At 40.6% G+C, this 144,179-nt stretch overlaps 5 protein-coding genes across 8 annotated transcripts; 3 read left to right on the plus strand and 2 right to left on the minus strand.

Moving 5' to 3' along the window:
- Window positions 1–4,412: 4,412 nt before the first annotated feature.
- On the plus strand, window positions 4,413–15,777 carry LOC140998024 (poly(rC)-binding protein 2). 2 transcript variants are annotated; one of them, XM_073468142.1, is made up of 13 exons: window positions 4,413–4,720; window positions 5,959–6,080; window positions 7,026–7,049; window positions 7,136–7,168; window positions 7,298–7,414; window positions 7,511–7,642; window positions 7,814–7,942; window positions 8,223–8,297; window positions 9,081–9,122; window positions 10,232–10,304; window positions 10,805–10,857; window positions 11,265–11,434; window positions 14,506–15,777. In XM_073468142.1, exons 2-13 carry the CDS (start codon window positions 6,012–6,014, stop codon window positions 14,540–14,542), a joined length of 954 nt encoding a protein of 317 aa, XP_073324243.1. In that variant the 5' UTR covers window positions 4,413–4,720; window positions 5,959–6,011; the 3' UTR covers window positions 14,543–15,777. The 2 variants fall into 2 exon arrangements, with proteins under 2 accessions (XP_073324243.1, XP_073324242.1); XM_073468141.1 differs by having other exon boundaries at window positions 4,569–4,720; window positions 10,205–10,304.
- Window positions 15,778–17,180: 1,403 nt separating this feature from the next.
- On the minus strand, window positions 17,181–47,700 carry LOC140998477 (mitogen-activated protein kinase kinase kinase 12-like). Its single transcript, XM_073468781.1, has 14 exons — window positions 47,572–47,700; window positions 32,627–33,159; window positions 29,565–29,748; window positions 29,255–29,446; window positions 28,077–28,235; window positions 25,238–25,396; window positions 24,906–25,014; window positions 22,034–22,143; window positions 21,768–21,884; window positions 21,238–21,375; window positions 20,223–20,931; window positions 19,532–19,599; window positions 18,541–18,841; window positions 17,181–17,956 (listed from the first exon to the last, which is right to left on the minus strand). Exons 2-14 carry the CDS (start codon window positions 33,117–33,119, stop codon window positions 17,870–17,872), a joined length of 2,826 nt encoding a protein of 941 aa, XP_073324882.1. The 5' UTR covers window positions 33,120–33,159; window positions 47,572–47,700; the 3' UTR covers window positions 17,181–17,869.
- A 1,419-nt stretch (window positions 47,701–49,119) lies between these two features.
- myg1 (myg1 exonuclease) lies at window positions 49,120–70,332 on the plus strand. Of its 2 annotated transcripts, XM_073468247.1 has the most exons (8): window positions 49,120–49,440; window positions 50,750–50,862; window positions 57,341–57,500; window positions 58,645–58,794; window positions 60,313–60,435; window positions 61,344–61,525; window positions 69,775–69,967; window positions 70,102–70,190. In XM_073468247.1, the coding sequence occupies exons 1-7, from the start codon at window positions 49,159–49,161 to the stop codon at window positions 69,962–69,964; spliced, it is 1,200 nt and encodes a 399-aa protein (XP_073324348.1). In that variant the 5' UTR covers window positions 49,120–49,158; the 3' UTR covers window positions 69,965–69,967; window positions 70,102–70,190. The 2 variants fall into 2 exon arrangements, with proteins under 2 accessions (XP_073324348.1, XP_073324349.1); XM_073468248.1 differs by having other exon boundaries at window positions 49,121–49,440; window positions 69,775–70,332.
- Window positions 70,333–76,935: 6,603 nt separating this feature from the next.
- LOC140998884 (leucine-rich repeat-containing protein 3-like) lies at window positions 76,936–77,793 on the plus strand. The gene has a single exon (XM_073469295.1). The coding sequence runs from the start codon at window positions 76,936–76,938 to the stop codon at window positions 77,791–77,793; it is 858 nt and encodes a 285-aa protein (XP_073325396.1).
- Window positions 77,794–83,607: 5,814 nt separating this feature from the next.
- On the minus strand, window positions 83,608–133,463 carry col2a1b (collagen, type II, alpha 1b). 2 transcript variants are annotated; one of them, XM_073468288.1, is made up of 54 exons: window positions 133,373–133,463; window positions 129,748–129,957; window positions 128,336–128,352; window positions 127,886–127,918; window positions 126,795–126,827; window positions 126,298–126,351; window positions 124,383–124,484; window positions 122,993–123,070; window positions 120,636–120,680; window positions 118,879–118,932; window positions 117,401–117,454; window positions 116,253–116,306; window positions 115,129–115,182; window positions 114,968–115,021; window positions 114,717–114,761; window positions 114,545–114,598; window positions 114,239–114,283; window positions 114,018–114,071; window positions 110,143–110,241; window positions 109,852–109,896; window positions 109,172–109,270; window positions 108,985–109,038; window positions 108,580–108,687; window positions 108,305–108,358; window positions 106,369–106,467; window positions 105,158–105,211; window positions 103,250–103,348; window positions 102,912–102,965; window positions 102,307–102,360; window positions 101,872–101,925; window positions 101,428–101,481; window positions 100,970–101,014; window positions 100,780–100,878; window positions 98,751–98,858; window positions 98,291–98,344; window positions 98,052–98,105; window positions 97,783–97,836; window positions 97,550–97,603; window positions 95,925–96,032; window positions 95,442–95,495; window positions 95,258–95,311; window positions 94,606–94,767; window positions 92,541–92,648; window positions 90,907–91,014; window positions 90,222–90,275; window positions 89,480–89,587; window positions 88,787–88,840; window positions 88,454–88,561; window positions 87,995–88,048; window positions 87,754–87,861; window positions 86,092–86,380; window positions 85,630–85,817; window positions 84,052–84,294; window positions 83,608–83,839 (listed from the first exon to the last, which is right to left on the minus strand). In XM_073468288.1, exons 1-54 carry the CDS (start codon window positions 133,461–133,463, stop codon window positions 83,693–83,695), a joined length of 4,473 nt encoding a protein of 1,490 aa, XP_073324389.1. In that variant the 3' UTR covers window positions 83,608–83,692. The 2 variants fall into 2 exon arrangements, with proteins under 2 accessions (XP_073324389.1, XP_073324390.1); XM_073468289.1 differs by lacking the exon at window positions 129,748–129,957.
- Between the last annotated feature and the right edge of the window lie 10,716 nt (window positions 133,464–144,179).

Below are 144,179 nucleotides of genomic sequence, written 5' to 3' on the forward strand. Positions count from 1 at the left end.
TTTCAAGTCAGGTGTGTGTGTGTGTCATTAAAACATCACTAACAATGGTTGAGAGTAAACATCATCAGGTCCATTATGACTTTCTTTTGTGCCACAGAAACTGGTGGATCAACTTCTCAGTCAAAGCCTATTGGACTGTTTCCATTACGCAAAACGTGGGCGTGGCCTGTGGTAATGGGCACGATGCATATTTTTGCTGTTCCCATGTACCTCAATGCGGAAGACAAATAAGGAGCTCTGACTTCCTGACGGACTTAACCAGACCTGAAGCAAGTCTCTAAGGTAAGATCACGAAATCTAGTCAATGATAAACTACAATACTCGGATTATTTAGACCTAGTTTTGTGATTTGATCCCTGTGGGCTGATGTAGGCTTACATTTGTTGTGAAACGGACAGGTGATTGCTGAGACCATCATGTTTTAGGCTTTATGAGCTGTGATGAGTAGTTGTTGTGTCTGAAAGTGACTAAAATAATATTAGTAAGAGGTGTAGTTTGTTTTCCAAGTATTTAATCAGTTGTAATAAAGATGTATACACAGTAAGCTCACCTTCTGTGCAGGTAAGCTTAATTGGAAAACCTGCTTCAGTTTCAGGTGTCGTCCACCTGATGGGCTGAAAACTGATAATGTAACTGGAAAGTGAGTTTATTTCTATATCTCACACAATAAGTCTTAATTCAGTTAGTAAAATCCCAATTTGGAGCAAACTTAAATCTCATTGCTTAGAATACAAATGTTGTGATACCTTGTGTAGGCATCATAAAAGTCATGTCTGATCTATACAGGATGGTGGTCATCACATTTTCTTTACAGTAGTGCTAAAACAATTAGTCTGTTCATCGATCAGCTAATATTAACAGTTGTCATAGGTTTGTACACTTCTCAAATAATGTTTTATATCACTGTGAGTTGAATATCTTTGAGCTTTTAACTTCTTGTGGACAAAACGAGTAATTAGAAGTCATCTTCGTGACCTGTACTTCATCTTTACTTCATTAATATTCATTGCAGTTGGACTGAAGACTTTATAAAATTATATATTTCTGCTCTTTTCGGCAATGTATTAATAGTGTACCATTATAAATTGTTGGATGGATTGAGCTTCACAGTGTGAAAATGTAATTCAGTATAACTGTCCCACAAGAGTCTCACACGAAAACAAACTGGCATAACTGTGGTTTCAACAACATATAAAAACTTTTTTTTCATATTAAGATCAGGAGCAGGTTGGTTTACTGTCATTTTGTGTCACACTTCTGTCTTTTAATATGACAAAAAAATGTTCTACCACAATTTCCTTCATTGTGATGAATGACAAAAGCCAAGTTATCATTCGCTTTTTGATAATTAATTGAATGTTCATGCAAATAAACACAACACTGGTGTGTAATTTATTAATTAGAAGTAAAGTTAGTCATATTAAGGCAGTTTTGTATTTCCATTGTCTAATAGAAATAGTACAGCACGTCACAGAGCGACAGCAAATTCAGATCCGGTTGTCAGGGAGGAGAAGTCAGCGATATGAATTTGACAGATGTGTGAGCTTCCTCTCATATTGCACTCAGGGGGAACAGTATCCGACAGTCACATTTTCAGCTGTCAGGAAGCGTTCCTCCTGATATAATGGACACATTTTGTCATAGCTGGCTGAAAATCACAGAAGTTGCTGTGATGACATTAGAGAGCCATGAGGAAATGTATCATCTGTATTTAACCTGTCTGAACACAAACAAAAAAGTTATAAGCTGGAGAGGCCTGAAGACACAACGGCAGGATCTCACACCTGATCTTGACTCTGACAACCCTCAGGGTTTCCGGCAGTGATTTTGTCAGATTTAAGTGCCATCTGGTCAGGGATTCGAACCAGACACACTCAGGCTACTAATCAGCTTCTATCACCCCTGGTTTACCAAAGGCCCAAGTTGCCATCTATTATTTCTACGAGCCCCTCCTAATATAGCAGGCTAAGTCCAGCCCTGATACTGACTGGCACATTAGTGGTTTTAGTTTTTAAACGTATTAAAAAGTTGTTCTTCTTCAAACTATGTTGTTACATTTTAAAAAACATTTTTAAATTGTTATCCATCATTGACCTTTGCACTTTCTCACCGTTTCCTCAGGATTTTGTGTTACTACTGAAGTGTTTGACTGTTCAGGAAACACAACCATGTGGCCAAATCAAGGTAGGATATCAGACATAACCAGCATATATATATATATATATAAATATATATATATATATATATATATATGTATATATGTATATATGTATGTATGTATATATATATATATATATATATATATATATATATATATATATATATATATATATATATATATATATATATACATACATACATACATACATACATACATACATACATACATACATACATACATATATATTTACACACACACACACTTCGGCATGTTTTTTAAACAGCATGTATGTGTTCTTATATCAGGTCCTCCCCCTCCAGGGCCTCCTATGTTGGGCCCATCAAACCCTGCCTACCCTCCTGGCTACAACACTGCATACACGTATCCTGCTGCACCTGCACCAGGAGTTTTCCCACAGCCTCCACATCCAGCATACCCAGCTGCAATGAACCCAGCCATGCCAACCAATGCACATCCAGGGGCGATGCCTTACAGAGCTCCAGGACCTTATCCTTATCCTTATCCTATGGCTCCAGCTGGATATCCAGTAGGCACAGTCCCTCCTGCAGGTGTTCACCCAGGTCCATACCCATGTTTTCCAAGTGGGGGTCACCACAGAGGTCATCATCACCACCTAGGTCATCACCATATAGGCCATCACCACACAGGTTATAACTACAGAGGTTATCATCATAGAGGGGTAAATCACTACGGTGGAGCGTTATCCGGAGGATTGGCAGGGATAGGAATGGGGCTGCTTGGACATAAAGCCAACAAAAAGTTGAGGAAGAAGATGAAGAAAGCACACAAGTTCAACAAACATGGTCACTGGAAGGTGAGATTTGGTTTAAAGATACACCCTGTAAGAGTTGTTTAAAATGGCCCCTCGTTTAAATATTAGATAAAAAGATGAAACTTGAACCTACCTACACTCCTCAGCTCTAGGCTCCAACAGTGCTGCAAACACACACCTTCACCAAACATAACAAGTCATGTAGAGTGCAAAGAGCAGCACACCTTTACTGCTGGGAACCAACATGGTTTACATTATTAGATAGATTATAAATAGATCTAGATTTGAGTGGATCCAGTAACATATCCTAGAACCACTTTTTTTCTAGAGGAAAAGAAGAAGATTGTAGGCACCTTCCTTCAGCTTCTTGACCCTGTCTACTTTGTGAATAATGGGAGGCTGTTTTCAGACATTCACCAATGATTTGTCAATAAAGACAAATGTTGCCTTCGTAAAATGCAGCTTTAAACATTTGTTGTATGTATTAAAGGTATTAAAATATGAATGCATTTGTATTTTCTCTTTTTCTTTACAGTCCTCCAGCAGCAGCAGCAGCAGCAGCAGCAGTGACTCAGACTGAGGCCATCGGCTCACGACGAGGCTTTCACAGAAACGCTGCCTTACTATTAACAATAAACACAGAAAGGTCACACTGACATTTTTTTTTACAGGATTTCTTTGAAAATGTTTGATTTTATTATATCTTGCATTTGCTCTGTGTATACGAGAAACACGTGCGTAAGCTGTCGTTGTGTATGAATGTATTTGGGTTTGTGGCGTATGTTATGTAGTGTACAAACATTAAAATCACTTGAAGAGGTGTGCAAACAACTTTATTAATGTGCAACTTTACTTTAAATGTTGGAGAAGATGTTACATTGATTTTGCAAAAATAAATATGTAAATTGATTTTTTTTGTGTGTTCTTTGTGAAATCAAAATGGTGGAGAATGTTACAGATATTTAATGTCTTTATTTAAGCATTTGACTGCATAACTTTACTTTTGATACTTAAAACACCTTCAGCAGATTACACCTGTACGTTTTATGAAGGTTTTGAATGCAGGACTTTCACACGACTGCATGACTGTACAAAACTACATTGTTTTGCATCCACACCAACTGTAATTATGTATAAAGGGCCTAAATCCTGCTCAATAAATGATGTTTAAGTAGACTTGTGTCGTCCCTTTGGTAATTATTGAAGTTGTAGTACAATCTAAGCCCACTAGTGGTCATATAAATAGTGTATTATTGAAGTTTGTTAACATGAACATATTACAAACACTTGCAAAACATTCCTATTTGAATATAAATGTGTAAATATATGTAAAACACACGGGCCATCAGTGATCTCCAACATCCGCCTCCTACTGTGGTGTTGTAAAGCAGAGCACTGATGTTACTGTTGCACGCTAAAAGTCTTATCTGTGAATTAAATCATTTTATTTAAGATGCCATATCGCTGCATGAAGTCCCACAAACGTGCTGCCACAACTTCTTTTCTTTTAGTAGGCGTGAATTTGTGTCGTCCCCGGGTCAGCTCGGGATGTGGGGGTTTGGGTTTGGGTTGGGTGAAAGGGGAAAGTTCAGAGGTGATGATTTTGTTGTCTTTGTGTAAAGGAGTGGAGCTCGATCTCACATCACTCTTCCCTCTCCCCGAGTCCTTTCTAAACTCTCCCCCGGGTTTCTACCCTCCCGAACCTCTCCCCTTCTACCCTTACAACCCCAACCCTCCCCCCGGTCACTTACCAGCATACGAATCAGGTGAGTTTTAATTTGATGTTTGGTGTTTTTTGTATTTTTGTTGTGATCAGAAGTAGCGGAAAGAAATCGCGCCCAGCAGCTAGCCGCTGCCTGTGTAGCATGCTAACAGGCCGCGTGATGATGAGCACGCAGTCTCTGTACAGAAACATTAGGCTAGCTGAGCTAGCCACGGGGAAGTTTGATTTTAATGTTGCGTTAAAACAGCTGTCTGCTTTTTGGTGCCCGTACTTGATCAAAAGAGGACCCAACTACCATGTAACGAAGGTTGCAGATATTTGGTCAGCTATTAATAACGTTCACCAATCAAGCTAACTGGTTAGCTTTGCTAAGTAGCGCACGCATGCTTCATTCATTCCAAGCACGGTGAGCGACCAACATGCTAAGTTGCTAACAGACTTACAACAAGCGTTAATAGTTAAATGGACTTACTTTAAACCAAACAACACACGCGAAGTAAGGAGTTAAATACCTGCTTTTCATACTGAACATACTTGTGGATGTATTTTACGTAATATAGGTCTAACTGTAGTCACGAGGGAGTAATTATCTGCACATTTGTTGATAAACTTGATTCAAAGCTAATGATGAAGTCGCTGTTAGCATACAATCATATGTTTTTCAGTTAGCATTGCGACGGTTTCAGTGTTAATTTACTTGTTTAAAGTCGGATAACTTGGGTCGGAGCAGCATTGGAAATAAAACACAACACACGACTATAAGCATGTGAGTTAGTAGCACAGTGAAAGTAGACTGAAAGCTGTTTGTATGACTGATCGTGGTACGCATTAGTTTTAAGAAGCATCAAGGTTAGCATAAGCTATCATACAGATGTACCATACTCCTCTGAATAGGTTCATTTTTATGCCTGAAGGTGTAATTTGTCTAAAGAATAACTAAGTATAAACATTTTATACTTGCATGTTTATTTATCATTCAACGCTATCAGCCAATGGCTGTGTGATTTAACTGAATATTTTAGTTTGATATACAATTATTAAGATAATCGCTCAGCAAACTGGGGATATCTGTATGCAGCAAAAGTGTAGTAAGGAATGGAAATGGGTAGAGTCTGCCATTTTCAAGAAATGTGAAATCTAATTAGGTCAGATCAAATTGCATATTAGCCAATGCTAGCATGTAAATTACAAGAAGTGTACTATTAAATTGCAATTCAGTCTTGTCACTTGTCAACCTTGGCATTTAATTTATTGTCTGATTTGTCTGTTTGTCCTTTTTAGATCATCTCAGTGACCAAAGACCCCAGTTCTGTACGAACGACTAGGTTGCAGTTATGGACTCCGGTGTGATTGAAGGAGGGCTCAATGTCACCCTTACCATTAGGCTGCTCATGCATGGCAAGGTGAGGTCACCCATCAGCTGCTTGTGACGGCACACTAATAGACTATGACATAATATTTATGGAATAAAGGATCCCCAGGGATGTATAAAGGGCAGGGACTTTGATGTGATATCTCTGAGTAAGGCTATCGACTCGGTGATGTGATCCTGTACCTCAAAGCGAAGTATATGTGACACTGGACTGGAAAGTTGGACTCGCTTTGCTAAAATATTGATATGTTCCTCTTTGCTGCTGCCGTGCTGCTATTTGGTTATACCCTTAATAAGCACTGGTATCCTTTCTACCTTCAAAATTGTGGAGGCGTCTCTCTTCCCTGCATTCATCTTTGAATGATCGCTGTTCAAATGATATTACTAAGCCATTTCAACACCTCTATCACTTGGTAAAATATAAAACCATGAGGCATGATATTGCATTTGCTGTTTGTCATTAATACATCTAGCTTTCACTACAGCAGCATAGCCACACACTTGTTGCATGTTTGGTCCCACAGTGGCCTGTTGTTATTGTGGTTTCAAATGCTGAGATGCCATGCAGCAGAAAGTGGCTGCTGAAAATGTGACACTGTCACGTCAGCTGATACTGCAGATATACAAAACTGTTACACATCCAAAAAAAACGATCCTCCAAAATTCTGCTAGCTCTTAGCATCCTAAAACAGGCCCCAGCACCAGCTAGAAACGGGCAGCCTACAGACACTGTGTGCTTGAATAGATCTCACTGTGGTGAACAGCACCATCTTCAGTCTGTGTGGGATGAGACAAAAACAAGAACTGCCTATGGTAGTGTTTATTTCGGTCCAGAGACCTAGTGACCATGATTACTGACACATTTCTGAAGGTATGCTGTAGCTAGATAGGTTTGATGGGTAAAGCTCTCTAGTAGTGAAACATTAAAGGTGTTAAAAGATGATCAATCAACCTAACACATCTTTTCTTATTTTAGGAAGTCGGAAGTATTATCGGAAAGGTAAGCTGCTTTATAATTTAACTCATTATTTGAAGTTGTCTGTTTTATGCAATTGTAAGTCTGACTTTGTGATTGTCTGCTCACAGAAAGGTGAATCTGTGAAGAAGATGAGAGAAGAGGTGAGGTCATCTTATTTATTGACTCTAGTTATGGCTAAATACAACAGGATGTAAAGTTATCATTTCTAAGAGGAAGAGAAGTCTTTCAAATTTCATCTTTTAATTCCTTGCTCTTCTCTTTGTCTGCAGAGCGGGGCTCGCATCAACATCTCTGAGGGCAATTGTCCTGAGAGGATCATTACTTTGGCAGGTCCAACCACCGCCATCTTTAAAGCATTCTCCATGATCATTGAAAAGCTGGAAGAGGTAGGTCATAATTGATACTGACTAATGGGTTTACAGGTCATCAGTAATAATCCCAAACACAATCTAGGTCAACCTTTGTCTTCGTATTTTCTCCAGGACATAAGCAGCTCAATGACAAATAGCACAGCTACCAGCAAGCCCCCAGTGACCCTACGCATTGTGGTGCCCGCCAGCCAGTGTGGCTCCCTCATCGGGAAAGGTGGCTGCAAGATCAAGGAAATTCGGGAGGTATGTGTAGAGAAGAGCATGTAATATAAAACATATGGAGCAAAACCGAGCTCCAGCCCCTTCAGTATTGGCTGACGTCACCTTTTCTACCTGTGGAATTTAGTACATCAAACACTGGTGGAACACAGGTCTTGAATTCGTGTCTCACTTTACTCTGGTTGTGTGTTGCAGTCAACAGGTGCTCAGGTACAAGTGGCAGGAGACATGCTCCCCAACTCCACAGAGCGAGCCATCACCATCGCTGGAACTCCCCAGTCGATAATCGAGTGTGTGAAGCAGATCTGTGTGGTCATGCTTGAGGTAAGTGGACTCATGAAATCAATGAAGCAAATGATGTGGCAGCTGTTGAGCTGTGAATTAATGATGTGAGGAGTGTGATATCTGGGCTTTTTGGTGCTGTGTGTTTGGTTTGGACCAGGGATGTCTTGAGCCGATACACAGGACTGCAGTTAAAGCGTTGTACACATATTTTAAATGACCATAAAACAATATACAAAGTATGACACTGAAGGTACTTTGATGGATGACTTTAATGGGTTGTCATGTAATAACACATCCACCTGCTTTGTCTCCTGTACAGTCTCCTCCAAAAGGGGTCACTATCCCCTACAGACCCAAGCCTTCAGGATCCCCCGTCATCTTTGCAGGTGGACAGGTACTTATGACACTTCAGAGGGATGCAGGATCTCACCTGTTTTATTTATGATGCTTTGATGGTAAAAAAACGTTTTCTTCTGTCATTTCTGCTTATATCAGTATGTGAAGCATAATTGTGCAGAATATTATATGCTTGGAAGTCTTGATGCGTGATGAATATATAGATATATTTATACATAACTCAAAGTAAGAACCGTTTCAAATGACACTTCCAGTTTTAATACTGGTATTTGATTGGCCAGGACCATAGTAGCCAGGACTAGCTGTAGAGGGTATTAAAGTTGAGAAACCAGAGCTGCTTACTGTAATTGTTTGAAGGGAGTATGAACAGCTTAAGTACCCTGATGACTATAAGAAATTTGTCATGTGGCCTTTTCGCTTAATGTTTCATTGTTTCAAGCATAAGGTTTCAGAGGTGTGGTGGCCTATGTCCAGCTATTGTTGGTCTGAGCCAGAATGCGTTCTGGTACTTGTTGGCCTAAACTTACAAGGTCTTTTGTCTGACTAAATGCCCCTTTTTAAAAAAAACAAAACAAAAAAAAAACAACTTTCCAGTTTTCCTTAATTCCACTATAATGTTTCTAAAGATTTCTTTTTTCCAGAAATGTGGAGACTTTGGACAACACATGCCTGTTGATTTATTCTTAAATGAGATTGGTTCAGAAAAGGCTTTGATGTGTTTGAGTCTTCAGGAGATACTTATATATTAGGAGAGATGTAACTTGACCAAAATCAAAATCAGATGTGAATCCTATGAAAGCTTTGTTTTCGTTTGTTTCAGGCATATGCCGTACAAGGACAGCACGCGATTCCACAGCCAGATGTAAGTGCAGTAGACATTTTTACTTGACCCCACCACTCCCATCCATAATTACAGCTGTCCTCTTCCAAAATGAGCAACCACCCACCCCCTTTTTTTTTTTTACAGCCTATAACTGTAGCTGAACTTGCCCATTCCTTTATTGTTGACCTACCATTATTAGATGTTGTTACCACTGAGAGAGCAGCACTGTTAGACCTTCGTGTTTGTTTAGTTCCTGAGTTGACTGGCAGTAAGTTTTTAATTAGACTGACATTTGTGTTTTGTCCAGACTCTCCACTGTTCCATGAATAATAATCTGTTCCTGCTGCTAACTCTTTCCCTTTTGTTTTGTCTTGTTGGACATACCTTGTTCATTAGTCTGTCCCAGATAAACATGTGTTTCCTCTTTCCTCCCTCTTCATCAACCCTTCATTACTACTTTGTGCTTTGCTCACTGGTGTCTTGTCTCAAATAATCTATCTCTCTTTTTTTAATGAGCTTTAGACGTTCCATCTAAAGGAGCACTGGATTTAATAGACCATATATTATTAGTCTTACCTGCCACTGAAAACTGGCAACCAGTCAGATATCATGTAAAATATGGTAACATTTATAGTTTATTTTTTTTATTTTTATTCTAAAGCCTTTAAACAGTGTGATTACCTTTTTTATGTAATTAGTTTGTCATTGCTTATGGCAGTTTTCACTTCCTTAAATCTTCCCTTCCAGCTATATTGTTGATAACTGGGGATGTTAATTCAAAATGCATATTGACAGCTTCCTCCCTTGTGTATTGTGACTTTGCCCTGACCCTGAAGACTGCGAGAAATCATTACCAAGAGATGCAGCCTGCACATTGGAGGAATGCCTTTGGGGTACCCCACATAGACAAGTCTAAAAACACACTTATTGTCAGACACCAGTGATCCATGTAGAACTTTTTGAGAGGATGAACAGTATTGAGTGGAGTGTGAGTTTTCTTTGGGTAGGCTCTTCTGTGTATATGTCTGTACTGACTGTGATGTTTTTGTTCTGTTTTTCCCTCTTCCTGTGTTTTCCCATTTCCTCCATTTCTCTCCCTGCCTTCTCTCTCACTCTCACAGTCTTCCTCTGCTGCTATCTCTCCACAGCTCACCAAGCTTCACCAGCTGGCTATGCAGCAGAGCCCCTTTCCCATTGCACCAAGCAACCAGGGATTCACTGGTACGCAGCACAACAAGGCCAATTGGCTTTGAGACTCATCAGCCTCTAAAGTCAGAATTTGTTAGACGCAAGCACAAAATCATCTTTTTTTTCGTCCTTCTAACATTTGAAGAAAAGTCTGATTTGACTTGTTGACATATAATTCATGATAATGTAATCCTGCACAAAAACACTACAGCTACACAGCCAAGTTGTGGAAATAGACGATGGATCTTTCTCTTAACAGTTTAATGTTAATTTTGAGTGTGTTTATTACTGTGATATTACTTAAACTGACTCACTGTATGGCAAATACATATCTAGATCTTCAAAATAAGTCTTGCTATTGGAATTTTGGGCTATTTTGAGGATTATTGACGTTATTACCTCATGAATGAGTTTCTAATAACGACATTTGACGTTCTATCATCCAACTTCCACACAGTTCATATTGCATGTATATTGATTTGCATGTTCTGGTTATTCTGGTCACTGTTGGTTATCATTCTTTTGTTTATTAGGGATAGATGCTTCAGCTCAAACCAGTTCCCATGAGATGACCATTCCAAATGATGTAAGTACTTCAAAACGTCTATTTTTATCACTGTTACCAGTTAAAGTTGAGGCACGTCTTCTCACCCTCAATTCAAATAAAAAGAGCAGAAAATCTTAGTGTTGACTATGCTGTTTGATTGGGATGACAGCCATCAAAAAGTAAAGTTGTGTATGACCACCACATGTGTATAAAATGATTTAGCCTTGCCCACAGGTATACAGATATATGCTGGTTTGAGAATTTGATATAATTTTTAGGGTAATTTATAAAAGGAAGATCGTGTGGACTTGAAAATATGTGTTTAAACAAATATCTGTATACACGTATACAAGGCCTAACTTTACCGGAGGCATCTGCTCATTATATCATTCAGAGGTCTAGTAAGAGTACCTATTACTCAACTCTGCTGCTCTTCTCCACTACAGCTTATTGGGTGCATCATCGGCCGCCAGGGAGCCAAGATCAATGAGATCAGGCAAATGTCAGGTGCCCAGATCAAGATTGCAAATCCAGTGGATGGATCAACTGACCGCCAGGTCACCATCACAGGCTCACCTGCCAGCATCAGTCTGGCGGAGTACCTCATCAACGCAAGGTGAGATGATCAGTTAAATACTATTTTAGCTCCCAACAGGTGATTCATTCAGTCACAGGGTTTTAAAAATCACAACACTGCAGTTTCTGTGCTACATGTAGCTTCATTTTACAAATTGGTTGCTTCGGTTCAGTTTGATTTAGTCTATAAATGTAAAAAAAACCCAGATTTTTCCAATTTAGAAGAATAAAATAGTTTATGTTCCTACCATTATATAAAAATACATAACGGGTCTACCTGCTGCATCAATCGTTCTAGTTTGGGATTTGTGCTCAAACTCAAATAATTGATTTAATATTTTTTGGCTACTGCTTATCATTACTTTGGTATTGCTAGCTCTCTGTCAGTCTGCACTTGTTGGTGTTTTCCCCTTATTCTACCCTTACTTTGCTCCTCATCGATTCATCACCAGAGATGCAATTTTCTTTTTTTCTGCTTTAGTTTATTTATATATATTTTTTTGATCGACCCATTTGTTTCTAATGAAGCTTTTTGTCTTGTGTTTTGATCACATCCCTGAGTGATCCCCCCCCTACACCTCCTTCACCCCTCCTCCTACACCTAACCCCTCCACCCCCACCCATTGCTCACCAGCTTGCCCTGTGATCCATCCCGACTGTGTTGTCCCTCTCTCCTTGTCTCTCTTTCTACAGTGTAGAGTCCTCTAAACCTCCTCCCTCCTCCTCCTCCTTGAACCCTGAACAGACCAGCCCGTGCCCTCCCTCCACCTCTACTACTACTACTACCACTACTACTACTACTACTACCACCACCACCTCCTCTGCTGCTACCTCCTCCTTCTCTTCCTCCTCCTCCTCCTCTTCCTCCTGTGTGGTGCCCCCCTCAGCCTCCATCCCTCTGTCCTTGTTGGCTCCAGGGCCGCCTCCTCCTTCCTCTTCCTCCTCCTCTTCCTCCTCCACTGATTCCCTTCTTCCCAGCTCTCCTGCCTGTGTGTCAAGTCTCCTCAGTCTCAAGCCCCTCCCTCTCCTGGCCCTCCATGTTGTCAGCGGGGCCAGTAACCCCGCACACCCAATCCCCACTGAGCCCAAAATCGCCCCAGAGCTGAGCTCCAAGTCTAAAAGACGAAGGCTCTCCCCTTACTAACGAAGGAAACATAAGTCATCTACTGCTGAAGTACTGACAATGCCCTTTGTTGTCTGTACCTGCACTTGCTTTTGTATCTGGCTGTGCCACGCCACGCTTACTACAGAAAACGAATGCACACAAACAAGCCAGACAGATGGCTGCTGCCATATTTATAAAATGGGTATCTGTAGCTTGATTTGGCCTGTATCTTAAAGAAATGACATGTTGAGTGCATTATATTTTTAAATGACTTGAACTTAGCATGGACAGTGAATTATTTCACTAAAGCATTTCTCTCTTCGTGTAAGCTCTGCTCAGGTAGCGGCTCTCTTTAAGATGTCACATTGTATTTATGGGGATTGTTTTTCTTGTAGTAAATTTTAAGTGACTACTGTTCGCAGTTATAATGTAGAGTATACGTATCATGATAATTATGTTTTTTGGCTTATGTAAGAAGCAATTGTAATTTCCATTCTAAGTAAATCTGCCCTCAGGTATAAAAGGCACCAAACCACCAATTATTAGGACTTTTTTTGTTGATAAGACAAATAAAAAAACGAGTTTAGCGTCATTTTAAAGGAATAGTTCGACATTTTGAGGATTTATTTGATTTCTTGATGAGTTAGAGGAGATGATTTGGAAATGGCTGTGAGAACAGACTTCCTGGAGTTTCTGCTGGTTGCCTGGCAACCTGACAGTGGCAAGTTTTTTGCATGAATTGAACTAATGAGATACAATATCTTAATCAGTAGGGTTGTACTCAGCTTAAATGAGTATTCATTACAGATAAAGTATTTTTTTTATGAGTGCATCTGAAACCAGCCACCTAAATACGCCTGATTTTATTTTATTTTCTTTCCATCAAGATCCATAGCTTATTCTGTGAGAAAATAACAAAAATATTGAAAAATGCCTTTTCTGTTAAAAAAATTTTGCGCTCCATCCCTTTCACACCAGAAGTTATTGGGGTCTTTTCTGGGCCAAGACCCATCATCCATCCAAGTTTTGTGGAAATCTGCTCAGTAGTTTTTGTGTAATCATGGTCACAAACCAACAAACCGTCCAATCAACTGACACGGGTAGAAACATAACCTTCTCAGTGGAGGCCAGGCTAGATCTGAGCACAGGCACATGCCTAGGGCCTCCTTGCTACTATGGGGCCCAGACAGAGGGGAAATGAACATCTACTGCCTACATTAAAAAAATTATGTTTTAACATATATTGTATAATATTTTAGATATAAAAAGCTAAAAAAAACTCAGTTTTTATATATCTATTTTATTCATTTCAAACAGACACTTGGAGGTAAAAACTTCTGTAAATAGTTCTTACTCTTGTGATCAAAAACATTGATTTGAAACTCAATTTTATTCTGTGTAAATAGTTTCTAATAAATAATAAATATAGCATTTTCTGATCAACCCATATCAATTTCAGGTTTAAATTTAAAAACTTCTGCCTCATCCCATTTCCGGTTTAGGACCACCCATTCCAATTACGGTTACAGATGATGCTGTATTGCTCGTCCGTAATTATCAGTGAGCTTTAGAGGTGCTGGTAGTTGGACTTCGTTACCCTTTGGACGGAGCCAGGCTAGCTGTTTCCATCCGTTTCCATTTTTTATGACAAGCTAACCGGCTGCTATCGATCTTCTCCTCTACCTGTCGGCAGGCATGCAAATAAGAAGGTTTCCTAAGATGTTGAACTATTTCTTTTGTCACATCCGTTTGAGATCTGACTCTGAAGCAGCTGTTTGTTGAGAATAGTTATAAATGAGAAGAGTAGCAGCAGACTGGACTTTTTTAAATATATATATTAGATTATACTTATCCTGTTTAATAAATCCAGCTGATCTCCTTATCTAGCGTTTTATTATGATGATGATGTAATGTAGATAAAATGACATTTATCTTGTCTGTCTGATTGCATGCCTTATTCTCTCTCCCTCCCTGGTCTCCGGGTGTCTCTCTGTCTGTTTCTCCAGGCTTTCCTCTGAGGCCACAGGACTGGCAGCCAACTGATAAGACACTGCATCTGCACTAAATCTCACTTTTATATCATCGGCTACCATAAAGCAGTCAATGCAACTATCCAACTTAAGAGTTTATATATTATACTGCCTCTTCCTCATTTGAAATCATGTCATCCGCCTCTGATTTGATCCGCTGAGTTCATTATTTATTTTCTTCTTTTTTTTTGGTTTTAGTCAAAAGAAGCAAACAATTAGGTTTTTAATTCCCTTTTTGACTCGAGTTGGAGGTTTTAATGAGTTGCTATTAGACCCTTTTTTTATTATGAATTCCTCGCTCTCTTCCCTTTTTTTTTTCTTTCTTTCCCATCACAGAGGAGTAGAGTTGGAAAAACTCTGAATAGGCATATAGATTTAGTTCTGTACAGTCAGTTTTTTTCTTTAAAAAGGAAAAGACAAAAAAGGAAAAATAAAAAATATCAAAAATAAGAATAGAGTGACTGTTTTATTCTGTGTTTATATACACGCCCCCTCCTTTTCCTCACCCAGTTCCACAAGTCGGTCTGTCCATTTTATGTCCACGCTCACTTGCTTTAAATATACACAGCATCCTCCCCCCTTGTCACCTTTTCAATTGAAGTGCTTGTAACATGAATTACACTCGTGTCACTGAGAATACGTAGCTGTACATGCACTGTCACCGATTATATTTGGTTATGATGACAAATGTTCTTACACTCAACTGAATTTATCCTGATAATTTAAAATGTGTATGATTACGCATGTCACTTTTCGCCCCTCTACGTGTCATTCCTGTTTTCTCCCCTCTCCTGGTCCTAAGATCATGTGTTGATATTTTGCTGGGATGGGAGGTTTTGGGGGTTTGGGTTTGGCTCTAGGGGTCGGAAGCAGAGGGTTCTCCTCGCTTTTTTTGTAAAGACTGATATATACTAAAAAAAAAATGTTGGAATATTTGTTTTAAATGGAGGAAATATTTTTTTTTAACTACCAAAGGGGGATTAACTCCTGGACACTGATCTGTCTATGAAATGTGATGAGGCTGAGAACTGAACTCGTTGAAGCTCTGGAACTAGACAAAGAAAGGGTTGTGAGTTAACACTAATTTCCTGCTCTTTGCTTTGCTCAAGTCAGAATTTATTTTATTTTTTATTTGCAGGAAAGAAAAAAAAAAACTTTTGTGCACGTTTTTGAGACTGTAGACCTGGGTGCCACAACATTGTTTAAAAAAAATTAAAGAAATAAAGATGTGAAATGCTCAAACCACAACTTGTCTTGAGAATCTTTTGTCTTAAAGTACATCGCACACACAATTTGAGATTTTACAAGTTTGATTTTATTTTAAATCGTTTCTTAAATATATTTATTGTACAGTTACAATAATGCTGTATAAAAAGCAAACGTTTCAGTTCATACAGGGTTGTTTAAGTCGGCATCGAGGGAAACAGGAGTACCTCCACAATCGAGACACTAGAGGGCAGTAGGTTTGCTTTTTGGCAACAATTCATCCTGCAGGAGGATTTCTAGCTTTAAATCTTGGGGGGGGGGGGACACAATCAGTTTAAAATCTTCTACAAATTTAAACTAAACAGATTTTAAAAAAAGAAGCTGCCATTTATAGCTTATTGAGTGGGACCTTTAACGGAACAGGATGTAATGTGCTGATGTGCAGTCAGATTGAACCACATGCACAAAAGATGGCTTTTCAAGGGACATGTACATTAACACCAGAGTTTCATGTATCATACTGTCTATTATGGAGAAGCCCTTATGCATTAATGAAAAATGACCCTCTGTTGGACAAATTTCAGGTGGTCAGTGATCTGCACAAGTGAATCTGCTAAATGGGGGGACAAATCATGATGTCATAGGACTCATTTTTAGGTGTACACTGATATTATGAGTGGGAGGGGAAAACTGTTAATTTGTTTCCCAAAATGATCTTAACTCCAACTATCTTCTCTCTTCTGTGCTGCAAACATGGTTAGGCCACACACTTGGTAAAATTAGAACCAAGTGAGAGCAGAAAACCTTGAATGCAATCGTGTTTTGTGTTTTTTCTGGGATCTACTTAGGTGTTTTGTGTCCGGTCATCCACATGCCTTTAGACGTTAAAACTTGAGTCTGCAAGAAATCGTAAGTCTTGCTTTTGTTGTATTTTTTTTAATCTCTATGGATGGATCTGATGTCTCATTTTGATCTGGGTCACAAAAAGTGACCAATAGGCTATCTGTACTTGCATGCTTTTCTGATGCTATATACACCCCCAGTTGCTCAGAAATACATTTTCAAACTTTTTTTTTTGTTTTAATACAGTCAACACTGCAATGCTAATAAAAAAAAGCCTGTCTGCCCTGAATGACAGGACATACTGTACCGGAGCAGACATATTGCTTTTACTTTGTTCACATGTTCCTCTTTTATCTGTGTTTTGATGCTCAGACATGAACAGCAGCTACAGTACATTCTACTACCATAAGCTTTTTGAGGTTCAAATAGAGTAGCGCCAAACTAATTAGAAACATCAGCACCTTTAAATTATACAATCTCACATTTTAAAAAATTTGTTCATTTTACAACATCACATATTTACATTGATATTAAAACACAGGAGTATAAAATGGAAACATAACCCATGACATAAATATAAATAAAAATGTAAACAACTCAAATTAAACATGTAATCATTGTTTTTCAGGAATATCAATGAATTCACTGTAAATTAACAAAATAAATTAGTGCATAATGTTTTTTAGAGGAAATTCAATATGACACAGTGATCACTAGGAAATCAGTACATTTCATAAATTAAGTGCAAGCAGCAACATCAGCGGCTGTCCCACTAATGCTGTCAACAGAAACATTAAAGTATAATAGAAGCCCTGATAGGATTTTATAATTATGTTCTCATATGACATGATGTCAAATAACATATAAATGACACATTTTCATAACGGAGAGGAAAAATACAAATTGACCTGGAAGATGATATTAATAGACAGTCAAGTAGACGGCCTCTTTGACTGAGGCGTCTGTCACTGAGGTGTCATTTGTTCTTGCAAAGCTGATCTTGGGCCAGTTGTTGGGGGGGACCAGAGGAGGTTTGCTGCGCCGTCAACTCGCCTCACTGTGATGCATTTACCTTAAAAGGAAATGGGATTTGATGGGGTTTTTTTCCAAGATTTTTTTTGAGAACACTCACCGAGGACTTGTTTTGTGTTTCTGCTTGTGGTGAAAGACACAGGCCTTTGTTTCCTGCCTCTCTTCAATGTCCCTGATCATGACTCCCTTCCTGTAAGAGTAAGAGAGGCATTCACCGGCCGGATCTGCGGGTGTTTAAGTGGGCTGAGATGTCAGATTTTCACCAGTTGCTTGGAGGTTGGCTGGGTTCTGCACTGCCTGAGTGGTCCAGCTCTGCACTGTCACAGTCCGAGTCATCGTACAGGCCCTGGTTTGGGAGAAAAACATGAATCATTTGAGTTGGAACAACAACAGACTCTTAAATGTTGACTGCAAAAGCAGATTCTGTATCCAGTAGGTGATTTGTTAATTCTTAACAGGACATATAGCTCTAACCCTAACACTAAAGTGAAAATTATACCTTCAGTCACACCTGCCCTAAAATATTTTGTTACACAGGTGGCTTGGTCTGGTGGTGTGTTTTCAGCGGCACAGCTACTGAATGATTATAGACGTATTATGGGAATACTACAGGATCTATGATCCTCTCACTCGACTACAAGTTGCAGCTTGTCACAGCACCACAGACAGTGCCATGGATTTATCAATACACAGCACAGTAAGGCTTCTGATATTTCAGAGCCATCGTCTGGGACATAGATTCTTACTCGCACAAACCTCAGTCAGATAAAGGATCAATGAGTCAGGCAGACCAGACTAACATATTTAACTAAACAGCCCGGTGCTCTCTTTCAGCTACCAGGGAATGTAGAGGGGGGATGAGGATAATCTCCCTCTACATATATCAGTCTGTATCATGCCTTCTCCTTTGATTTCCTCTCTGCCGCCTACCTCATAATTGTGGTCATTACTGGCGAGCTGGGTCTTGACTTGGCGAAGAATAGCTTCCTTCTCAGACAGCCCGTCAGAGCCCAGCTGGGTGGGGTCAGATGGGTCGGCGGGAATTTCCGAGCCCTGAGACAACAGGTCATCGCTCTTGTCGTCCAGACGCTCGTCCGTGTTGGTGCTGACCACGTCTGGTGTGCCGCTGTGCGAGTGGTCAGTAGTGTTTCCCTCCTCACCGTCTGAGACCGACAAGTTTTCTGAGCTGAAGGTGGACAGCGACTGGCACTTTGTCATGCTCACAGGACGCCTGAGTGGAAAAACAACAGGAAAGGGTACATGTACATTAGAGTTACAAACATTTACTTCATTGTGAGTGCTTTGCAGTAGAGAGAAATGATGGATGAAAGAAAGGCTTGAGAGATTCAAACCCAACATGCTGCAGTATAAATTCTGCTGGGTCATGTTGATGTAAAGTAAAAGAAATGCGATAATACTCGTATAATACACATTTGGCATTTCATTAGGCTGAATATACAGGTCAAACTAGCGTGATTACTTGTTGTTGATGATAAAGGGCCCTGCGCACCTACACAGGTGTTGTCAGTTATTCCAGCTGATTAGCCTCCTGCTCACTGACACGCTCAGCCTCGACAAAATTTTGATTTAAACGGAAACAGAGATGCGTTGAAGACCCTGTTGGGTTATGCAGGTGCACTAACTAGTCTGCCTTTTTAACACCTCTAACAAAGAGGAGAGGAACAATTCCTAAAAGCCTGTTCGACACCATTTCAGGGAAAACATGTTGTTCAACCCCAAAACTGTGGCAAAACTGTGCACACCATTTTCAGATTAAATGTGCCGCAGGTCAGGGTGACGTCTAATCCCGCTTTATGTAAATGTTCTTTTGGATTTATGTAAAAATTAACGCATGAAATGTTTCATATGTGTGTACAGATCTGAACGCAGTCGGTCTTCGATATTTAGATTTAACTCTTACCGTCTCCTTGGCAACTCCACTTCACTGTCCACCTCCCCCTCCTCTTCCTCTGATGACACTCCACGTCTCTGCGGAGAAAAGTAAGAGTACGTATGAGATCAGTGTTTTCTCACTTTCAATACACACTGATAATCCTTACTCCTGCCAAGAGGAGCCATCTGGTAAGATATGACCCTGATGACACCCTGGGTATATACTGTACATAGGACCTTGTTCAGAAAACCTGTGACTGAACCCCACGTATAACTCATATCTAACATACAAATGCCCTCAGGTAATATTAATCGAGAAGTTGAAGTTGCAACTACTACTACTACTGACAAATCAGCTACAGCATGCACAGGTGGCAGTAATTCACTCCTACTAAAGTGGTCTGTAATTAAACACTTGAGTCTTTTTAGGTATCTATAAAAAATGAGGATGCACTTAATGGACTGATGGCGATAATATACAGCAGATCAGAGACCAAAAGGTTTGGTCTGTACTTCTTATTCCATCAAATAATTTTTCATTTTTCTCTTAACTTCTTGACAGATGCTGTTTTTAATTTTTTTTTTTTTTACAGTGGATTGAGTGAAGCCCGAGACAGTGAAAAAGGCAGGAAAATGTTTTGTATGTTGCTTAACTGGCAACAAATGAAATCAAAATGGTTTGATTTCCCTAAAGTTTGACACTGCTGGTAAAGTCTCACCTGGCTGCGTGTGACTGCGGCCCTGTAGAGCAGTGCTGCAGGTGTGAGGCGTTGACTTCTGGGCGAGCGTGTGATCACCGTCCCGTCCTCCTTCTCCTCGCCTTCGTGAGAAACGCGGGGGTTCCCGAGCACAGACGCCCTCCCTGCAGCTGCTCCCCTGCCACACGGCGAGTCGGGGCTACTGGAGAACGGAATAGAACCCGCATCCTCGCTGGGCGTGTCACTGCGTGGAGGTGTATCTGCCAGATCATCCGTCCCCGCACCCACATCTGGCCCTTCATCTGGCCTTCCAGTCCTACTCTCCCCGAGCCCGGCCGAGGCGCTCTGGCTGCCCGCTCTGTCCAGCCCCGGCCTGGCCTGCCCCTTCCTCCGGCCTTCAGCCTCCAGGGTGGTTGAAATGAGATCCGGGCTCGAGGAGTACATCTTCTTGAGCAGAAGATCGTGCTGCAGGCCTCTGAGGGCTGCACTCGGGTCCAGATGCTGCTTGCTGCTGGGAACAGATGTGGTGGAGTTGACCATTGCTAGTGAAGAGGAGAGAGTGGCTTTCAGCTGAGCCAAGTCCCCGCTGCTGCCTTTACCGGCCTTCCTGTAGCGGGGTTTTCCTCGGCGTGAGCGGCCGGGGGAGGTAGAGCCCTTGTTGGGGATTGTGACCTGGGTCATCGAAGAGTCCAGTTTGGGGAGGATGACCTCTGACTTTAATAAGTCTGGCCTGGAAAGGACAGGGAAAGACTTAATTAAAAACAGGGGGAAAGAATAAACTTTACAATAATTTGCATTTATTGCTAGGTAGATGCCGGATCATATCAGCAGTCTAGACCATATAAATGAAAGGATAAGGCTGATGATATTCTACAGCCCCTTTCCTCACATGTGCTGGCTTGGCTCGATCTGACTTCATCAGCCCAGCACCATTACAACAGGGCTACTTGCTTGAAGGTGGACAGTAAGAACATTTGGAATATAAGCAGACTAATCCTTAAACAAAGCCTTAGTAGACATCTCCCTGCTGTCTCACCTCTTGCTGTGCGAGGGCAGTTTCTGAGGTACGTTGCGTTTCTTCAGGAGTTTCTCCATCGAGTTGGAGGAGGCTGACTGTCTGGAGCTGTGGTGCTTGAAGCAGCCCGGGTACTTCTTGTCCAGTGACTGCTCCCTCCTGGCGATTAAACACAGAGCCAATACTCGTTTAATGGATGTCAATGACTACTCCTCGTATGAGAGCACTTTGTTACATGCAGTGGCCCTGTGTGACTGGATGTAATGGCCATTCACATCACATTACGGGTGAACTTTATTACAAAAACACTGCTTAACCAATGTTGATGGATAAAGCCTTTCAATGATTACAACTCTAGTTCTCCTTACTGGCACAGTGCAGTGCCTTCATCAAACCTGACAGAGCAGGAACAGTTTTGCAAAAACAAACTGATGCACATGCAAAACTGGTAATACTTCTACTGACTTGGAAGAGTTGAATACACAAACAAGTACTCATTGTTTTCAATTAATTTAAATCATTTTGTAATGACTTGTTGACAGTTTTCATACTTGTGCAGTTCCTTCTCTTTGATCTCCAGCTGCAGCATGATGGCGTTGAGCTCCATGTACAGATTGTTGGCTCTCTCCAGTTTCCTCTCGTAGTGCTCCCGGATGTCCAGCGCGTGTCTGCGAGAAGAGAACAAAAACACGGAGAAGGACATTAATTAAAACATTGATCTACTTCTGCCATAAATATATGGCTTTCTCATCCTCATGTCTGTACATCTCCATCTGTATTTCAAGGGGTTCATCCTTGTCATAATTGCCCTGCTGACCTGAGCTCTTCTCTGCGTCGTTTGATGAGCTCTTCGTCCAGCCTGTGAAGACACGTCCCCTCAGACTTGATCTTTTCAAAGTGGTGCCTCACCTCGTCCCTCCACTCCACCTGGAGACACACATAAAACACATCCGCCAGAGAGCATTAATGACTCACATAAACCTCATATTTTCAGCATTTTATTGCTTAAAAAAATGTTTCGATTGTTTAAATTACAAACTGTGTCTTCTTCCTCTTCTAATAATTACTACTACCACCACCACTTCTACTATTAGCAACGTTTCTACTCCTAATACTTCCACCACTACTATCACTACCTCCAGCTTTCACGCACTACCACTGTGTTTAATTATACTCGTATAAATCATTCAGGAATCAGTCGCCCACACTTGAGGGTCATGCAATTTAAAATCAGACGGATCATTTATTTGGGGACTGTAGTTACTTCCTCTGTAGATGCAGCAGACAAGAGGAGACAAAGAAGGCGCCTGCTTCATCATATATTCAGAGTGTAATATTCTGGCAGCTTGTTCTTTCCAGCTCTATCTCTGTATAACATTTTAAGAGGCAACTCCTTTTAAATGTATTTTTTTTATTAGATTTGTACACTTAAAAACGCCGCCATTACTGTATTATCTCGTTGAGATAATCAAGAATGACTTTGTGGAAGGTTTGTGGAAGAATTAGGCGCATGTATTTGTCGTGGGATTTTGGGGTCCTCCCTCCAGAGGATGTTTTATGTTTTTCAATAAAACCTACGCAAATTTTACATCTTTTTTGGACCAATATTATAACCAAATCTGTGTACAAAAAGTTGGAAAAGCAGACAATAATAATAAACAACACAGAAAAAGCTGAGAGATAAAACTGTTCAAAACAGCTTGCCGCGCCTAAACCTTATAATGGTCGGGAAAACACTGTGTCAAGACTTCATTTGAGTAATACTATTAACAACAAAAGAATTAACATTGAGAATAAGCTTCACTGCAGCTTGATCTGTTTAAAAAAAGCTCAAAAGGTTCATGTGTATGACTGAAACTGAACCCATTAAGCTGTCAGATGATAATCAATATGCAGGGAGTGAAACTGAACGTGAACTGACATGACAAGAGCACAAAAAAAATGCAGCGTGGGCATTTTCTCGTACACAGTGGAGCGTGACAGCTGTTATCTGATACCTGTCATATCAGAGGACAAAGGAAGTCAGATATATGAGCGTGTGCACGAACATGCATGTGCGTGCACCACACGCGTGTGTGTCTGTGTGTGTGTACATTTCTGTCTGTGCATGACTGATGCTCTTCTTATTAAGCTAATGGACTCTTGTGCGCACTCTTCTATGTCTCCTGTCCCCTCTTTCTCCTCTCTCTCTGCTCCCTGCACCCTGCCATTAAAGCAATCAATACACTCCAGCAGCAAATACTTCTTTCTAACGTCACAAGAAAAATCCATTATAGGGCAGAGAGGAGAGAAACTGGGCAGGGTTGCAAGGGGAGGAACTGGAACGGGGAGACATAAAGGATCAAGGATAAGTGGAAGGAGTGAAAGAGGGTTGTATTTTGTAAACGAAGGAGGAGGAGGCAGTGGGCTGCTCCGAAAAGAAAATGAAATGCTATTCATTTTGTGTGTTTGTGTGTGTCTCGTGATTATTCATGCTTGAGTTATAAATGGATCTGCGGTTCTGCACGGCTGAGTTAACACATATCTTCCACACAATTATACTTTTTCTTCTAGGTCTCCTGTCCTTCATCTGTTTGGGTTCGCTATGGTCTAACATATTTGTCACGGGCTCCCCATCCCCCACACCCTCACCGTCTTTCTCCATCACACAGACCTTCTTCTCCATCACGCTTTGATATGATGGAGGATGAAAAAGGTTCATTCTTTGACCACAAATCAGCACTCACATGACAAGGAACAAAGGCCAAGGATATACAATAATATGTTGTGATTGAAAGCGCAGGTATTATTAGTGGGGCTCCCGAGAGGTTTGGGGCCCCTGTGCAGCTGCACTGCCTGTAGTTACTGCAGCAGACTGGAAATAAAATGGCAGTGGGTTGACAGCAAAATGACTGTTAGAGACACTGGCTGCTGTTGACAAGAGGTTTCTATTAAGAGCTCATACATCTAATAACTATTTAAGTTTTTATTTGACAAAGGGGACTGTGACTTGAGAATTGATGATTCTCAATTGTATTGCCCCTTAATAAGTGTCTGAACAAGACTGTGAAGTGCTTTTTTGACTTAATTCCAGTCTACACAATAAGGACTGCCTGAATGCCCGGGGCAAGTAAAATGCCACGTTAGGCTGCAACGGGGAAAGATATTTTGGAGCTGAAGCGCAAACAAACATTTAGTTTGCATCTATGACACATCGTGTTCTTGTTCTGATTTATTTACTGAGAGATTTGACATGACAATTAACAATAATCTTTGTTGTTATTTGATTACCACCAATAAATAATAAAAAAAATTGTATAGGGGCAAGTAAATACAGTCTATATTGCGCCTCATTTTCAGAGGCTGTGTCCTCGCTGCAGCGGCCCAGGGTTCAAATCTGACCTGTGGCCCTTTGCTATGTGTCATCCCCCTTCTCCCTCATCCTGTTTCTCTCTAAGCTCGCCTATCGAATAAGACTGTGAAAAAATATATTTTTTTTATTTAAAAAAAGAAAGAAAAGTAAGCAGATTTCTGACTCACTTGTCCGGAAAAACAACGTCAATGTTGAATGACTCATTCTCGGTTTCTACTTCTGCTTATTATGTGTGATAAATTATCATTTTTAAAAAATGTCATCACGTTTTACCCATCGTTTAGACATCAAGGTAGCCTTTGAGTTGGGACTGTTGACAGAGATAAAGGAAGCTCACCTGAGACTGAAAGTACGTTTCTTGTGGGGTCGACAGGATATCCGCTGAGGCGATGTCCAGATGCAGGAGGATCTGTCGGAAGGAGGGCCTGTTTCTTGGCTTGCAGTTCCTGTGAACAGTTTAAACAAATGTTTTGTCAGAAAGGTTTTATCATATTTGAAGCTCCCTTCTGGTAAAATATCTATACGTTTCTTCTCTTTCTTCTTTCACTCGCTCTTCCACCATATTAAAGCTTCTAACATCATTATACTCTCTTAGCGCTGATGCCTCAACTTTCTTTTTCCACATCATTCTTCTTCCCTCCTCCATCTCCTCCCCTCCCGCCCGCTCACCAGCATTGCCTCAGGAGCAGTTTGAAGCTGTCTGGACAGCTATCAGGTACTGGCAGCTGCAGACTGTTGTTGCCCACTCCCCAGATGATAGCGGAGGAGTCCACATCCTTGTAGGGCACCTCTCCTGTCAGCATCTCCCACAGCACGACGCCGAAGGACCTGCAGAGAGAGAGAGAGAGAGAGATGTGGCGTTTACTTTCAGGCACGATAATAAAGATGTGAAGTGAACTGATGAAGGAAGCACGGATGAAATGTCACACTTTCAACTTTTTGTGGAAATAAATCTTGATAACTGTTCAATCTGATGGCAACTTTAACCATGTAAAAATCTTTTGATGCTGATAGCATAAACTGATCATTATCAAGGTTTGTTCAGTTTGGCCTGGTAAATACATCACACCCACAAAAAATATCGTTTATCGTTTCATTCATTTTCGAAGCAAAAATGTCAAACATTTGCTGGTTCCAGTTTGTTAATGTAAGGACCTGCTGCTTTTCGTTGTTGTATATGCCAGTAAATGAAGAAAACTTTTGTTCTGGACAGTTTGTTGGACAAAAGAAGCAATTTGAAGATGTTGCTTTGGGATCTGGGAAGTTGTGATGAGTAATTTTCATAATTTTTTGACTTTTTTTGCTAAACAATTAATTGGGTAATCCTGACATTAATAGGCGAATTCATCCAAAATGAAAATAATTCTTAGTTCCCAACATTTGCCAAAACATGGCGCTTTATTTCACTACAGCTCAGAGCTTCACTGAGGACCTCCAGCTTTATGTCTGTTTGGTAGGTGAGCCAGAGAGCAGCACCCCATGGGGGACGTAACTAGGGAAAGTCTGTTGTCATTGACTCTCTGGGTTGCCATGGTGACCATGTACAGTATCCAAGGTGCCAATAGCATTACACGCAGCATTGAGGGGGTGTGTGTGTGATGTTGTGTTTACATGTGTATTTTTAGAGTCCCTCCATCTTCGTGTTTATGATTTGTGATATAAATGCATGAGAACAGACACTCGAGTACAAGGCAATGCAGCCACCAGGTTAAACATTAGCTGTTAATTAGATGATGGATTGCATTTATGTTATAGATGTATTTCTACACAGTATTATAACATTCAATAATATAATTAATCAATGACCTTAAAGTAGCAAGTACAATTATAGTATATATATCCTTTATTCAACCAGGTGAAAGCTCGACTGAAATTAAAACCTCTTTTTCAAGCGTAACCTTGAAACAGTAAACACAATACAAACATACACAATCAACTGTCAGCACACTACAAATGGGTGAACACAATATCCAGCTAAAGTGCAACACAAGACCAGGATATCAAACAACTCAGGAGGAAAACAGGAACAATTTTATAAAACAAGGGTACTTTTCTAGTCTAAAATTGACTTAAATTCCACCACAATAATCAACTCTCACAACTTCAGGTCCTGCTGTAGACTAATTTAGGAATGAAAATTGAAAAACCTGTCTAGCTCGCTGATGTACAGTCCTATGTAGGTTTCCTGATTTATTTTGACCTGCCTACGCCTATCACCATGGCTGAAGTCTCAGCTTGCACATTGTATCCCCCACAAAAACAAGTTAAATCAGATGTGAGTAAACTAAAGAACAACAGGGAGATGAGGTTATCACCATTTATTTATCAGTTATCTGAGCAGGAACACCTTATGATTACTCTTTTGAGATTCTTTGATGATTTATAGATGTGTGGCCTCGCTGTAATGCATTAAAAACACTTGTTTCGTAAGAAAATGTGTTTTTAAAGTTTTAAGAATATTTCCTTGATTATCAGGATAATATCGTGAATGACAATGATGTTGGACGGGACAATCGTGACCTACATAATGCAATGCAGCATTATACTTTAGCAGCTCAATACACAGGCTCCATATTGTCAGCCTACGTCTCGCAGGAGCATTTTCTCATGTTGTTGTGTGACATTCTTTTTGTGATTTTTAGTTATTGTGTTTAGTTTATTGAGTTTTACATGTTTTTTTTTAGCTTATAGCCTTTTATTGTTTTTTTCTTTGTAATTACGAGTATTTTTTCTGTCTTCTCCTATATGTTGTGTGTTTATTTGTTGACCTGTGTGGTGAGCTCAATGTAGTTTATAGTGTAGCTTATATTTTGTTTCATTAATCTGTATTTTCTTACAATGCGTTTATGTTGAATTCTACCTCTGGCTGTTTTAGCACAGTCCTTATATAAAACTCCATCGTACCAGCTGTTGAAGTGCTGTATGTCAGCACAAAATGAAACTGAGCACATCACGCATAATGCTTCCCCACAGCCTCTCCTCTTCTGACTCACTCTTGTCGTGGTATGTATTACTACACAATTTACATAAATTTAAACAAAACTGTACACTCTCCACCCGTGCTTTACTTTCTCTTCACATCAAAAGCTTTTTAATCCTATTTTCACTTCTCTGCTAATGCACTGCTGGCTCGGGGCCAAACCGTCCGCAGGCTCAGAAGGTTATTCCAGCCTCTCCTGAGCACTGCAGCATCTGGCAAATCAATTATTAAATTAGCCAGCGTTCCTTTCAGGACCAAGAGGAAGAGTGATGGAGGGATGCTAGGATGGGAGAGAGAGGACGGGGGGGGCTTAACACAGGGCAACCCATCAGATATGGCAGAGGCCCTATAGAATTTCATGTAATGAGATATTGTACATAATACTGAATAGATTTTCTGGAAACAGGATCCGGCGCTCTATACTGTAGTAGGCTGCAGCTAATGAGATTCTGTGACACATAAACCATAAGAGAAAATCGCAAAGGTTCGCCAATGCAGAAGTCAGAGTAAAAGGGTTGTGACACCTACCAAATATCCACCTTCTCTGAGACGGGTTCGTTGCGTATGACCTCTGGAGCCATCCAGGCCACCGTACCGGCGAAGGACATCTTGGTGCTCTTGTCGCTGAGCTCTTTGGACGTGCCGAAATCAGAAATCTTCACTGAGTCATCATAGGTGATCAGCATGCTGGAATTAAACATTGAGCGCCAAGTTTATATTGACATGTTTGAGTAAAAACAGCTAACTTAAACATACTAAATGTATACTGATTCAAACCAATCACTGGGCCTTAGAGTAACATGACACGTCATGACTTAATGTGTTGTAAGAACCTGTGCAGTGGTGCTACAGTTAGGACCAATCAATTAGCCTAATCATAGCATCTAAATTGGGCCATAAATGTTTCTTTGTGAAGCAGTGGTTCCTAACCTGTGGGTGTAAACCCACTGTGACGTCAGCCATTAGTTCGTGGACGACCCTATGAGGCCTCAATTTGGTAATTTGGTGTTTTCTGAAGCCAGAAGTGACCATATGTAGATGAGCGAATGGAGCTCGGGAGGATACAGATTGGATCTGACTGAGACCCAGAGGGACACGCCATTGTAGCGAATTGTCAATCACAAATTAGCCACCTCTGAAAGCATAATCTGCTTTATTGTCTGTTTTACTCTAAATGGGGCCATAATTTACAAAATGAACATCATGCTGTATTGAAGATGACTTTAAACCAGTGATTGAGACCATAAACTCAACAGTAAACTGTTTAATGAGGTAACAAATCAGGTGAGAAGTAGGGTCATTTTCTCATTTCTTTTTTCATCCATATTTTATACGGTTGGGACCCCACTGTGGGTCACAAGATAAAGTCATAGCATGGGTGAAAATAATGTTTTTTTTCCTATAATCTTTGTTTTTCCCCCTGTAAATTACTGGATCATTTTAATGAACAAATCACAGCTGGTAGAGAAATGCAATCTGTGACACGTGGTTGTACGCAAACACTGCTTTGTTCTGAGAGTCCAAAACCAGAAAAGGTTGGGAACTGTTATATATCCAAATATTTACCATTCACTCAAATCAGACTGATAATGTCCGAGATATCACCTGAGATCCAGATTAAAGAAGGAACCTTATGACCTTATGATTTACACTTAAATTTCAAAAAATGTAATCACACAGTTAGTTAAATGGTCTATAAAACTCACTTTGGTGACTTGAGGTCTCTGTGGATGATCTTGTGGAGGTGAAGATAGTTCATGCCTCCTGCGATGCCCATGGCCCAGTCCATAAGCAGGGATGGTTGGATCTGCCTGCCTGCTCTCAGCACCTCATACAGCTGTCCCTGGGCACAGTACTCCATGATGATGCAGTAACATGGAGCCTGGGTACAAATACCTCTGAGAGAGTAGAGAAGTATGTACAGCATGTTAACACAGAACATATTAGAGTTGTTACGATCTCTCATAATCCATCTAAACTGTCTATATAATGAGCCAGCCGATCACGTCTACTAACTTGAACGTGATGATGTTGGGGTGTTTGAGCTTGCGCAGGTGCTTGATGTCCGTCTCTTTGATGTTTCGCACTTTCTTCACGGCGACTTCTTGTCCGTGCAGTTTGCCCAGAAAGACGGCACCCTGGGCTCCGCTGCCCACCCACTGAAGGTCAGATATCTCCTCGAACGGGACCTCCCACGCCTCTGAGAATGGGGAAAAATGATGGAGGGAAAGTCGTTGATGAGTAACATGTCAATTACAGATGTAGAGCAGAGTAACGGTTATCATTTTAACCTTCACTGATTACACGCTATTATACCCAGTTAGATGAGGAAACTAAGCTGCAAACTCATATTCTTCAGCGCAACTGATGTTTTTTTTAATTTCATTTGAGACTACAATTCATCAATAGTTTTTAATTATCAATTAATTTATAATTTTACTTCTCTTTTACAAATGTTTTTTGGCCTTTTCATGGCTTTATTCAATAGGACGGCTTAGAGAGATGACAGGAAACAGGATGAGAGAGAGGACGAGTGACGCGCTACCAACTGAGCCATCGGGGCACCTCCCTTTCCTTCTTTTTTTGATGTTGTGATGATTCATTTTGCTTTTATTACATACACGTCATCCTTTTGTCTAGATACATGAACGTCAGTCCCTTCATACTTGGCCTTTTCTTGCTAAGAATTAGATTAGAAGATCAATACCACTATCATGTCTGCCCAGTCAATATGAAGCTACAGCTGGCTGCTGATGAGCATAGCTTAAAATACGGACTGTAAACAGTGGAAACAGCTAGCCTAGCGCTGTCTAAAGTGACAGAATCCACCTACCAGCACCTCTTAAATTCACTAACATACAGTATACATGACATAACATAACATAACATCATTTTATCTTGTTGGTTTAGTCCTTACAAAAGTTACCTGTAGATCGAGTAACTTCAAGTAACAGACCAGTACATAGCCCGCTGTAAAACATAAGGTGTCATTTTTACACTTTTCTTGTACGGTTAAAAATAACATGTTACTAAGTGAGCTTTAGAGGGTTTGGTTGCCAGATTTTGGTACCGTTGGGCAGAGCCAGGCTAGCTGTTTCCCCCTGTTTCCAGTCTTTGCGCTAAGCTAAGCTAACTGGCTCCTATAGCCATAGCTTCATATTTACTGTACATATATCAGAGTGGTATTGATCTTTTAACTATTACTTTAAGTATTCTTTTAATAGTTCAACATGTTTATATGTCATGCTAATAAAATGAAAACACAGCAGGTTCATTTCATGCTTAGCTTAGCTTATCAAAATATAAAACTCTTAAAACACGACAAAAAACAACAACTTTACTGAAACTAAAGCTAGCAGCAGGGAGTATACAGCACCACATCAGGCTTCGTTGTTTTGCAATAACAGACCTGTAACTGTAAAACCTGTTGTAAGCCCTGGCTCTTACAGTCAAACGCAGAGCCCCAGCTGATATCTTGTTCAGTTGTTGAACCTCACCTTAACCTAAGACTGGGGGTGTGCACTGTGCAGGCAGACAGACAGGAAGCTCTAATCTCCTGTGGGTAATTCTCCCTCAGCCTCCTAAATCCTGCTTAGTGCCATTGTGGGGCTGATGCGAAACAGGGGTCCAACGCTCAGGAGAGGGTTGGAACAGGGAGGGGATTTGAGAGCCTAATGTGGTGGTGGGGTAGTGACGGTGGTGCTGGCTCTGCTTGTGTAAAGAGGGGAGGGGGATTCCCCACGGGTCGGCAGGGGTCCATGTGGCCCTAGACAGACTGTTAATACAGAGAAAATATACGGCCTGCTCTACTGCTGTTCTTAACCCAGAGAAAAGAAGATTCAGACACATTTATCATATTAATAAGGATGATATAAATGATTAATGCTCTACAGTGATAGATTGAGGGCTCTGTCTTGAATGGGCCCCACAGTAAAGACATAAGGCCACATCTGACACACCAGAATTACCTCAGGTCTGCTTTGTTTGATCTGAAAAATTGAGGAAATTTAGAACATCGCCCGGCAGCCTGCAGTCCTTCACAATCAATAAAGGACAGCCGATGTTCCTGCTTGCCATTGTGCCTTCCAATCAAAGCATAAGAATAGAGCATTGTGATATGGCAGGCAGGCATTCAGCTGCAATACCCCTATTTATTTCACTTTCATAATATCCGTATTGCTCTCGTCAGCGTGTGTGACTCCCCGCGATGCTGCACAGAGGAGGGGAGCAGCGAGGTGCAGATGGGATGGGAGTGATAACGGCACAGGATGAAAAGGAGAGGCAAGGAGACAATGAGAGACGGAGGGAGGAGGGGAGCGGAGGGGAGACGTGGAAGTCAAACGGGTGATAAAATAACAGGAGGCAATAAAGACAAGAAGACATATAAATCTGCCACCTTCAAGCCTGCTGTATTTATTCTATCAAGTTTGTTTTTGACATCTTATCTGACTTTATGTGTCCGTGTCAGTGTTAAATAAGTGTTTCTATTTGTGGATGTGTTTATGTGTTTCTTACAATCATCTCTGGGCGCATGCTCACATACGTGGTGTGTGTGTGTGTGTGTGTGTGTGTGTGTGTGTGTCAGGTTTGCGTTAATAGAGATGAGAGGCGCAGGGTCAGAGCGTGGCCATGCATAATTCATGAAGCAGATTTGGCAGAGGAGTCCCGGGGGAGCTCTGCGCTATTGTAGTGGCTGCAGACATAAACAACACAGCGTTACAGGGAGCTAGTTTCATTGGGGGGGTGGTAGTGGGAGGGAGGTGGGGTGGGCACAAGCAGGCGAGAGGATGGATGGGGGGGAAATATCAAGGGAAAATAAGCCCTTTGGAGCTTTGATGGAGTCTCTCTCACTGGCTACAGCTCACGTCAAGGAAAGTGTTTGTTTACAACATGGCCTTTGTGGGAGTCATTTTTCTGTTAATGTAATTAAACAGTTGGGAGAAGATAATTTCATTAGCATATCAAAGATTCAGGCTGGTATTAAATGGCTACAACCATTAAAAGCAGCCATTGCCAGCCAGCGTGTGTGGATGTGTTTATGTGTTTTTAACTGTAATGGATTTGACTGAGAGACTTACCGTCGAGGTCGTGTTTGTGCTCTGTGGAGTAAGCTTTGCCGATCATAGTCCAGACAGGCCGCAGACACCCAAACAACCCCTCCAGAAACCCTCCTCCCCCTCCTGTAGACTGGCACTGTAGCCTGGCGTCACCCGCCTGGCTCCTGACTGCGCTGCTGTCCAGCTCCTGCCCCTCTCCCTCTGTCCTTCCAGGGCTCCCATCATGCTCGTGGAGCTTCAGGACACTGTTGGCAAAGTGTTCCTGTTGATCCTCGCCCGGCGTCTGGTTGTGCCCGGCAGTCTGCCCCTCTCCTCCTCCGCCCCCGGGCTCGACAGCACCTCCGGTGTCTATGGACAGGACGTTGCGCAGGACGCACTGGGTCGGGGTGAGGTCCATTTCTGGGGTGCATGGTGTTTCAGCATCGAGGCGGCGAAAGGATGGAGGGTCGGAGATGGGTGTGTTGAAGCCGGACAGAGAAGGAGAGGGGGCACGAGTTTCATGAATGAGCGCCATGAGGGCCTGTGGTCATCAGAACAAGTAGAGAAGTGGAAGTCTGGACAAGATCAAACATAGAGAGAGGAAGAGGATGGAAAATGTTACAAATCAAATCAAAGTTAAATTCATTCCATGAATGTGAGCTGAATATCGAGTGTGTAGGAGATTATCACCCCTGGAGGATGAATATTTTCATAGTCACCTATGACTAGAACCTTTAGCTGCTGTTAGTAAGTTATCATAAGTGTCAGAGGAGCTCTGTGGAGTGACTGTTCTGCACCCCAAAAAGCTCAGATCTGGGCCATGCAGTTCTGCAAATGCAATCAGATAAGAGGGCAAATCTCTTTAGCTGTGATCAGTATCAAAGAAAAACACATTCGTAGCTTCTATGCTCCTCTGGCTCATGTCAATTTTTTGGTTTTGTTGCATCTCCCATAAAAAGCTTTCTATAAAGAGTGGCTTTACGGGCTGTGCAGGGGTCTTTCGTGAAGGGTAACATTTGATAGAGTACATATTATAAATATATATATGTTTTATATGCCAACTGTCATTGTGTGGTCTCTCATTGTGGTGGAGACGAGGTTGTATGGCTCAGGTGCCGCTCAGTTGCCCTCCTGGATCCACAGTCTTGACATATATTTTATAATCTACTTGTATCCAAAATGTTCTCATTGTGATCTGAATATTTGTGATTTGGTTGGTTTGTTATGCCCACGAAACATCTATTGCAGGATCCCTCCTCTGTAGCTCTTCCTGAGGTTTGTTCTCTGCTGAAAGGGTTTTTTTGTGGGGGAGTTTTTCCTTCCTGGAATTGCGGGTCTAAGGACAGAGGGTGTTGTGCACTGCACAGATTGTAAAGCCCCCTGAGGCACTGTGATTTGTCATTTGTGGCTTTATAAATAAAACTGACCTGACATGAATTAACAACACAACAAGAGAATGAGTTAATCATCAGCATAGAATAGTAATGTCAGGAAAAACACTGCATATAATTCAAAACATTCATAATTTTTAGCCTTCATCACAACGCAGATGTGAGTATTTATTGCTTGCTGCACCACTGGTCTAATTTTGGTTATTACTCTACATGTGGCGGGTGCCATTAGCTTATGAGTCACGCTGTCTGATCTCTGAACATATCAAATCAATATGTGAAACATGATTCAGGATGTGTGGATAAAGGACAAAAGAGCAGCCTGTGTGGACCATAAATCTGAGGAAGCCTCACCACGAAGAATATTAGATCCCCCTCTAGGAATAACTTGACAACCTTCTGTAGCTGCCGCAGCATCACTGTATCACTCTTAGAGAATATTAGGCTGCACACACACAGGACTGCCTTCCTCTTGGTTTACCATGTTCATGATTTACAAAACCAGAACGGTGTCACAGCTGGTTATTTACATCCTACTCGAGTAGCTTCGCCGGTGTATGAAAGTGGATGAGATCGAATAATGAGAGAATTCTGTAAGCCTCCTCGAAGCTTGTCATTTCTCCAAGGACGACGGTGTGTACACGCTCAGCGGAGAATGAAAATGAATTATTTCTCGTCGGAGCCTTTTTGAAGTGGTTCACTCCTCCTCGGCTGTCTCTGACAAGAAAAGAAAAACCAGGTGGCTTTGCAGAAATAATGATACAAATCAAAATCCCTAACAGCACGAACATCATCCTGTGTTATCATAGTCTGTGTGAGGAGCTGAGAATGTCACATCCTGATCAGTGTGAAGGTCAATTTGAGTCAGATTACTGAGCCAAAAATGCAATTAAGACTCATTTCTAAGACTTATTTCGTCCTCACTCTGGGTAATGTACCTGACATCCGATGTATGAGGCCCACTGTGTCGTGACACCACCACATATAACAATCTATAATTTATAAGAGTGAATACCCCCAAAACAAGGCAAGAAGACACAGCCTGGATGATCCATTAACCAAAACCTGAAGCATAAAGCTCAAAGTCTGGGGGAAAAAAAAAAAAATCATCCTCATTATAAATTTTGTGCTGCAGAGAGAGAAGCACTGAGACACATCTGGTGTCTGAAAATCTGGAATAATCGCGCACATCATTCACATCCGACTGGTTCCTGTCTCTGTCTGTTAATAGTGCCTGCACACTTTATTTATGTGGAGGTATCAGCTGCGGGAGCTGCGGGAGGAGGCTACGCTCTGCTACAGGCCAGTGCATTGTGGATTTATCGGAGGGGCTTCTTGTGCGCATCGTCGCCTCTCCTCCTGCGGCTGAGATCCTCCCCGGTGGAGGAGCGTCACTGACAACACTTAAATGACACTCTTAAGACGTTTATGTGTGAATATTAAAAAGGGCCTGCTGCGTTATTTACGCGTAACATTAGCTGTGCCGCGTTCTCCTGAATGCCATTGAACGCCATCCTACCTCAGCGCCGACACCTCGAGTCCATCTCTGGCGACTCCAAGAGCGTATTCCGCTTCCAAGTTTATTCTAAAAAAACCCAGCTAATAATCCTCCCTTTTCTGGGTTTTGTCGTTAAAGCCCAGCATCCACGCTTCCTCCTCTTCCTCCTCCTCCTCCTCTTCAGCGCATCCACTGCCGCCCTGGATAACTGGAAGTCTGCGTATTTCTCCTGCGTAAACAGTAAACACAGCTACAGCTCCGCTCCCCTTTGGTTCGCTTGTTTTTCCTGCTCCTACACCTCCTCCTTTTCCATTCTCCTCTGAGGACGCGATGTGCGCACACTCAGGAATTTATACGGCGATCTCACCTATAGTAAACACGACCGAGGAGGAGAGGAGAGGAGAGGAGGAGAGGAGAGGATGGGAGGGGAGGGAGGCAGCGTTGGTGTCCTCCAATCAGAGAGGAGGAACGCGCTGTGACGAGCGCAGTCCGGTGAGACACGGGACAACCGCAGGTAAACGGGTTTATGTGCGGGCGTGAGGAGCAGGAGCAGCAGCAGCAGGAGGAGGAGGAGGAGGAGGAGGAGGAGGAGGAGAGGGTCAGCCGGTATGTGAGGTGATCAAAATGATGTCATCCCCAAAGCATGCAGCATTTGAGTGGACAGCGCCGTGTAAATCCCCTCAAACCCTATTAATGCCCTCTGTATCCAGTCTAATTGGTGCATAATCTGTGAGCCCCCACCCCTCGTCTGCCACAGAGGGGACATGTGGGAAGGACGGCAGCACGTTTTTTTTTTTTTATTATTATCTTCATCTCCAATCTCTACTGACCCATTTCTCTCAGAGAGCACAGAAGGAACCTAAATGGGACTTTCCCCAGGCGTGATTTGTTTCCCTCAGCGGCTTCAATTAACCTGAATGAAATAAAATATCACACTGATTTCAAAAACTTTCAACACAAATCTCTTTTTGTGTGTTTGATGTAGGACTGAGCAATACATCGATATCGTTATCGTGATATGACTGTATATGAGCCTAGATTTTGGTTATCGTCATATCATGTTATGACATACAGTAAAAAGAAACCGGCTGGTCGATATTAAAGCCTGGTTTCAATATGAAAACTTTTTTTATTTCAGAAATTATAATCCTGATAAAGATGCTTGGGTATAATTATTAAAGTCCCAATGAAGTTCAGTTCCATAACTTTGTCCCACCCGATCGCCAGAATAAATGTTAGCTCAGTAAGTTTCTGCAAAGCATAAATAAGTTCAAGCACAGTTTCTTTATTTTGAAACTTCAGGTTCAATTTTCAAATCATGGTTTGGATTAAAATAACTGTTTTAGTTGCCACAAACGCGGTTGGAAATGTCCCCACGTCTCCTTAAAAACACCAGCATTGTCATCACAAACACAGCAGGATTTGGCCCGACTTACTGTGAAAAAATGTTGGTTTTGTCACCACAAACAAGGCTAGAAAATGTCCTGAACACTCCTTAAAATATCCAGTGGTGTCACGCTTACAAAAATGGTTAAACATTGTGGTCCCTTCTCAAAAAATATCCTGTAGTTTCACACTTAGAAATGCAGAAATGCAGACCACAACTCCGGTCGCCCGTTTGGCAGTCTCGTCAGCTGTAACTGTAACCAATCGTAGCATTTATGAAGTGGTTTTAAGGAGATTTTTCAAATATTAAGATATATATTTTACTGTGATGTAGCCTAGAAATATATTTTAAGGACCAGTCCTATAGTTTGAAGATCCCAATGCGATCCTCATCCTAAAGGGGTCCTGCTCCTGTTATTCAAGGTGTTATTCTCAAGGCCTTAACATGATACAAGACTAAATGAAGCTTTCCATATTGAGTCATGCATAAAACTAATGCACACAAGATAGAAGAAAGTCATATAAAGCAGATTCTCAATGCTTAATGTCTTAATGTCTACAACAGTCGCGAATAACAATAACTGCTGATTAAATGAACATTTTGCAGTCTTTTTAAGGGTTTTACGATGAAGTTCAGGCACATTTTTGGAATATTTAGTGGATTATGTTGAGCCATTTCACAGTAAACGTACACTTGATTATCATAGTAAGCCTTAAGAATGAACAACACAAAATAACTCACTTCCTAATCACACAGCTCACACATTTAAGTCAGGGTAATCCTGCATGATGAAAGGATGTCAGAGTGTCTCTGCAGGGGAGATCATGAAATCAGTGTCAACACTGGAGAATCTTCCAAGAGTCAAACTATTTGGCTGACACAGGAAGATATGAGTTTGTGGTGCAGCTGGGGATCCCGTGTCTGAGCTGTGTATTTACTGACGGTCTAAATGGTTGTAGCTACGTGACCCTTTTTGAGTGCTAAATCCAAATCCAGCCCTTATCTCCCAGATTAAACTCGTGTTGGGTTTAAGCCCTATAACGATGACCTCATCGTTCCGCTTGTAGACGGTGGGGAAACCCCAACTAGTGCGCAAACCGATCATGTGAGACTGAGAAACCTGCACAACACACAAGAATTTCAAGCCTCCCCCTCGTCTTCCTCTCTCTGCAGACCTTTATGAAATTCTGATGAAAATGATATCATCGCACCAGCTTCAAGTGATACCTCCAGTGAAATTACAGTTAGAAGTTGTTTACCTCTGTTTCATTTCTTATGAGTCATTCTCCACCTTCTGCTTCAACATGAAACCTTGCCAAATGAAGATAAGAATTATTTTCTTTCAGAGTACTTTGCATTGTGTGTCTCTCTTCCTATCTTTTTATGACATTTTCACACCCACGAAGGGGAAACAAACACTGTCAGAGCATGGTTGCATCTCTAAAATGATTTTTGACAGCTCACTTGAATGCTTAAGTTTATCTTCTAATCGAATGGAAAATTATTTTTAAGCTACCAAATGAATATTCAAGGAGCCCTAGCCAAAAAATGGTTTATGAATGTTTAATCATGATTTTAATATCACATGAAATAGAAATAGTCGGCAAAACCGGCGACTTTAATCATTCTTGCCAACCACATCTGTAATTCCTCTCCCTACTCTGTCTTAAGGCGGTCCGAATGGAGCAGAAAATCCTCTGTTCTATTTCTATCTTTTTCTTAAAACTTTCCTCATGATTTATTTATTGGTGCCTGTAGTTGCAGTATGGCTCCTCGTCGGGGATGTTCAGTCCTCTAAGGGTCCGTGCAGCTGCCTCTGAAGTCCACCATCACAGCTTGTGCTTCTGTTGTGGTTACTCCAGCAGAAACAGGCACAGAATGAACGCCGCAGGGTATCACGCCTTATCAGATAAAAACTTCATATCTCCAAAGCGACAGCTTTTTTAGAAAATGTATGCAGCAGGGCTCCCATTGATTTTTTAAGACTGCACGGTGGATTCAAAATGAGCTACGTGCGTTCTCCTGTCACTGGGGTGGCAGCGATATACTGTTTTAAAGGTATACTGTGGTATGAAAATCGGTGATTATCATGCTGTGTACATTTCCTTATCTATGGTATTGAAGTATACCATATTAGTGTTATTGAATAAAGTCATATTTTAAGTTCCATGTCTGTCAACCTAAAAACCCTTCTGTTTTTCATTCTATTAAGGATCACTGTAACTGATAATAAAAATAATTGCTGATGATTGTTGAGATACTTTCTGAGATGTTTATCATACTTCTTTAATTGATAGTCATATGCCATAACAATCAATTATCAGTTAATTATTAATATTATATGAAATAACCACTGACTTGATCTATGTTTGATGTAAAGTCAGACTAGGCTCCATTAAGAGTTTAACGACCAGATAAAGCAAAACACCAAGTTACTTGAATGATAAACTAAAAAGCACAAAATAATGACGTCATTTTGATTGAAGAGCTCCCATCTGCTGCTATTTAACACCTGACCCAAACCATATTAAGGCAACTAAACAGCTCAAATGTAAAGTATCAGTTTGTATAGAATGCCTTTTTGTATTTTTAAATGACAAATTACTTGTATTTTAATTAAACACAGATTCTCATGCAAGTATTTTGCTTTTTATTTTGAAGTATTTGATGAGAAAATATTTGTCATTTGTAACAGGATACTTTTTTATGTATTTGTGGTCAGTTAATGTATTTTTAATCCGTTCTTAAAGGCGATTAATCATTAACATCCCCACACTGCGTTCAAGCAAAGATCATCTTGTAATTCAAGATTAAACACACTAAAAAGCGCACAATTACAAATGCAAAGCTTTAACCTGACTACTAGGACTGACTGCACAGCACTCCACCACGGTCTGATGCAAAATGCTGCATTGTTTGGAAACATGCCTCGTAAACTGTAGGAGGGAATTAACAGAAGCCTGCAGTGAAGGATGTCGAGAGGAATGTGCGTGTGTGCATGTGTGTATACATGAGAGCACAGTATGCTGTGAAAGGCCTGGTGCCAAACAGTTACAGATTGTCCCAGTCCGGTTAAGGGGGAAGGGTAGATTAGAGGTGTGTGGGTGTGTGTGTGTGTGTGCTTGGGTGTAGGGACAGAGGGGGAGGGCAGTTCCTGGCTCTTTGGAGAGCCTATTTATGGATCTTCATCGAGAGCCCCTTGTGTTACTCATTGTCACTTTCCCTCACACACAGCTGAATAGGTGGCCAATCATCAAATCCACTCAACTCTGTTCCTAACGGGAACGTGAACAAAGAAAGCAAAGATAATTGGCACTCTGCTACAACATAATATTGACTGAAAGCCAACCACAGCAGAGTCACTCTTTTAGATTTCAGATGAAAGGACACAGGTAAGTGTGTGTGTGTGTGTGTGTGTGTGTGTCTGTGTGTGTGTGTTTCTGTATGTCTATGTCAATAACCACGATAGAGACATCCCTTCCTGTCTGTCGGGGGAAGCTGATATTGGACCGTGTTGTCATCAATCAGGTTGCCACGACTACTCCATTTTGCCCGCTGATGGGATTCATTAAGATTGGCGCCAACCAGCATTGGAGGGTGTGTGAGGAGGGTTGGTGGGTGTGGGATTCTCCATTTCAACAAGATGATCTCATCTCCTGTCTGCAGACTTTTCATTCATAAACTTCATCCATTCACACATGCGTGTGTTCAGGCGCGTGCACGCACAGACACAACCTACGTATCTCCCAGCGGGACGCTGAGGAAACAGTTCAGCCAATGAGGCAATGTTCAGGTGAGATCACTGCCGGACGCCAAGGTTCCTCTTTCCATTTAAAAACTCTATAAAGGATGAGTGTTTGATGCCTCTCATCACTTGACCTTGCTTGCATTACAGCACCACATACTCAAGAGCGGAAAGAAGACGTCATGATAGAAAACTGACCGAAAACAATACAAGGTAAACAAATTAGTGCCTCTGTAGTCCTCTACTGTATGTGCACGTTTTCAGTTACCACTAACTGATGTTAGCAAACATTTACCTATTTCCACATCCAGCAAATGGAACAATATTAGCATTAGGGATGCTCAATAATATCAGCAATAGGGAGGGGACAATATAAGATTTTATTGTGGCAAAACTGCTGAGGTCAAGTTGATCGTGGTGACTTTCTATAATTGGAATAATCGTGAATATCCTAATGTGAGTGACTTCAAAAAGCTGTCTAGCTTCATAACATGCAGTCGTTCATTGATTTCCTGATTAGGAGTCTGCATCTTTCCAGTCAATACAAAATCCTAAGCCTGTCACCATGATTAAAGGTTCGGTTTGCCTATTGTATCACCACAAAAGATAGAAATGCTGTGGATTACAAACTGAAGAAAACAAGGAGATGATGTGCCCACGTGCAGAACCGGCTGGAGAAAGCCCCGATCATTTCTGCGACCATCATTCAGCTTCATTCGCCACTTAGTTTGATTGTTTTTCATGAAAAAAGAATGTACACTTTAAAAGATGTAACATAGAGTGAATCCTGTATGTTTTTGTTGCCATTTTAATCTTGACATGAAATGTTCCTATCATCCCATGCTTAATCAGTACGTTATTGGTATTGGCCGATAAAGGCTTTAAAATAAAATATCGGCACCGGCACACAATGAACACTTCTGCTAATACAACAGGCTGATACGATGATGCTTTAATGAGTCGCACATGATGCAAACCATTACCACTGACCTTGTAGGTTTCATATCTTTGTTTGTACATTGCATGTCTCCATCTGCCAGTGGGCCATCACGATAAGAGTAGCCATTTAATTTCACTACAAGAGACACTTGACATTCTCTGCAATTAGGTGGTAAAGAATCTGGGCATACATTGGTCTCGGTTTCAGTAATCTACCGAAATGAGTTGGAGTTAGAGTAAATGCTCCACTGTAGGCTGGGCAGCGGGTTTTTACAGCTTTTTGTGGCTGAAAATGACACTACTGAAAGTGGTGAGAATGAATGAAATTAGTAAATTTGTGGGCCAGAAAACCAAAACAATGAGCTGGAAGTTGTTATGAAACTCTGTAGAGAAAAGGAGAACTTCTGTTACAAGCAAAACTGTTTCACATACAAGTGATCAAGGATCCACTGATCATTAAAGCTGCACTGTTCAGTTTTAGGGTAGATATTTTAATCAGATCATAAGATCATAAGATATTCATTAATTGAACAAACTAAATAAAAAAAAGAACTCTCTTTGTTTTCATGACTGAATAAACTGAATAAACAAACTGACCTTTACTTTCTTTGTATCTGGCGGACCCTGCCACCTTTCTAGCTTCAGACAGTGTTCTGGGACCTTATTTTCCTCTGAGAACAGCTTGTTTATTCAGTTATGGAAATATTAAAATACCTCATTAATATTGTAAACATAAAAATTCTGAGTTTGAATTTAATCTCCGAAACGACATAGTGCTCCTTTAAATATTGACCCGCGCCTCCTTTAAACTTTATTGACCACTCTCTCGCTGACAAGACGCGTCCGAGACGACTGAAGAACCATATTGACTCATTCCAGCACGCTCTAAAATATGCAAATCCGACATTTAGATCAAGCACTGCTTTGATCTTCCAGTGAGATTAGAGATGCGTCTGATTTTCCCTTTGAAACCTCCGAGAGGCGAGAAGCTGGCCAGGCAGCCTGCTGTGGAGAGCCTCTGGCAGTGCTCCAGTCAGGAGAGGGTTAATAACAATAAAGGGGAGGTTGGAGAAGCCTTCCTGAAAGTCACATGGTCTGTGCCGGGAAGGGGAGGAGAGGAGGGAGGGGAAGGGGGGCGGAGTATGGAGCGTGTTGCCGTAGAAACAGGATCCTCAGTTGGCCAGTGTGAAGTCAGAGGCGTAATATTAGGCGGTGACTGCAGTGAGATGCTGCTGGTGGTGGTGTGAGGTGGGTGGGTGGATGGGTGGGGAAGGAGGTGGGTGACTCACACTGGAGGACGCACTCTGCATTCTAATGGATGGCCACACATGTACAGACACACACACACACATACAGTACTCTCTCTCCACACCTTCATTGGTTGCCTCAAATAATCAATCCAGTGTCCCCTTTATTTTTGAGATCTCTCTCCACTTTATCCCCAGCATGTCTCAGCAGTATCCTCCACAACATATAATTAATTCATTATGTCAATGTACATCCATTAGTCTACGTCTTGGTGGCTTCACTTGCATGCCATGATAAGGGGCATCTATTAGAGGGAAACCGAATGCTTAGACAGCCTAGTAAACTATAGCCATGTAATTGGTGACGGTATAATTGCACAGCACACGTAGCAATTAAAGCGATAATATGTGTAAACCATGCTCAAGATTATCATTGGATTAACTACACTTCCCAAATGCCCCTGAGTGTGGAGGCTCACCAGCTGTTACAGGGGAAGTGTTGGTAATTACACGGACGATTTTTTAGGGTTCTTGTTTTGAGGGTCTTTTCTTTTGGCTGCAGGGGAGTCAGTTTGTATCTCATTAGATCCGTTCATGTAAATGGGCTCCTTCTCTCGGGGTGCAGGATGAGAGAAGCATAAGCATCAAACCTAAGTAGGTATTTTCTCACAAATATGAATAAAAAAAATATGAGATTTGTGATGCCTCAGGGTTGACCAAGGCGGTTCAGTGCAACAGCCAATGTGCTTGAGGGTGGGAATTAGACAACTAAAATGTTTAAAATCACTAATTATGTTTATAGATTCTTTTAATTCAGTCAATGCGTACATAGTATTTTCATATAGTACTAATGGAACAAGTAGCCACAATGAAAGTGATAAAATAACAGAGACTGGAGTGATTGTATTCATTTTATGGTCATACATTATTAATGTCATAATGTAGACTAAAGGTCATTTGGAAGCGTGTAGATTTACACCATGCTATGTCTATATAGGTAGCTCCAAACTCTAGAGGGCAGCAGCATAACCGCTTACAGCTGATGACTTTACTTTTTGCCGTCGCTATCTTTGGTTGTAGCGATCATGGACGCATAATGAGACCTGGATGCAACCTGGACACGTTCATTCCCACAAGGCTCGACCTCCCAGACAGTGGGCCTACATGGTTGTATTTTTTTGTTAAGTACGGAAAATATGTGTAGAAATATTTCCTTTCTTGAAATTTTGTGAGATCATTTTGTTTACTTACTCTCCCAGCTGGAACTACCGGACTATCACCTCTTGCGGTACAAAGTAGTGATAGGAGGCAGGATGGGTTGGGGCTAGCTGGTTAGCATGCTAACTTCAGTAGATATCTCTGCTACACAGTACATAGACGTGTTTGACGTGACGTCAACACTATTGTTTCTTCGTACTCTGATTATGATGTTAGATTTTTTTAATGTTTTAAACTAAAATTCTGGCCATATCTTACAAATGGCCCCTTTAATAATAATAATAATAATAATAATAATAATAATAATAACAATAACAATAAAGAGATTTCTCCAATTTGTGTCAACAATAACATAATCAAGATCCAATAAATACACTGTTTGAGAAGCTTGAAGATTATTTATTTCTTATATTGTATATACAAAGCTTACAAAGCACCCTTAAAAGTAACACTTATGATACCATTTGGTGAATTTAAAACCATTCAGCTTCAATTATTTTATTTTGTTGTTTTATATATCTTTTATGAATTTTATTTATATACTTATTTTATTTTTGTATCTTTCAATATTTTGTATCTCTTATATGATTTTAAACTGTTACTCAACATCATTGTAAATGAGAGCCTGCCCCCAATGATCTTTGAGTTAAAACAAAGGTTAATAATAATAATAATAATGAAATAAATGTTTCCCTGAAAAAACATTACTGTCATGTTTTTGTTCTCCACTTGACATAGCTGTCGTTGACATCCACAGCCTAGACAACATACTGATCAAAGCAGCCTCTGCAGTGTTATAACACAGGGGACTGTGACGTACCCTCGCCCTATAGCAAATCATTGACTTTTTGATTGAACACTGCTTTGCGCTTCCTTTTAAGGCAAACCAGGGCAGGTTCATTTCCCATCATCGCTGCGTGTAAAACTGGAAGCAGCAGGGAAAAAATCACAGGCAGCAGTGTGACGTTTTCTCGGTCACCACCCACAACTGTATCTCATGGTTCGGGGCAAGCCAATGGTGGACAGGCTGGCTGTGTGATACAGTGCTGGATGGTCAGCGAAGCAGGAGGCTGGCTGATGAACATTACCTTCAGGCTTGTTTATTTAATTTTGCCTGTGACCATGACTCATTGGATTTTTGGGAAAAAGAGGGCAGCTAGAGTACTACTCGAGACAAAAACAAAGAAACTGGATATTTTCGGATTCTTTTTGTTTCAGATTTTCTCCTTAATTGTCAGTTGTATTGTACTTCTTGTGACTCCTCATTGGCCTTAGTGTGGAAGAAGTTAAACCGAAAAGTGATATTCCCTCCCAGATTATTACATTTGAGGGATTTTTTACAACTGTAACTCTAAAGACACAACAGAGATTATTATGTGTCATGAGTGAACAAAAAACCTAGTTAATAGAGTCAGTTAAGTCAAGCGTTATTGGTAAATTAGGTGCTTTCTTGAATATTCTTCCTTTTGTTTAAATAATTCATACTTCACCTCACTCCTGCCTCTGCTCTATTGTGATTCTATTGTGTATTTTGCTTGTACTTGTCACACAATCATGGCCTTGAGCCAACAAATCTGAACCTTTCTTATTCTGTCTTTGCACGTGTCTGTTCTATTAGGCAGCTGTTATATTCTGTCAACACTTATAACTTGTTAAAGACGAGATGATCTGTCCCTAATTTGCCTAATGTATGCAGAATAATAAGAGGAAGAGGCATTGTTTCCTAAATTTGCATTCTGGAGGAATACCAGTCACCAATTATACAGAATTATGCTAATTACCCACTTGACTGGATCACATATTACCTGTGTTAAGAGTCATTAATTCAGATGAAGTAAAAAGGCCAATTATCACGTGTTACCAAACTGTGATGGAAGCGATGACACATTTAGAAAGAGACAATATAAATGACATGTGAAAAAGACTCCTAAACAAGCAGCCAACAAAAGAAACAGCCATTGTGCAACATCACCAGCCGGCAGTCTGTCAGTGCAGTCGCTGTCCATGGTGCTGATGAGGAGCTATGAGGCTCGAAGGCAACAGCAGAAAGTACCAAATGCATCTACTCATTTAAACTGTGACTATGAATGGGATCCAGAAGATGTGAACGTTTTTGGTTCTTACAACCAAATTATTCTGAAACAAATGAAAACAAACTGTATTGCATATTTATATTTACCTTAAAATTCAAACTCAGAATTTTAATATTTACAATATTAATGAGGTAATAATACAATACAATACATAAATATCTATCTTTGCTATAACCTTATAAGCAAGTTGTTCTCAGAGGAAAATAAGGTCCTCAGATCACTGTTTGAAGCTAGAAAGGTGGCAGGGTCCGCCACATATATACCACCAAAGTAAAACAGTCTGAAATTGTGTTGTCCTTTAAGGTCAGTTTGTTTTTGCAGTAATGAAAACGACAAAAGCTTGTTTATTTATTATTATTATTTATCTTTCTCTTTTGATTAAAATTTCTTCCCATAAAACTACACAGTGCACCTCTGAAGTCATTATCATATGTAAGAATTTTAGTGTAAATGTAAAAAAAACTACTAAAATCATCAACACAGTGTGAATAAATAGCAGTATTGACATTATGATGTCTAAGTATTGCGTTCCAGAGGTATCTACTGAAGTAAGCATGCTAACCAGCTAGCCCCCAGCCCATCACAGACCAAAGCTCCTGTGCCAGCGGTGTAAAAAACAAACACTCCCCTGGTCCCCGAGCTCCCAACCCAGACCGCTAGCTGCACGGCTAACCAAGCTATCTAGCTAACGGCAACTACAGTTAGCGCTTACTCTGGTGATATGCTGCCCCCTAATCTTTTTGAGTATGAATTTGACAGGTGGCCAATTTTACATATGCAATAAAATTGCCTTATCTCGAGTAATTTCATGATTTAAATGCCGATTCTATCAATGCTGTCTTTCTTTTCAGCAAGTGAAAATAAAACTTATCTCTCCCTAATGGCAAATTTGGCACAATGCTAAAAGGTTGCAGGACACTGTGGCCCTCACACATTTTTAAACTACAAACCTAAAAAAATTCATCCCCATGATATTACTGATTTGTTTTTTTGTTTGGAGCAAGTCCAAGGCGAGAAGTCTGGTTATTACAACATGTAGCTGGACCATGGCCATCTTTGTCGGGAGAAACCCTACACCCTGCCCTCTCAGGAAAATGGAAGCCCCCCTCTTAAATCAATGTTTATCGATTTCATTAGGCTGAAATAAAGAGCTGTCAACGTGCGGTGGTTAGATGGTGATATGCGACCGAGCAGCGCGGCGGAATGACTGACCTACAGCGCCGCCTGGCTGTGGTGAGTCTAACCTACATGGCAGCAAATATTCGACTGGATTACAGATTAAAATCTTGTGTTCCTCAAACACTCTTTGTCCAGAACGAAGGAAATAGCATTTAATTGCACTCAAAGACCGTATGTGTGCACACAATATCAGATGAATATATTCACACTGGACAGGGCAGATGATTGATGCTCTGCAGGAAAAACAGATGCTGCGATCATAATTCTAGCAGGAAATTAAAAAAACCTACCTTTTTCAGCCTCGGTGCTGCTGAATGCGATGACACGCAGGGTTGTTTGGTTTCCAGCCGGTGGGTCGGCTGGTAAATGAGGAAAGAACAGATTTCCACACGAGAAAAACCCCGAAAGACGTGATGGTGCCTCCGCTCAGCCTTTACTACTCCGTGCAGGGGTCCCATCTGGCTAATTACCTTGTCAATACATCTTGAAGGTGATCCCGCGAGAACGGGAGTTGCGGGTGAGATCTGAGGCTGACTCTCCTTAATGATCCTACACAATTCCAGTGTGTTTATGTTTATATTCGCTTATATTTGCCTGCAGTTGATTCATATGTTCAATAAAGAGAGATACAAGGTAAATGTTGTTATGAAATTCTCCTATAGGCTACTATAACCACACCACTGTGATTAAACATACACTTGTTACTAACCCTTAAAACTAAAAAGCAATAATCACATAACGCAATCCATAGCAAAATATCAGGACCATGTTTCTCTTTGTGATTATTATTATTTTATTTTTTTTGTCTTTCATTTTGAAAGTCAAATTGGGGCCAGACAGAAGCAATATGTGTGTATGTGACCTTGACCATTGACCTGAGGCAGATGCAAGCTGGGGCCTTGATTTGCCCAGTTAGTAATCCTGCCAATAATAAATTCTATTCTATTCTCTATTTCTCTTTTTTAATCTATGATATGTAACTCTAAAAATCATACCAGGACTTTATTTAAGAAAAAAAGTGATATTTTTACAGGTTATTATTTTCTCATCATGTGTTCAAAGTTGTGTGTGTGTGACGTTTCTTCCATCTTTTTTTTTTGCTCCTGTTAAAAGTTTTTCTTTCTTTCTTTTTTTTAATTCAAGAACTTCAAATACATACAAACAATTTATACAAGTCCAAAAATCCAGTCCATTCTCAGCACAACCAAATGTCAACAAACAAAACAAAACACAATTTAGACTTTAGAGGTCTGCTAATTAAATTTGAAATTTGAAAAGGCTAAATAGTCTTGTTGTCTAATTGTTCTTGCCAATTTCTGGGTTTTCAGATCTAAATTATCAATGGAAGTCAAATATGATTTCAAATCTGTAACTTTAAAAGTGTGACAGGAGGGCAATCTTTCAGTATCGCACATATTTACTCACTTGTATTGAGGGTCTAAGGACAGATCACAGGAAATGGGATTGTGATTTTGGGCTATATAAATAAAATTACTAAAGTAAGGTACAAGTGAGTAAATGTACTTTATTACTGATGTGCTGTAGAAATGTAACAGCACTGTGTGAGCGTGTGAGGCTTGTTTTAATTGTCTTCAGCGCCCTCTGCTGTCACATAATTTCAGTTATTATATATAATGGATTTTGATCCCGAAAATCTCTAATATCTCGCTCCATTTGCCTCCAGTTATGTTGTTATTGTCACAAATGCCTATTAAAGAAAATATAAAGCGAGCAAAAAAAACAAAATCCAGGGTTGTATAACAAAAACACTTCCCCGTTCCTCGGGTTCTTTCGGCTCACTTAACAGGTGGCACCACATCCGGTCCGGCTGCCAAATCTGTCCGCCACCGGCACGTCTCGTGTGAAGTCGTGTCTGAATGTGGTGTGTACGCACGGCTGCAATCAACTTAACTAAAATCACATCTCAAATAAACTTAAGCAAACCAGCAAGTGTTTTCCGACTGTTGAATTCACAAGCTAGCTGCCGTCGTTTACTCTCTGTAGGCGTTACTCGCGTTGAACTACGACACATGTCGAGTCAAGCGAAGAAGCTCTGCACTGACAACATGACCGTAAAAAAGATCGGAACCCACAACGGCAGCTTTCATTGTGATGAAGTTCTGGCCTGTTTCTTCCTCCGGCAGCTACCTGAGTACAAGGTAGGTTCAGCACACTGATGGAGGATTATGGCGGGATGATAGGCTGCTTGTATTATTCCCTCAGCTGGTGCTGTTTTAATTACAGTCTGTGCGGTTGCTGCTTCAATTCAAACCCTGTTGATAAAACCACGCTTTAGATGTGTTTGTTCAGTTCGCATTGGCTGATTTGTATGGATAAGTTTTTATTTTTTTAAATGTCTTATTTTTTTATCATGTCAGACATCCATTGTCATGTTTTTACACTCCAATTGGGGGTGCTGCTGTACAGATAGATGGAGCTAACAGAGAGATTACACATAGTATACCCAAAACTAATCTAGTGTAGTGATATATTTTACTTTTCTGGAGAAACTGCCATGCCATAGTATTGGATCTTTTTAAGGTGACTTATTATCTGAACTGTTTGGCTCAAAGCGAGACTGACTTCATCAAAGAACCCATTTAGCTTGCATGTGACTTACTGTTTTTCCAGCATTTGGCACAATCTGTGTCCCAAATGTAAACAAGGATGTAACTCCACCACCAAACATAACACGCCACAACAGGAAAAGGTGATAAAGTCCTCTGTCACAGGATATATAATGTAATATCATGAGATTGATATCTTAATGCAGTGAATTTTCTGGACAACGAACGTAGAAATAGTTGGTCTGATCTAACTAATCGAACATATGACAAATCAAGGTACATTATCCCATTGATGTTAAAATTATATAATACAATATTATCATGAAGCAATCTGGCTGCAAAAAACCCAGATATATTGAAAGGGATAGCAAAGAGTGTGGCAAAATCTCTGTTGACAATTTTATGTCACTATATATATCATCCTATTACCCAACCTAACGTGACCTGATAATCACTAGGTTAAATGCTTATTAAAAACACACTTTTTTAGGCTTGCCCTGTGTGATTTGTATGTACTTATCACTATGTTTTGTATTGCCTATACTTTGTGCTTGGTATTTCTCTTGTACATTATTTGTAATTTATATTATAGTTGTTGATGTAAAGCACTTGTAACTTTGGTTTAGAAAAGTGCTATATAATAAAAGTTTTACATATTCATCTAAATGTCTCTTAAAGTACATAGTCTGTGAATTAACATGTCATTTGTGTGGTCATGAGTTACAGATTGTGCCCATTAGAGCTCAAAACCTCATACAATGCTGCCTCCAGAGGGCCACACCCCGTTATAATTAATGGTCTTAGTAGAACTGATTTAAATGTACTTGACTCTTGGATTTAAAAGGTTTATATATAAAATCCTTGATACCAGGTGATATTAAACTTTCTTTTCGTTGCACAGGATGCTGAGATCATCCGGACCAGGGACCCGGCAAAGCTGGCAGAGTGCGACATTGTTGTAGACGTGGGAGGAGAGTTTGACCCAAAGAAGCATCGCTATGACCATCATCAGAGGTACAACTGTGGCAGTAAGAGTCTGCAAAGAGATTAAGTTTGTTAAGTAAATCATGATACAATCTTATTTAAAATCAAAAACACTACATTAACACTACAGAGCAATTATAATGTTTGTGCTGTTAATGTAAATGTTTGAGCATGCCTGCTGAAATTGACAGTTTGACTTTGATTCACGATGTAGTCCAGTCTGGAGTTCATCACCTAAAGAACATGATGGTATTCTTAACACAAATATATTTCATTGTACTGTATTACTATATTTGTTTGAGGTAAAATAAAAGTACACAATGTGATTTGTCATTGATAGAAAAACTACCCAAACACTGTAAAATAGCATGATGGGCCTCTTTCATGTTCACCATGTCCCAGCTGCAAAGCCAAAGGGGTAACTAATATTATTAACAATTTCATTCCCTTTAGATATGCCGGTAAGCCATGTCATTGAGCCAGCCATCATAATGAATCTAATGAATTACACCTGGGCTTTTCCTGTGTGAAGCTGTCACGGTGTCTGCAGTGAAAAAGACTCAATTGCTTTGTTTTTAATTACAGATGTTATTGGCCAATATTTATGTCTGCGTCAGCTGGAGCTTAAACATAACTAATTAATCTTTAAAGTCAATTTGCCACATTTCGTAGATCCATTTCCGATAATGTGAGGATTTGCTACTTTTCTGTTTTGTTTATGTGATGGTTAACTGAATATCCTTTTGGTACTGGGGTAGTTGAACAAAAGACATTTTAAATTGTAGAACTGAAATACTCGTCAATTACTTGATTATTTAAATGATATGAATTAATCTACAGTTATTTTGACAATCGAAATAACAAAAATGCTGAAAAGTAATTGGTTCCAACATTCAAATGTGATGATTTGCTGCTTTTCTCAGTTTCAGATTTTTGTGTACTTTGTGTGTTTTGACACATTTGCTGACATCTCCTTTGATTTGGGGCATTACAGAGGACAATTTCACAAATTTTTGACATTTTATAGACAAAACAGTAATGAAGAAAATAATTGGCTGACTATTTGTTAATAGGGTAAAAATGTAGTTATAGCCCTGTCAAAATATCACCCTGGGAACTTTTAAAAAACATTTTTGACCCAAAAATTAGTTGGTAAATTGAGAAAGACAGCAAATTAATCAATATGATCTTTAATTAAAGCACTGTAAATAACACATGAAGGCGGATATTTAACAATTTATTGCAGAACAAAAAACATAAATCTATTTTAGATGAATAGGCAAAATCCTTTAATCCGTAAATGTACATTCTTAAGTAAAGAGGTATTGATAATTGCCTGGAAAGCACCTGGATTTAAGTTCATATCTTCTCCTTTCCCCCGTCTTGGCTTCTTAATCTCAAGAGTAGGAAATCAAACTGGAGTTCAGACCTGTTGCTCTTTTGTTTTGTTGTCCAGAAAATGAAGCAAAAAGAATCATATTCATCTGAGGTTAGAGGTTTCTCAGTATCTGTTCTCCTCTGAGGCACCCTAACTGCATAAATCACGAATTATCAGGCTCAATGTTTTCTACTGTATTTCCTGCCAAAGTTCCTTCCAAATGATTGCATTCACTCCAAGTCTCATCAGTAATCAGCCTATTCCAGATGTCTTGTCAGCTTAATGTCCTGATGATAATCAGTGATAGCTTTTATGACCACGGTGATAAAGATATGCCAGGGCTCTCTTCCTGGCAGGTGGTTAGTGATAATTAGCGCTCCTTCAATTGAACGCACCCCCGCTGTCGGTTCACGAGGCACGGAGGCTGCCACGACACTGTCAGGGGGCCACAGGAGGATGTAGCTGTCACTCACATGCGCTGATGGGGGCAAAATGGTTGTGATGACGGGGATGGATGAAAGTGGGCTGGGGTGCTCAAGGAAGTTGGAGAGGGAGCTGACGAGAACAATTAGTCCTCGTTTCAAGAGCACGTTTTCAAAACTGTGACTGCACAGATGAAGTTGACAGCAATACAAACACGTCAAAACAGAACTGTGTAAATTAAAAGCATAAAATTAAGCCATTAAAATAGTATTTTTGCAAAATACACTATTTTGCTTTGTCTGTACTTAAACCATAGTAGTCCATTTAGCCATTTTACGGGGGAAGCATGAACTCCAGGGAGTTGCTGTGTCCAGCCAGGAAAAAGAAAAAGCTCATCCAGAGCCAGACTAGCTGTTTCTGGTCTGTATGCTAAACTAAGCTAACTGGCTGCCGGCTCTCGCTTCATATTAAACAGAAAGATAATAATGTGTACTGCAGTGTGTATCAATTTTACATCCATCTCTCAACATAAATGGTTATTTCCCCAAATGTTGCGCTAAACTTTGCAAAATGCTGTATAATTTCCCCTGAAGTGGAAGCTAAAGACAAAAATAACATTTGTGAATCTTTTTTTTCTTGAAGACAATTTCTTTGCTGCAGATATGGAAAACTTTTATCTCTGAAGTTTCTTAAGCAGGGAAGGAAATGACTGTAATAGTTGGAGGCATGAGAAGTGTTCTCTAAACACAGACTGAAGGTTACTAAAGCCCAACAGATTAGATCTGGCAGGGATTATGTTTGTGGTCGCTCACCCTAGAAGTGCACTCACTGCACCCACTCAGCAAGCAAAGAAATAAAAGTAAGCAAATGTATTGTTGTAACAGTGGCACAGTGATGAATGCGGTCTGCATTCTGCCGAGGAATCATATAGATAAGCTGTTTCTATGCAGCTTTTTTTTGTGATGTGGTTTAAGTTGCCTCCCCTGGCCGTGTGTGTTACCTGCAAACACAGCTTCCCGTTACCTTGTAATCACAGAATATCAACAATGCATGATAACAGGTCCGCAATTGATAATTATTCTCTTAAATTTACTATATGTAACAATGTGAAGCAATTTTAATGTGTGAAAGATTGCAATAAGTAAGGTTTTTTTTTAAACATGCAAAAATTAACTAAAATGATCAAAAGACTGTGAAGAAATAACAGTTTTGAGATTATGTAAAAGACGTCCAGTGCATTGTGTGGCAGAGATATCTATTGAAGTTAGCATGCTAACCAGCTAGTCCCTAGCCACTTTGTAGGATGACAGTCTGATAGCAAACAACATCAACACTCCCCCGTTGATCGAGCTCCCAGTCTGGGCGGAGTCTATTAATACGCCCATTAGCTGCATGGTTAACTGAGCTAACTAGCTAACGGTAGCTACAGTTAGCGGCTACTCTGGTGATATGCTGCCCCTTTTTTGTTTGGAGTATAAATTGGATAAGTGGCCAAGTCTTACATATTGCACTTTTAATCTCTTTGTGTTGCCAATGTTTAAATGGATTTCAACAAAACTTAAGAAATAGGATCCTGTCCGACTTTCTCGGTTGTCTATAGCAGCCAGGGAGGCAAGGTACACGGGAATGTGCATTAACGTCACATCCTTTGGATTTTCCTGGACAAAATGTCCCAAGTCCTTTGCATAGAAATCAGTCCAGCTGTTATAATCAATCAGCTGTTATAGACAACCAAGAAAGTTGAGGATGGCCCTATTTTCAGCGATTAATACATTTAGATTGCTTCATATTCTCACATATTGCACTTTTAAATCTGATGCAAACTGGAATACTACAGACTCGGGAAGGAAGGAGCTGAACCAGCAATGACCCAGAGACCATTACAGTTTCTATAAGACGATTCCATCTGCTCTACAGTACTGAAGGTCACAGTGAGATTTAAATGAATTAAAAAGGAACACTCCCCTCCATCTGCCTGTAGACGGAGGTAACCAGATTGGAATTTCTCAATCTTGTTTGGATTTCTTTAGCCATGTAATATATTTGATAGATTGAACATTCTTTCTTTCGAAACCACAGCAGGGTAAAAGTAGTTTGGATGTGGCTCAGGGGTCAAGAACTGTTGAATGAGTCAGAGAATGTTTGACAGTACAGTGACATTGGCCTTTGTTGGCCAAAAATGTGGACATTTAATGGTCACGAAAGCCAACGCTGTGCTCTGTTTGTCTCGCAGCAAACCAAATTTCCCATCATTATATTACTGACCTCAGAATAATTGAGGTGAGTGATTACTGCCCAGTTATATCATTTTTATCGTGCCTTAGGTTCATGAGTCGTTCAGTTCCGTGTGATGCTTTTAGTAGGGGAAAGAGTCATGAAGCATGGTTTTGCGCATAGTAGATAGGAAGCATTAAGCTATTTTTTCTCATGATAAAGAGTGTTTAGCAAAAGTAAGTGGTGCAGCTGTTGCAGCGTGGGAAGCGTAGTGCATTTTAAGTTGAGTATGCTTTGCAACACTTCATTCTTGCTGAAGTAGTTCTTGGTTTTATTTTTTGCTTTACTGACTCACCTTGATTAAGCTCTAAGTGCTAAATGCCAGTTTTCTAGGAGACGTAACCATCTTTGATTTCACACAAACAGTTTGATGACTTCTCTTTTGGTGAGCACATCTTTTTCAGCCGCTCTCCATTTCACTCTGTCATTTTCCTCTCGCTCTTTCACTCCCATCTCCTGATAATCAGCATAGAAATGCCTCAGCTTGGCCAATTAGCCCTCTTAATGGCTGTGATTACCCCCTGCTTCCCGAGCATGTCACTCATTCATTCGACGGCCTTTTTTCCGCTGTGCTGCAGCCCAAGCATCCTAATTAAGCCTGAATTAAATGACCAGCAGTGGCTGGGTGCTGGAGCCCACCCATCTCAGCACGTAGCTGAGAGGAGAGACCTCCGGTGGCTTTTATTTATCTGCTCACGCTTACAAACAGACCGGAGCATGCTTTCTCTCTGCGGTCAATGCAAACTCGCTCTGAAGCTGAAGAGAACATTTATGGATGAAAGTGCCTGTTATTGATATCTGATGCACAGCCAGTAATGTACAGCACACATCCGGCTGCAGCAGACTTTTCACTGAAGAGGCCTCAGTTACTGGAGAAAATGTGAACAGTGTTTATGAGCAGAACACTAATGTTTAATCTCCCAAGAGTTAACTTAAGTGTTGGACATCATCTGCCTGCAGACTTTGAAGTGTTTTTCAGCTTTTAGCATTGAGATAAGCTGATTTCCATTTTCTGTATATGTTGCATGGCTCTTATCTCAGTTCAAGAATACTGCTCTGACACAACAAGACGATCACTTTAGCTCAAAATTTGATTTAATTAGTTTTCTTTTATGTAAATAACCAAAGAATCTTTCCGTATATTATCTTCACCACCACATGGTGGGAATAGGTTTTTGATCATTTTAGTTATCAATTAACTAGCTGTTTAGTTCCTCAATTAATGGTTTGGTCCATAAAAGGTAACAAAAATAGTGAGTAGAGTTTCCTAAAGTCCGAGGTTATACTTTCAAAGGCCATAACTCAAAGATAATCAGTTTAAACTGATATAGAACAGAGAAAAGCAGCACATCCTCGCAATTCCCAAATGAATTGGACAATGTTATGGTGAACTTGTTATGTTGAATAATAATGATGTGCCATCTTGGCCAGTTCTTCCTTTGAAAAACAGATTTTAAGCTCATGGGACTTCTTGGGTGCAAATAAAAAGTAATAACAAAGAAAAAAATAAAATAAAAATTGTATTGTATTTATTGGTTCTTTAACAGTCAAATAAGCCCAAAGTTTTCAGTTTACAATGTTATGAAGCAGAAAAGCAAACTTTTGTATTTGTGAAGCCATTATCGGCGACTTTTCAGCAATTTTACTGGACAGAGTTCTAAATGTTTGTAACGATCAAAATGGCCTCTGATGAGTTTATATTGATCGAGTCATCGATAACAAGCAGGGAATGAAATTAGCAGCTGCCACTTGCCAAATACAGGGTAAATGTTGTCTGTGTCAGGTAAAAATTTCAGTTCGCCTGTCACCAAGGCGGACAGGTGTTTCATATATTAATACATATTGTTTTTAAAAAGTGAATTCTTAAGGGAAGAATAGTCAGAGCTGAAGGTGACAAGATAGCAATGATATATTTCATATTTCTACTGCCAGGTACCAGTGACAGTGTTAACACTTCAAACATCTTCTACGCTGAGAAGTGGCAGACAAAAAAAAATTAAATGGATGGTAGAAATGATCTGTGACGTGCCACGGTGGCAGATGAAGAAAAAATGTAATGTCAGACCCCGGTTAACAGCTGATACTTCCAGTGTTACTTCCAACCATACAATTAAACTGATTGTTTCTATAGGTTATGAGAAAAGATACTTATTTTACATTTGTCATGGAGTGTTTTTTTTTTTTTTTTTTTTACAACTGATGATCTAGTTTATAGCTGAAGTCATCCCTCTGGCTGCTCTAATGTGAGGATTTTAATTCAGCTGTTCTGGGCCCAGAAGGAATGCATTAAGTGGAGCAATCTGTTTCACATCATCATACATACAAGTCAGAGATAGTACTTACATGATGACCTTTTTCACCCACTGTAAATAGAAATATTGTCTGAATATCTTTGTCACTGTCAGCTGACACCATTTTCTCTCCTCTGTTCAGGACCTTTGCAGAGAGTTTCCACAGCCTCTTTCCAGAGAAGCCATGGGTGACCAAGCTCAGCTCAGCCGGCCTGGTCTACGTACATTTCGGACGTCAGCTGCTGGCCCAGCTGACGCAATTGAAGGAGGATGACAGGCAGCTGGAGGTGCTCTTTGACAAGGTGAGAGGATGGATTTATAGCAGGCAGCGCTATAGCAACCATTAGCAAGCATTGTGTTTCATTCACAACACAAACACTCTGCTGGAAACAGATGTTCTCCCTCGCCTCAGGCGGTGTATTGAATCTGAACAACTTCAATTTCATCATGAAACATGAAGACCACATCAGAAACATCTATTAAGATGTAAACATGAAGATCACATCAGAAGACCACATCAGAAACATCTATTAAGATGTAAACATGAAGATCACATCAGAAGACCACATCAGAAACGTCTATTAAGATGTAAACATGAAGACCACATCAGAAGACCACATCAGAAACGTCTATTTAGATGTAAAGAGGACAGCTAGCTCAACAGTTACTTTGGTGAAATTAATTACACTTATCTCCATGTTGGTTGTTTTAAAAGCATAAACCATGCATCAGACAGTTGGAATTAGAGTGTGGTTAGAAACTAAAGGAATACACTGCAGTCGTATTTAAAGCATTTTCGACAGCCAGGCCAGCAGGAGGCCTTGGCAAACAGAGTTGTTCTGATGTCCAGGCACAGTAAGCCAGCTGAATCTTAGATCACCATAAATGTTAGCACTATTAACACATATTATCATCAGCCTTGTGATGTGTCAGTTTGTTTAAAGCCCCAACTAATCCCTTTACTCGTGGCTGGGGCTTTATTTATTTTAGGATGGTGCATGCCTCGTCCTCTGCCAGCTCAGACAAACTGAATCTCTATTTTTGCCCCAAAAGTTAGTTCCACCCGTAAGCCACTTGTAAAATGTCAACCCTTTGGTGCTTGACCTTCCACTGAGGAGGTGACACTTCAGCACAAAAAAATGGGTCTCTGCTTCTCTGCTCCCCTTCCACTTCTTTTTTGAGTTTTACCAGTGAACTGTAAAATAGCAGCGATTTGTCTTTTCCTTTTCGGTTTAATGACCTCAAGTCTTCAGTAAATGCCTGCACACTGTGACCAAATGGACTTCAATCAGGATAATATAATCCCACTACATTTCTCTCTCCTGAAAGTCCTATTTCCTAACTTTACCTCTAATTACTACTTTTCAAAATGAGCACAAACATAAAACAGCTGATTCCCATGCCATTCCAGGCTCATAACCTCACGTTTGTTTCAATCCCTTGCAGCTGTACGAGAGCTTCGTGGAGGAGGTGGATGCTGTAGACAACGGCATTTCACAGTATGACGGGGAGGCCCGCTACTCTGTTTCCTCCACGCTGAGCGCACGTGTCGGCCACCTGAACCCACGCTGGAACAGCAAGAGTCAGGACACTGAGGTGAGGGACTGCACGAGTGTGAATGTATTCCCACACTTAACACATGGACCGATCTGATGCAGCACGTTTGTTATACATCCGGTATGTTAGATCGTGTGTTGTGGGTCTGTCTTAAAGTGAAAGACCGGATAACTTCAAATAAACTTCAAGGAATGAAATACTTCCTTACACAAAATAGAAATAGTAATGTCAAATGTAGCAGCGTCAAAGGGTTTACCTAACAGCACATTTTGTTAGAAAGAGGTAAAAGAACATTTGTGCACAACAATGTTCAGTTTATCTGCATGGTAGTGTGTCATAATCCTCTCTGGATGCAGTCTGCAGATCTGTTTTATCATTGCATGGAGTTCTACAGTGCCACTTGTTGACACTGGGTTTTGCATTGTGCACATTAATGTATATGCTGATGGGAAAACACACAAGAAACACAACATAACAGTGCCATACAGACAGGGTTCAAAGTAGAGCTAATTTTCTTTCATGGCAACAACATTATTTAAGAACACAAGTAGTCATTATGTCTTACCAATATTTTGTACATTTAGCATCAATAGAGGGAATTTTTGAAAATGCTGATTTATTTTTAGAGTTAAAAGACACCTTGAGAACACTTATTTCTTAAATTCAGATTTTTTAACAATTAATCTGAAGTGTCCATTGCAGTTTCCTAAAGTCTAAGCTAATGTCTTCAAATTGGAAACAGCCAAAGATATTGAGTTACTGTTGTATAAGACAAAGAATATATCTATCTCCTTGAAGAAGTTTATTGTGCTTCACAAAGAAAACAAGAGCAAAAAAAGACAAAGCAAGAGACAATAAAAGCAAACAATCAGCTAAAACATGAGGGAAAGACAACATGGACTAACAACAAAAAGTCTTTAAAACTCAAATTACATCACGACAATCAAGTTTTTTTGAGCAACAGAGGCCCAGAGAAGACCTAGTGTGAATATTCCATCTCTTTCGTGTGAGAAGAAAAAACCTGCAGGGAAAAAGCACCTGGTTTCTGCAGTCATGGGATACCTGCAGCCTGGGTTTGCACATATGTTGACGAGACAGTTTTCTTCTCCATTGTTTGGGGCCGTCTCAGTGGAGTAGCGGACCTGTATGTTTGTTTCACATTTCAGTTCACATGATTGTAATTCTTGTCTCAGCACTTTCCTTTTAATGTTCCCACTAACCCACACTGCCAGGCAAAACTGCACAGGGAAATCAGAGAGTGTGAAAGATTTATATTAAAAAATGTTTGCCAGACAATGATGATGGTTGACTGACCTGCTGAACTCTAAACTCTTTGCGGTAATTGAAAAACTCAAGAGATTTTCATCTCCTCCATCCACGACTCCTAAAATTCAGGGACACAGCAGCCCCCTCAATCAGATGCATGTGTATCCCGTACATGGTCTCAATCAGTTTTTCATCAAAATAACAGATAGTTGTCAAAAAACTATATTTCTGTCTTCATAATCTGATGCAGTACTCTCACATTCTTACATGTACACGTGTTTTTTTTACCAGGAGGGTTTCAGAAAGGCGATGAAGATGGTTGGGGAGGAGTTCCTGGACCGGCTGGACTTCTACCAGACCTCATGGCTGCCGGCTCGTGTGGTGGTGGAGGAAGCTGTGAAGGGGAGGCATCAGGTACAACTCGGCACTTGGGTCATTGTCCATCTTCAGTGTCACCTTAACAGAATATGCTGCGTAAAATATCTGTTAGATAATAATCACCAAATAAAGTAGCTCCATCATCTCTGATAGAGGGGGAATTCCTATAAATCCTTTCCCTGTATCTCTGAGTTTTTAGTTGTAGGCACTGGAAACACAGTTTGGCATTGAAAAACATATATTATTATTATTATTTCACTGGCACTGAAAAAGTTTGAAAAAATAATACACATGCATAAAAAAAAAAATCAAATAAAGAATCACACATGTTCATTTTTAACCATGTAACATATTAAACATTATTTTTTTGTATTTTTTTTTATTTCAATGACGATCTTGTGTTTTTTTTTTTTCTTTTCAGGATCTGATTTCTTTTTCTCTTTTTTGATACACTGACAGTTATTTTCCCCAATGACAGTCCTTCAGTGTTGATTGTCAGTCACTGTTCTGGCATGGCGGCGAGGGATTTGGAGGGGCTGCATGATTTCCATATTTGATCCCCTTGTTTTTTTCCCAGTGGAACTTTCTTTCATCTTTTTTTTTCCAGTCCAAGTTTTTCAATGCCAATGCTTACTTTTTCAGTCAAGTTGTCATTTCAATGGCAAATGTTATTTTTGATGCAAAAAACTCAAGACTGTTCTGGCTCCATATTTTAGCTCCGGTTAGATCACATACTATATGATTAATGATGTTGAGTAACTTGCTTATGAAGCTGTAAGTGTCAAGGAATTGTTTGACTACTCTCTTGCGCTTGTTCTTAATTCTAAGAAATCCTAAATTACACAGAAAACTGCAATTGTTTCTGAAGGTCTCATCTCTTTGTATCCGTCCTTTTTCTTGCATAGGAGTAACACGCAATTTTCTGGTTCTCTACTCACTTTCAGGTAGATCCCAGTGGGGAGGTGCTGTCATTCACCCAGGGTGGGTGTCCCTGGAAGGAGCATCTGTTTTCCCTGGAGAAGGAGCTCAAAGTGGAAACTCCCATCAAGTTTGTCCTTTACCCCGACCAGAATGGCCAGTGGAGGGTCCAGTGCGTGCCCGCTGGGCTCAACACCTTCCAGAACAGGTGTGACTTCACCCAAAGTTAATTTTTAGTTTAAAGATTATTTAAATGTTATTTCTGCTTCACGGGGTACAGTCTGTGATCTCATATGTGGAGGGAACACCTTGCATGAGTTACCTTAGCAGTAATCAAACATGCAGGATTTGCAGGGATGTTGCAACATTGACTGTCACACACGAAATTCTCCTGGACAGGATTTTTAAAACGTTGGTGTAAAGCACAGTGACAGGCACAGATCTGGAGTCTCCCAGACGTGCTGAATTGAGTTGAGCTCTGGTGACGGAGACGAACCATGGCGTACGATTTCATGCTTATCAGACCATTTGACAACTACGCACAGAGGTTTGACGTGTCATCCGGTGAGAGACCGACTCCTGCCTGGATGGAAATACTTGTTTGTAGGATGAGGATGATCCTTTAGTTAAGACAGAGGTTTTGTTCTCACATTGCCCTCTGAGGGGTTAAAAGGATGTAAACACTCCCAACACCTTAACAGAGACACCTGAGCCCTTTCTCCATGCCCACTCCTCTCACTCCGGTGTTTCTTTTCTGTTTTCCTCTTGCTAATTACACCCTCTGCTCCTAACACAGCAAGCTGGCAGATATACAGAACGTGCTGGCTTAGCAATTCGACAGGTGCTTTTATTTACAGCTACTTATTTAAACATACTGCAGGATTTTTTATGAAGGTGAATTTTAATAAATGTTAATTGCTCTATTGAGTGCACTCCATTGTCTACGCGCAGCCCTCTCGTGATATGAATATGATTTAGGCACATCAGAAGTTACACATCTGCACAAATATTTACAGGCCCTTTTAATCTCTAAATAATAGCACTGAACAAATATGTACTTGTGTTAAAAAAAAATCGAGAGCAAATGGCAGAAGATTGGATAAGGGATATTATTTCACAAAGGCATGCAATGAAAATAATTATTTCTTTGTTACCGAAGAAGAAAGGTCAAATATCAATGTTTACCTTAAATCTATGAAGGACTGAAATGGCCCAAATCAATAATATCCATACAAAATTTTGTGGCAGTATTTATGCATCAGATATTTGGATCAAACTTCCTGATTATTCCACATTTGCTACAACTTTAGATGCATTTCAATTAATCGGACAAACCTTTGTGTTTGCAATTACTTTTTGCTTAAGTTTTAGGCTGTTTATATCTGAAACTGCAACTTTTATTCTTGATATTTTCCTTCATTTCACGATATGTCCATTTATTTTCTCCCTCTAATGGTCTCTCAAGCTTTTTAATACATTTTATGGCTTATACTGTTAGTTAGTCAGTTTGAATTGTTCAAACCCATTGTTGTTTGAGCCATACATACTGTATAAATGTCCTGCCCTTCCTTGCCTTGTGCACCAGGCACCATTATGCATGCTGCTGTTGTTGTGGAGTATCTTTTTGCATCTCTTAGTAGTAATGAGGTCCCTCAAAGCTTCAAGCCCGGCACTAAATCGAAAGATGCTCATTAAATCACATTGGTATTCTTGTCTTGTCACCCTGTACATAATGACAGTGACGACAAGACAAAGCGCCTCTGTGTGAATTTGTCAGATGATTAACACCTCTCAAGTTTGTGTTCGTTACCTCTGGAGGGGGAATTGTTTACCTGAGGCGCCTCTCGCGCTCCGACCTGCAATGCTGCTCTAATAACGTCATCAGCATCCCCACCGGAGTCCTGTAATTGGTGTGTTGTTTGAATGCTGCCCTAAATCCCAGCATACAGCACACATGACCAAGGAAACGCGCCCCTAGCTTATCATGCAGGACACATTTTTAGTTTTTCACCAGATCCTGACTGAATTAAGCAGAGTGCCTCATTTTACATTTGGTACAGATCATCTCTCCAGCAGCCATGTTGCTTCCTTGATGTTTTTTTTCATTCCGGATTCTGTTCTTGTGCTCCAGGGTTTGAGACTTGTGCTGTTAATGTGATATCGATCCTTGAGTCTTTACCGTGTGCACTTAAGCACCAGTGACTGAAGCGGAAGGATATAAGTAGTGATTAGTGCTTCTCAGAGATGAACAGTATCGCCTTGGGTTTTGTTTCAGATCCTTTTTGGATCAAGTTTCCCAGTTGACATAATACCAAGATTCATTAAGCTTAGATGCAAACAAATCTCTTATCAAACCTTACATCTCTCCTCACTGTAAAGTTATTGTGCATTTCATTGAAAGACAAAAATATAATAGACAATACATAAATATGAGCACATAAGAACAAAAGTAACACAAATCTAAGAATAAAAGCATGATTGAAACTGAATCAAAGAAGCATACATCCAACATACATTAAACTTAGTATCATGACAACACAAAACAGTGGTTTAACTTTGATAAAATACCTTGAAAAATAGCTACCATTTTCGTACCATGGGGAAAATTCAATTAAGGGTTAGGGATAAATATAACAAGGCTTTAACACGACAAAGAGATACAACTTTTCTTGGCTAGTAGCAGAGAACAGCAGAAGGACTGCAGTAAATATATATATTTTTCTCTTTTGATGGCCTTTTAAAATAATATGTGTGTTGCTGTCAGGGAGACAAGAGTGTGTATAAATACTGCATAAAAAGAATATTGAAGCCGCTTCAGATATTCAGTATCAGATATGTATTGATATATCGATCATTTTTGACAACACTACCACACAGCAATAAAAAACCTGAAAGGGCAACACAGTCAAATAGAAATAGCTGCACAACTTTACAAGAAACAAGTGATACCATGCAAAAACACACACACACACACACACACACACTGATCTACCAGTAGCCTGAGAGAATAGATAACTTTTGAGTTTGTTATTAAAAGTGGACACAGATATGTAATATGAAAGCATTTAAGAAGCACCAGTGGCACATTAGATAACCTGTAGCTTAATTAAAGATAATTTGGTAACAGCTTAAATACAAATTCCGCACAGCTGGTGTCTTTAATCAGCCAAAGATCATTTGTGAATGAAAAGAAACATCACTCTGTCACACCCCTGTGAGTGGACTGTGTGTTTGAGCAGTTCAACAGGGATCGTCATAATATCAGGTTGTGACCGCGAATTAGGCTGCCAATAAAAACTGTAACTGCAGTGCTTCGGCCTTCTTAGACAGGCAACAAGAGGTGATTGGACATTTTGGGGTCGTAGTTATTTTAGCCTTTAGTTACTTGCAGGTGTTGAAAATCTAAACATTCAATAAGGGTTAGGGTTAGTGGATTCGACACTGGACTTGTAGTGTGGACTTATAGCTCTGTGAAAATGAATGCAGACTTCAGAGGATGAGGAAGGAGTACAGTGCTAAAGCAAACCAAAATAGTAATTAGTGTTGACCTATCTGGCCCAGGACTCCTTCAGAAAGAGATTTTAATCTCAGTGAGACTTATCTCCTTGTTAAATAAAGGTTAAATAATGAAAGTAGCTTGAATCACAGAAAATTGAAATACACCTTTTTTTCTTTTATCTTTTTTTCCTTTGGTTGCATGGATGGTCCACACTGTCCTCTCACTACACTCACTCGTGTTCATGATTATAAAGGAATCATCACAATCTTCACACATAATATGTTCAGCAGTCGTTCAGGGTCATTCTGTTCTGTAAGCACATGATAGCTTGACCTTCATGGAAAAAATAAAACGAAATGCCACCTTATTGTCTGACATTTCCACTTTTATCAGTTATTTCCCCTCGGAGTGCAAATCATGCAGCTTTCAATCACATTATTTTGGTGAGTAGTTATTATCGCAACCTCTGTTTTATCTGCTATCCCAGCTCTTCAACTGGATGATTTTATAAAAGACAGATTCTTTAATAGGTGTTATTTTGGTGACAGCTATGATAAAATGTGACATTTTCTGTCTATTTCCTCTCCCTGGATTCAGGGCATTTGTGTGTTTGTAGGCATAAACAGACGATTTCTACGATCCATTATGAAATGTCAGTGATATAAATCTCTATTTTTTTGTCTTTGAAAATCAGTCTAACCTAGTCACACTACGTTTTCATTCAGTATTACCTAGGTGACAAATACATTGTGTTCCTGTGACGGCTTCAAAATAAAAGCCACCAGGTGTTTTAAACCTTTTTGAGAGCCAGTAGAAGTAGAAGTAACCTAAGCCTAATGGCTCTGATTTAGGGTTTGGGCAGTGGACAGCAAACAGTGACGCTGATATCAATGAAATATAATTGAAAACGCTGAATTATATTCATGATTCCAAGGGATGCATAATACAGGATTTGTGTTGTATTATAATGTCTGCTCTTATAGCGTTTCAAAATTTACACATTCACTCGGCAAAATAAGAAAACTACTTAGTCGATGAAAGCATCGTCTCGTCAGCCTGTCATATCAGCAGAAATGTTAATTTCAGACCGCTGCCGATATTTCATTTTAAAGCTTATTGGCCGATGCCAATGGCATGCCGATATCACGCATCCCTAATGTTTCCTGCAAGTTCTTGTGGCAGACTTCGCCTCTGGCGATGAAAACTACTATGTAGAAAGGGAAATATATGGAATTGCTATTGCTGAAAAAATTGTGAAAAAATGGTAATTCTATGGCTACTTCTGTCTGCGTTGTACTTGTGGTCCACATCTATTGATTGTTGTTTCCTATAAGACAAGTCCCTCTACGTTGCTTTTCGTTTTTCTGTTTGTGGCGTTTTCCTTATTCGTATTGAGGGTCTAAATGTTGAAGGTATCAAATATTACATAGATTGTAAAGCCCTCTGGGATGAATTTCTGACTTTACAAAAGTGATATCTCAGATATACCTCATGCTTGAGTTGAGACCTGTAGATGGTCTCTAAGCCACTTAGAGTCTCTAAGTCCACCAGAGCACCAGGTTTTTTAAATGTCTTGTTAGCCCTGACAGTATGAGCCGTTAGGCTGTTATCCTGGGTTACACATGTCTCATTATTGATACTCTGTGGGTGGCCCAAAGACACAGGAAGAGGGTGGAATAGCTTTTTGATTCAGTCCTGGTTTGACCGGTGGCTGCCTTCTATTTTCACCTCTTCCCATGAGGTCCCCTTGTTGCTGGTCCTCCCATTAGTGTTTCTTTTCTGTCTCTCTCAATATTTCTCTCTTGCATGTACAGTATTTCTGTCTCCACCCTATAATCACCCTTTTCCATTCCATCACCTTTTTCCCTATCTGTCTCGCTGTCTTCCCCCTTAATCATATTTCTTCTCCCTCATCCAAACCTCTCCCCTATCTCGCTGTCTCACCTTTCAGACCTTTCCACCCCTCCCTCGCCTCACACTTTTTCCACTCCGCTTCAGAATCTCATCAGGCGGCAGCGCTTTCAACTAAAAAGGCTGGCACCTGCTTGTGGTCGCGGAGCACTTCAAAGATTTAATTTAACACAAACATGGCGGTCGGTGTGGAGCTACAATGGCTTGTAAGGTGGATAAAAACATTGCACCAGATGGCTCTTTCTCTGGGTGGCCTGCTTCCTCCCAGTGGGCATGTGCCGACGCCGCGAAAGGGGTGTTGTTATCACCTGTGTCCCTGCTACTGCACCTGTGGGGAAACGGGTCTATTTTTATCAACATGACATTGCTAAGGAAATATGAGCCGGGAGAAGGAAGAGAGGAGCGGAAGCAGCGCTTCCTTGGAGATGGATTGTGTAGGATAATCCTATAGACTGACAGTTATGTGAGCTGAACCAGAATATACACCTCTATTCCTTGAAAAACACACTGGCTGCGGTCAGAGTTATCTGCTGTTCCTTTTTTTTATTATTATGGCTGCAACTAAAGATTATCTTATTTATTTTTTGATTCATCATTTGGCCAGTAAACTGTCAGAATATAGTGAAAATGCCCATAACAACTTCCAAAGGCCCTAGGCTACGTCTGTGAATGTCTGACAAACCGTAAATTGAATATCTTCAGCCTTTGGACTATCATATGAGTGAATGAAAAGCAGCAACGCTGTAGGTCTGTGTTTATTGGTGGATTGCAAACCAACTTTAGAGGTGCAAACAGCCATCTTCTGTATCAATTCTGATAAATGGCCAATAACATACATTTCCCAATATGCCGATAATTTATAGATCCATTTATATAGGGATTGTGCATCCCCTCTATAAAGGTAACTAGAAAACACTTTCCAGCTTTAGGTGCAAACAAAATAAATAAAGACCTAAAATGTGTGGGTGTTCTTGTTTGTTGTTTTGGACTTTGATACCCAAACCAGGTCTGTGCGACAGAAGTAGTCCCGCTTTTGGGTGCAAGCTCCTCGTTTTGTTTTCGCCTATTTAAAACAATCCCATCCTATGTCACATTCACTCTCCTCCATGTTTGTTCGTGTCGCAAATAAAAAAAAATTAAATGCAAAGCCGCGTCCAAATGACAAAAAATAATGCCGTAAAAGCGTGATCTGTGACACAACACAATAAACGTTGAGGAAAACGTGACAACGTTTTTCTGTCGTCACAAGGTTTGCAACGTCATATCATCCAGCCCTACACTGATGAGACTCATTGAAAAGGAGCAAAATTGTGCATGTTTTCTTTTTTCCCCTGACCAAATTATGAGTCAACAAACTGCAGGAGGATTCAGCACCTTCGCACATGTACAAGTGTCTCTTCTCATGGAGAGGACGACTGAGCAGAAGCTCTGTGCAGAACCACTAAACACTCGCTGGTGATATTTTATGTTTTAATGACTCCAGCATATCTAATCTGGAGCAATATTTTTCCCCTAATGAAGCACTAATTCCCCAGTGTCTGTCTCGTTGTGGTATAGTAAAGGTCTTGTGGGCGGGTGAGAAGTTAATTTGCTAATTGTGGTCTTATTTTTAGACGGGTCATCTTGAGAATCAGAGCTTCCTGGCCTGTCATAACAACAAGTCATCCCCCTCCCACTCCTTCCCTCATTACCAGCCCTGTTGACCTTTCCTCTTGAGCTTGTTTCCAAGCCATACTGTGGAGCTATCGATTGGTTGATTCATTTAACAGGGATTAGGGCTTTGCCATGCTTTCCTCCCCATGTTGTCCTATGACAGACTTAATAAGGATAAGACTGCATAGACTTGAGATAATGGCATGGAGAGCAGACTTGGAGAAGAATCACGAGCGTCAGCGCACATGTACATGGGAATCATTTGACATTATGCTTCACTTTTGTGCTTGTAAAGCTCCATATTCTCTGACTATGACAACTGTGGAGGATGTTTAACAGAATGGCATTAAATATTCAAAAAGGAAGCTGAATGTCTGGGAAAGAAACCCTTCAAAATTGAGAACAAGAGAAAACACTTTACTCATTTCAAACTGCGTTCGCGTTTGACAACCGTGTCACTTTATTTCTGACGAGTTTGACAATACAGTTCCATAATTCATCAAGCATGTGACGGAGAGGAAGATGAGCCTGAGGTCACTTCAGCGTTGACATTTTTCATGAAATGTGAGGCTTTTAGTGGATTAGCCAGTTTTTAAGGCATTTTAAAGTCTGTTGCAGAAGCAGCGGAGGGGTGAGGGGTGATTGATGAAGTGATGAATCAGAATGAAACACTGCTAAATATATTGAAGGAGCAGCCCGAAAGAAAATCGAGATAATAACCCCATCAAGGCAGGAATGGCACACATGCACACACACACTAAAGAGAGCTGCTGATGTGTTTTAAATGACGTGCCAGCCTGTAGACAGAGGTGTATGCTCCACGCAGTGGGTGGTAAATGAGCTGCTCTACATTTTTATGAATTTTCGTCCACTTTGTCGGGGTCAGCTCATAAACTTGTGCAGAGCCAATCTTTTCCCCGCTTTGTAAGATTGCCTGTTGACTCCGGTGCCATCGTATGGCCTTCCAACTGCTGTGCCAATCTCTGATTTTCCACATTACTGGAGAAGAATAAAGCTGCATTTTATTGGTCTATTTGCTGGGGCTGATTGTGGTGGTGCCATGTCTGAGAGTAACTGCAGTTCATCTTTGAAGGCAGGATTATATCTCAGGTCATGAAGGAGAAAGAAAAGAAGCAAATCTTCAGGAGCGACACTTTTTTTTGTCAATTGTCTGTATGTTGCACCTTTTATTTATTTAAATTCTGTTCTTTCATTGATATTTTGTTGATATTATTCATCAGTCCAGACCTGCTTTTATATTTGCTGTTTGTGTTTGTGCCGGCATGTACAGCACAGCGTGTTTTTGCAAAAAGCAACGTGCCAACAGGAAGCGAGCAGCTGACCACATAGTGTCCATCTGTAAGCCAATTCGCCCTTCTGTCTTCCTGTCCTAGGCTGTCCCTGCTAGAAGAGTGGCGCGGCATTCGCGATGAAGCGCTGTCGAAGCTCAGCGGGATTAAGGACTGCATCTTCGTCCACGCCGGAGGCTTTATTGGCGGGAACAAGACCCAGGATGGAGCCCTGGAGATGGCCCGAAGGACCCTGCAGGCCGCCGCCCAGTCCCATGCAAACGGAAGCAGCTGAAGGGTCAGAGAGGAGAACCAACAGCACATTGTGTTCTGGAGTTCAGGCAGTTCAGAGTGGATAGCAAGGATTAAAATGTTAGTTTATAGCTTGTTTGGCCCAGTCAGGGCTAATGATGTTTTGTTCTGCTTTGCCAGGACAGAGACGTATGGAAACGGCAGCCAAATAACCTTGGACCAGTTCCCTATATACCTACATCCAACACAGACTGTTGACTCATGTTTTTATTCTTCTCTCTGCCTGTTCTTATAAATATTGGTCTGTTTTGTGCTTCATTTGCATAAAAGACTGTTTGGATTATAGTCTGGTCTCTTGTAAACATGACAGTATTCGGTTAAATCCAGTATTAAATTGTTTTTCCAATTCTGCCCATATGTCTGTTTTTTTCCACTGTCAGGGGAATATGATGCCGGTGAACATCTTCAAAGCATATGAATACCACGGTCTTACCTTTCAAGGGGCGACTTATATAGACACCTGGACAGTGGATCATCCTTTAATTTCCAGTGTGCTGACATTAAACGTAGCACAACAAAGAGTGGCAGAGGCTAGTACCGCCTGGCTGCAGCATCAAAGCGTCAATAATGAGGCCTGATTAATTCTGTGAAATTAAATTTTCAAACGCCACAAAGAGGTTCTACTTATGGCAGCCAGTGTCGTGACAAGGTTACCGGCAGTGGGACGAACCATGCAGTCAATTTCCCTGTAATAAAGTCGGGGGGATGTGCCTTGAATTTTCTCATTAATGCTCCAGATTTTCTCCCCCCTCCCATCTCTACCTGTTACTCCTCCCTTAATACATTCTCCACGAGGCTGCCCTTCTGCTGCTCTTGCCCTCGACGTAACATATTGCTGTACAATTTCAGAGTTATGCATTTTATTTCCATCAGTGCTGGTGTCATTGTGAAAATGCCAGTGTACAAAAATAATTCACGTGTGGTTACTTATAGCTGCTAATGTTGCAGCTTCTTTTCTTTTTTTCCCCTCATTTGTCATTAGTTGCGGTCAGTGGTGCGGACTGTTAATTCTCCAGTGATCCTTTTACCGTCTGTCTTTTGCTTTCTTTGTTGCTCTCTCAATTGAAACAGAAAATGCTTTTGTACGCTCTAAACTGGATGCTGGTCAGAAATACAAACATTTATTGCCTTTAAAGGGACAGTTTACCCACAAATCCTCTTACCTGTGAAGCTATTTATCCATCTAGATTGTGTTGGTGTAAGATGCTGAATTTTGGAGATGCATTTATCCATAGAGATGTCTTCCTTCTCTTAAATATGATGACACTAGATGGCACTTGGCTTGTGGTGCTCAAAGAGCCCCAAAAAAAAAACTCAACAGTTTGTCCATCTCCAGAAATCATGACCAAGTTACTCAAGATAATCAACAGACTTGTTGTGAGCAGTTTCATGTAGGAACTATTTGCTTTATATCAAACTACACCTGCAAACAGTATCACAGCGCAGAGGGAAGCATGCATCTACTCATGGAGAAGAGGTTGGTGCTCGTGACAGGGCTGGATGTAAACGTTAATGGCGTCCTCCTTAACTGAGTTGTAACATTAGCTAGCTCAGTTAGCTAGCCTCTCGTGCGCACATGATTATGGATCCCACTGCTTTTCTTAGTGACGGGCCCAGTCTATCAGTTTTCCATGATGAAACCACACTTTCTTCCACATTACGAATGCCTTGATCGCTTTTTGGCCCTGGTTCTCCGTGCTTATTACATCCATCACCTTTTTTGACGAGAAACGGCGAGAAAAGCCGTGGAGTACAACTAATAGGCGCCTTCTACCTGTTGCAAAAAAAGCGTTTTTCGTACCACAAATGAGGCAAGAATTGGCTAGCTAGCTTGCTAATTCCTAACTATGTTCGGTGGTTGTCTGGTGTTAATGGATTGTGTTATGTTTTTCTTGCGGTTGGTCTGTGAAACAAATAGCTAGCTGCGGTTCTGATACAGCGGATTATGAGCCGTAGTTTCCTCGGTAAACACACCGACCTCTTCAGCTGTCAGAGCTGCAGCGTCTTGACACTAAACTTACATTTATACCAACCAACCAACGAATTACAGGCAGAGCAGGACAGGTCTTGCCAGAAAGGCAGTGGAATATATAACTCATCATGCATGCTTCCTTCTGCGTGTACATACAGTTGGCAGATGTAGTTCGGTAGGAAGAAAATGGTTCCTCCATGAAACTGCTCACACAAGGTCTGCCAATTATCTTGAGTAACGAGGTCATGGCTTTCTGGAAAGATACATTGCTGTTAAGTTTTTTAAATGTATTTTCTTTAGCTTTGAGCACCACAAGCCGAGTGGCATCTAATTCTCTTGTATTTGAGAGAAAGCAGACATCTCTACAGCCAATATCTCCAAAACTCGGCAATTCACGCCAAAACAAAACATTTAGATGGATAAATGCTACAAAAAGTACATATATTTAATTTGTGGTGAACTGTTCCTTTAGTTCGAGGATAATCGCTGCAATTATACAGCACTTGCTGTATCATCTAATCTATATTTAGTCTCAAGTTTCAACTGCTGAGTTATTGTTTCCATTTCAGCTGAGAGTGCAGCGGGTATTTTTAATAGCTTTGGAAGGCCACTCTTCCTCTTGCATCTTATTTTCCACACTGTCTTTCTCTCTCTCTCACACACACACACAGACACACACACATGCACACTCATTTTAGTGTTATTACTCTGCTCTCAATTGTGCTGGACCTCAGCCAAGGTCTCAATCCAATCTATACACATTTGTGACAGCCTTTTTACAGTCACATGGTTCATATTGTAATCTCTGCCAAACAGGGCTGTCTTGTTTTGGGAGATACAGAAGATGGCCCTTTTATTTCCCCTCCAGCTATAAGCGCACTGAAAGAGGAGACGGCAAAGGTGTATTCACCACAGCCACGTAATTGCAGACACTTTGAGAGAAACATCAAACCCAAAGAGGAGGAAAAAAGGCGACTTGTAGCCTGGTATGTATTGATCTGAGTTTCCAGCCCCTTCTTTACACTTGCACGCACACAATTTCAGGGTTATTCATGATCAAGTGCACTCGCCTGATTGCTGTGCGCAGGAAATCAAAAAGATGCTCTGACTGTATTTTAAAATCCAAAGCCTTTTCCTGACTTTTTGCATTTTTTTAGCCTGTGCTCTGTTTCCCCCCCCTTCCTACAGAACAGTCTTGCCAGCACTAAGTCCTTTCCTGTCACCTAGACTTCTACCTACAAAGCAACATTTTTTTAATACTTTGTTTTGTCAGCAGGGATGATTTTCCGTCTGCGTTGTGGTTTCTAACAACAGCAACAGACCGCACCTTTGTGTTGGTCCTGGGTTGTAAGCATTTTTTAGACGACTCCAGCCCTGGCGAGTCCCAGGTGGCCCCACTGTGGAAAAATGGCTACTGAGAGCCTCAGCAGAACACCTGCCCCCCGCCTGACCTGTTGTTAGTGGATTCAGTCTCCAGAGAATGACAGGCAGGTTACAAGAAATGCTCTGCTGCTTTTACATCTCTCTCCCCTCCACTCCATGAGACCTACTCTCCATGCAGCCAGGACATGTATTTTATCCTTTCAAAAATCATACCCATGCTTGGAGGAGTAGATTTCTGTCACTGGCTGTCAGATAGTTTTTCACTGCCTCCCATCAAGTTTACAAATTCATGTACGGTTCAGTCAGCTTTCTCCCTTCGGAGGACTACACCCAAACCAGATGATGCCAAACTGCTTCACTTCACCGCAGTCAGGTTTTCCAGGAGAGTTCACATTGTCATCAACAACAAACTGCTCCTCGTACCATGTACATCTTTCAGCACGGCTTCCTCCGAGAACATCCCCACAATAAACACTGTGCAACCACCGTCGTCAACTCAACTCATTTCTTTTTCCCATTTCTATTTTTTCTTGCTGCAAATTGAACTTCTCAGCCATTCACTCTCAGCCTGGGGACCTTAAAAAACACACACAATGTGCAATGCTTTTTTTCCCCTCTCTCTCTGCAATCATGTGCGGTCTCATTACGCGCCCCCTTTATCCCCCGTTTTGTGCCACAACACTGCCTGTCTGCAGCCCTGTGTCTGGCAACCACGGAGACAATCACCCGTCAAGGGCAGAACATTCACAAAAAATGTATTACACTTGCAGCATTCTGTATTATATTTATCAGGAGGGGAAATGTCATCGTATTTTAGCAGGTTGATGGGAGCAGGACAGGCTGGGGGGGGGGTGAGGCAGAGGAGGGAGACGAGGTGCCATCAGGGCTGTCAGACCCGGTCCTCTCCTCCCCCGAGGGCTCCTCTGTAGATCGGCAGATATTCCCACTGCTCATAGTAGAAAAAGCAAAAGAGAGAGCATGATGCTCGTCCCTAAGAGTAAACCTCCATGAATAACATTTCCCATCTCTGTATGTGTGTGTGTGTGTGCACTCCTGAGTCTCAAGGTTGCCTTGTGTCGACCTCCTGTGTTTGTAAACGTATGCATGTGGAGGCGTTATGTGCTCTTTATCCACATGTTGAAATAAATCCTCACTTTGTACCTGATGTACAGTGTATAAGCTCTTCACACGGTGATAGATGAGGTCTCTTTCCACTTGACCTCCTGCCGGATAAAAAAAAAAACCCAGACATGAGTGATGGAGGGAGGCGCGTCTTCCCTTTTAATGTTGTTTTCTTTGGGCTCCATCAGGCAGTAGTCCTGTTTTTTTGCTCCTCTGATGGAAAATAATGTTTCTTGTCTGACATTTCGTATTTCAGTGAATAAAAGCTGTTGTGTCTTTCTTCTTTCTGTCTTCCTCACCTGTGTGTATACCTGCCATGGATTCAGTCATAGTTCACAGAAAAAGATGAGCATCATAATTTAATTGTACCTGCAGGTAATTAAGTTAATATCTCCTGTAGAGCCAATGTCTTCTAGAAACTAGAGAGATAGTGAGGACAAGGGAGGACTCATGATGGCACACCTCCTTTTTTTTTTGGTCACACATGCAGGCAGGGAGGGAGGGAGGGAGGGAGGGAGGGATAGTTTGCCCCACATCTTTGTTGCTATAACTACCCTCTGTTAACGGCAGTCAGTGATGAAGCCGTCTGCAGGCGACACACCACGGATCCACTACTGAGGATGTCCACATAGTTTCCTTTTCCCCCCCACTTATTTTTCCACACTGAAGAAGGAAGAGAAGAGGATTTCCAGTCTCTGCTGTCGGGAAAAAAAAATCTGGAGGAAAACTGGAAACGGATTTTCTTTCTTTCACTTTTTGGATCTTAAACTAAACAGGAAACCATTTTACAGGTAAGTCTATTTCAAAATAAAAATCATTAATTCAGTTCTTATTATAACGCGTCTGGGGGATTCATTTGTCGTGTTTTTTTTTTGTTTTTTTATTAAAATTTGCATCAACTTTTTAATATTAAAGCGACTTTAAACTTAATTTTTATGACTTTTTTTTTTATATAAAGTTGCGTCCAACCCTCGTGCATTTGCTTCCCGTCATCTGGGTTTCGCGACCATCTGACCTGTTTCACATCAATGTTAATTTAAAGTAAATGAAATTTCCCCGGAAATGTTATCAGCGCAGGTTAATCCGATAAAAAAAAAATAAAGGTACAGTTTGCTCTTGAGCTGAACTCGGATCCAGAAAGCAGACAGAGCCTCTAAATGAAGTTATGTTATAAATATCTTCTTGTAAGCGACAGCTGTAAGCACACTGCCATCTGAGCCTCTCTGTGTCCCTCCTCTTTCAACCTTTTATAATTCCCATTCATAATTATGCAGCAGATTATTGTTTTTTTTGTTAATTGGGGATTTGCATGCATCTACATTCAGTATGTTAATACCAGGGAGGGATAATGAGTGGTGAGACACACTGTGCCACTTGATGGACAGCACAGTGCTGCCAGTCTGTCAGTCAGTCAGCCTTGTCTGTCACCTTTAGGCTTATCAGCCAAATCTAGGCCAGTCAGAGGTTGAAGCCTTTTTAGTGTTTGCAGTAAAATAGAAAACACACGACAGCTTTGATTTTATTATAAAGACGGGGGGAGAAGAGCAGAAAGTGCTTGACATTTAAGAGGATGGTGTTGTAATCAGATTCAGGGAGGGGATTTCTGCTGCTGTTCAGAAAAATGTTCTGACAACGTCTGATTGGATTGTCCGAACAAACTGACACCATTCACAGACCCACATAGACGGGAGGTCAGGCAGATGAAAATAACTTAACACACATAACGCATGTAATGTATTCTCCAGTGGTCTTCCACCTACCTAACTGCAGGAGTAGTGAGCAGATGCTAACACCCAGACGACTGCTGGTTTATTTCCCCCCCTCAGCTCTGTCACTTATTGACACTGTGGGACACAGGCAGGATTGATGTTCCCTCTGTTAATAGTGCAGCAGGCAATACTTGGACTATCGATCCCTACAATGCACCCCTCCACCAATGGATTATGATTAAAGGGCTATGGCATCATGGGAAAATAAATAGAAGGATAAATGAGATAAACATGTATTGATGAGTGTAATCTGATGCTTTTCTTCTGGTCTTCAATTGGAATTGTGCAGAGAGAGAGAGCAGGATAGTCATGTCTAATGATTAATGTCCTTTTAATGCAGAAATACAGGAGTTAGTTCAACCTTTATTAGATTGTTTAAACTATCATTACTTGCACAGAAATTGTCCTCTTTCATGCTTTGGTATTTTGCATTACAGCGTCTGTATTCGCAGTGTTTTTCAGATAAACCGGCTTAAGCTCATTTCATCGTCGATCTCTGCGCACTGACCTTTTTTCTCCTCGTCCTCCTAAACATCATAATCTCCTGTCCGCGTTCATTCTGATTGCATGTGTTTGACAGGTTTGTACAGAGAGAGTAATCTTTTCCAGACTGACCCTTTTTTCCTCCAGTCTGCCAGATTCTCCCCGTGCGACCGTGTGAGGTGTCTGATTGGGACCTGGTGTGGCTCAGGGGGCTATGGTGAGGCGATGTGTACAGGCTGGTGTGAGGAGAGACGTACCAGCAGCAGTGGAGGAAGACGGAGAGGTGAAGGAGTGGATCTTCCTTCCTGGCTGTGCGTCTCGCTTTTGTTCTCGGCCCTGTGGGGCCAAGTGTCCCCCCAGTGCCCGGACAGCTGCCACTGTGCCTGGGACACGGCCACGGTGCTGTGCTCAGATGCTGGGCTGCGGGAGATCCCAGAGGGGATCCCACCAGAAACGGTCTCCCTCCACCTGGAACGCAACTATATCCGGAACATCCCTGAAAGGGCTTTCACCGACCTCATCCACCTGCGGGACCTGTACCTGTCCCACAACCGTATCGACTCACTGGCCTCAGGGGCCTTGCGGCATCTGGGCCCCGAGGTGCGTCTGCTGGACCTCTCACACAACCAGCTGAGGCAGGCCAACAGGGAGGAGTTTGGCTCCACTCGTGCAAAGACACGCCTCTACCACAACCCCTGGCACTGTGACTGCGCCCTCCAGGAGCTGATGGAGACTCTGAACCTGGAGCCCGAGACGGTGAATGGGATCATTTGTGAGAGCTCTGTGCGGGGGTTGGGCGAGGGGAGCAGGTGGGAGGACCCGGGGTCGCAGGGCGAGCACGCAGGTCAACCGCTCGTCAAACTGTTGGACTCTGGGGTGAACTTTTGCAGCCTGCAGAGGAAAACCACTGATGTGGCCATGCTGGTGACAATGTTTGTTTGGTTCTTCATGGTCATTGTATATGTGGTGTACTATGTGAGGCAGAACCAAGCCGAGGCCCGGAGGCATTTGGAGTACCTGAAGAGTTTGCCCAGCCCACGCAAGACCCCGACAGAGACAGACACTCTGAGCACTGGTTTCTGAACTCCAGCTCAGCTGTAATTTAAGTGGAATAATAGTCTAATCCCATTTTTGTGGAGAGCGACTGATAAACTTTATAAAAACTCTGTGTGGAGTTACCGTAAAATGACTGTGGAGGATGCTGATAAAGAGGAACAGCTGTGTTTTGTGAACATTTCTTTACATTTGTTACTGCTGAGACCCCCCATTTTTTTCCTTTATTTCTTTACCTTTATTAAATTTGATAGGAAGTGTGTGATCGTTCACTTGCTGTCCCGTGTGCACTGAGAGAAATGAGTGGAAACAAAATGTGCAGCAGAAGATGAAAGAAGGGAATAAGAATAGAGAGAAAATTGTTTGAACTTAATAACCTTCTATCTCCCTCCGCAGTCCCTCTTTCCTTTTCTTTCCGTCTCCCAGCATGCCTCATGCTGGGGTCTTTTATCTCTCATTAAGCTCTAATTAGGAGTCTTTGACCAACTGACCCTTAATGAAGACATGAAAGGCACTAATCAGCTGGAGTGTGTTTATAAGGTCGAATAGGAGAAACTCAAGTGTTTGTCCTCATCTAATTGCTTGTTTGTGTGTGCATGTGGAGTTTTTGTGCATTTTTTAAACCAGTTTTACTTTGATAATTCTGACTTTGCACGGTTGCAGTTTAAGCCACTACCAATACGCGGTTACTAAGCCAGTTGTTTCGGTGCCAGCGGGGAAGTGCTGATCTAAATTTACTCTCAGGAAGCCATTAGAGCTGGAGGTGAAGTATTTGTCTCCAAGCTGCAGCAATCAGCTCTAAAATATCTGGACAGCCAAGTGTTCATGATTGCCACTGAGAAATTGTAGATTCCTGATTTAGAAGTGGAGTGTTGTTATAAATTAGATACGTAAAACCATTTATCCTGAGGGAAGCGGTTTAGTTTAGCTTTAATTAATCTCTCGAGTCCTGCTTTTCAGTCTCCGCACTGATTGCTGTGTACAAATCGTACTCGCTCCCATTTTCCACATACGCTGTTGCAAAATTGATTTCTTTTTTCAAGCCACTGTAAAAATAAGCAAAGCACTTTGATAATAAATGGAATCATTTTCTCAGTTAGTACGTTGAACGCCTGTAATGTTAAGATAAATGCCGCTCCTGACTGGATTACACATTTTTTCAGTTTGCTTGAGCTTATTGTCATCGTATTTACTGTAGCAGGGGAGGGTGTATGGTTTGGTTAATGTATGAGTGTTTGTCATACTTCACTGTTACAAATAGAAACTGTTTGATCGTCAGCAACATTTAATGTGTGTTTAGATTCAGTGGTTGCCAACCTTGGGGTCGGGACCCTATAAAGAGCTCACAAATTCAATCTGAGGGGCCATGAGATTATTAAAAACTTCTTTCCAGATCTTTAATGTTTTTGTTCTTGCAAATGATAGCTTCAGGCGCTTCTAGCCTTTTAAAAATTATTGAAAAGAAAGGCTTTGTTTTTAGGGGTCAGAAGCCAAATAGGTTGGGAAACACTGTTTTAAGAGGATGTTCTGGGATGGCCATGACAGTCTTTCGATGTGTCGGTCAACATCTGTTAGATGGATTTTTTAAAAATGTGGCACAGACAATGATGTTCCCCTCTGGATGTATTTTAATGACTTTGGTGATCCTGTAGGCCAAATGTTTTCTAATTTAATGCATCTGAAATTTACGATAATCCAGTCAGATTTAGCTGTACTTCGTGTTTAGTGCTAAATAGCAAATGTTAGCATGCTAAAACGCTAAACTAAGATGGTTAACAGTCATGTAACACCTGCACACCTGCTAAACATCAGCATGTTAGCATTGTCATTGTGAGCATGTTAGCATGTAACCTGACACGCCAGATGGTTGTTTTGGAGGTGGCCCCTCGAAACTGTTTGGAAAAAGGGGGAGGCACTTTCAAAAAATACTTGGCAGGTGATCAGACGAACCATCTGTTTATCACTGTCGATTGCAGGCTGACTTCAACCAATCAGATCAAGCCATATGATGTACTAGGAGAGCGCTACCAGCAGAGCACGTTGGTATACCAAACCCTTGCCGAAGCCAGTCGAGAGACATCTTTTCCATCGACAAAAGCTTTCAGTGTTGTTCTTCATTCCAGTTCTGATATAACAGATGCTATAGCAGCATCTGTCCTAACCTGTGAAGGGGCCGCCATTGTTGTTTTCAAGTCACTTCTTGGTGACTAGGTTGAACCACAGTGGTTCGGCCACAAGCACAGAGCTTAAATCTTGGCAAGATGGATTTGTGAGGTCACAAATCTCACAAACCTAGCTGCCTCACAAACAGTTAGCATGCTTACGTTAGCATTTAGCTCAAAGCACCGGCGTGCCTAAATACTCCAGCCTCACAGAGACGTTAGCATGTCTGTACACTCTTAATCGTACTCATGTGTCTTTACTCTGTGATGGGTTTAAGTGTACAGTTACAACCCTTTAATTGTTCATAGGTGTAATAAAACACGACCGTGCCCCAGTTTTATCTAACAATTGGGTTGGAAATTTTTTAAGAGCTGAGGCAAAACGTAGAATAGGACAACTATCTGTGTACTGTAACGTGCTAAATGTGGTGTGTGTGGTTTGTAATTTACAGAGAAAAGCAGGTCTAAGTTCATGTTGTTCAGGAGGAAGAGAGGCTGTGAATTAGAGCTAGATGCAGTTAAACTAAACCTTGATATTGTTATGATGACTGGTTCATGTTAAAAACCTGTTCTCGGTTGGTAGGACACAGGCTACAAGATTGTAATACGATGTCGGACATTTGTTCTGTGAGTTTCAGGAGAAAACTGATTAACATGTAAAGCACTGTTGGTGTAAATTCACGTATGTCCTGAATGTTATCTGTCTATAAATCATTTATCTGATCTTGTGCCAGAGTTCAGTTTCCTAAATGACTTAATGCCATCGATCTTTAACCCCCTTTTAGCTTGTTAAGGTACACTAGACCATATTCTCATGGTGGCCATTTTCCTCAGACTACACACTCAGGTTGGGAAGCTAGAAGTAAAAAGCTAATGTCTGGCTATAAAGACGGACTACTGAGTAGATGAGTCTCGACGTTTAATGTCCGTGGCAACTTCTTCAGTCTCATTTTGCCGCTTATTAGCAACCGCCTTTTTAAAGACACGTAATCGCTTTATAATCCAGTTGTGGGACATTCAGTTATGTATTTTATGTCGTAGAACAAAACATGTAAATATCTTAAGCCTGAGGTAACCACACACATTATTTCAGGCATTTAATGGAAAACCCATTAAAAAAAACTCCTCTGACTTTGAGAAGAGGGAACTGGAAGTGCATAAATGCTAACTGATTACCGGGTTTTAGGACTCTACTGGCAACCCATTAGCTAACGTTAGCATTAAATAATTTAAATAACGTTACAGTTTGATCATATCCAATGTGGGTTTTTTTTAACGTTGAGGCTTATATAATGTGTCCAAGATAGGTGTAACACCAGATTGTAATGTTAGCTAGGAAGTGGTTAAATGCTAACGTTGGCTGTCATTTTTCCGTTGTCTTTACAGTTGCTAATCAGAAAGCAATGAAATGATAAAAGTTTGTCAGATTCCTTTACGAATATAAATCTTGAAACCTTGAACTTGAAAGTACGACATTTGCGTTTTCCCGCCCTGAGTGTGACTGCAAAGGAAAATGGCCGCTGTGTGAATATGATCTATGATGCGGATAATCCAGAACTCAAGAACCAAGCATGCCGTCTGTGTGTTGTTTTTTCTGTAGGTATTTTTTATTGTTGATGTATTTCTGTCCCAGTGATTTGTATTCTCTCCTGTTTGTATGTCGATAATTATTCAAACAAGGTTAAAGTCATAGATCGGAAACCATTACATCAAATAATAAGTGATCTACCAAAAAGTGATTTTAAGAAAAAAACAAAACAAAAAATGTATAAAACATTAAAGAAACGTTGCTCTACTTCGTTCAGAGAAATGCTTCTACCTTTTATTGCTACAGTAGGTTGAAAAAGAAGATGAAGTAAAAAGAAGTACAGGAAGACAACGATTCACAGAATGAGCTGATCATGCGTGGCAGCGTTTCCTATTTCTGCTCGACCATGCGTTTAAAGGAAATGATTGAAAACAACTATTTTACATATGTTTTTAAAAAAAGTACATGAAAGGAACTTTCACCACCTCCTCCTTCAACTTTTCCTTTGTTTGTTTTTCACAATTCACCAAACAAAAATGAAAATGACCCCACATTTCATCCATCTCTCCACTGCCTTTTCTTGAAATCTGGTGTTTTCTCCCCCTGGAAATATATCACCACAAAAACACACGGCACAGTGAAATGATTAGATGTGACTTTTTTTTAAAAAGGAATTTTCTTTGGGGGGGGAATGAGTCAAAACCATTGCCCCTGATATTTCAACGTGGGGGAGAACAAAACAGGGTATAAATAAAAAGCAACTTCAGCCTGTTACTTGGTTTTGTCTTTTATTTCCAATTTACATTAATTAAAACGTAACAAAAACAAGTCATGATCATAATAATATAATAATGCTATTATTATTAATAATAATACTATTATTAATAATAAAAAATATACACAACCTCACACAAATGAGCCCTCTGCACTGGCTGTAGGACTGGAGCAACAAAGTCAAACACACCCCGAATCTCTCTCTTCAACCGTGTGTGTGTAGTGAGGGTGTGCGCCGAGGCAGAGGGCACGCCCTGTGTGAGGGCACTGATGGGAGGAAGTAGAGAGGGATGGGAGGGGGGTCAAAGGTCACAGCAAATGGGCAGGGGGCAGCAGACTGGGCTTTCAGCACCAAAGATATTGGTCATATATTCATCTAAAACATGGGGTTCTGTATGCAGAGAGACAGGGGGAAAGACCTTAGTTTGATTTGTTAAGGTTTATTTTAGTGTGAGGTAGCTTTAAAATATCAAAACAAAATAAAAAAGTAAATTAAATTCTGTATTAATTCCAAATTGGTTTTATCATGGGTACGATAGTTTACATAAGGGGGTTGAAGCAGGAGGGTGGGGGTGAGGCAGGGACATTTACCACCCTGAAATCCAAAATCCCAGGGTGAAATGCTCTCTCCAACAAACTGTATATATATGTATACACACATATACATATATATACATATATACACGTCACTACATATGAGTATCTGGTTGTTTTAAAAAATACAGACTGTTTTACAACAATAGCACCATTGACTTTTATTATAATACACAGTAACTTTTCGATACACACTGTGGTGGTAGAAATAGGAACACCTGAACTTTCTACGTCACTAGATTTTTTGGTTTCAAAGAGATATGTATGCTTTAGTGGATATGGTACAGGAGTGATGGGGGGATTAGAAAAGAGGAGGATGTAAGAGAGGAAGTTGGTGGGTAATGTTTTTTTTTTTAAATATGTGTAAGTGGGCTTTTTATTACTTAGCAACAAACTCAGTCCTACCACACCTGGGACCCAAACCTAAACAATAAATAAATAACACCGACACATTTTTCTCTCTCTCTTGTTCCCTGGTATGTTCCCGTACTCTCCTCATACTTCCTCCTTCTTGTTCATGGGGTGGGGGTAGGTGGGGGTGGGTTGCTGTTCACCCACGATGAAGAAGTGGGGGCTTTTTTGGGGGAATATGTCCATAGAAAGGGGGGGAAGTTGACTGGAGGCAATGCTGGATGAAATCACAGACGACAGTTGCTGGTGCCAATCAGTGCAGATATCCTACGGAGTTCGACTTGGAAAAAAGCACTTTTTACTTAGAAAAAAAGTCCCATTTTAAAAAAAGTGTCTTGATTTTTCTTTTTCACTCTTTCTCTCCTCCATCATCTGAAGTGTGCTCCTCTTTCATCTTATTTTTTCTTTTTTTTCAAATTTCCACTTCTTCTTCTTCTTTTATTTTTCTATCCCGCGTTCTTTACAAGAAGCAGACTGCGCCAACTTCCACTCCGAACTCCTGATCTGCTCCACCAATATCCATGGGGGCAATGTCCACGATGGGCAGACGAGAGGTCTTCTGCGATCTGTATTCGATCACTGTCTTGCCCCACTGTCCCGTGTGTTTCTGTGCAGAGGGAAGGAAATCACAACGGCTGTTAAATGACCTATGACGTTCTCTGAAACTGCAGAGAATGAGACTGGCTTGGTGACCAGAGAGTGAGACAGACTTTAGCGACGTCCGTCATAAAGGGAAAATTAATCATGTGCAAATTTTAATATCATGTACACCTGATTCAGTACATGCATGTGTATTATGATGAATCTGTCCTGTCTTACCGTGCAGCCGTCCTCCATCACGCTGTAAGTGAAGCGGCTGTTGCCCTCGGCTCTGATCTCCACGTCGTTGGAGCCCTGCAGCAGCACGGCCTTCTTCAGGTTGCCCGTTGAGGCGTCCATGTAGGCCACGCTGTTCTTACAGTGGTAGGTGAGGTTCTGAGAAGCCTCGGTGGACAGCAGCCTCAGGAAGGTCATCTGAATGGCAGCGGTGTTGGGTGCCAGGATGTCGTCACCATAGCTGAACTGCATTGGGCAGCAGGTGAGAGAGAGGAAGTGAGAGTGATAGTTTATTTCTCTGTTATCATGGCTGCTGAGAAATTACACATTTTTTGGAGCCTTTTCATGGGTTAATTAGATATGACGGCTTAGAGAGAGAGGCAGGAAAGGGCCACGGATTGGATTTGACACAGCCTCTGTACATCGGGCGAACAATCCACCAACTGAGCTATAGGGGTGCCCCAAATTACCATATTTTTTAAAGACCCTATATATATAATTTGCATGTGATTATAGTTTTATTCTGATGGTACAAGTTTTCGTTTGTAAGAAAAAAAGGCAATCTCAGGAGGGCAGGATTAGCAGCGTACTGCCTGCCACTGTGTCTTTTTTTAAACCGCCACTAAAAGTTGTGATTTTATGTTCCTGCAGATCCTATAATTATGGATGCGCAATTATATCACAGCACATCACTGGTATTGGCTAATAACGGCTTTAAAATGACATACTGGCGTTGGCCAGAAACAAACATTTCTGCAGATATGACAGCAGATAACATGATGCTTTAATTATGCGCACACAACATGAATAGCTGACTAAGTAGTTTTCTAATTTTGCCCAGTGAATTTGTGCATTTTGAAAGCTTTGTATGGGCCGTCATGACAATAATACACATAATCATATGTTAATTCCACTAAAGGAGAGATTTGGTTTTACTTTGTATCTTCAGTTTACATGAGGGTACTTGAAAGGTCACTACTTCTTTTGCTTCTGCTAACAGAAAGTATGAAGATGAAGGAAATGCTCAGTCCCTATAATTAAAGAGTAACTTCTGGGTGAAAAGTGTTTCATACCAGCTCTGGTTGAAGATTTCAGCTATTTCAACTGTGATTTTAAAAAAAAAACGTTTTTTTTTTTATCATTAACCACGCCCAACAGTGACATCACAGGGTCCTGGAGTACACCTGTATGTCACTGCAGCAAGGTGAGAAGTTGAACCACTGGAGCTCAGCAAAACCAAGATGGTCAAGAAGGAGTTAAGCTCCTCAGAAAAAAATGATTTTTTTGTGCTGAAAATTGTATTTTATGAAGCAGATTGCCAGCTGGATTTCCGTGTTACTGATCCAATTTCACAGTTCTTCAATAATCAGAGTGGATCCATTATTTCTTCCCACTTATTATGTGCACCATGTCTGGAGCCGATCCAAGCACACATTGAGACTACTGGACTTCTTTTTACGAAAGAAGACTGCGCCCTAGATTAATAATATAATGCTACTGTCACGCGTCAGTTTGTGATTGTATCTACAGCACTCATAGCAGAGGAGGGTATGATTCAGCTCAGCTGATGGCGCTACTTACGTGGAATCCTCCATTCATAGTCTCTGCGAACCAGACGTGTTTGCGGTCCTTGCTCTTGCTGGACCACCAGTTCTTGCGAGGGATGCTGTTAGGCTTGGGCATGACGCAGGACTCTCCTGTCTCCATGTTGCAGAAGACTTTGATTGCATCGATGGTGCAGCCCTGATTGGGATCAATCCAGTACTCTCCTACAGGAAAAAACAAAAACAAAACACATCAGCTTCAGGGATTATATATACTCCCTCTGCATGAAAATCATTGTAGATGTGCTGTATAATGTTATGGAATATGGTGTAATTCTGACATCTCCAAATAGACTATGAATCAGTCACATCCGAACACTCTTAGACTACACAAACTATATTTATCCTTAATATTGAGCTGCCAAAATGTCCCCTAATTTAAACTTGTCTGCTTCATCATCTCATCCCAATCTGGCCAATTCCTCTCAGTGTCACTCACCGCTCTTCCAGTCGGGATGGCAGAGCTTCAGGTCTCTGCAGGTGCGAGCCGGGTTCTTCCTGGATCCCTCGGGGCTGCGGATGTTCTCGATCTGGTTGTTGAGAGACTTGAGTGTGGCGTCGACCTCAGCATCATGCTGGCGGAGGTTTCCGGAAGCCTGGTCGGCCCTCATGTACCTGAGAGGATCAGGGCCCTTTTCAGTCTGACCCAGACCGGCGAAGGCAGACATGTCAATACCAGGACCAGGGGGACCAGGAGGACCGGGGGGTCCGGGGTTTCCAGCGGGACCCTGAGAGGAAAAGAAGAAAGATGGATGGGTTATATTTGGCACTACAAGTCATTTAGACATTTTTAACTTGTCTATTCTCACAAACAATGGATTATTCTTTCCTCTCCCTCCTCGTCTCCCACAACGGGTGCAGGAAATACTGCCATCTGTTCTGCAGTCTGTTCTCTCGTCTCATTTCAGTTGTCTTGTCTGAGACTTCACTCTTAGTTTCAACAATACACACGTTCCAAACAAGCTCAAGAGGAGCCAACTGGAGTCCCTGCTGCATCTTATTTAGTGTTTTTTATTTTGACCTTTAATGAAGTTTTTCCCCTTCCCTTCTGTTTTTGAAATCCAGTTAAATATAAATTAAAAGCAGTATTTGCTATATATATTTAGATCTTTTTATTTATGGGTAAGTCTAAGGTAAATCTTGTTCCCTTTAATGCCCAGTTTAGTACCAAAAGACATGATAGCTTGTATATATATATATATATATATATATATATATATAATACAAAGAAATTGTTGTGATAAGTTTTTCTCCAATTGTTTTCAGTGTCTTGCAAGCATTGACTAGTGTGGTGCCAATGTGACATAAGGACAAAATAAATGAATGTCTTAAATGACTGAACTATTTATAATATGTCTAAAATTAGCAGTCGCACAGTATTTCAATATGTGAAACGTAATTTTACTTGACTCTTAAATCTTCGAGTGGTATCCAAATTTTAACCTTATGTTACCCAGATGTTTAAACTGAGCAATTTGTTTCAAGCGAGTCCATCTTTTGATTTATCAGAGAAACAAACTTCTGTGTATTTGAGGAACAGTTGTGTCGAGAAGTCAAGGACAATCTCATATATTTGAATATTTTTACTTAAGTTTCTTACTGTGGCCATTTGATCTTTGATTACTTAAAAAAAAGAAACATTAAAGACCTCCCTCAATTCATATTAAATGATTTAACTTGAGATATTTCGCACGAGCACATAATGTACAGTGACAGTGCTATTCAAACAGAAAAGGAAGGAAGGATAAGGGTTACACTGAATATAAAGATGACTTAGTAATGTGTATATTAGCAGGTCACATCATATGGGATGTGTACGAGCTCGGCGACACCACTGTGTTCAATTTAACCCAGTGACGGCATGACTTGCACCTGGTGCTCATGATATTTATTATGTGGTGTCAATTCTACAATCAGGCTCTTGCTATTTCAATTCTGAGGGCGTTTTGAATTCCTGATTACATAATTGATCACGTGCATGTAGTTTTATAATTAACTGTTACACAAAAAACATTATATGAGTCACATCTGTTGGCTAAAAGGTATTTTCAGCTTGTCACGATCAATGTCACAGGCAGAGGAAGTTCTCAGGTGTACTCACAGAGGGACCGGTCTCTCCACTGCGACCACGAGGTCCAGGGGGTCCAATGGGTCCTGGCAGACCGTTGTTTCCATCCTTTCCAGCAGGGCCAACGGGTCCAGGTGGTCCCTACATACACAGATGGAGGAAAAACTCTTGATGTTAAGCACCAAAGACACTCTGCAAGAAACTTATTTCATTAGTCTTTGAATTGAACGTGAAATGTTTTGTTTTTTTGTATCTTAGAAACACTGGCACTCACCCTTTGTCCAGAAGGTCCAGCAGGTCCAGTAGCACCCTGGTCTCCAGCTTGACCCTAAACAGATAATGATTACAGTCATTCCTCAGGGTTTCTGCAGGGTTCATGTTAAATTTAAGACTTTGTAAAACCTTTTTTATACCACATAGATTATAATTTAATAGCTGTTTCACAGTCACAGTGTCCACAATAAAAGGTATGATGTAAAAAACCAGTGGGGACAATATGGCCCAGAATTATTATCATAATATAATTTCTTTCTGCACTGCTCAGCCGTGTTTAACAATAATTTCTTATGATATAATTAATGAAATCAATGCAAACTGGATCTGTACGCGGCTCTGACATACAATACAGATTGTAAATAGTGAATATCAGAGGGTTGATGACACTTGATGAATATGACCAGTGTAACACAAAGGTCTGAATGCACATGGATTTACATTCAGTCTGGATGCTTACCGGAGGTCCAGGCAGCCCCTGCAGACCAGTGAATCCTCTGTGTCCTTTCTGTCCTCTCTCACCAGATTCTCCAGCCTCACCCTTGTCACCACGGGGTCCTTGAGGTCCCTGAGAACAAGTGGACAACAACCGAATTAGGAAAACGTTCGGTAACCTAATATTTGTCTTTCTTTTATGAATACAGAACTTTTACAAAATCTAAGAATGATTTGAGCAATTTTGTCTTAGAAAAGGTTGATACACCTCCTCTGTTTTCACGTTTGTTTGTGAACGCTTTAAACAATTCAGAAGTGAACATGTACATGTGTGTGAATTCATGTTTAAGATACATACAGGCATTCCTCTGGCTCCAGCAGGTCCTGGAGGTCCAGAAGGTCCTTGTGCACCCTGTGAAAGGAAAAACAAAAGAAGGTGGTGAGGTTACAACGGAAACGTTACTTACTGCAGCACACATATTATCTGTTAACGTTTAAATGATTAAGAAAAAGTCTCTGGATTGCTACCATTATTTTCTTTCTTTAAAGTGGCTGTTAACATGCTGTGTGCATATATATACTGTGTCTTTTTACAGTATTTAAATCCTCCATCTATCAGTACATCAGTGCTATTGTAACTTCAGAACCAAAAGCATTCTGGGAGCCGTTAAGGTCAAAATTTTCATCTGAATAAAATAATTGTGCCATAAGCTGAATTTAAGCACCTAAAAATATTAAAACAGTAGACAATCTCTGCTGAAACACACTGAATAAATGTCTTGTAAATGAGAAACATAGCCTATAGAGGGACAATTTTCCACTCCAACCACAGCTCAGTTAGCCAAGGATAAAACACTTGAGACATACTCCCCTGTACTTGTGTGCTTTCAGACCATATTATTACAAAAGGTGGATTTTTCCACTACTGGAAACTAGCATAGGTGACCCCTGCTTTTTATTGATCAGTGAGACACCTTCTTCGCCTCAACAAACATGTTGTAATAGAAAGAGGCAACAGAGCTGTTTCACTTGTGTTGGCGTCACTACTCACAGACTCTCCTCTGTCTCCCTGTTTCCCGGTGGGACCAACAGGGCCGGAAGCGCCGGGAGCGCCTGGAGCACCAGGAGCACCAGCAGGACCGGTGTTACCTCGATCACCCTGCAGCACAGAGAACAGCAGGAAGTCAGTCGTGTCAGAAAAGTGTCACAGTACGCAATAGTGTTTAACTTTAGTCTGCTCTGACTCAACAAGCAACCAACTCCCAAATTGCAAATTGCTCACTTTTAAAGGTGCATATTGTAAGATAGTTGATTGTTGAGTCTCATTCCCAGGTCGTCAAATACTGATGCATCAGTTTTTCCCTTTTAAGATTTTTTACTCCGATGCCCTAACTAATAAAGGCTTTTTGACTACATCCCTGGCTCGGTGCCTGAAGTAAGCAGATGTGTTTCTTTTTTCTAAGTTGATCAGCACTTTGTATTCACCTGGAATTTAGTACTTTACAACCAGACAGACAAACAGATTTCACAGGCAGTTTCAGAAAAACTATTCATCCTGTTTTGGTAAATTAGGAGTGATATACTGATTGGAAACCCTATATACAGCTGGTTTACATGAATTAGAGAGTATTGTTAACCAAACAGGGTAGAGTACATTCAGTGTACTCCTGTCACTGATGCAATTCAAATCTTAACATAACAAGAAGAATAAGAGAATAATCTCTTCCCTGAACAATAGCATATTTGAAAGGGAGATCTGAAAATCTTATGCAGCGTGATTGTGTTTTTCTCACCTTGATTCCAGTGGCACCATCTCTACCAGGAGGTCCATCAGATCCAGGGTTTCCCTGTCAGATAACAGAACAACATGAAATGTTAATAGCTTCGACCTCCAACAGGCCAGATGTCCTATTGAATACTGATCAGCTGCATAATGAACCCTGCTCCCACAAATTGTATTAATAATATGGTGCAAACACAATGCATGTAGACATGATGAAAAATAGCTGGTTAATGGACTTTTAAATTTAAATAGCGCTTTCCTTGTCTACTGATAAATTGAAGTGCTTTACAACACACGCCACATTCACCTATTCACACACACACATTCATGCACTGATAGCTGAGGCTGCCATCAGGCCTGATCATCAGGAGCGCTGCAATATCTCTGTCCTCACACACTGATCGAACAGCCATTGGGAGAGATTTGGGGTCCAGAATCTTGCCCAAAGACACTTCGACATGCAACTATCGAACCATCGATCTTCCGATTAGTAGAGGACCAGCGCTAAATCTTGAGCATTTTAATCAACTTGGCCTCCAGACTAAGATTCTGTCGTCTCAGTAATGGGCTACATGCGGTGTGGCAGATGTGACTCCTAACACACACACACACACACACACACACACACGCACACGCACACACACACACACACACACACACACACACACACACGCTGTGCGTTGCCACTCTCTGACCTCTCTGCCAGGCTCTCCTGAAGGTCCAGTGAGTCCAGGTGGTCCGACAGGTCCAGGGGGTCCACGGTCTCCGCTGCCACCAGGAGCTCCTTGTTTTCCGGGCTCACCCTGAGAGGAGAGGAGATGACTCATTACTACCCCATAAATTATATGGCATCATGCATTACATCTCATCATGTAATTCATCCACTAGTACATTCAATCACTCTTCTGTAATTATATGTTCAGTTTAGCCTCCCAGTGAATCACTGTTCACCTGACAAATTGGCTGATGTATCCGGTCCAGTGAAGGCACAGTTAAAATCAGATACTGTGTGCAGAGCTCTTATATGGAAATGCAGACTTTTTTAAAACCATTCTCATATGGTGCATTCTGTAAAATCAGCGGTGACTCTTTATAACTTCAGAGGTTTTTCCCACAAGAACAACAATTACATTTATCTCAAAACAAACGTTGTTTTCGCTGCAAAATCAAAAGTTGAACAACCACACAGATATCGAATAAGACCAGTCAGTTACTGTGGGTAGCGGATCAATCAGCAAACGTGCCTCTCTAGACGGCCAAACCTTGTTAACAGCTATTCATCTTTAGCTACAGCTATCACTAGCTGCTGCGGATATTCAATGCTGCATGCTTCTGCAACTGATTGGCCCATTAATCTCCTCAGATTTATTTAGGAACTGTTCTGAATCTAGTCAATAGTTTTGGCAAAGTTTCCAGAACGTTGATGAAAAGAGCCGCAGCTGCACACTGACACCAAAACACAAATCTATTTCAATCTCAGTCGGATGTTCGTCAGATGTAATTTCTTTAAAAATAGATAAATAGATAATAGATAAATAAATGGAGCATGATTTTGCAAATGCTTGGCTGATTATTGTCCTCAGAGTTGTTTACAAATTGGTTTTGGCCGCTGTGTTTTATCAGTTATAAAACTGGAAGCAAAGACCAATCACAGCCCTGGGAATATGAGTCAATTATCTATCACATAGTCCACTTGAAATTCTAATTTCACACCCACCATTAAACCAGATGACAATGAGTTACCTGACAAAATGACTGCAAACTATTTTATCTTCATACTTTTTGAAAACTGAATTAATCTTTTTAGATTTTTGATGAAAATGATTAAGGATTGAAACATTGAAATATGGCACAAAACACTGCGTCAATGCAGTAATACTGGTACTAGCACTGGTTCAAACTCCAACTTGAAGACAACTACAGATGCTCACATAAACTATCTGCAGTACATGCGTCACTTCTGATATGAAAAGCATTTTCTCTGCTTGAAATATTACTGTGTGAGTTCCCGCTTCCTTCTTGGCTCCCATTTCATCCGCCCTGATAAATAATTAATGCTCAGGACATGCCCACTGAGATGCTATAAGTGGGGGACATGGCTCATGTCACATATCAAATGGTGTGAGATGTAAGCAGGCGAGCTTCCTTGTCACATGTCGTACTGAACATCAGATGGAGTCAGTTCAGCAAGAGAGACGCCCTGTGAGATGTGACTTCAATGTGATCCAATTAGGCCACAGCAGAACGACAGTCCAGAGCCTGTCTGTGGGTTTTCTACTTTATCTTGTACTGAGTCACGAGAGCCTACAATGTGAACAATGTTACTTACAGAAGGTCCAGGCAGACCAGGGAAGCCTCTCTCACCACGCTGTCCAGGCAGACCAACGATACCGCGCTGACCAGCCAAACCCTGAGGACCTGAAGGACCCAGAGGACCCTAAGAGAGGAAGAAAAGAAGATGAAAACGTTAATAATGTGTGGTCAGTGTATCAGGAGCCAAGTCATTTGGTAACTTTGAAGAGGATCCTTACATTTTGAAAGAATTGTTACCAAGATGTACTGAGTGAAAAGATTTTAGAGCTGAAAAAATAACTTCTCAGAGCTCTCTGGTGTTCAGTTTTGCTCTGAACTGACACAGCGACACTGTTTCTTATTACCAGATAATCTCTGCACTGAAATGTCTTGTTGCTGACACAGATGTGATATTCACTACACATCTGCAATAAGCTAATATCAGACGATACATCTCTCCGTGGCTAATTCACAGGTCGAGCTCAGTACACTAAAGCCAGACTGATACTTGATTTTTGGGGCTGATATTGATGCCAATATTTGGGAGTAAAAGTAAACCAAAAATTAAGGTAGTTATTTCACCATTTTCCAATTTCTCTCATCATCATTTAGCTTCTCTTATTAGCAGTTATACCTCATCCAAATCCAACCACCTCTTAAAGGAAGAGTTTTGACATTTTGCCAAATACAGTTATCTGCTCTCTGGTCGACAATTAGATGAGAGGATCAACAGCACTCCAACATCTGTACGTGAAATATGAAGCTGGAGTCAGCAGCCGCACAAAGACTGGAAACAGGGGGAAACAGTATGATGATGATATCCTATGGAACTGTAGGCATCCTGTATCTCCTGCGTCTCCTGTATCGTTGTAACTACAGATTTTATTATTATTTTGTTTATATGTTACGATCTTATGGAAATGGGAATGTGTGTTATAGTTTTGTACAATGGCATTGCGGTTGCTACGCCTATTGTTGTTGACTTTTTGAAGTGTATTGGGGAAATGTAAATGTAGTAGCTTCTCTGCTAATCAGCACCTGATTATTAAAAGAAACACCGGATGGTAATCAAGCACAGATCGAAGCTGATGAAGAAACATCTAGCTCGCCTTGATGTATTTAATGTAATTGTTAATATAACAGGGTCAGTGGCATTGTGGTGTGCACTAGAATAATGATTTTTTGGTCCAATTAGATAAACTATGCCTTTATAGGGGAGGTTATGTGCCAGACTGTTTCTTGGCGGTGACTTTTGTCGTCTTCGTGTCTTCATGGTTTTCGCTTTCGCAAGTTTCGTTTGTGTTCTTTCATTTCTACGTTTCCTTACTTGATTTATATCTTATGTCATTTGTTCCTCACCGAATTGCAGTTACACAAACCAACATCGATCTCTCCATGACCTCTCTGGTTTACTTCATCCACAACAGTCACATATGCTGCGGTGCAACAGCGAGAGCTCACACTCACAATAAACACCTAACTCTAAGTGACACTTCAGACACACCACTCAGCGGACAGTGACTTTGATGTGATGATACATGGTTTAAAATGTAATATATGCAATCCATAGGTAGGAAGGGTCTTGACATCGCGTCTACCTTCATGTTTGAGTACAAATTCATCTGTGATGTGTCATTATGCTGACAGGCTTGTCGTCATGCGTCATGGTTTCTGTGTTGCACTGAGTGCAAGGGAGAGGTAAAAGCCCGGGGTCCTGTCATTAGCCTGTCACTGGGCTTGTGCTGCCCTGTGCTGTCATATGTCATGGTCTGCTATTACAGTCAGTGATGGACACTGACAGCTCTGTGTATTAATGGAGAGTGTGCTCGGCGGCTGTCCATTACTGGTGAAATTGGCTCTTTGGGCTGACAGAGCTGCGTAAAAGTCAACAGAAATGTAGAAAACAAACACATTTAATCTTTTTCTTCTCTCTATAACGGACACCTGCGTTCACCTTGACGGTGTTTAAGGAGATGTGCAGTCTGGAGAGTGGGTGCTAGAGAGATATCAAGTGGTTTTTCAAGCGTCACAATGTCAATAAGTGAGATATTATGTAAAAAAACGCAGTTTTCTATGGAGGAATATGATTAAAGTAAACTTACAGGGGGACCATCTTCTCCAGGATCTCCCTTCTCTCCGGGAGTACCAGCAGGACCGCGGAGCCCAGCATCACCCTGTCTTCCTGGGGGTCCACCATCTCCCCTCACACCCTTGGGTCCATCTTTACCAGGGGGGCCGGCGGGACCAGCAGGTCCAGGATTACCCTAGAGGAGGATGACAAAACATACATGAAATAAAACAGTGGAATAGTCTCAGTTATTCCAATGAACCAGAGGACATCTGTGAATCTTTAAATAACTTTCAATAACACTTATCTCATATTAACAGTCTCACAGGATCAGAGTTGTTTTTCACAATGTGTTGCACTTCCTTTTAGCAAGTCTGTACAAATGCTCGAAACAAACTAGCACTCTGACTTGAGATACTGACTTGTGTGGGTGTGAAGCTGAGTAGAATGTACAGGTGCAAATTAAAAAAGGATTCATAGGTGACAATAAATCAGGTGGCATTTAGAAAACATTCCTGTATCTGTTGTGCCACACCTGCTTCTTACTTGTAAAGCATAAATCAAGCCAATTTTCATTCTAATTTCCACATTTACATTGGGTGACTATATAATAATTCTCAAGTTTTATGTTAAAATATGATAGACCATATCAGCGAAGTGATTGAAGGCTGTAGTTGTGAACCTACATTTGGACCAGGGGGTCCAACACGACCAGCAGCACCAGGGAAACCAGTGGCTCCCTGAAAGAGAAAGATTAAGTTAGACAAAGCCAAAAACTGTGGAACAAAAAGATGGTTGCTACATGTGCTACTGTGAGATAAAAAAATAAAACCATAAATGAATAGAAAGGGATTTAAAAAGGCCACTTACAGGAGGTCCCTGAGCACCACGAGCACCTTTAGGTCCAGAAACACCTGTAGGACCCTGCAACAGAACAGATACTGTATGTTACTGTCTGACATTTATTTTGTGTTGTATAAGAGACAATATAATCTCATCAAAAACACACTCAGCTGCTCTGAAGTTTGGTTTATCGGCCTCTGCTAGTTTTTATTCTGCCGAATGTGGCACAATCTGTGACAAGGACAGCTTTCATTCTGACCTGACATTAACTCCGCCACAAATGTTGGAATGAAAAAACTAGAGGAATTTCCTGCTGATTTGTTCATGGGTAACATTGTTCTCTTCTCATAAAAAATACTGTCACTCAGTGTTTTTCCTGTTGTTGTACAAAAACCTCACTAGGCTGTAAACATCCAAGGTTTTGATAGAGCTCCTCACTATTTATGGACTTAGGAAAAGCCAGAAAAAATACTGTTGGGTTCATGTTAAAAAGTCTAGAAAGACACCCACTGCAGGTCCAGGGGCACCAGAGGGTCCTTGGGGTCCAGGTGCACCAGCGTCACCCTTCTGTCCGGCTTCTCCCTGCTCTCCCTTGATTCCAGGTTGACCATCGGCACCCTGAAAGAAGAGACAGAAACAGTTGGCTGTGTGTTTAGTACTACTCATTTTTTTACTATATATATATGGCTGTTTGAGGCGAACCCTGTGATGTTGGACTATAACAGACTTAAACAATATTTTGACTTGACTACTGAGTCAGTTCACTGACTTTATGACTCTTCTTTACTGGTGCCACTGTTAACTACATTTTAGAATTTACTCTGACTATATAATGTGAGTTGTGGTCACAGTGGCTGATGTTTTGCCAACGTTATAAACTTGCTTTAAAGCACTAAAAAGACCATACAATATTAAAATATATTTTACCATACTATACTCTACTAAACCATATTATAAACTATAAAGAAATAGCCTTATTTTTTCTTCTTCTTCCTTTTCTTTCACACAAAACATCACTGCTTCAACAGCAATTAAAGTGTAGAAGAGCAAACTGAGATTTAACAATATTTAGTAAGAGCTGCTGATGTTTTATGTAGCACTCATGTCTATTTTCAGTCTGTGTGGTGTCAGGCTGTGATGTTACAGTCTCTGAGCTGTGAACCAAAAATGATTCAGACACCTTGTAGTGTTATTCATCCTGACATAAATTCAATAATTAATCACAGCACAACCTGGAGGAAAGAAAGTTTGATAAATTGTGTGTTGTCTCACAGAAATATTGACGAAGATCCTTTTGGAAGGATGCAGCTTATTAAAAACATTTATTTGATGTCTGCCTGGAGTCTTTGGGAGGAACTAAATGGATGATTGATGCAAAGACTGCCGACTGTGCGCACTCATTTCTTTCCACAGAATAATACAGAGGAGACAAGACACGCATCAAGATAAAAAATGATTCACAGCGGTGTAAAACAGAGGTACAGACAATTAGATATCAAAGTGTTTCCAGATAGTGGTGATAGAGAGATTTGAAAGATTTTCAAAGCTTCGGACTCATTTTTCAGGGAACAAAACACCAATTGGTTTTGGTGCCCTTTTTTAATGTAGAGAATAAAATAGCTACATTTTGACTGAAACTTGATTTGATTATTATCAACCGTGTTGACGTTATCTCTTGTATATCTAATGTGCTTTGATCCAATAATTGTGTATCAGATCTTTTTTATTTTCAATAACGGAGGAGTTACTAATGGCTGTGCTTAATTTTTCACTGACTTACTAGTTTGTAAAAGTGTGTGACTTTTTGTATTTTAAGGTTCATGTAAGTCTATTTTATATTCCAAGTGGATTTTAACTACATATACTGAGTGTTATTCAGCCAAGAGTGGGAGCGCCTTCTGGACTTAAATTAGTTTACTGGAGGTGCTTTTTGGATAGAGACACATGTAGACATAAATATCACACGAACACTCCTTTTTAAAAAAATCAAATTAACCTTGACACCAAGTCTAGACATGAGACATGACTCCAGGGCCACAGAATACATGTCCAGACATTTAGTCAATGGCCCTGGAGTCATGCTCTTCAGACTCCTGCAGAGCTAAGAGCTGGTCAGTGTTGTTCTGTTTACTTACAGGGGGTCCAGCAAATCCAGCAGGCCCAGGAGGTCCAGTCTCACCCCTGTCGCCCTGAAAGAGGAAGGAAGAGAGGCAAGAAAAACTCAGAGGTTAGTTCAGGTGGCAGTGCTCGAAAACAAAAGCTATAATTTATTATTTTCCATCTCAAAAGAATGCTCCGTCAAACTGACTAATAGATGGCGATTACAAGTTACAGTAATGCACTAAATTGATATTTCTGTGACACTTACAGGAGCACCGCGGGTACCAGGAGCTCCAGAAGGACCAGCAGGACCAGATTCACCCTGTAAAGAAAACAGAGTAACATCAGCAACACAGACATACACAGCTGGATATATCCCAATAATAAAACGATGTACAAAATAAATACAGAAATCAGATAAGCTCAGACAGGCACGACATTTCAATTCAACTCAACACCTTTCTTAATTAACAACCTTTTAAGCACATTTAAGATAACTTGCCAATAACCATTACAATTAAATGATAAAACACTCACCTTTTCGCCGTTGGGACCACCAGGACCAGGAGGACCAATGGGACCAGTGAGACCCTGTGACAGGAAACAGCAAAAGAGTGTAAAGACGTGCAAAAGTTTGAGATTAGCTTCTATTTTGTAAAACCAAAGGACATCATCTCTCTTTAGATTAAAAGGAACAAACATTTCTGATAACTTCTGCCATATTCAACACTGACAACTCTTGCTTGAGAAAAACAAAATGGCTGAAAATCACTCACTCGAGCACCGTCTTTGCCAGAAGCACCCTCAGGTCCTTTCTCTCCAATATCACCCTATGAGGATAAAAAAAAAAAAAAATACAAGTCAGTCACTTAACATCAAATAGAGACAATTCAATAAGACGTTAACTAGTTGCTTGTTAGCATCCATGTTAGTAACATATTTGTTCTTTACAATAACTCTGAATGTCTTCCTGTCATGTTTTTAGGCGTCAGTTTAGCGATTTCCTGCCTCGGTGTCACATTTGGGTCCTTTTTTGATAAACACTAACACTTCCTAGCTCAGAATATGTTCCACAGTGTTAAGTGAGGTCTTACTCATAACTAATTCACCACTAGTTTGACACGTATTAAATTAATTAATAGTTGCATGTATGCCAAAATTCATGCTAAGCATTTATATTTAATTCTACTCATCAACTCTATAAATATGCAAGACTTTGTCTGCATTGTGGCTTACTCTGTCTCCTTTGGGTCCAGGAATACCAGCGGCTCCTCTCTCTCCAGGCATACCCTGCAGGCCAGGGGGACCCTGAGCTCCGGCGGTGCCAGCAGGTCCGATGGCTCCCTGTTATGGAGCAGAAATAAATGAAGAGGATGTTATACAGAGACGGTAACAAACAGAAAAGGCACTTCAGGGTTATTGTGTACTGAATAACTGTGAAAGCAGTAACTAAAGATTGGAGAAGCAGTCGAGACATTTGTGAATATTTTTGTTGTCTTATCTCAGATTGCTTTGTGTTTATTTATACATGTGTCAGAAACACAAAAGTAGTGCTGTCAGAGTGAGAAGGCGTCTACTAATTCAACAAAAGAGGCCAAATCTCATATTTGTCTCTACATGCTCTGTCTGAGGTTAAGAAAAGGACTGTTACACTGCAAATAGCAGATCATTTCAATATTATTCTCCTGACACAGGTTGCTCACTTGCTGGATTAAAACAAACTTTTTCCAACTTGAACAAGAGCTGACCGAAGTGCAGCAAACACAATCGATCAGTGCTAGACATAAAAATATCTCAAATTCCACATTTTCCTTTTGATTTTACATCTCCACCTTTAATCCTGCATTTTAAGTAGAAATGGGAGTTTTATCATGACAAAATTCTTATTCCAAATCCAAAAGACACGATAAAGAAGGGAAAGTCCGACTTTGATTTTTATAAGTGGCTCCAGCAGGCCCACTCATGGTCAAAGTGTGTCGGGCTTATCAGCCTCAGACTGGGAGATGAGATGCACAAAAACACCACCTGCTGCTCCTGCTGCTGTATCTGCAGTCATTAAGTTGTAACCACGGGGCTCACACAGCCACGACGTTCGCTGTGAATACATTCAAACTGGGTTTTTACTGAAGGGGGCACATGTGGAATTTATTCCTTGTAACAAATCATCCTGCATCTTGCTCAGAGTCGAGCTTCACCCTCCACAAACTGTCTGCTCATCCCTCCTCCATCACACTCATGTCAGCTCTCTAATCCTCATCCTCTCTATCCGCTCCTGTCTGACCTTAAGGGAAAAGAAACCTGTTGACTGGGATTAAAATCTGACCAGATAACAAACCAAAAGTGAGGATTGAAGCCGCTTTGAGTTCTTCTTCCACTCACAGTGCAGTTGGCTGGAGTTTGTTGATAGCTGATAAGCAAGTGACTGTCTACTGTAGCTGGATAGGAACCATGCGGAGCTACCAGTTGTGTAAAAATATATCTTTATCTTTAAAAATATAGTATTTGATGCAGGTGAAGAGTAAAATTGTGGTAATAATGCAGTCTTCAATTTAAATTATAAATATACAGGGTTTCCCAATGTGTTTTTGGGGGGATCAAGACTGTATCCCATATAATATGCAGTATAATATCATGAAAAATGAATACTATTTAGCAAAATCCTATAATAATACCATATCCAGATGTGTGTGCACAGTATGTATGCTTGTACTATGTATGATTATGCAAGTTGATATACATGATACTAGGTATATACTGTATGTTCATTTGTATGTTTATCATTTTCTTAGCATTAATAAAAACAGGGGAAGGAAAATGTACTCCCATTTGTTGGTTGCCTTTTTTAGAGACAGAATTGAACCAGAGATGTTTAAGTTCATGGTCCAAACACCTCGACCAGTGGTTGGACCCTAGGTTGGGAAACTACTTAGGCCACCAGTGCACCTTCAACATCACAACATTTACCTTTAGAAAAAGCTATTTCATGCATCAAATGTCATACAGGATGTTATCTACTAACTAAATGGATCTTGGTGGCTTACCATCTCCAGTAAACACTGGATGCTGTCTACACAGCTCAACTCACAAACACCTGAGGTGATTATTATTTAATCATACGCTTGCATTAATGTGTTGCTGCTGTATGTGATAAGACTGAATCAGAAAACTGGCTGCAGTCCCGCAGCAGCACATTTGCCAGTGGTGTGAGGCGATTCAGATTTCAAAATCTGTCTTTTCTTTGTTTTAGACCAAATGCTGGACTCACCTTGGGTCCGTCGGTTCCAGGAGTTCCAGGCAGACCTCGCGGTCCCTGCAGACCCTGAGGGCCGGCAGCTCCTCTCTCTCCGGGGAAACCACGCTCTCCCTGTACGGTGACACGGCCGGACAATCAGCAGCAGGTCTAATAATCAGTCAGTGTAATGAGTTGTGAGGTTTAATAAAGACTCTCAACTTACTCTGGGTCCAGTAGCACCACCAGCTCCGGCCTCTCCAGGAACACCCTGGGAGGAGAAAATGAGGAGTTTAAATAAATGAGGAAGCTGTACTACTGATATGTTTAGTTATAGTATAGACTGGGTAACAGCAGCGGCCAAGTTAACGCTAAATTATTAGTGAGAGGGAGAGACTTTCAGGCTTTATTATAAAAACATAGACTGAGACTTCCGAGAAAATGGACCTGGTAAACAACATCTCACTTTTACAGTCACAGTTTTACGGAAATTATCTGAACAGTAAGATGACTGTGGAAATAAATAACAGCTAGTTAAAACACGATGCTTTTACATTGTGAAATCATTTGGATAACAGCGTCCATCAAATTACTTAGGACCAGGTTCTTTTAGTAACCGCTGTGATAGAACAATGAGTTTATGGTACTTTTTAAAGATACATTTCACCTAAAAAGTGTACTCACCTGGTCTCCAGGCTTGCCTCCCTCACCAGGGGGGCCCGGAGGTCCAGGTAGACCCTGAGGCACAGGAAAGAAACAAAAAAAAAGATATAAGGAAAAACAAATATTGAGTCAGGAATCAAAACTGGAAACCGTAACCATCATCTGTGATTATCAGTAAAAGCATTTTCAAATAAGCCCCTTTTAATCCCTCCCGCTTTCTTTTTATGTGAATGTAATGAAGAATAAAATAAAAATGTTGAAAATAAATATGTAACAGTCACAATACAAGAATCAGGTCAGTCTGTACTGATCTTCAGTCAGCTAAGTGAGAGAGATAAACTGACTAATTAAATTACTTAAAAAAGTAAAAACAGCAACATAATTACTACCACACTTACAGTTCTAGTTAGACAAACAGCTGTATTCATTCATAAACAGGTGATTTAAGTTAAAGGACAGACTCACCTGGAAACCTGAGGGACCAGGCTGTCCTTGCTCTCCTCTCTCTCCAGCAGGGCCCTAAACAGAAAATACATAATCACAATCAACTTCTGTCATAAACTGAACGTCAGGAATTTCACATTTTGATGTGTAAGATTGTGGGAAAATGTATCTATATTTGTGTCCATGTATTTGTCTCTGATACTAGTAAACAATGTCGGGATAATTTCAGGTTAAACAGCTTTTGTTTTGTGTGTTTAAACACAAACTTCAAAACAATTGTGAGTCAGTGATGACATCTTACAACGTCCAGACATTTGTGTCAAGGACTTAGACAGAGCTATCGTCGAGACAGTCTGGGAAATGGAGATACCGAAGGCTGCTTCTAAGTGCAGACTGAGATAATATCAGTGTTGCAAGGTATACAAAGGTGGGATGGGGGGAGGCAGAGATACGTACAGCAGGGCCGGGGGGTCCTGCAGGTCCGGTTTCTCCATCTTTGCCAGGCAGACCCTGAGGAGAGGGAGGAGGAGATCGAGGAAGGAGGGGGGAGGGGGAGGCAGGACAAACAGATAGATATCAACAGTTAAGCCAAAGGTGATGCTATTAAGTAGACAGACATCTGATAGCTATAATTGAGCTCTTGAACAAGCTGGAAGCTCAACCACAGAAATAACAGGAGATCAGTGGTGAGTCACAGTAGCCAGAAAATAAAAAACAACCGAAGAAAAGATTAAATTTAATCTGGTTAATCATTTGGATATTATAATTATCATGAAAACATGTCGATGCGACTTCTGCAGCTAACTGTATTTTTCTGATCTTTCAGTAGCGTTTTCTCTCTATTGTTAAAGCTGTAAATGAATGTTTATATTTTGAAATCAGTTTATCAATGAGATCTTTCGTACAGTCAATCAGCGAATGGTTGACTTTATAATGGTACAAAATGGAAACAAGCTGAAATCAACTGAAGGACTTTTGTATTTTTAAATTAAAGTAGATGAAAGATTCATGTTGGTGTCTACAGTAGATAATAAAAGGCAGTGAAAGGTGCAATAACTCACTCTCAGTCCAGGAGCTCCACCCAGTCCTTTCTCACCAGACTTGCCGGGCTCACCCTAATCAGAACAGAGACAAAATGCAGCGGTTAGTCACAGGACCGTGGCTGATTGGTTCAGTCCTGCATCTATTTCAGGAGGAGAGAGGGTGCATTAGATGGTGCATATCAAATGGCATTAAATTGTTCAGCAGTGGTTGTTGAAGGTGTGTAGTTTTTATTTCTGACTCACAGACTTATATTTTAGTACGGACAATGAAAACAACAAAGGCGGAAAACTGTGCCTACACAGATAACAATTTTAGCTTGGTTATGCAGTCACATGCTACTTATATTAGTACTCACAGTTGCTCCCTTTGGTCCGGGGAAGCCCATGACACCAGGCTGTCCACGGGCTCCCTGTGGGCCGGGGGGTCCTGGGCGACCATCCTCACCAGGAGCTCCCTAGAAAAAAATAAGAATCCAGTTATATAATCTACAGGACAAGATGTGTCTGATAGTGGGGGGTAAACTGTTCCAACAATGAAAAATGCTAATCTACGGTTGGATTTAGACTGAAATCAGGAAAGGAGAGGAGTAATTGCTCCGAGGATCTGGTCAGAATTGGGTCTGGAGGTTTAGATTTGTTTCTAGCAGAGAAATGTCCAGCATGGCCCAAGGGTATGTAACAGTTACTCAATTTGTTGAAATTTTCATTGCTCCTGACCAGATAAACCCCTCAGGGCTAAACTGGGAAAGCCAGGAAGGAAAGAAATACAGATGAAATAGTCCATCAATCATTATCAGTCTGACCAGCTGCCAGTCATTCAAAACATGAAATCCTGCTTAAACTGTCAGTGAGTGAATGTTTTAATGAAACATAGTCCCTGAAAAGCAAATATGTAAATGTACGTTCAGATAGCTGATATAAGAACATGAAATATGAAATAAAAAGTGTAATCATGTGTGTAAATGTATTTAAAAGACTTTTCACTCAGTTAAAAAATGGATTAGAGGGAAGGAAGCAAAGTCAGTGATGGAATGTAACTAAGTACATTTAGTGAGTACCATACAATTTTGAGATACTTTTTACTTTACTTGAATATTTCCATTTTCTGCTACTTTATACTTCAACTTTGTTGCATTTCGAGAGAAAAATACTGTTCTTTCTACTCGACTACATTAATAGATTCACTTTAGTTACTTGCTGCCTCAGAAACAAAACACCCACTGATTCCAATAATTAAAAAAAAGCTGAGTATGGGATCCAATAATCAGACAGGCCGATAACCGGTTGACCCATTGTATACACTATACAGTATATATACAGTACATGTAGTTTTATATATAGTTTACTTTATTTGTACTTTTGATACTTTCATTGCCAGGAAATTACTTTCAGTACTAAAGCACATTTAATATCAGATACTTTAAGACTTTTACTCAAGTGCTATTCATATGAGGGACTTTCACTTTTACCAAAGTAATATTTTAACACAATATCTACACTTTAACTCAAATATAACAAAACCTGATCATCATTTTCTATGGATGTCCCAAAGTTATGTCTCCCATGACAGCTGACAGATGCAGATAAAAGGAAACATGTAACTCTGGCAGTGATTGTGACTGTGACTATATGACTATATATTATGACTGTCATGTACTCTGTAACTGTTACTATTTATTTGGTCTGTTTTTGTTCTATTCAATCTGTATTTCTGTTAAAAGATCTTTATTTTCATTGATCTGCTATTATTTTTGGACACATATACATCTCTGCATTTCCGCTTTTGGTATGTTAATTAACAACACTGATGGTGGTCACCTGGATGGCGGGTGGGTTGGAGGGAGGTTGTACTCCTGTAAATTGTTTTTTTTTAAAAAAGAAATGGATTTGACTGAAAACCCTGGATTAACAGCTATTACGAACAATAGGAGCCTCGACAGACAACTCAGATGAGAAAACGCCAGTGCTTTTGACTGTGTCACTCTAAAAGCTGAGACATTCAAGCCTGTTAGAAACACAAACACCACTGGGGATGAGCCTGCAGGATAATGGGTGGATAAATCTCCTGCAATTCAATTTGATGAAACCATTTATCAGTCATTACGTGATGAGAGCACATTTACTAAAATTACAAGCCTCTCCCGGCTTAGTCCACGTGTGATATTAAAAAAGAAAAAAAATCCCAGCCGCTCATGCTGGGTGAGGAGACATGCTGCGTGTTTGTTTTTATCGATTTACAAAGGCGCAAGATAAAGTGCACTTACTGAAGGTCCGACTTTGCCTTGAGGACCAGCGTCACCAGGGCGTCCAGTCAGGCCCTGTCAGAGAACAGAGACAAATGACTCATCGGACATCTATATGCAGACATGTGTGCTTGAGAAAGGTGGGAACATATGGCATGGTGGGAATTTACACCTCTGATTGGCTCTGTGTGTAACAAACAACAGGTCAACACCTCCTGATGGAAATGAATAAGAACTAAATCATGAATGAGAGCACGAACACGTCAGGATGTAGATGTTAATAGAATCTCTGCAGGGGCTTTTTTATGACTTCCTCCAAAGTGACTGTACACAAATGTTAACAGTACTTGTGCTGCTTTGAGGAAATTAAGTCATGATAGATGGAAGTGCAAATGCTTTCCAGTGAAAACCACGTATCTCCAGAATTGGTGACTGTGACTCTTTCAGATGGAACGAGGGATGAGCTGATGTTTTCTGTGGCTCTGGAGGAGCTTTGTCTAAAGTCTAAAGGTTTTTCTTATTCTTTTGTGGTTCCAGAGAGGGCTGTGCAAAGTCTGATGAATTGGCTGTGTTACTTTAGTCATCATCAGTTGAAGCTAGGGCATTCACGCCTACGGTTAGATTCTTTTCACCCAATAACGATCAAATCTTTGTCAAAAAGGTTGAAAATACAACCAATTAAGGGTTAACTAATGTAGGAGGTTACTAACCTGAGTTGACCCAAACTCCCAGTCTGGACAGCTAGCTTCACTGCTAACTAAGCTAACTAGCTAAAGGCAGGCTACTCTGTTTACATGCTGCCCCCTATTTGTTTGGAATGGGAATCCAACAGGCGGCCAATTCTTACGTATTGCACCTTTAACAGGATACCATGGTTGCAAACTGGAAATTAAAAGATGAGGGTGTTTATTCTTTCAGGTAGACTCTAATGGGAAAAAAATGCAGTTGGTTGCATTGTGGGGAATAAAGTATCCATTGATTTTTGTAAGTGCTCCTCCTCCAGCAACAAATCAGGACTGTCCCTGACCTTCAGCTAGATCATGATTTGTTTAATATTACCACAAACATATTATCCTTAATAACAAAGGGCAATCAGGTTAAAAAAGTGTACCTGGTAAAAATATATTTGAATAATCTAGAAATCCCTCACTCTCCTTATTTCTCTATGCTTTAAAGCATATTTCTGCAGATCAGCAACATCCAGATCAATACTCTTAAAGATTAGTGCTTACTCTGGCACCAGGCAGACCGGGCTCTCCAGGGCGGCCAGGATCACCGTTGGCACCCTTGGGACCACTGGCACCAGCAGGTCCACGCTCACCAGGGGCTCCCTGTGTTAGGAGAGAGAGAATAAAACAGCGGTTGGTCAGTCAGTCAATCACTTAGAAGGCGACACTTCAATTCTCAAAGCTCAGAGGAAATAAGTTTCCCTTTTAATAGTGTGAAGGAGTTTTATTGAACCGCTGGAGATGAGAAGATTAAATTCTGACAGATTCATTTTAGGATAAATGAAATTGTCCAGGTGGAGATAATGTGAAATGAGATACTGGCTTTGCTGATATGGGACATGTAGGTCAGTAGTGCATGACGGGTTTCTGAGTAATGCTGCCATCTTGTGGCCACACGGTGGAGTTACATGTATCACTGCTGCCTGCACATGAGCTTCAGAGGAAGTGTCCTCACTGGAAATATGATTTATTATGTCCTTCATTAACTCGTCAGTAAAGATGCTGATCTGAGTTCAGTGTGAACTTTCACACCTGATCAAACACATTATTTCAAAAAGGCACAACACTTTGTGCAATTTAGCTTGATTTAAAAATTATTATGACTTAATGAGGTGTGAAATTATACTTTCGGATATGCCCTCGGGGGGATGAGTCAATAAAATGCTCAGTGAAATCATTTGCCAAAATGATGTCAAGGTCTTTATTCAGTTTTCTTGTTCGCCTTTTAAGCACACTGTGGTCAGATGTGACTAATGACTCACGCTTTCAAGTCATTCCTAAATTCTCACTTCTAAATCAGAAACTCAGCTCTGTGCTTGCTTTTATATGAATGTATAAATGTATGAATTTGAAGATTTCACTAGATCTTTTCAACTTATTGTCACACCAGGTCTTTCACCTGTATATGCACGCGTTATTATAAGATAGACTGAACATAAACTGAATATTATTACCAGATATGGTAATATAGATATAAACACAATGAAAAAGTTCTTTCATAGTTTATGTCATTGTCACTACTACTTGCACTTCATCCATTGGGAGTACATTTTTAATGATGCAGTGATGCAGCTTGAGGCCAAGTTGTTCCCCTGAGTGCTGATAAACTATCTCACTGCTAAATTACAGATACATTGAAAAGCTTCTACGGCAGACAGTGCGATCCATGGCAGAAAATAGTGAAACTTGTAGGCTAAGAAGACGTGCCAAATATCTCGTGACCAGTGACCAACAATTTTATGAGACAAAACAACATCTGCATTCAAATTAAGAAATATATAAAGATCGCCTTAGGTCAGTTTGTAACAATCTAGAGGAGATACTTGACTGAAGAGATTTTGTTTTGAGACAATACAATTAACAAAAACAAGTCCAACCCTGCTCTGCAGAGGCTCAAAAACAAGAGTGCCTTAAAAATCTTTGGAGTACTGATCGTCTGCTACAGCTGCATAATGTCAATTGTCAAATTGTGCAGAGACTTACAATGTTAGACAGGTTTACAGTTAAGAGTTGTATCTTTTCCATGGGTGGATTTAACGGTTACCGAGTCAAACAGAGTAAAATTGAATTAGACGCTGTGGTGATTTAATTTTTGTGGCATGAGTCCTACAGTGTGTGACAACATTGTGATTAGGTGACTCAGAAATGATATTTTCTCTCTGCAGCAGTCAAAAGCAAACAGAAAACCAGTGAGAATATTGGCACACGTCACTCTTTACAGCAATTTCAAAATGCAATAAGGCAGCAGATGGAAAACATTAATTGTCAGTTTCACAGATTTACACCCGTGACTACCGACGCATCAGTTGCATTCATTTATTTGTCTCTTCCCTCCTCTGCCTGCGTCCTCTAAAAGCATTCATGTTCGCTTTCTCTTTCTACAGGTGTAATAAAGCAATTTTGTCAGGAACGACTTGAACTCTTGACTGTTAAAACTCACCTTGGGACCAGCCAGACCGTCTTGTCCAGGGAAACCACGGTTACCGGGGGATCCCTGGAGAGAAAACACAAAACCAGAGTTATGATTATGAAAACAATATCTAAGTCACTGAATTTCATATCGGTCCTTAAACAGGTTCCTGGGTGCCAAATAAAATGAGGAAAAGAAAGAACCCAAAATGTCAAAACTGACTTTTACATGTCCATGTTTTTGCCTGTCGAGTCCGGCCTTAAGCTATAAAATAACAGATCATTTTACACTGGGATGTTACTCACTCTCTCTCCAGGTGGTCCGAGTGGTCCAGCAGCACCAGGCTCACCTCGGGGTCCTCTCTTTCCTTCTTCTCCCTGTGGGCCATGAGGTCCCTGAAGACCAGCTGGTCCCTGGAGAACACATCAGCAACAGACCAGGTTATTACAGGAAGAATGAAAGACTTCAAAATATAGAGGAATTAAATACACATTGATGACTTCTAGGGAGAAAAGCTCAATACTATTTACACCACATGAGAAACCTTCTGATAATCAAATTTTATGTATTAGTATTTGAAGTGACTGCTATCCTCAGTTATCATCTGGCTAGATACTGTGTTTACATCAAATATCAACTGTTGGGTTTTAGCTGAGTGTGGGAACAATCAGGAAATACAGAGAGAAGCAAAGAAAATAAAACAAACTCACAAGTTCTCCTTTGGGTCCAGCCTCTCCCTTGAACCCTGGAATACCTGGGTCTCCCTAAACAGTAATGGACACACACACACACAGACAAGAAAGAGAGAGACAGAAAACAGCAGTTTGTTATAATTGTTTTTATCATTTAGAACATGAAATGAATGATTAATTAATGAATGATACAGTGAAAACATACAGATGTTCCTTTGGGCCCGAGAGGTCCAGTTGCTCCCTGAGGCCCGGGAGGCCCACGAGGTCCAGGGAAACCAGGGGCACCAGCGATACCAGGAGCACCCTACAGAGGAAGAAGGAGCAGGAGAGAGATTGACATGCTTGAACAGTGAACCATCCATCTCAGTGGATGAAGTCTGATTTACATCACTGCTGATCTTATTGAATCCTTTGCTCAGTGTACATAAGAAGATTCTGGCCAATTGCTGGTGAACTGATATAAATTCTGCACTATAACTAAAACACAACTACAATGTTGGAGGAACACTAAAAAGAGTCTCAACTCAAGTTTAAAGATGCGATAGGGAGCTCAAAGTGAGTTTGTTCTGCTCATGGGACAGATACATCTACAGCGCCTCTGAATTTGGCTGTCCACTTTTTTATATTTTATTGGCTGACCCAGTTCTGTTAAGACAGTAGAGTCTGTAGTTTGGTGATCTGACACCAACTGCAATTTCACTGACAATGCAGTCGCTTTCTGTATTTTAAAAGAAAATCGTAGACATACAAATTATATGTTCCAGATCAGTTCTGAAACTGAGCGTATAAGAAAACCATCACCTGCACGTCTGATGTTTAACAGTTACTTGGAAAAATACATAAGTGGGCAACTGGGTGGCAGACAAATATTAGTTTTGTACTTACAGCTGATCCTTTGGATCCGGGGATACCATCAGTACCAGGGTTTCCCTGTAGAGAAGAAGAGACAAAACAAGTCAGTTCACTGCAGTGATCATAACCTGTCCGGATTCAGTTATTGTTCTGGAAGTCATTAACAGCGTTTCTACAGCTAAGTTCTCTCAATGCACTAAAAAGTATATATCACTCTCAAAGTACTTTGTACTGTGTACTAAGTATTTTCTTCTAAGAAACACTTTGCTATAGTTAAATACACTAGCTTTTTCCTTTTAAATATGCGTTTATAGCATCACTTACAGAAGCGCCTGAAGGTCCAGGGGATCCAGGAGTGCCAGACTCTCCACGAGGTCCCTGAGCACCCTCGGGTCCACGAGCACCGGTAGGACCAGCTTCTCCCTGGTTAGCGATACAGAATGAAGAAGAAAGGTGACATTAAATAATATGTATGCAAGGATCTTGTGAAGTTTAAATATATATATGAAGTCAAAGACAAAGCCATATTGTAAGCAAGTCGATCACAAAAAACACAAGTGCAGTCCAAGATAAAACAAACTTGAACTCTGATAGATGAATGAGCCAACAGTTACAGTTTCATCTACTGTATGGCTACTGGTCCACTGTTATGCTTTCTTATCCCACTTCCACATTGTTTAACTTTGCTATAAACATGTATGCTAATGCTAAACCTGCTCATGTAGCGTTTAACAAGCAGACTAGTCTATTCAATCATGATGGATTAGCTAAACTGAGGGGATATAAGTGTGTAGGATTTAGTGGTATCTGGCAGTGCGGCTGAAACACAACAACCAACTAAATACCCCTCACCTTACCCTCCCTTACATTGACCGCAAAAAACACAAAAGGCCCTTTCTAGAGCCAGTGTTTGGTTTGACTCTTCTGAGTGACTGTAGAAACACAGCTGTGCAACATGGCGGACTCTATAGAGTGGGTTAGATGTATTTTTGTCTTTTGTAGGCTAACCCGAAAGTTAGCATTGCCCTGGTTTCCATGATAAAAAGCCTATGAGATTTTTGAATTGGATTTTGGATTACTGCTGAAAAGAAACTCTGTGGCGAACACATGTTTATGATACTTACACATTTTGTTCAGCAAGATGAACACTACTTTTGCAATTTCCAAATGTCAAATTAACTCCCTGGAAGTAAAAAGCTAATGTTAGGCTATAAACAGACAACATTGCGGTCGCATGACTTAAATGTTAGCGCTTTATAATTCAATTGTGGGAACATTTAATAATGTATTTTTTGTCGTAGAACAAAACGTTTAAATGTCTTAAGCCCGAGGTCACCACAGATCTTATTTCAGGTGTATAACCGAAAAACCAATTAAAAAAAACTCATAGACTTTGAGACGAGGGAACCAGATGTGCAAAAATGCTAACCGCTTTCCGGTTTTAGGACTAAAAACTACACATAAACACACTTAAAACAAATAAGGATACAATTTAACTACATAGACTACTCTACTACAATAGAAGCGCAACAATCAAGGAAAAGTTACGAAAAAAACACGATCTGACAGATGGAACAAAACAACACCAGGTAAGAGACACGGCCAGTGGAATCAAGTCTTCTGCTAACATGTCGGGTACAACATGTCATGACTGGAAGTTGGTTGGCTCTGTTTTGCCAGTTTGTGTGCTTATGGCTGCAGCTATTATTGCTCTATTTACTGGCTGCTAATTTCTGCTCATATGCATGAAGTATTATTTGCTGGTTGATGTTTGGTGTGTGCACTGTGAGGTTTACACAATAATGACATATGTTGGTTTTGTGGCATGTCTTCTCCTTTCTTCTGTTGTTTTGGGGACATGAGCAACAACAGCACACCACTTATCTCGCATGCAGCCCGTTTATTCACATAATGATTTTCCCTGTCACGCATAATATAATAAACAGTCACATCAATATTTTCTTCACACACAAGAAATAATGCTGCTTCATAATGATAGGATGACTGTAACATCTAAGTGATTAAATTCTGCTCTATTTTCACCTGCCTGGGTTTCATTTAAGGTGCAATATGCAAGAATGTGAAGCAATTTATATGTATTAATCGCTCTGTATTAGCAAAATGTGAACGGATTGTAACAAAAGTTATAAACTAAGACCTTCCCAAACTTTTTTGGTTTGTTTTTACAGCCTGTGTACTGATTTTTATGCAAAGGACTCGGGACGTTTTGTTCAAGAAAATCCAAAAGATGTGACGTTTATTCACATTCCCTTGTGCCTTGCCTCTCTTACGCTCCCTTACAGTGCCAACAGTGTGCAACACTAACTAAAGTGAGCTTAGAAGGCTGCTATAGGCAACCAAAAAGTCAGAGAAGATCTTTTTTTATAAGTTCAGACATTGGAAATACGAAGTGATTCGTACATATAAATTGCTTCACATTGATACACATAGTACCTTTTAGTGTTATACGGATAAGGGCAGAGCAGGGACAACATATATTAATTCATATAAATACATATACTATGCACACCATAAATGTGCGAGCTGGCTGACTAAAATCAACAAATTGCATGTGGTTTAATTTGAGAAAAAACAGAAGAGAAACCAGTGCACACAAACAAATCTTTGTGGTAAACCAGTGAAATTAGAGTCAAATGCTTATAAAATAGTAGCGTTTAAATGAACAAAACAATCTTAACTGCTGTTATAAGCTGTGTTATCCGAAGCCAGGTGGATCATGCCTTGCAGACCATCTGGTTCGGTATAAAAATAGGACTTGGGCCACCGTTCAGAGGAATGATGGACACCAGCCAGAGATTTCACCACACTGGTGGTGTGTAGCCTTTTTAAACATGTTGGTGAATGGAATTCCTTTGCTATTGCTGCAGCTTTGTCGACTTTGCAGACTCAATCGTATGACATAATACAGTTTGTAAGTGTTTACAAAAATGGTGATGTAGTGTTTTGAACCTTTCCTTTTTCCTCAGCCTGCGATCAAAGCCAATGTTTTACTGGCTCTAAAACTGCGATAAAAAAGTTGGACAAAGGGAGAAACATCTGCTCGTTTTTTGGAAAAAATTCTCTGCATTTCAGAAGCGATAGCTTGGCTGATGCTTAACAACACAATGCTGAGACTCAGTTGGAGCTGGGTAAAAGTTGTCTCTGTTAGATCTTCAGGAGCACAGTTTATTCAGTTGAGGTTTAGTAACTGTGTTGTTTTTATTGTGTTAGGTTGCTCGCAGAGGAAAAGACGAGGCTGCATTTCATGAGCTCTCAGGCAAGCGAAGGTACAGCACAAAAACGTAATATGAGATTATTAACATTCCTCACCATGGGACACTTCCTAGAATATTATAGAAATCGCAGAAAAACAGACTTTCAGTCACAGGTTCACAGACTCTCCAGCAGACATGCATAAAGTGCTTATGTATGTAGGTTGATACCATAAATGAACACACACACACACACACACACACACACACACACACACACACACACACACACACACACACACAGACGCACATTTTCACGTCTCGAGCTGAGTTTGCCTTTATTACTTCAAGGGAAACTCCTGGATTTTGTAAAGAGACACTCCGCTTGTAATTCCTAAAAGATTTCCCAAACTATCAAGGGGCTCAAAGAAGAAAGCAAACCACCAGCACTGGGCCCTCGAGCACAGTGCTGAGCCTGTCTGCCATGCAGGAGGAATAAATCAGATGCAAAGCAGAGAGACAGAGAGACGAGAAGAAAAAAGACAGTACTAGGGAGTGAGAGAGGGAGAAAAACACTTTTAAAAACCCCCTCCTCCCTAATTTTCCACACAGATGGAGGCTTAAAGCACTTTTCAATGCAGAGCAGTCTTCTCCGATTTCACTAAAGCATTTCAACTTGTCCCCACAAAATCCTCCCTGAGCTGTGTGCCGCCATTTTCCTACAGATTTACTTTTTTATTTGATTCAAGAAAGTTTTATTCTAACAACGCAGAATACAGAAAACCCACGTTTCTGCACCTGTCATACACACAACTTCACACGAGAAGTCCAAACTGAGTCGGAGGGAAGTTCAATTATGCTGATTAGTTTTCGTATAGAAAGGAAGGGAGTGACACAAGACATCACAGAACAATCACTGTCAATCACAGAATGAACACAACAAAGCGGAAGATTAAGAGGAAGCTATTTAGGTAAATTGAGGCTTACCTTTGAACCAGGAGAGCCAGGGAAGCCAGGAGCTCCAGAGGGTCCGACAGGGCCCTGCAGAGAGGAAAAGACAGCTGTTAAACACTGACACATCCAGGTGACGAGGCTGCTATCATACAGCAGACGGTGTGGAGGAGTCGGGAAGGATTTCCTTTACAGTATTTCTTTCTCAAACCAAATTATATAAATGATTCAAATGAGACAAAAAAAATTATACTTACTGGGGGACCAGCAGGACCGGGCAAGCCATCATTTCCACGTGCGCCCTGGATGAACAACACATTATCAGCACAAGGCATTCAAACCTTAGGTCCTAGTTTTTCCTATTTATAATCGTATAAAAGTACTTTTACACAAAAAGTATTTAAATCAGGAATTTTGTACAGAGGAGTAATAGAATAAACCTGACACATAGAGGAATTACCTTTGAATAATAGCATACTCTGGGCTCCCTAACTCTGAATTAGACGCTAATAAAACAAAGTGAAGCATCTAATCCTAGTTTTCAATAGAAGGACGACACTTACAGCAACACCACTGGGTCCAGGACGGCCTCTCTCACCGGGCAAACCACGAGGTCCCTGTGTGGGTGAGGAAGAGGTGAAATAGCCTTTACAATCAGTTTACTGTTATAAATGAGAGTGGGTTTGTATTTTTTTGTTTTCATGCGTTGTTGCTGTGATATACAGTGTTACACACCATTGGTCCGGGGGCGCCATTCTCTCCGGGAGCACCAGCCTCACCCTAAAGTAGAGGAAAACATGTAGCTGTTAGCACGGCAAGGCAACCATGGTTGGTCATCTTGGCAACAACTACCCAATGAAAACTCATCACATACCAGTTGTTACTGATGTTGTATTTTGCCGTGCTGCATCTTTTAAACTCGATTAACATCTATCAACATGGAGAGGTAACCAATTAAATGTAAAACACACAGAATAAAATCCTACCTTAGACCCAACAGCTCCAGTCTCTCCCTTTGAACCATCAAGACCTGGATAACCCTTTAAAGAAAGAGTAGAAAGACGGTGCACAGTTAGGAAAACAATCAAAAGAACTCAATCAATAACGTGACATTCCTGGAGATCATTATTAGACAACAAACACTCACTCTGTGTCCCTTGATGCCAGGCAGGCCAGGAGTTCCTGGGAATCCACGAGCTCCCTGTGATGCAACAGCAGAGATGATACAGGAGATTAATATACAGGAGAGCATGGATGCAGGAAATAGGGGCACTGAGGGGGCTGCAGCAGCCCCTAAAATGAGGCTGTGACATATGCCGAATTTACGAGAAGGCCCAAATAAATAAGAATTTGTCAGAAACAGCACTTAACAAAGTTTATAAAGTTTCTTCTCACTCAACAACTCACAAATCTGAGCGATTTTTTAAGGGAGTCTGGGGAATTTCTCTCCCTCTTCATCTCCTTGCTGTTTTTCGCTGTAGGTGACGTGGCTACTTTGACCTATAATATGTTTGTGTTCAAGTTTGCCATCTGCTGTCGTGCAAAACGTTCTCTAATTGGTGTAAGTTTTTTGTTAATGTTTTCCTGGCCGATCAAATTAATACAAAAAACATGAATGTCGGGCACCATTTACTATGACGTCATTATATAGACTGACCCCTCAGCACCCTCAACTGTGACTGACTTCCCTCAACCCTGCAGGAGAGTGAAAGAAGGTGAACTTAACATATAAAACACAGAGTTTCCTTGAAGCTTTAAAAAAAGTTTCAAAGCAATAATTTCCATTCAGTCCAATTTTGGATCCAACTAATATTGACCACTTGGGACAAAAAAATTGAAAACAATCTCTTATTCTTGGCTCAAGATGATAAATGACTAATTTCTTTAATTTTCTTAATTTAATTTACTTTAATCCATCGTTACTGTCAGTTATGGCGAGAGCTGCTGCTGTTTAATCAATGTAGAGTAAAATGTGAGACTAAACTGACAAATTGAGTTGAGTGTGTTATTCTGAAGTGACAGCACCACTATAACTGTATGTGAAGTCCATTATATAAAAGTTCAGATGAAGATTGTGCAGTTCTCCCAAATCAGATTATTTATAGCCAAAGGATCTGCTTCAGTCTGTGAGCTGCCATTAGTAACTCATCTTGCACAGACCACAGGAGAGACAAACAAAATAAAAACCCACAGTATATCAAGAGAGACTCCCCTTTAGTGAGCTGCTCATTACTCAAAAACAGAGTGAATCAACAGTCGCAGAAATCTCACCTGAGGTCCAGAAGGTCCACGCTCGCCTGATTTGCCAGGTTTGCCAGCTTCACCCTGAAACAGAGACAGAGAGGAAGAATTATGCTAAAAGTTTATTAAACAATTCCTGACTTCTATGCAAGTAAGCACTCCTTTTAAGATGTAAAATAATGTACTTTAAACTGAATGTGGCTGATGTGAGAGTGAGCACTCCTAGTGGACACACTGTGATATGACATGTCTGCTGCCATCATGTGGCTTAAAGTAGGAATTGCATTCAAAGACAATAAGATAGACGGATGGAAAAAAGAAAAAAACACATCACAAATAACAAAAAATAACAAAATAACACTGAAAAAATAATACATGATACACAATGTAGATATAATAAAATATATGCATGGATGGAATAAATAGTAATGTATAAAAAAACATATAAAAAAGGCTCATTTTGTGGTGCAACTTCTCATATTTCTCACAATGCATAATGCTGGCGAACCGAGGAACTTTTCTCAAATTAAAAAGAGAAATAAATGTGAGCTCCAGTTAGTGACTCATACATGAACGCACCATGAGAGTTTTGGTTAGATTTTATGCAGATAGTGCTCGATAGCGTTTGTGCTGAAATTTGATTTAAAATATTGCAATAAATTGAATCATGATCCCTGTATTGTGCTACGTATCTTACCACCAGATTCACTGTGAATACAGCTTTGAAAGACTAATGTTCAGAGTTAAATAATACAAAATTAAAGAGCGGTAAACTACAATTATTTAGTTGAGTTTGCAAAAGTTTTACATGAAGGGCCAAGAGAAACTAATACATCAATTTAAAGTAGAGACTGTGATTTATACTGTATAATTAGTATCCTAAAACAAACAAAACAACAAATAAATAAAAATGTGTTTTTTTGTGTGAATATTATGTATAGAAAACCCAGGAAAGGGAAGTTAATTCCCCTAAAATAATCATGACTTTGCCACAGTATTTGGAGTCAGCAAGATAATTTATTTCTCTTTCTGGTGGCTTTAGGTCAAATTTAAAGGATACTCTACTACACTATATATTTTACACCCAGAACAGGTAATATGAGTGTCTCAGCCTCGTCAGAGTCCCTGCTTGATGGAAATGTATTTACAGTTTGATAAGTTATGACGGACACACTTACATCATCTCCGGGTTTTCCTGAGGGTCCAGGGGGGCCACGGGGACCCATGGGGCCCTAGTAGTGAAGAGAAAACAAGCAAAGGTGAGACACAGTTTCCAGTCAGGACCAACAGAGGGCGACATTACACACTTCACTTCTCTGTCACTTTACAACCAACAGAGAGCTGCAGCATAAAAAAGATCAGCACATGACTTTAATTATCTTTTCAACTGTATAAGTGTGTGGTGCATTAGTTATGAACTAACAAACTTAACTAACCAACACAATAATTACAGTATTACGATTCTTAATCACAGTGGTTTTCAATGAGAAGACGTCAGAATGAGCAGGATTTATAGGCAAGACTAGGATGGAACAAATGCTTCGGTATCCTTATCCAGAATCCTCAGTACAGAGTTCAAATGTTTCCGTCTTCTTTTCTCTCTGTCTGCCAGTTTCTTTCTCAGCTTTTTCACTTCATGTGTGTTGATATATCTATTGGTCCTGCCACTATATTTCCATCTAAATGACTTTTCTCTCTCTCTTTCTCTGTGTTACAAAGCAGGCAAAACAAAAAGGATGATGTATTAAGAATATCAATATTCTTTCGTATCTGAATTAGCTCCTTGAAGGCATCTTGTTGGTAATCTTATGCTCTGATGGAGAACACCATCTTTGTGATTTCAAAGGCTAAAATTGTCTCCGCTCTTCACAAACACTTGGCCAAGATTGTGACCCTTCTGCAACTGTCAGGTTATGTTCTGGAAGGAAGCTTGATTTTAATCGCACATAATGATGTCCTGGAACACCTTTAAAAGAGAGAGAGGACCCCAGAGGCTGCACGTCTTAACTCCACAGGAGCAGATTAACACAGCAGAGGGGAGACCCTGCATTGTCTACTGGGGAGTCTGATTTCTGGAAGCTTCCTTTAGAGGTGAGTCAGGGTGGAAACTACAGGAGGTGTGAGGAAGGTTAGAAAGGGGGGTGGAGCTGGGGCAGCAAGGGGGAGAGCACTAAAAGTATGGTCCTCTATCTGGTAGGGAATCATCTAACCGGGCAGGAGGAGGTACTATCATGAGAAATCTGAAAATCCGCTCCCCACAAAGCACGACAGAAGTGAGCACGACAGCCGGTTCAGCACACTGGCTTTGAGACAGTGTACGCATTGACTGAAGAGGGCTGTAAATGTTGAAACTGAAGGAGCTCTCTGGTCAAATAGAGCAGGATATAGAAGTTAGCGGTGAGCAATGAAAGGTTAGAAAGTGTTAGAAAACTTTATGGGAATGTAGCACAGCTACAGTGGCTGAAGTTTCCACATGACGAAGAGAGGAACAAACACAATGTGGTTGTGCCTCAGCTTCTGTGATATCTTTTAAAGAGCCCAACAGACATGAGGGAGTAGCCAGGTGAAAAAGAGAAGAGAAGATAAAAAATGAGAGGAGGTTTAAAGTATGTACAGTATAATAAACCACGTAGTGTGAACTCTGTGGGACACTTACAGATTGTCCGGGCTCTCCAGCCTCTCCTGGGTTGCCTTGGAAACCTTGTGGGCCCTGGGATGTAGAAAGAAGACAGAAGCTGTTAGATCAGAGGGAGCGAGAGAGAGTATAATTTCTTTCCTCTCATTATTTGTCTTGCAGATATGTGCCTGGTGTATGAATTCATTCTTAACCACTTAAACAATGTGTTTCATTCTGCAGGGACAACACTGAGGAGACCAGGGCGTCAGCCAGAGGTGACTGCTCGGCTAAATTCAGGAAATCTGCTTTTGGATAATCAGCAGTGTCAATTAGAGCAGCAAATAAACAGAACTCAATTCCCAGTCTGAGAATTTATAATATATTGTTTGTAATCTACTGTATTGTTTTCCTTTTTTATATCTTCTTGTCTAGGGATAGACATATCTTTAGCTTTACAGCTAACTCTGGCTCAAAGGTTGTGTTGTGCATGACCCCTGTCAAATAAAAAAAACTAAACTAAACTAAACCTATTTTTACATGCGGTGCCCCAACTTCAAAAAGTAATTAATGTGAACAGAAAATGAATCACCAATTCTTTTAATTTCTATCTAAGTTTTTTTTTAAGCAAAATTACAAAACAATACGCTGCAGCTTCTTAAATTAGATTTTTTGCTGGTTTTCATCATCTTCTATGACAGTTAATCTCTGATATTTCATAGACCGAAGAATCAATTAATCACTGAATAATCAAATAAGCAAAGTGACTGAAAATAAGGATTGGTCGGTTATGTAGTAAATCTGTTTATATTCACAATATTAATAAGATAATAATACAAACTCAGGAATATTTTTTTCATTATAAACAAGCCACCCTGAAGTAAAACAGTATGAAATTGTGTTGTCCTTTGAGGACAGTTTGTTTATTCCGCTTATTCAGTCATGAAAATCAGTCATGACTGATGCTTTTCTTCCCCTTTTCTCTTAAAATTTCTTCCCCAAAACTACACAATGCACCTTTAATCCAGTTTAAAAAATGAGAAGTTATTTGAATATAGGCCTACAAATTCAGCAAAGTCAAGTACATATACACCTGCAGCAGTGTTGAGTAAAACTACAGTTATAGAGTTATTCACACTGTATGCCTGTGGCTGTTTGTCTATGGTACAATCTGCAGCTACCTCCCTACAAATGTCATCTGGTTGAGACAGACATTCCTTTGTTTGAATCCTGTCTAAAAGCAGTCAAAGGTGTCCGAGGAGAAAGCATGTCTCTTTAACTGTGGGTGAGTAAAGCCATCAAGTTGAGGCAAGTCAGCTGACATCACCTCCAATTTAATAGCTTTCCTCAGAAGGCTGGGAGGGCTCAAAGGGCTACAGGTGGAGCTTGGTTGTGGGCAAGAGCAGAAAAGTGCGGGGTGTGTGTGTGTGGAGGTGTAAGCCCATAGGCTCTATGAACAGTAAATTGACAGGTGTTCAGCAGTATGTCCGTGTTGTGGCATCGGAAAAAGCCCTGCAGCCTGCAGCTGTGAGACGAAAGTATTCTCCGTGTGCCACCTTCCTCCGGAAAACAGGGCTGTGTGTAAACACTGCTGTCTGCCGGCATTGTTGATAAAGTCACTGGTCATTTTGAGGTCATTATTGTTATTGAATGCACTCGGAGGAAGTGTGCACACAAGACATCAAGCACATTACAATTATGAGATTTAGCCTGGAGTTTCCTGTCTGTGACGAGCACAGGAGCCTGTCTACAGGTGCACCTGGCTTGTGTGCTGTCTGAAGTGTAGAGGAGGTACTTACAGGTGATCCGGTGGGGCCAGGTGGTCCTCTGGGACCCATAGGGCCCTGATGGGAAGAGACAAGAGACACAACATCAGGCTAATGACAAATATTTCACCAATACACATTTTTTGTTCTTTAGGAGGTGTTAAGGGGAAAAGAGCCGTTTTTGTCCACTTCTGTCAGAAGCTCCCAAAAATAATCACCTGCTTTGCCCTCAAGCTACACAAAACTCAACAGCTCTACCTGTCAAATCCATAAATCGTTTGAAATTCCTCACCGGCATTTAGACTTTTCTCTCTAACCTCCTCTGTTCACTGACAACTCCCTCCTCCTCTTCCCTCGGCTCTTTTTCCCACCCGCTGTGTGTTTCTAAAGTTCAAAGGTCACCAGCAGTACTGCTGTACTCTTAAGTGTTTTTGAACTCTACATGACTTTTTACACCTTGACACAGAATGAAAAACAATATTATACCCCAAACTGTTTGGTTTTCGTCAAATGTTTCATCCTTCAGTGTTTCAGGCATCAGAACAGGAGGTGAGATTTTTTCTTCTCTGTGGCTGAATGTTAATCTTCTCTGCGAGAGCTTCTGGTTGGAGTCACACGCCAAAGTAATTTCTACTTCAACTTCATGCATCACTGCTCAAGAGGAGAAAATCACATTCTGTGAAGGTGATGAGCCAAATCCCCCGTTGCCATTTCCCTCTGTGCGACTTTATACCTCGCGCACACATGCACAAAGAAAATCAGCTGTAAAAGGAACGATTTAAAAGTTGGTGTCGAAAAAGTTCCAAAACGACTTGATTCTGATTACTTGTGACAGCTTTCCTCTTGGATGAAAACATATTCCTTTCAGTAGACTTGCGTTTATAAACCCACATTTTAGCATCATGGTTGTGCTTTATAAAAAAATCGAGGATGGCAGCCAAAGAAAAGTCACAGCACGACACAGTGGTCCTCAGAAGCGAATCAAAGTCCCCTTTCAGTGGGTGTGGAAAGCCTTCACCACAGCGGGTCAGAAACGTATCAATGGGGCTCTATATCGCCAAGACGTTTGAGTGTGTGTTTGAGGGACATGCATACATTTGAGTGAAAGCGTTGTTTGAGTGGTTGGTATGTAGGTGTAGGGTTCTGAGGGGGTGCATAAGCTTCACTTGTGATTTAACATCAGTCCGGTCTGTACTCTCCCCCAGCAGGCTGGTAAACGCCAAAGTAAACTGGCTTCAAAAAGAGCCAGTATTGTGGCGAGCTCCAGACAGACATGTGGAAGGACAGTCAGTAGGAGTGAAGCCACACAGACTGCTGCTAACTAATCGACTCCGCCTCCCACCCCCCTCTTCCTCCTCCTGGCGTCTCAAACCTCTGCTGGGCTGAATCGTTGCCAAGCTGCTAAACCAAAATAGCTCCCAGTGTGCTCCTCACTCCTTCTTCGGCGGGCTGCCATGCCAGCTAACTGACTGCAGCAGTGCATTTTCATGGGCTTGATATATAATAAAGATCAATGGCTGTTTCCTCAGTTTAGAAAATTACCCCTCTGTACTCCGTGTGAGATGTTTACTTTCCATCAGGACGTCTTAGTTTCTTTTATCCAACACAGGGGAGGCTAAATGTTATCCCTGACTTTTTCCTTCAAAACCATTAACAGAGGAGGGAGAGAAACTTGGCCAGGACCGATCCGATCCAATGTTATTATCGAGTGCCGATACAGATCCTGATTCCATACTTGTGTTTTTATGAATTATTAATATGTAATAATATCCAGTACTCCGTTCAGGCAGTGCTCTCACTTGACGGTAAACCTGCCATGACATAGCGTGAGACCGTCTGCAAGTAAGCTAACCCAACACGTCCTTAGTTTGGAGATATTTTAGCCTCAAAGTACAGAAAATATCGGTATCGGCAGATTTCAGGTATTGGAATTGGATTGGAACAGAAAAAAAGTTGAAAAAACAAAGCTGATGCTACAAATCACACGTCCTGAGTTGGTAATCTTCCTTGTTTCCTCTCATCCGTGATAAATTTAAATCCTACATGGGTATCTCCTCTCCTGGTGAAGAACGATGATGATGCTACCATGTCCATCTTGCAGTTTTCATATTTGATAACCATGTGATGCTTCTCTGGTTGTTTGTGCGCCTCCAGTGAGGTAAAAGTGCAGAATGAGGCACAAAAAACAGCACTGGAACCGGAAGAGATTCAGAGTTTTTGTTCAAAGACACTTCGATAAGGCCTTCTTCTTCTTCAGACGGAAAGACGGTCTGTCTAATCATTTCTCCTCGCTCTCGATTCCTTTCGAGAGTGTAGCATCCAAGCAGATTCATAACCATCTGACTGTTAAAAATAATAAGTGGCAGCAGGTCTCATCATCGCTCGCTCACCATTGGTCCTTGCATCACACCCATCTGTGCGCCGCCAGCCTTCTCGTCGAATCCACCAGCCATCTGAGCAGCAAAGTTCTGGAAAAGGCAGAAGAAGAGGGAGCATTAAGGCTTTTTACATGATAATTCCCTAAATCTCATGCAGAGTGACGAGACAGATGTTTGCTTTTACAGAGTTTCCTGATGGACACATAGCTTTTACTTGATGCTAAAGTAACCGCTAACTGCTGCTAACTGTAGCTGCCGTTAGCTAGTTAGCTCAGTCAGCTGCAAGGATGTTACATTAAAACAGGGAACCAGTGTTGGAGACGGAGCCCCATTCATTCCTAAGTGGCACATGAAGCCAAAATGGCTCGACTTCCTGGCTCTAAAATTACCAAGATCTTTCAAGTTGTTGGGCCCGTAGAGCGAGACGGCTAACTTCCGTTTTTGGGCCCGGCTAACTTGAATAGCAATAAAATGATTTCATCATGCTGCTCTTCTAGACTTTCCAAATTTTATTGAACTGAATGGCTCAAACGAGTCATTTCGCTGGACTTGTGATGCTCAAATACAAATTATCTGCCATTTTACAGCCACTTCAGCCGTTTTCTATTATCTGACTGTGCCTGGATACGAAGCTTGGGGAGTGTTTTCTTTCTTCTTCAAAGTTACATTTGTCTCCTTTTACTTTTGCTAATCCGAAAAATGATCCAATCCACGACTCAGAGCCTTGATACGTTCTGAACCATGAGTTTTGTGATCTGCTGAATTGAAAAGAGAAGGTTTCACATTGACTGCAGGGCGAGGCATCTTGTTGGAATACACTAAAGGCACGTTGAAAGGCCAACAAAAAAATTTACAAGAAGAAATCCTTTGGCTGATGTTTCATGGTGTAAAATTATTTATCTTGGAGGCCAGATGTGCTGTCACTGATTTTGGAGGATGCTGTGTCACTTTGGCAGAGGGGAGATGATCAGCTTTTTCATAGATTGTCAGCAGCAGAGCTCATTATGTGAATCCTGATGCAGACAGAGGAGAGACAGAGGGCATGTGAACACTTTTCATCTCTCTCGCCTTCACAAAGAGTCTCCTTGTCTCCCCCTTACTCATACTACCTCCTGCCCTTCCACCTCCCCTCCCCTCAATCCACCTCCTCCCTCCTTTTCTCCTGCAAAGAATGAGAGGCATTCGATCTATTCTCTCTCTCTGCATCTACTCCCTGTTGTCTTTCTGCCTCCACCCAACGCCGGCGATTTCCCACATCTTTTGTGCTCTCGGATTCTTTCATTCTCTCTGCTTATTCCACCCAGTCGAAGTGAAGCCATTCTCGGCCTTGCATCAGTGTTCGACCTGTCAGCCCCTGTGTCTGCATTGAATGCTAACTCCCTACTTGTCATGGGATACTTACTCCACCAAGGCCAGGGGGTCCATTAGGTCCTGGAGGTCCAGGGGGGCCGGGGTTTCCGGGGGTACCAGGCTCACCATCTCTGCCGCGGGGACCAGGGGTTCCCTGAAATGGATAGATAACATTAAAATTAATAAAATCTTTTATTAAATCTATTAAAAGGACAAGAATTTTACCCAAAGTTGGGTCAGTTTGATTACTATGACCTAACATCAAATGATCAGTCTGATTCCAAATTACTGAAAACTTTCAAAAAAGCCAGAAAACCAATTACCTCAGAATTGCCAAGTAAAGTAGACAATCAAATTTAAGTTTTACGAGCTAAAAAGTTTCAAAAACTTAAAATTATTAGTCTATTTTACCTGATTTTTTTTTTTCAGTAAAGTGATTTTGTCAGATTTTGGTATCATTTGGTCCACAAAATGTAGGAAAAAAATAAAAGTAAAGAAAAATTTCTCAAAGCCCAAGTTGACATTATGTCTTTTTTTGTCTGAAAACCAAAAGATATTCAGTTCATATCACAGAAAACAACATAAAATCACCAAATATTCACATCTGAGGAGATTTTTGGCAATTTTTACTCACAAAATGACTGTAAATAGTGTCGATTGATCTTCTGTTGATCAACCTATCTACTATTCTATACAACAATTTCACTCTACTTCAATATGCAGCTCAAATTTATATTTTTCTATCTGCAATGTGCTTTTTGACAACTGAGAACACCATTTCTTTTACTGTAAATTAGATATACTTGACTAGAAATCCTCTCGTTAATTTTAATCCTATTTTATATTAACTAGAAAGACAACAAGCCCCACATAAACCACAAAAACACATAAAGCACAGACCTATTAATCACACACACTGTGAAACCTGTGTATCTACCTACTTTACTTGGTAATTTTGAGGTTGTTAGTTTTCGATTGTAAGTTTTACAGTGTACGAGCGCAGGAAAGTGTTAAATAATACTAGTAACAAGCCACTATTGATTAATTCCAGGCCTTTGAGCCAATATTTGAGCTCAGTTGTACTTTGGATAAATCATTACACAGCTGCTGGCAGACGATGCACCACTGGACTACATGTGTCAGATACTGTTGACAGAAGCCTAATGCTCACTTGAACCTTCTCCAAACTGCGATGAAAGTCTACATGAGGGAACACGACTAAACCTGATCTGCAAATAGCCATCCATCACGATGAAAGTTTGTCTTTTTGAGCCAAACTGTACATTTTAAAGGTTTAAAAAACTCAAAAAAAGAGCTCTAATACTTAATGCACAATACAAAACAAAGTACATTTGCTCTTCCTCAGAGATTGTAAACCCCACTGATGATTTATCAGAGCAAATCAGACTACCTGGCATACCTCTGTGCATGTAGTGACAAATTACCCTGCGAGGGGATCCTGAGCCAAAGAATGTGCTGAACACCTAAAAGGCTGCTCAAACATCTGCTCGCCAAAATCAGCCTTGTGCTTCAATCTGCATAAAAAAGACAACTACACGACATAAGCTCCTCGCCAGAACCCGATTTCACATCCAAGTGTTGTTACATTAATGCAATGATCAAAGACAGGCGACTGCGGCGGCGCACGATCTCCCACACCGGCTGACTGAGGCCTCGGAGGTTTACATTATGAGCCTCCGACAGTCCCACATCTGTTAAACAACCCAGACCGCACCGCTTAATGGAAACGACACATGACTAGTTAGACTGAGCTGCTCAATGAAAGGCCACCATTCTGCAAACCTGCAAGCCAGAGCAGATCCACCCACCTCACCCCCCAAAGACCTGCAGCTATCAGACTCAATAGGACATACTGTACTTCTTAAAGGAGCAGCAGCGTGTTGGTTTAGTTTTTGGCGTGAAAATGTCAAGAGAGGCGATTATTTTTTCTTTAAATTTAAACTGACCTTCTCTCCTTTGTCTCCTCTTGATCCACGGGGTCCTTGCTCTCCTGGTGGGCCCTGGTGAACAGGACACAGTGAAGGAGTCAGCGACTTCAGGTGTTTCCTCAGAAGAAACAGCTGTAGCTTTTGAAGTCTGCTGCTGTTATGTCAGATCAGTTTCCATTTCCTGTCACTGCGGCTGGCAAGTGAAATGTCTCTAAATGCTCTTGTATGGTTTCTATTTTGTGTTCTTTATTTATTAAAGTTATATAGACCTTTGTTACTTTTTCTCTTACTTTCTATATGTATCTGTACCTTTTTCTGTCATTATCCCTGCTGGGGATCAACAGAGGTTTGTCTTATCTTATCTTATCTTATCTTATCTTATCTTATCTTATCTTATCTTATCTTATCTTATCTGATCTGATCTTATCTTAGATGCAGTCTCTTTCTATCTTGAATTCATACATTAAGATTGTAAAAGCTTTCAAACAGCAGAGATGATTGAAATGTGTGCGTACCATTGGGCCACCTGGTCCTCTTGGTCCTACAACCTGTGCAAGTAAAGGAAAGAAAACAGTCAAGATGTCAGTTATCTCTTATAAAATGCAGTCTTTTGAAGTCATGTAAATGTCGCATATGAAGCACACAAACTAACACTAAGGCTTACATTAACCAGATGTATTTACACACGTGAGGTTTAAGTCTCTGTGCACTCGGGGGGAGGAACCATTACCGTTAATTGCTAATCTCTTCGGGCACAGCATTATAAGAAACATACAATAAACAATGCCTTCTTATTTCCTGCCGTGAACTCGTATTCCCTCAGAGTTGTAAAGCATTTCCAGGTGCAGCTCTGCAGCAGCAGCAGCAGCAGCAGTGGGGAGTTTACTCTCTCCCTCTTCTTCTTCACTGGCCTATAAGAATCTTTATGGAGGTTCGTATGGAGGCCTTATTGTGCTCGGCTGTCTTACTGATGAGTGGGCTGACAGACCTGCCTCCTCCTCCTCCTCTGAGTCACTGCTTTCTTTCTTAAAGTCGTGGTTATTCTACTTTTTTCTCACATTACTACAAACTATTCTTACACCCACAACCAGGCATTGAATGCTAACAACAGTGGTGGAATGTAACTAAGTACATTTACTCAAGTAATTGAAATTCTTGTACTTTACTTGTGTATTTCTGTTTCATGCTACTTGAAACTTTCTACTCCATAACGTTTATTTGACAGCTTTTGTTATTTTACATTCAGGGAGTATGATGAGTCTGTAAAATATGATGCACTGGTAAAGATTCAATTGCCCAACAGTAGTTTAAATAATTAAAATGTATCAGTAATAATAATCTTCTGGTATAATATCTAATAGATTTACACTCACATGGTACATTTTTTGTAATTTGTGCTTTGGCTTTTTATATTTTATGTATTTAAGAATACTGAATACTTCCTCCACTACAGGCTACCAATAAAGTCTTGTAAGCATTTTGTGTCAGGATGAAAGAGATCTTGATCACTTCAGATTTTAAACTCCAAAAGAACTTAAAAATTAATATTTTCAAACGAAAAGGTTGGTTAGTTGTATTCTTTGACTGCTGTGTGGTGTCCACTTACATCAGTGATGTCTCCGGGTTCACCTTTCTGACCCTGATGTTGAAAAGATAAAACATAAAAAACACCAATTAGGATTAAAAACCACAAAAAGATTTCATATTTCAAATCATTTTTCAGTTATTCTTTGTTGGCCTCTAAGAGGCAGGGTCTGCAAAGTACATCTGATGGAAAATCAGCAATTTTGAGGAAACTGGTCTGCAGCAAAATGTCCTCTACAGTATCATTAGACACATAAATATGGCACGCAGTGTCGAGAAGGAAATAACAATCATCCGTCTGGCGAAGCTCTTTCATATCAAAGTCTAAATCCATAAACTACAGGCAGCACCGATATCAGTCTGGGATGGATACAGGTTTAATTGTAGACGCTGGCAAGCTTCATTCACACACAGACGATCATACACAGACACACACAGCAGCAGAGCATCTTAAAATCCTACAGTGCCTCACCTTAGCTCCAGGTGCTCCTGTTATGTGGTCAAGCAGGTTAGAGGGGAGAAACAGACCACAGTTAGCGAGTGAATAAACAATCCATGAAGGTAGCACAGTATTTCCCCTGAAAGAGAGTCTATAAGTGCTGATGGCTAATTGTACCATCCTAATTTAAACTACTCTGAAGACCACCACCAAATCACGTTTGTGGTACCCGAAGAGCCCATCAGGATTGAAAAAGTGTTGGTTAAATCACCATCTTAAGAGTTCAAAGCAGAAGCAAAGCGGCTGCAGATAAAAAGCAAAAGAATTGGAATAGCTTGCCTCGGGTTAATCAATTAACATCAAATCTTATGTTTATGGCATTTCTATAGTTTGTAGCATTATAATAAGCATCAGTAAGTAGCATTGTTGTGAATTTATGAGTCTGCATATTTTATCGGCAGGGCTGAGTATCGACGAGGTTTGAAATTATCTTTCTAGTTTCAATACAAAAACTACATTTTGACTCCTGACTTTTACCCTATTTCCAAAACCTTTGCCTCAATGAAATAGACTAAAATTTGAAAAATTTGGATTTAAATCAGAAACTATCTGATCCAAAAATAAGTTAACAAGAAGATGAATCTTCAAGTTTCATTACTTGACAGTCTTTGATAGACGGTAATCTGGACACATCGTGTATAAGTAGTATAAAAATGTATATAGGTTCGACATCCAGCCCTATTTGTAGATAGCTACTAACTTAAAATGATGCTGTACATGTTGCATACTTCTTACTAAGCACTTCATTTAGCCTTAAATGAAAGAAAAGCATTTAATAAAGTATTTGAATCCACAAGCATGCATTGCAAACAGTGACACTTCTGATTTCACGCATGCTCCTCAACTGACTTTGTTTACATTTCCAAAGCTGGCCAACGAGCTCCTTGTTTATCAGGAGGCCGTTTAAAATATGGTGAATAGCTCCTTCAAAAAGTCTCAGTGGAGAGTGTCACAGTTTTTCTTGCCATCAGATCTGCAGAACTCCACAGAGAGTATATAGAGTAGAAATGCGAGGCCGTGTCTGCTTGACTGAGGTATTTCCTTAATGACTCCCACATGTTTTCATGATACTCTGGGAAGGAGAGAGTATTCAAACAAGATGGGGCCAAGGTGAGCCAGCGATGGAAAAATGACGTTGAGGTAGCATTTCACTGAAATCTGCTCAGAAGCATCACTGTTGTCGTTTATTTCATCATTTGTTTGCTTTGGGGACAAAACAATGTATTGAAATCAAAGGCTGACGTAAAGGCCTGATTTTAGAGGTTAAACTGGGCCAACCTTTGATTTATACCAAACTGCCCGTGTCATTTTCTCCCCAAACTAAACAACATGATCTCGTGAAGAGTAATTTATTTATGAGAGGTGTGAGATAAATAAATTACGACCAATGGGCGGAGACGGGTCAGCTGCGCAGATGGGGCAACACTCTCCGAATGGGATTTCAGGTTTGGGGCAGTCTTTTAGCTCCTCGCAGACAATTTCATCACACAGGACGGTTCCAGTGTCACACACACAGATGCGACAAGGCTCTGGTTTCCAGACGTCCTTGTCGCTATAGCGCTGTCCGTCTTGCATACAGCTAAAAACATCTTCCTCTGTGTGTGAGGTCATAGTAAGGCCCGGGCAGGTAGATGGTGGGAGGAAAAAAGGAGATTATGCATCAGATATGACAACATGTTACTCATACACAACAACGATTGTATTTAACACATTTGCAGTGCATTAACAGGTAGTCCAAAGTGTTAATACTTAAAAATGATGTTGAAATTCTTAAACCTAGACAAAAAAATAACCCAAAAAACATTTGAATTTGATATTTCTTTCAGTGGGTTAGGGTGAGCTGTGTTGTTCAGGGGCACTTCAGCAGAGCAGATGGTAACAGATATGACTCAAACTATAGCCATCTACCTTTTATAGTGGATGACAAACAACACAAATTCTGCCTAACAATAATAACCAACAATTACTTTCATTAATGATCATTCCTCCCATTATTGTCTTGAATAATTGACGAATAGATTTGCCCATAAAATGCCAGAAAATAGTGAAAAATGTGTGTTATAATATCCCACAGCCCAAGTAAGTGATATTCAGTAACAGTTTAAAACTCCAGATATCCAGTTTCTATCATACATGACAAAGAAAAGCAACAATCTTCACATTTAAGATGCAAATATTTGGTATTTTTGTTTGAAAAGCTACTAAAACCAGTAATTGATCACCAGAATACTTGCTGATTAACTTTTTGTCGACTGACTAACAGATTAATTGACTAACTGTAACAGCTCTGCTCCATGTAAAGCACAACAACCCGATTTGAATCTTGCTATTGCACCTTTGCTGCATGTCACTCCCCTGTCTGCTCCTACTTTCTCTCTCTCTGTCCACTTGTCTGTACACAACCAAATAAAGTCTAAAATGTCCCAAAAATAATCTTAAAAAACAAAAAAATATCTAGTGCCATCCTTCCATTAATCAATAACCAACAATGAGTCTAAATACAAAACCATTGCAACCTATCAGGTAGCCACAGGATGGCAGTGTAACATAACAGAATCACAGTGCAGCTGAGCAACACCTGCAGGAAACCTCCGATAACTTCACAGGAGCTGGAGACCCTGCACCTAAATTCCTCGACAAGTTAAATATAGGGCGAGTTTACATTGCGGGAGACTCCCTAATTTACTGCAAAGGGGGACAGACTTTGCATTCAGTAAATGAAAAATGTTTGGATTTTTTCTGACCACAGCTTGGCAAAGGGTGCATGAACGCTGAACGTGATGGAGGAGGGGCATGTTTCAATACAGGTACTGTACTTGGTCTAAATCGCACCACTCAAAGAAATGCAACAATGAACTCAGTAATTAACCATATTCCTGTTTTGTTTTCCAGTCTGGCAGCTCACTGAAAAAGTCAACAGCAGGCCAAACAGTTGCTCAAAGAAATGCTCTGATTGCAGCCAGTGAACCTGGACCGAGGGGTGAAAGTGGTCGACGCTCCAGAAGAAAGAAAGGCCTCGGGGTACAGGCTGCTGATAGTGTGAGAGGAGAAGGAGCAAGTACAGTAGCTATATTTACCTTTGAGCGCTGCTTAAGTCTAGGCAACCTAGCGGACCTCAGCAGCTATGAATGAGGTCTTTCTGGAAAGGGACAGAGTGGGCAATTCACAAACTATTGCCTTGTATAAACACGGGGCGCATTTTTAAACCCCATCTGGAAGCCATAGCTGTGTCAGATGCCAATTCAAACACATCAGAGAAAAGAAAATGGTCAGCTTTCAGGCACATACCTTGTGGTTTTTGACATTTAGTTTTACAGGCCTGGACGTTCTATCAAAGGAATGCACCTGTCCTTTTCATTGACTCAGATATGTAAGATTCCCCAGATATTTTGGGACAAGGGCTCCTCTGTAGGCTGGAGAGCTGATAGAAAGCTGGCTTTTCGCCACTGGGGATAATTTGTACGTCTCCTCTCCCATATGTTGGCAGCCATACTGTTTTACCGGGGAGTAAAATGAACAAAAGTGAAGCCAGGTGGAGGACAGTCGAGTCAACTCTGCTTTCAGTGTATTTAGTAACTTTGAGCCCTCTTCTATCTCTGTCTGATTGGCTTTATGACCTCCTCACCTACATGAACAGTCAGTGGCTTCAATATTGAGGGTTAAAGAAGTGACCACTGTCCCCTCTGAGGGCCACTGAGCCTGCTGTGCTGGGGTCACATTCAGACCTCTTTGCCACTTCGGCGTCTCCCAGAAAAATGCTGCAGAAAGAAGGGCTCGCATTATATCCAAGGGGCATATTTCTCTGAAAGGGTAACCTGAGACTTCCAATTGCTTCGGTGTTGGTATTTCCCCCTTTTTTTTCACTTTCATCTGTGAAATACACCTTTCCTTTGCTTTAAAAGCTTGAAAACGTTTGACCTATTGTATACTGAGAAGACTCTCAATAAAAATTCCCCTGTCTTATATTTTTCCAATCACCTCTCTCTTGCACCTTGGCTCTGTCACTTTCTGGGCTGACTGTCACTGCTTATGGGTAATCTTTTAAGCAGATGGAAAGCCTGAAATCATATGGAACATTATTTCTGGCCCCAATCTGCTGGCATACCTTCACTCTCTTGTGGATACTAAAATCAATACCGATGATGAATAATCCCAAAAAAACTGCAGAGACAGTAGAAAGTCTGCAGGTATGAAGATGAATGTAGGAGCCGTTTGATTATGATTTTATGGAAATTTGGGTTATTAGTGCACCTTTCCGCCTCAACAAGCCAGGATTCGCCTGGATGCCCACTGACAGCAATGGAATGTGAACACTTTTCACCAAAGGCCCTTGAGCCTGACCACCTTTCACTTCTTGCCCATCCCCTCCTCCCCCCTCACCCTCTATATTAAGTGAATCTGCAGTTTAAAGGAGAGCCTGTCAAGGCCCCTAAAGCACCCACAGGTGTCTGGCAGCTTAACTTAGGAAAGAAGGGGGAGGTAGAGCTCCATGGCAGGGAATCCAAATCTGAATCTTACAAAATGATTTTCACTTTCCAATCAAAATCCACGAATCTGAACTTCAACGAGACTGAATAAATGCTAAATACTTAAATGTCTTCACAAAAGCAAGAAAAAAACCGCTCCTGCTCTGTGCGCGTTATTTCTGCGTAAACGTGCCACTTCTCTCCATCCAGTGCATCACTTTTACGCACTTCCACAACTCTGATATGTTCAGTTTTAGCACACCTTACAGATACTTTCAGATCGGCACTCTTTGTAGACGGAAGGTCCGCAGCTACCATCATTTAGATAACTTTTTTAACGAGTCTCCAAACGATCATGAACTTTCTGTGCGTAAAAGTTGCGAGGGGATAACCAAACCACCTCCAAGCACCAAAACAAGCCTCTAAACTTGTCCAAAGTTGAGATGATGGATAGAAAACCTTTTTTTTTTCGGACACCTGCTCTCTTTATGCACCTTATGACAACTTTTCTTCACAGCTCTTTGAGAGAAATAAAAACACTTACGGTCGTCCTCCTGACATCTCACAACGGCTAATAGACAGACTTGGGTTGCTACAAGTAGCAGTACAGTCCTGGAATCCATAGAGCTGAACATGTCTAAATATTAGACATGCAGGGCCCACAGGGGAGAAACAAGGGTGCGAAGGGAGCGGAGGCTTCTCTTCAGTATTTGGTGTGTGTGTCCCCGGTTACAAAAGCCGAATCATTCGAAATTCACCCTTCCCAAGAAAAAAAAAACAAAAAAAACGATGGGGGGAATCCAGCGGCAGGACCCGGACCTGCAGCAGAAACTCAGCACCGACCGCTTCAGGCCAGACGCTGTAGTTTTATGTCCCCGTTGCCTTCAATGAATCTTCGTATATTCCCAAATATCAGTCCGGCCCCTTGCCCCCCGTCAGGCTGTAATCTGAGCCCTGCTTCCCTCCCATTCTGTCTCCCAGGTTTTATTATTCCAGTCCCAGACCACTCCTTTCCACACGTGCTGCTACTGAACCAAAAAAAAAAAAAAAAAAAAAAAAAAAAAAACTGAAACTTTTTCCCCCCAACTTTGGTGCCCTCCCACTTTCTCACCCCCGCCTTGTTCATCGAAAGCATAGCGATGTCAGGATCACTTCGTTACGCTGATGGAGGGAGCTTCTTCATTGTGTCACCGGACCTGTGTAGGATAAACAGCCTGCTGCAAAGACGAGTTCATATTTTAAAAAGTTCTGTGAAAAATACCAGACACTGATTGAATATTATTCACTTGAGATCAGACAGTGTTCTCAGGATGTGGAAATACAATAAAATACACTAAAAAGACCCAGAAACATAATGTTTGGGATAAATCTGGGGCAAATAAAGACCCCAAAACATCCTTAAGTAAGTAAAATAACTTTAAAAGCCACTTTTAACTCATTTAATATCAGACAGACAGACACGGTCAATGTAATGTTAAAATGTTTATGTAGCTTCTAGCACAATAAGAGTATAAAATTAATGTCATGTAACTAACACATTCAATGATCCAACAATTTATGAAAGTTAAAGCAGCTACAAGGAACTTTAATGTTTGTTTATTCTGGCGGTAAAAACATTATTTTTTTTACAATGTTATTCACTCGAGATTATAATTAACACCAGACAGTGTTCTTAGGATGTGAAAATACAATAAAATACAATAAAAACGCCAAGAAACATAGTGCTTGGGATAAATCTGGGGCAAATTAAGACCCCAAAACATCCTAAAGTAAAATAAAGCCACTTTAAACTCAGACAGACACGGTGACTGTAATGTTAAAATGTTTATGTAGCTCATGGCACAATAACAGTAAAATTCATGCAATATAACTAACTTATTCTCATGCACAATGTCCAGTATTAAGACACACTGAGGGGATGATTATTATTACACATTAAATGATCCAACAATTTATGAAAGTTAAAGCTGCTCCACAGAACTTCACTTTTTTGTTGATTCTGGCGGCCCCTGTGGACAAAAGTAGTACGAGCACCTCCGCCTCCTCTCAAAGATCGGCTTTATATTGCGCATCTATTTGTTCTGGAGACAAAATAAAAAAAGACAAGTATTTTTAATATTATTTTTAGAAGCAATTGGTGAGACATACCAGAATTGTTTAGAACATTTAAAAATAAATAAATAATGAACTAAAATATCAAACAGAGTGTGAAGAAACAAGAGTGTTGACGTTATGTCAAAGACGTCTGTGTACTGTGTTGTGTTGATGTCTACTGAAGTTCACATGCCAGTTACGAGACAGGACGCGCCCGGGCTAGCTGGTTACTTAATACCACTTTGTACCTGCAAGAGGTGATGTAGCCCCTGTAGTTTCAGCTTGGAGATTTTTGCCAAATGTTAGTGTTATAAATGAACAAAATAAACTCACAAAATGTCAAGAAAGGAAATACTCTTACTTCTACTTTCTTTAGTAAAAACAAAAATTAAAATTTCTCTCTTTTACTGAACTAAGACAAGCTCAATTGCCTCATTAACTCATCACAAAACACACTCAATTTGAACCAGATGAAAAAGCCTAACCAAAACAGTCTTGGTTTTCACCTCTGATTTTGTCGAAATAAATCCTCAATTCACAGAGTAAGATGTGAAAATATTCCGGCCTCACACAACGTTTTTTCTCCCTGTGATCTGAGGTCCTGGTCCAGACAGACTCTAACTGAGCCATGAGCTGATTAGCTAAAGGTAGCTGGCAAAGATCAGCAGTTGTCAGTTACTCTGGTGAAATGCTGTGCCCTTTGTTTTTAAAGCTACCTTCGAATTCTGACCATATCCCATGAATTACACCTTTAAACACATCTGTTTGAAGGATGCTTAGAGATGAGGTAATGTATATATTTGTGGCTATGTGAGATTAATAACTCTAATGACATGTAACATATAAATACACATGTTATTCTAAAAAAAGTCACTTTGTGCCCTGGTGAACTGGACATTTTCTATGTTTAATAGGCTAAATGACTCATCAGATGGTCCAGCAATAATCAGCAGATACTTCGATAATGAAGATAAACATCAGCTGCAGCTCGAAATGAGTTGTTTTGGAGGCTAAATGTATTAAATAAGCATTTGCAGCACTGGTTTATACATGATTGTTTTCACACCTGTGAGCTGCACAACACCTGTGTTCTCCAAGAGCCAAAACCATTAAACTAAAACAGAGCATTGGCTTTTTTCCCCCCTTTTTTTCCATTGGCTTTAAAACTGAAGAAGTACAGAGAAGTCAGAGAAGATGGAGCCAGGTGTCTCATCTGGTGTGTCCACTGTGTCGTCACTCTCCTGGATGTAGTAATACTAATGTGTGTGCATTAAGCTCAGACTGGAGTTCAGGGGAGACATTTGATCTAATGTTGGGTACAGTGACATTCCTGAGAGGACTGTGGGAAAAGAAAGGATGACCGTGGCTGAGGTTGAAGGCCTGCAGCACGCAGACTTCCACACAGAGCTAACTAGATTTATACTTTCCTAACATGGTGCGATGGATCTTTACAGCTGGAGTAATGTTGAGGGGAGAGCTGATTTGTCATATTCCCGTCCCTGATGTAGACAGAATGGGGCTACAATTGCCAGTTTTCTCTCAGTATCAGTTTGGTTTCAGGACAGAACTATTCTGAGGAGATGCTGCCTGTGTGTCTGTATTTCACACGTCACCACCGCAACCGTGTTCTGTTGTGACTCTGGTGTCAGATCGGATATGCCTTTAAGAACAGAGAGTCCCTCAAACCTCCTGCAGCTTGCTCACTCACTGATTTTCGATCAGACAAATGATTCCAACAGTCACATTTGAGCTACTCCTTGTGGCTGCGACCTCGAAAAATTCTCTCACTGGCGGTTTTAATGGGAGGGAAAGAATAGGTTTTAAAAATGGGACAAAAAATATAAAGATAGAAGTAGTTTAATGAACTTTTCTCCCTGCAAGGATACAGTATAATCCAGTCACCAGAGTCAAACGAGCTCCAAAGGAGGTTATTTTCAGTTTGTTATTGTTGGGTGTGTTTATTAATCCAGTGTGATAAAAGACAGTGAGCACCAATGTTTCGCTGGTACTGTCCAAAATTAGAGGGAGGGATTTTCATTAGAAGGGCTTTATTTTGTTAAATTGTCAGTTTTGCACTTATTTCAAACAATACTGTGTGCATGTTAAAGGACAACAGCTGTAGACCTTCTGCATAGCTGCGACACACAAGTGAGCTTGACATTGCAGGACTGTCTATAATGAACAGACAGTGAGAACATCGTGAAACTTGATATATATTTAAGAATCTTTTTTTAATGTATATTTGCATTATAGGACTACACATGTGGTCAGATATCATGAAGCTGGTGATGAAAAAGCAATAATTTATAGGCTATAGTGTACATTGCTAGTACATTTTTACTTTGGAGTGGCTTTGTGTACTCACTATTAAACATCATGTTCTCAGAGAATGACTGATAAACACTTGTCATAAACTGATACAGTTTCAGTGGATTGAAAACTAATGTGTAGACAAAGAATCTTCCCACGTTTAACGCTAAATTAGGGTTATAAGGCTACTTTCTAATCTTAAAGGGTAACTCCACCAACTTCCAACATTAAAGATGCATGTAATCTGATAAATTACCTTCACTGATGTCACTCAGTGGCTAAATTGCATTGTGGGTAATGTAGGTGCCAGGTTTTGAAAACAGTCCACTGGTCTAGCATTGCACTCCTACAGCACTTCAAAACAAATCATCAAAATCAATACAACAGAACCAGAGAGATCGCCTTTTTAAAATTTTTTAAACCTGTGAACACACTTAAATGTGGAAAATTGGTGGAGTTACCCTTCAGTGAAACACATTTATAAAAATAGTATGAACACAATAAAACATATGTGCTGTGTGTATTATTAAGCAAATATCATAATTTGTCTTCAAAGAGCAGCAGTTTTACAATCTCAGTGAAGAGAAAAGCTAGAAAACCCTTAGATCACTACCTGCTCTGCGGCTGAAGAGCCTTAATATTTCCCTCAGGAGTTTGTGGATACTAAAAAACAGAGCTAAACATTAGAGTGAATGCAGGAGTTCAATTCATGACCAGACAACTGTTGCTCCTTAACTGGTGGATGTGTACATAAGCAACTGTTTGCAAACAAGTTCGCACGATATGTCTATGTTGTATTCATAACCTGATTCTGTTAGCCCCCAAGTGGCCGAAACAGTAAGTTATCGAGGCTAAAAGTTGAGTGAATTTGCGCTACTTGTTGCTAAATCAACTCTCTAAATTTAAGCCGCAACAACGGCAGCAGCAGCTACATCCTTTTCTATATTCTCATTAATATGCTAATCTCCAGGCCCGCTCCTGTTCACAGAAGCAACGCATGGCCGAACCAAACAGCCTTGATCTTCCCGTCAGACCTCTGGACTGAGCCCATAGTTTGTGCAGGAATGACACTCTTGTCCCCGCTCTAACCCTGTCACATGTAGCTGAGGTTATAAATCACAGCAGCTAACTGAGTGCTCACTGAGACTACAGCTCTTGCTATTATAAAAGGCAAGGGACAGTTTGGTTGCATCAGTTATGCGGGGTGCTCACCCTTCTGCAGGTTGTGACCTGTGAGCTTTGACCTTTGACCCTCTCACACTTTATTGGAAACAGGAGCAGCTGGTGCATCCTGAGTGTGCAGCATTAGCGCTATTCTCTACCGCTCGGCCGTCTAAGGAGAGCTGTGGTTGTCCAGCGGGTCGGAGAATCATACTGCATGTTAGTTTGTTTGTGAGGGTCTTTTACTGAGTCCAGGGTCAAGTGGAGTAATGACCAATCAGTGAAATACTCTGCTGTAAACACCTGCAGACATGCAAATCACTAAAACTTGCAAGTGGACCAACAACACAAGCGGTGGAAAATATTTTTTTGGCCCAAAACAATTTGACTTGAATACACTAGTTCAACTCTGTGAGTCAAATGTGGTCAAAACTGAAGCTGCCTCATGTTTAATTTTGGTCTTTTACTTTTCATTTTCTTATAAAAACTATGTAAGTGTGTTTGTTCTGCGTAATTGTCCCTCAAACATTTGTTTTACATGTAATTCCTCCTCTACAAGCTTACATGAAAATTGTACAACATGTAATTTTGCGTAGATTCTGACATTTTCTGCCCAAAAAGCACATGTCTGACTATGTATAGTGAGGATCCAAGCACATTATATTTGTTTTTTCTTTGTGATCATGTGGCGTGCCCATAAACCCTGTGCAATCCAGGGATCAAAGACTCTGGATCAGTTAACCACCAATTATCTATTCATAGGCTGGAGACCTAAAATCAGCTGGAGTTTCTTATTTTCTCACTGCTGGTTGCAACTGGCAGTCTGGCTACATCAGCCAGTGGATGGTAAATTTGTCAACAGTTTTGAAATAGCAGTGAATACGGAGTTATTGTGAGGTGTGTGTAGAGCTGCATGTGTGTGTGATCTCTTCCAGCCCACAAATGCCTTTGAGGGGACATCTTTGAAGAGGAAATGACACCCTGTGTCCATGCGAAGTTTCAATTCTTTGCGCTTCTCATCTCCATGTCTGTGAGAGTGCACGAATGGTTTAAGTATTAACGCTCGCTGTCAGTGAGTCAAGACAAGACTTTGCTTTGTTTCAGACCTGCAAGCCTCAATTATGTCTGGAAAAGAGATGGACTGCAACGGCCTGTGGCTGGATTTTGATTACTTCTTCAAAGCCTCTCTGCGCTGAGCTGACAGACGTGTCCCCCTCCAACAGGGTGAGGGGTTAAGGGTGACAGAGTCCCCGATGCTTTAGAGAGGATGAAAAAATAAACACTGGCACTTGAGGTATCAAATGTGTGTCATGAAAGCACCCGAGCCCCAGAGTTCAGGAATCATTCCTGCCAACATCAGGACAGGAAAGAACATCATTTAACTTTTTTTTTTAAAATAACTTTCCCAGGAAATGTTTCAAAGTTTTCTTTTAATCAGCATTGATCGTCTTCCAACAAATTGCACTCGCAAGATTTTTCTGTGACTTTACAATGTGGTGACAAATTACAGCTGCAGGAAGTTCAATCTGCCGTGCAACCTACAGCTCACACACTGAAGACCTACGCTTTAAAGAGGCAGAAAATTATGGGAAGAGTATGTGAATATAGGTCTGAAGCTCTTTAGGAATGAAGTCTGTCTGGAAAGGTAATCAGAGAGTATGGGAAAAAAGAAAAGAGGAGTGGGGGGGCAGACAGTGAGGGGAGTAGCAGAAAAATAGAAAATGAAGAAGAGAGCAGAGGTAAGGTGGGTGGGAAAGATGGAATGCATGAGTGAGGGAGGGGACGTCTGAAAGAGGAGGAGAGGGTGGGACGCTGCTGAGAGTGGGAAGGAGATGGATAAAGGAGAGAGAGAGAGAGAGAGGCGCACACAGTATGGAAAGCGTTAACTGAGGCCATGTGAGAGATCGCCACTGAAATAACAAAAGCCGTGACATCATTGGATGTGAGAGAGCGCGCTGTCAGACTACCTATAGCCACAATAACATTACTTCCATTAGCCTGGTTTCTACTACGAGGCCAAATGAGGATAGCCAGAATTTACAGCCTACACTGCTGACGTTGTTTAGGTCGCTCCTAAAAGACACCATCATTTCATTCAGTTGTGTCTATCTCCTTATATCTTCTGTAAGATTGAAATCTTTTTAAATTCTGATTTTTATTTTTTGCTTTATATCTTGTGTGGCCTGTCCTCCTCCAGGTCACCATGGTGGAGTCACCTCATACACATTTAATGTGAACACGATATGACACTTAATGTAGTAATGGTGATATGATACGCATGAAATGTATAAAGTTCACCAGGTATCTGTGGTTTAATGCGACAGATTCATCAATAATAAAAGTACTTGTCAGGTGCAGCGCTTCACTTTCACAAAAAGGCATCAAATCAAACACCTTGTGAGTCTGTGTGTGTGTGTCATCATGGCAAAATATGGCCTTGGACACACCTATATGTAGCAGGAACTACCACTCTACTTTGGCAGGTGTTTATACGTCTGTCTGGACAAGATTTTGTAATATAAATACTTATAGCATCACTACCATGCGAGATGTTTCTTTCTTTTCCGGTCATGAAACATCACAAATGTGTAGCTGGGATCAAAATGAAGGCTGAGTTCGAAGATGGGTGTTGTTCAACCCATCAGTACTGAGTTTTCATGTAATAATGTAATAATAACTACTGAGTGCTGAGTAGTCATGGGTCCGAATATCAACATGTTAATGGGCGACACAAGATAGTCTCTAGTTTGGGACTATTTTCAGCTGTGGATTTGGTGCTCTGGTGGGTATTTACAGCAGCAGGATGATGAATGTGGGATTGACTCGAGCAAGTACAGTGCTCGTGCTCATCTTAATGAAGAAACATGTCATCCTGTGCAACAGTGTGGCTCACTGATGTGTTGTAATAGTTTTTGTGCAACAATGGAGCTCTATGGCTCGGAGGAATAAACTATACATGGATATTCTTGTTATAAGGACAAATAAATGTTTTTTGGGGGACCATGGCCACACTTACCCTCTCTACTTTAACTCATTTTGCATTTAAAATTACTTCGGATGACCTTTTGGTTCTTACACCACCAATTACATCATGTCTAAATCAGCCAGCACCCCTTAATTAGCGGCAATAAAGTCTGCAGTCTTGTCATATGAACTTCAATGTTTATTGATGGAGCATGAAACAGGCTGGGAACTAGCAGTCTTGTGGTTTTCCAGCTTGGCTAAATAAACTGTATCCACTAAACAAACTGTGGTTTATTGATTTCGCAGTGAGCGTTATAGCCTTAAAAGTAAGTTAGTTAATTATGTTTGTAAGCAATGAGGGTTTTGCCATGTGTTTTGAATGTTTTCCTGTTTTGCACAAGATATTAAAATCCTTCCTCCGCATTGATAATAGCCCATACCTGAGAATGTGATCTTATATAATCCTAAATATTATGATTCTAACTTTTCTTCAGCTCTACTTTGACAAAAAAGCTGTTTTTTCAACTGTTACAATGCACCAGAAACATTTGAGATGTGCTGATTCTCATTTTTTTAGGGGCAAAAAGTTACACTGCTGTTTCATCATATTATTGGTGTGTATGTGTGATTGAGTGTTGATGTGTGTGTTTGTTTGTGTGGCTACCGCTGTGTACCGGATGATTCAGACTGAGAGACACCCCTCTGTCTGGCTCGGAGCACATCAGTCAACAACACGGCCCAATTTATGTTTGCCTAAGTCAATGAGCGTCTTGCACAAAGTCCTCACTATTTGAATTAGCAGCAGTTGACACCAACGTGTGAGTTCGAGTTAAAAAAATGAAGAAATGAGAACCACGGAAAGAGAAAACCCTCTCTTGCTATAATCTTTGATAAGACACAACAGTGAGAAGAGATATATCTTAAAAGGAAGGGACAGATTTCAGATATTGACCACATGATCAGTGCGGATGAGTCAGAAATTGAGAGGAAAATAGAGGAAAGCAGTAGAATGTGGCAGCATCTGTGGAAATCTCTTCACAGAGTCGGGGGCGGGGAGCGCTCTGAAATAGTCCAAATCTCTGGAAGAGCTTGGTTTCAGTGGTCCGGGCATGTGTTTTTCAGAGAGAGAGTAAAAGAGAGAGAGAGAGAGAGAGAGAGGAGCGATGATGATGAGGGAGAAGGGTGGAGGGGAAGAAGTGGAAACTTCATGAGCATTTGTGAATGCTGACGTACACATTATTGAACTGCTTCACATTCTTCTAAAAGAAAGTATATTTTTTAAAAGTATTATAGAGTAGAATATCGTCAAATAACAATCCCGAGATCATTGATCAGCATTCTCATAAATAAAAGCACTTGCAGTGTTACCTATATCTGGATTTCTTGATCTAGTGGACAGTAAAGGCTGGCAGACATTGGAAACACCTCAGGAATGAGAAAAATACAGTTTCAACAAAAAAAGAAACGTGAAGCTTTGATTAATTTTTCTTTTGTCTGAGTGTCTTTCTCTGTAGCTCCTCTCATTTTTCTTTTCCTTTGCTCTCTCTCCTTTTCTCTGAATTTGTCTGGTTAGTCTATCAGTGTGATCAGTGTTCCCACCTCTCTAACGGCTCCAGCTTTGGGATCTGGGAAGGTTTTTTTTTCCCTTTCTGCAGGGCTGTCAGGTTTCCCGCTAGCTGTTTTCAATACTTCAAACACATCCAAAAAGTCCAGTATTTTTCATCTGCAAGTTCTCTGAACATTGTATCATGTCGCTACACTGATACAATGAGCCAAAGATAACTGACAAGCTAGAGGAATTAAAATGAATTTCTCACTTAAATCATCTTACATGCTTTTATTTTGGAGTATTGCATTGAAGATAATGAGGTTGAACTGTTTTTTTTCAATTTTAAAAGTCTACCACAGCTTCTCTGGGATGCTGTATTTAGAAACCATCATGGTGAACAGTAATAAAGTTACTTGTTGAAAGACTACTTGGCAGTTAAAGTGTCCATGAAGACCTGTGATCTCACATGTGTGTCTACCCATCACATCTGCTCTCAACGGCCTCTTGAGATTTCCAACAGCATCCATCTGACGGGCTGGAATTCAGCTGAACTGTAAACTGTCCACTGCCAGCTACCTTCCTCTTTGTGCTCGTCTCACCTCCTGGATGTCAAGTGTTTACTTTAAATATAGTTTATCAGACAACTTGTTCGACCGAGACTTTCAGAAGTCAAGTCAATTTTATTTATATGGCACTGATTCACAACAAAAGTAATATCGTGACACTTTTCAGTTGCCGCAGGTTAAGACCATACTCTAATTGGTCTTTGGACTAATTAATTAATTTACAGAGGCCCAACATTTTCCCCATGAGCAAGCACGTGGCGACAGGGGCGAGAAAAAACTGCCATTTAAACAGGCAGAAATCTCGGAGCAGACCTAGACTCACTTTTCAGTTTGCACATTAAAAAACCAAAGTGGAAACAACAGAAATGTGACAAAGTCTAACCTGGGAACAAAGCGAATAAATGATGATGTACATGAAATGTGTGACATTAACATCACTTGTCACTGATGAGACAAAAAATATTAATGAAAACATCAGAACTGTGTATAAAGACTGTAGCATTCTTCAAATTAATACATGAAACAAACAGAAATGCAATATTTCAATCACACTTTTCACATTGTTCGACTACTGATCTTTCAATCGCGTCATCTTGTTGCGCCCTCTTCTTCTGCAGTAGTTCAACGGCAACCAGCTGGAGAATTAGTTGCACCAGCTGTTCATGGCGATGTGCCCAACTTCTAATATTTGCTTTACAAAAGTGGAT

Source organism: Pagrus major, chromosome 6 (assembly GCF_040436345.1).
Source record: "Pagrus major chromosome 6, Pma_NU_1.0".
NCBI classification, from domain to species: Eukaryota; Metazoa; Chordata; class Actinopteri; order Spariformes; family Sparidae; genus Pagrus; species Pagrus major.

Coding starts and splice junctions, on each gene's coding strand:
- LOC140998477 (XM_073468781.1), bottom strand. CDS start 33,119: ATGGCGCTCATTCATGAAACTCGTGCCCCCTCTCCTTCTCTGTCCGGC. Junction 25,015..25,237: donor CTGCTCCTGAGGCAATGCTG/GTGAGCGGGCGG, acceptor AACTGTTCACAG/GAACTGCAAGCCAAGAAACA. Junction 21,376..21,767: donor AAAGAGAAGGAACTGCACAA/GTATGAAAACTG, acceptor TTTAATCGCCAG/GAGGGAGCAGTCACTGGACA.
- myg1 (XM_073468247.1), top strand. CDS start 49,159: ATGTGGTGTGTACGCACGGCTGCAATCAACTTAACTAAAATCACATCT. Junction 50,863..57,340: donor CGCTATGACCATCATCAGAG/GTACAACTGTGG, acceptor TCCTCTGTTCAG/GACCTTTGCAGAGAGTTTCC. Junction 60,436..61,343: donor CTGTGAAGGGGAGGCATCAG/GTACAACTCGGC, acceptor ACTCACTTTCAG/GTAGATCCCAGTGGGGAGGT.
- LOC140998024 (XM_073468141.1), top strand. CDS start 6,012: ATGGACTCCGGTGTGATTGAAGGAGGGCTCAATGTCACCCTTACCATT. Junction 7,050..7,135: donor TCGGAAGTATTATCGGAAAG/GTAAGCTGCTTT, acceptor GTCTGCTCACAG/AAAGGTGAATCTGTGAAGAA. Junction 11,435..14,505: donor GAGTACCTCATCAACGCAAG/GTGAGATGATCA, acceptor CTGTTTCTCCAG/GCTTTCCTCTGAGGCCACAG.
- LOC140998884 (XM_073469295.1), top strand. CDS start 76,936: ATGTGTACAGGCTGGTGTGAGGAGAGACGTACCAGCAGCAGTGGAGGA.
- col2a1b (XM_073468288.1), bottom strand. CDS start 133,463: ATGTTCAGCTCTATGGATTCCAGGACTGTACTGCTACTTGTAGCAACC. Junction 102,361..102,911: donor GTGGAGCTCCTGGACTGAGA/GTGAGTTATTGC, acceptor CCCTCTCCTCAG/GGTCTGCCTGGCAAAGATGG. Junction 88,841..89,479: donor AGGGAGACAGAGGAGAGTCT/GTGAGTAGTGAC, acceptor TTCCTTTCACAG/GGTGCACAAGGACCTTCTGG.